General features: G+C 40.0%; 13 protein-coding genes, 1 long non-coding RNA gene and 1 other non-coding gene across 24 annotated transcripts; 7 read left to right on the top strand and 8 right to left on the bottom strand.

The window, feature by feature from the left end:
- The first annotated feature begins 3200 nt into the window (after positions 1–3200).
- LOC134879740 (uncharacterized) lies at positions 3201–7159 on the top strand. Of its 2 annotated transcripts, XM_063906228.1 has the most exons (3): positions 3201–3235; positions 4869–6573; positions 6835–7159. In XM_063906228.1, the coding sequence occupies exons 2-3, from the start codon at positions 4890–4892 to the stop codon at positions 7104–7106; spliced, it is 1956 nt and encodes a 651-aa protein (XP_063762298.1). In that variant the 5' UTR covers positions 3201–3235; positions 4869–4889; the 3' UTR covers positions 7107–7159. The 2 variants fall into 2 exon arrangements, with proteins under 2 accessions (XP_063762298.1, XP_063762297.1); XM_063906227.1 differs by lacking the exon at positions 3201–3235 and having other exon boundaries at positions 4715–6573.
- A 10644-nt stretch (positions 7160–17803) lies between these two features.
- tyr (tyrosinase) lies at positions 17804–22256 on the top strand. The gene is given in 7 exon segments (XM_063907201.1): positions 17804–17899; positions 18006–18962; positions 19455–19671; positions 20193–20340; positions 20923–21032; positions 21035–21103; positions 21199–22256. Coding segments are annotated over 6 exon segments (1620 nt in total). The 5' UTR covers positions 17804–17899; positions 18006–18134; the 3' UTR covers positions 21447–22256.
- A 334-nt stretch (positions 22257–22590) lies between these two features.
- LOC134879745 (NADPH oxidase 4) lies at positions 22591–47358 on the bottom strand. The gene is made up of 18 exons (XM_063906236.1): positions 47206–47358; positions 46689–46784; positions 43538–43648; positions 43066–43150; positions 41300–41397; positions 41038–41065; positions 40670–40742; positions 34705–34785; positions 33910–34069; positions 32444–32608; positions 32152–32214; positions 31194–31254; positions 30282–30363; positions 28463–28582; positions 28233–28341; positions 27915–27983; positions 25029–25129; positions 22591–24177 (listed from the first exon to the last, which is right to left on the bottom strand). The coding sequence occupies exons 1-18, from the start codon at positions 47260–47262 to the stop codon at positions 24057–24059; spliced, it is 1680 nt and encodes a 559-aa protein (XP_063762306.1). The 5' UTR covers positions 47263–47358; the 3' UTR covers positions 22591–24056.
- trnad-guc (transfer RNA aspartic acid (anticodon GUC)) lies at positions 24538–24609 on the bottom strand. Its single transcript has one exon. It is a non-coding gene; the product is annotated as a tRNA-Asp (tRNA).
- Positions 47359–49569: 2211 nt separating the features above from the next.
- On the top strand, positions 49570–61259 carry naalad2 (N-acetylated alpha-linked acidic dipeptidase 2). Of its 2 annotated transcripts, XM_063907179.1 has the most exons (20): positions 49570–49735; positions 50749–50860; positions 51495–51681; positions 52726–52827; positions 52983–53108; positions 53345–53425; positions 53769–53874; positions 53954–54047; positions 54572–54667; positions 55274–55359; positions 55637–55756; positions 55846–55928; positions 56014–56077; positions 56157–56224; positions 56322–56413; positions 56531–56621; positions 57335–57599; positions 57717–57798; positions 57967–58059; positions 60277–61259. In XM_063907179.1, the coding sequence occupies exons 1-20, from the start codon at positions 49654–49656 to the stop codon at positions 60464–60466; spliced, it is 2220 nt and encodes a 739-aa protein (XP_063763249.1). In that variant the 5' UTR covers positions 49570–49653; the 3' UTR covers positions 60467–61259. The 2 variants fall into 2 exon arrangements, with proteins under 2 accessions (XP_063763249.1, XP_063763250.1); XM_063907180.1 differs by lacking the exons at positions 56322–56413; positions 56531–56621.
- Positions 61260–62704: 1445 nt separating this feature from the next.
- Positions 62705–70998, bottom strand: nlrc3l (NLR family, CARD domain containing 3-like). 2 transcript variants are annotated; one of them, XM_063907176.1, is made up of 12 exons: positions 70686–70998; positions 69813–70007; positions 68965–69057; positions 68387–68555; positions 67705–67849; positions 67329–67421; positions 66533–66885; positions 66246–66455; positions 65823–65998; positions 65332–65605; positions 64732–64947; positions 62705–64208 (listed from the first exon to the last, which is right to left on the bottom strand). In XM_063907176.1, exons 1-12 carry the CDS (start codon positions 70721–70723, stop codon positions 63813–63815), a joined length of 2358 nt encoding a protein of 785 aa, XP_063763246.1. In that variant the 5' UTR covers positions 70724–70998; the 3' UTR covers positions 62705–63812. The 2 variants fall into 2 exon arrangements, with proteins under 2 accessions (XP_063763246.1, XP_063763247.1); XM_063907177.1 differs by having other exon boundaries at positions 69813–69998.
- A 1684-nt stretch (positions 70999–72682) lies between these two features.
- On the bottom strand, positions 72683–87085 carry numa1 (nuclear mitotic apparatus protein 1). 3 transcript variants are annotated; one of them, XM_063907629.1, is made up of 25 exons: positions 86955–87085; positions 86598–86670; positions 86404–86489; positions 86143–86216; positions 85691–85779; positions 85540–85614; positions 85310–85403; positions 84988–85147; positions 84401–84540; positions 84092–84203; positions 83591–83708; positions 82894–83034; positions 82623–82736; positions 78354–82493; positions 77998–78207; positions 77723–77910; positions 77130–77267; positions 76726–76831; positions 76115–76313; positions 75674–75810; positions 74757–75047; positions 74276–74377; positions 73854–74156; positions 73132–73178; positions 72806–72888 (listed from the first exon to the last, which is right to left on the bottom strand). In XM_063907629.1, the coding sequence occupies exons 2-24, from the start codon at positions 86634–86636 to the stop codon at positions 73143–73145; spliced, it is 7092 nt and encodes a 2363-aa protein (XP_063763699.1). In that variant the 5' UTR covers positions 86637–86670; positions 86955–87085; the 3' UTR covers positions 72806–72888; positions 73132–73142. The 3 variants fall into 3 exon arrangements, with proteins under 3 accessions (XP_063763700.1, XP_063763699.1, XP_063763701.1); XM_063907631.1 differs by having other exon boundaries at positions 76750–76831; XM_063907630.1 differs by lacking the exon at positions 73132–73178 and having other exon boundaries at positions 72683–72888.
- A 789-nt stretch (positions 87086–87874) lies between these two features.
- Positions 87875–90683, top strand: lrrc51 (leucine rich repeat containing 51). The gene is made up of 5 exons (XM_063906957.1): positions 87875–87939; positions 88203–88283; positions 88894–89099; positions 89190–89338; positions 90045–90683. The coding sequence occupies exons 2-5, from the start codon at positions 88232–88234 to the stop codon at positions 90169–90171; spliced, it is 534 nt and encodes a 177-aa protein (XP_063763027.1). The 5' UTR covers positions 87875–87939; positions 88203–88231; the 3' UTR covers positions 90172–90683.
- Positions 90370–95324, bottom strand: lamtor1 (late endosomal/lysosomal adaptor, MAPK and MTOR activator 1). The gene is made up of 5 exons (XM_063906958.1): positions 95064–95324; positions 93584–93726; positions 93421–93498; positions 92568–92691; positions 90370–92228 (listed from the first exon to the last, which is right to left on the bottom strand). The coding sequence occupies exons 1-5, from the start codon at positions 95103–95105 to the stop codon at positions 92136–92138; spliced, it is 480 nt and encodes a 159-aa protein (XP_063763028.1). The 5' UTR covers positions 95106–95324; the 3' UTR covers positions 90370–92135.
- Positions 95325–96445: 1121 nt separating this feature from the next.
- LOC134880196 (uncharacterized) lies at positions 96446–99490 on the bottom strand. Its single transcript, XR_010167916.1, has 3 exons — positions 98894–99490; positions 98566–98789; positions 96446–98399 (listed from the first exon to the last, which is right to left on the bottom strand). It is a non-coding gene; the product is annotated as an uncharacterized LOC134880196 (long non-coding RNA).
- Positions 97081–99935, top strand: LOC134880191 (secreted frizzled-related protein 2-like). The gene is given in 4 exon segments (XM_063906955.1): positions 97081–97165; positions 97168–97704; positions 98332–98412; positions 98601–99935. Coding segments are annotated over 4 exon segments (1101 nt in total). The 5' UTR covers positions 97081–97101; the 3' UTR covers positions 99020–99935.
- Positions 99936–101551: 1616 nt separating this feature from the next.
- On the top strand, positions 101552–103164 carry tomt (transmembrane O-methyltransferase). Its single transcript, XM_063906956.1, has 4 exons — positions 101552–101814; positions 101891–102087; positions 102562–102684; positions 102884–103164. Exons 1-4 carry the CDS (start codon positions 101553–101555, stop codon positions 103079–103081), a joined length of 780 nt encoding a protein of 259 aa, XP_063763026.1. The 5' UTR covers position 101552; the 3' UTR covers positions 103082–103164.
- A 604-nt stretch (positions 103165–103768) lies between these two features.
- On the bottom strand, positions 103769–107177 carry anapc15 (anaphase promoting complex subunit 15). Of its 4 annotated transcripts, XM_063906306.1 has the most exons (6): positions 107160–107177; positions 106975–107068; positions 106466–106587; positions 106311–106370; positions 106039–106179; positions 103769–104690 (listed from the first exon to the last, which is right to left on the bottom strand). In XM_063906306.1, exons 3-6 carry the CDS (start codon positions 106583–106585, stop codon positions 104643–104645), a joined length of 369 nt encoding a protein of 122 aa, XP_063762376.1. In that variant the 5' UTR covers positions 106586–106587; positions 106975–107068; positions 107160–107177; the 3' UTR covers positions 103769–104642. The 4 variants fall into 4 exon arrangements, with proteins under 4 accessions (XP_063762376.1, XP_063762377.1, XP_063762374.1 ...); XM_063906307.1 differs by lacking the exon at positions 107160–107177 and having other exon boundaries at positions 106975–107111; XM_063906304.1 differs by lacking the exon at positions 107160–107177 and having other exon boundaries at positions 106906–107046.
- A 1593-nt stretch (positions 107178–108770) lies between these two features.
- On the top strand, positions 108771–122145 carry folr (folate receptor). Of its 2 annotated transcripts, XM_063907919.1 has the most exons (5): positions 108771–109010; positions 120215–120350; positions 120970–121158; positions 121550–121685; positions 121817–122145. In XM_063907919.1, the coding sequence occupies exons 2-5, from the start codon at positions 120219–120221 to the stop codon at positions 122089–122091; spliced, it is 732 nt and encodes a 243-aa protein (XP_063763989.1). In that variant the 5' UTR covers positions 108771–109010; positions 120215–120218; the 3' UTR covers positions 122092–122145. The 2 variants fall into 2 exon arrangements, with proteins under 2 accessions (XP_063763989.1, XP_063763987.1); XM_063907917.1 differs by lacking the exon at positions 108771–109010 and having other exon boundaries at positions 120183–120350.
- On the bottom strand, positions 116671–119199 carry LOC134880454 (uncharacterized). Its single transcript, XM_063907396.1, has 5 exons — positions 118792–119199; positions 117802–117986; positions 117632–117711; positions 117497–117551; positions 116671–117348 (listed from the first exon to the last, which is right to left on the bottom strand). The coding sequence occupies exons 3-5, from the start codon at positions 117682–117684 to the stop codon at positions 116671–116673; spliced, it is 786 nt and encodes a 261-aa protein (XP_063763466.1). The 5' UTR covers positions 117685–117711; positions 117802–117986; positions 118792–119199.
- Positions 122146–132434: the final 10289 nt, after the last annotated feature.

The raw sequence follows: 132434 nt of genomic DNA, 5'->3' as shown, positions 1-132434 counted from the left end.
GCACAGCGTCCGGGCAAGCTGCCTCTCTGCAAGGAGAAATTAAATCCGGAGACAACAACAATGACTGGCGCAGCGCTGCATCCGTCAACCGCAGAAGGAGATCAGAGTCCATCATTTGCACCGAATCAAACACTCATGCTATTATTTATTTTTTACAAGCGAATGGTGCAAAACATGACAGAGACACCGTCTGAAATTAACCTTGATACAGCATGCGCAGATGAAAGCCGGGTTTCTGATCCCTCTCCGTCCTATTGGGATGCATCTCTGTGCACCCTTCATGAATACTGCAAGAACACCAATATCAAAGTGCGACTCTGAGCAGAATATTGAGTAGGGCAGACGGGATAAGCTCGTGAAGAATCACGGTGGTCTTTACAGTAAGGATACATTTCTGCAAAATCGTAACCTTACCTCATATGAATATATGTCTCGCTGGCGTTCCCGACACGGTTTGGCAATTAGGTTGCAAGTTACAGCACGCAGAGAGAAGACACTGCCGATAACGTGTATTCCAATGTCAAACACACCGGAGCTGTCTCTTATTGCTGTGCAGAGCTCCCTCCGTTTTCCAGTCACGCACACCTGAGCGTGTCTCCAAACACCTCGCTCCCCTCGCTCCTCCTCTCGTGCCTAAGCCCCTCTCCACACACCCCCAACCAATCCCACCGATCTGCGAGGTTTATTTCCCCTCTCATCCACTCTTTTCCAGCTCTCCATCTTCATAACCTCCAGCCCATCTCCATTTAATCCCCCCGCACCCCCACACCTTTAGTCTAATCTCACCAGAGGTGTACTCAGATCTTTTAGTAAAAGTAGAAGTACAGGAAAAGAATAGCATTGGCATCCCAATATACTCAAAAGTACTTATTATGCAGAACGACCCGTTTCATTGTATCATGTTTTGAATCATTATTGATGCATTATAGTCTTATCAAAGCTGGTAAAGGTTTAGCTCATTTTAATTACTTTGTACGCTGCGGGGTAGCTTGTAGGTTTGTCTTTCACATCCTGAATCTCAATCTGAAAGTACAAAAACGTATTCCAGTGGGGTAAAAGTCAAGGCAGCAAGAAATATAATTCGACTCTACTGAATTTCACTCAAACACTAACCTTTATTTGGCCTACTCTGCTCTTATCTTGTGTGTCCCTTGGGTCTTTCAGTTTGTTTTTGAACATTTTTTTCACCTCATCTATCTTGCTTATCCTCCTGTCCTTCATATTGTCTTCCTACCTGATGAGGCGAGGAGTGAGGACAAACTAGAAAAACTGTGGTTATAAAATTGGACAAGCTAGCAGCTAGTTCGCACTGACTACTAATTGCTAACAATAACAGTTTTATTGTGACTGTTTTGCTTGCTAGGCTACTTGCTTTCGGAGCGTATCCAGATTCCAATTTTCCGCGCACTCCAGTTTTATACCACCTACACACCAACAAGTAGTCGTGTGTGATGCATAAACTCAACCCACATTACCACAAACTAACATTTACAAGCCACCGAAAGGAGCTAAATAATTGTATAGATATTTCACCTGTGACCTGCGCAATTCAGCCAATCAGAGCTGACTTCCGGTTCCTTGTAACTTTCTCTCCTGTTCCAAAAGTATCCCCACGTTTAAATGTGACTAATTGGCATGAACACAGCCCATAAATTGTTGCAAAGCATGTTGAAGCAGATTTACATTGCAGGTACGGTAAGTATATTAAGGCGAGTCAGCAGAGGCAACAACAGACTAGATCATCATCGGTGTGTGGTCAAAGGAAGCGATTATTTGGGATGATACAATTAAACAACAATAATAAGAATAGGCCTTGATTGCATAAAACTAATTTGCTGTTCAGAGGGAAAAAGTAGAATGTCCAAATAAAGATTTGTATTTTGTTTTAAAGTTGCCATCCACCATTCACTCACACTCAACATTTGAAAACTAATTTGGAAAAAAAAATGAAGGCAAAAGCTCTCAAAGCTAAATTGATTGTGGCTTTCAGTATCTCTCTAGATATGTGTTTTTGTATTTCCTTTGTGTGCACCCATCTGAGTCAATGGTCCTTGACTTGTACTTTAAAGCCTGCATTCACACACGCCTTTAATTAAAATGTACTGATCAAAGAAATTGACGCAGTGCCTTGTAGGCGATCAGTGGTTATTCTAATAGACTCTGTGTAGAATGAAGGTGTACTATCTGCCCTCGGATCACACAGACATCAGAGATGACGCTGTAAACTGGGATAACGACGCAGTGGAGGAGATCGATAACATTTGAAGTTTCATGGTGGTCACAGAAAAGCCATTAACCTATACAGCTTCGACTGGCGCCAACTTTAAGAGAGATCCAATCATTAAAAATAAAAAAAATCATTAGAAATGTAATCGAAATGTCCTGCCGTCCTGCATAACACTGCCCTCTCCAGCCATATAACACTGCAAGCAAAGACGGTCTCAGGTTTTGTACAGAAATAAACTTGTTTGTGTAGCCTATTTTAAAGGGCATGGCAACTTTTCCTTTAAAACGCACTTAATTTATGTTTTATTATCTTTTCTTTTTTGACTGGAAGCAATATTTAAACATGCTTGTAGGGGGCGTAAACTATATTTTAAACCTATAACTACATAACACGTAAATGGGAGTTATCTGAGCAAGTATCTGACTCGATTCCCAAACATGAACTAGTGTGTTTTAGGAGAAATAAATATGTAGCCTACTCGATCGTGCCATTATAGAAAGTCCCATCCACGAGTGCAAAACAAGAGAAGTTACATACCTTTGCACGGACAGGTGAATGCTCCTAGAGAAACAAAGCATCCCCTCACGCGTGCATCAGCGCATCATGCTGGCTGTGGTTAATCTACTTTTTCACTATGGCCAGAGCTGGGCAGTATTTTAACTACATGTATTTGAAATACGTATTTAAAATACTTTTCAGTATTTTGCATTTTGTATTTTTACAAGATTGGAAAAAATGAAATGTAGTTTGTATTTAAATACTTTGAGGTGCTGTATTTGGGTATTTTAAATACAAAAATACTTTGCAAAAAACCTTTTTTTTAAATCAGTAAAACTAAGCGAATCACCAGAGATCTTTGGGTCAAGACGTAAATCACGTGACACGCCCAATCGAGACTTGAATGCGACCATTTTTTCTCCGCGACGTCAGCAGTCATCACTACTACAGCAGTGAAGAGGACCTGCACGGCTCTGTTGCTGGCTTTTCGAGGCATGAAACAACACTAAGGTGAAATGTTTTGTATAAAAAAAATGCTACAGTCTTCCCACACACATTGTCAACAGAATTACACCATAAGCACTAGACTATTTTCGAGTGTTAGCTTTCTCTTGAATGATGAGTGTTTGATAGGCAGGGGTTGATAAATGACGGTCAGTCAAATTGCTTAGGTCAGCGAAATTGAGCAAGTTTCTTAGAGTGTAGCCTAGGTAGCTTATCAAATATAGACCAGAGAGGTCAAACATGAATGCTTGACTCGCAAAAGGTAAACTAGTACTAAACGTAAGATATGGTGATTAAATTAGTCACTCTCACTGAGGACAGTTAGGAGATCCAATTTTAAATTGGATGAAACGGTAGAGGAACACGGCCATATTATTTGATGTTAAACGAGAAAGGACCCGTTTCTATGACCCCCAATAAAACAAATAACGCCAGTTTTGTGTTTAAACCCGTAATAGCCCCTGTATCGGCCTAGTGATGTTGTAGGAGCCCTCGCAGGCATGTTCCCTCCCACGGCAAGACCTCAAGCTGGCGAATTCCTTTTCCACTCGGTACCAAATTCTATTACCAAACGAAAGAATGAGATAGGCTAAACTGGGCTCATAACAATGTTTTGAGCCCAGAACGATCCATAACTATAACCTGTCAATAAAGTACTTATTTATTTATTGTGAAAAAACGTGAGAAAATTGTGTTGTTTAGGGGCTTGGGCCACTTGACAAATGTCCATCATAGAGCAGTAGGCTAGGTCTAAGCATTTCTGAATAATATTAAGTCTTCTATGTTGATTCATACTAACTAATTATATGGAGATTCAGTTCCTGTTAGAGCTCCAACCAAAGCTAGGGAGGATCCTTGAAAACCCACTTTTATATAATCTTAAACTACACATTTAGCTTCTAAAATCATATTCACACTTGGCTTTTTTTTTTTTTAATAGTCCATTAGAGACCAATACAGTAGGCTGTATTAAGCATTTCTAGGGCATATTATTTATTTTATATTTGTATTTATTGAAAACTAATTCAGTATCTGTAGATCACTAGATTTGGAGTCACTGCCTGTTATGGCGCATAGTAGTTAGTTTTGTGCATGGAGCTTAGCTCAGCTGTTAGCAGAGATGTCAAAAGTAAAAGTAAAAAAAAAAAGAAAGAAAAGAAACACAGTTTCCTTCCAACACAGGTAACTTATCTGAGTAACCAGTAGACCTGTGTACTTGTCTTACGATCAGCTGACTACACTGGTTGGATCAAGTTTGTGGTGGGTCCTTGTTAGATTGTTAGAAGTGTTTTTCAGTAACAACGCAGTCTATCTATCCCATTAGGTACAATGGAGTAAATGGTCTAACAGCTATGTAATAGGCTACCACGTGCTAGTGTTGTACTTACACCAGAAAATGTACTTTTACTTTTACTTTTGACACCTCTGGCTTTTAGTTTTTCCACTTCCAAACGATTTATCATTAGTATCCTAGGTAATATTTCACTTGGCAGGTTAGAAGAGCCCTTTCATGCAAGTGCATATAGTAGTCAGTTTCGGATTTAATTGTTTTTCCTTTTTTTATGATGTGATTTAAGTGTGTGTCTGTTGAAGAGTAACTGACTAACAACTTTTTTTTTGACAATTTCGTTTGAAATAGAGGATGTCCCACTGAACTGAGATGAGTGACAATCATGATGATGAAGAGGCGTCAGGTGAGCCTCAAGCCACCACATCTTCAGAAGGTACCACTGGGCCTAGGTGTGCCATATTGGATGGGAAATTCTTCAAAGTAGTATCTCAAAATCCAAGTGGAAAGATAGAAGCTGAGTGTCAGCTGTGCACAACCAAGAAAGCCATTATTTGTGGCTCTTATCAAGCAACAACAAATTTCAAGACACATTTGAAAAGAAAACACCCAGAGAATCTACAGGAATTTGAAAATTACAAAAAGGAAAGTGCAAGTGGCCAGCAGAAGAAAGCCAAAACATCATTAAGGCAGACTCGTTTGTTTGACCATGCTAGCCCAACAATATCACAAAGTAAAGTCGACTCCCTTGTGAAATCCTTTGTTGTCAAAGGAATGCACTCATTAGCCACCGTTGAACAAACAGAATTCATCGAGCTTGTGCAGGGACTTCACCCAGGTGCCAATGTAATGTCCAGACGGACACTCGGACGACGGATTGATGAAGAATTTGCAACAAAAAAAGCATTCCTAAAAGAGACGCTTAAAAATGTTCGCCGTGTTTGTACAACAGTGGATATTTGGTCAACAAAGAAAACCAGTTATTTGGGAGCAACAGTACATTGGATCAATGGAGACACGCTGGAAAGGCAGTCAGCCGCTCTTGCCGTTAGGCATTTTCCCAGCCCCCATACTTATAACCGAATAGCAGAACTGTTGGATGAGATTCACACAGAATATGGGCTGTCTTCAGACACCATTGTGTCTACAGTTACTGATAATGCATCCAACTTTGCAAAGGCCTTTAAAGAGTTCAGTGTCACTGGAAAAACAAATGACCCAGATGAAGTTGAAGAGCTGGACGATGAGCTGTCCTTCCTGGTCATAGATCCTGAGAGAGAAGAAGCATCTGAGTGTTCCATCATTTTACCACCACACCTCCGGTGTGCGACACATACTCTGAGTTTAATCTCAACTACTGATGTCAAGAAATCGATCACTAGCAATGCAACTCTCAGCAGGCTGAATCATGCAACGATGGCGAAGTGCTCAGCATTATGGACAGCATCTGGCAGACCAAAGAGTGCTGAAACGCTAGGCAAAGTAATCGAGCAGCAACTCAAGACACCCTGCATTACAAGGTGGAATTCTCTGCATGACTCCTTGAGTCAGTTGTCATTCTTGCGTGACAAGCTCCCTGATGCCATGACTGCCCTGCAACTTCCACCATTCAGGGAAGTCGAACTGGACTACATTGAGGAATTTTGCAGAGTGTTACGACCGATTGCCATCTCAATAGATCGGCTTCAAGGGCAATCTGCATGCTATTATGGTGAGCTGTTGCCAACACTTTTCACCATTCAAGCCAAGCTGGAGGATCTGCAAGCATCAAACTTGAGGTACTGCTCACACGTTCTTCAAGCAACCATAGCAGGGTTCAAAAAACGCTTCCACAATTTTCTGATGCTGGAGCATGACGTGAATGAGGCCATCCTGGCAACCACAACACACCCATACTTTAAGATGAGGTGGTTACCCCAGAGGTTGGCTTCTGAGAAGAGGCGAATACAGCAACTGATGCTGCACTCAGCAGACGAACTCGGACTTCTCTCAGAGAGTGACGGGACCACACCGAGCACAGAGGAGAATGACGAATTCTTTGTGTTCACTGATCAAGGTGAGAAGAATTTCTTTACACTTTAAAATACTTAATTATGTAATTTACAATAGCATGTTTTACCTTTTGGTGACAATTTCAGTATTTATACTTTGAAGAATGCATTATTTGGTCCTCGGGGGGGAGTTTGTGCTAGGTATTGCTATGACCCTGTCTGATTGTTGTCTATCTGTCTGTTTGTCCATGCATAGTGTCTGGCAGAGGCCAGCTTGCCATCTCTGATTGCTCTTGTTTTTTTTCTGTTGTCTTCAATCTCTACAGGAACAGTCAACCAGCTGGAGGCCGAGGCCTTGCCCAGCCACAGCAAGGCGGAACTGGAGACCCTTCATTTTTTGGAGGATCCCAGAAAAGACCTGGCTTCACTAAATGCATACCCTTTGATGAAACAGCTTTTTGTGAGATTTAACACAACCCTACCATCCTCAGCCCCGGTTGAGCGCCTGTTTTCTTTTGCTGGCTTAGTGAACCGGCCTCACAGAAGGTCATTAACACCAGATATGCTGGAGAAGTTGGTTGTCCTGAAGAACAACTGATCTGTTTTTCTGTTTAATATGGATAAAATAAAATGGATTTGAATGTAGCGTTAGCTGTCTCCTTTTTTATTTATTGTACATTCCTCAGTTTACAGACAGTATTCAATACAGGCATTATCTCGCGTGTATTTTTGTATTTTCAAAATACAAAATACTTGTATTGTATTTAAATACATTTTCCAGACCAGTATTTTTGTATTTTATTTTGATACATTTTTTGATCAAGTATTTGTATTTTGTATCAAAATACTTTATGATGTATTTGTGCCCAGCTCTGACTATGGCAACAAATGAACCCCCCTCTCTCTCTTTCTCTCTCTTTCTCTCTTCTCGGCTCCAATGAGGAGGCTCCATTCGCGTCACAGGTCATCCTCTCCCTCTCCCTATCTCTTTATCGCTCTCTCTCTCTTTATCTCTCTCTCTCTCTCTCTCTCTCTCTCTCTCTCTCTCTCTGTCTCTGTTTATCTATCTCTCTCTGTCTATCTCTCTCTCTCTGTCTGTCTGCAGCTCTCTCTCTCTCTCTCTCTCTCTCTCTCTCTCTCTCTCTCTCTCGCTCTCTCTCTCTGTATCACACCTACCTCCAAGATACCATCTGGAGATGGAAACTGATAGAGAGTAGCCGGGAGGGAGAAAGATCGAGAGAGAGAGACAGGGTTGGGATAGAAAAGGGTTTTTAAGCTTGGCTATGACAAGGCTTGGATTAATTCACCAGCCAAATGCATTTAGGATTAGCAGACCATTAAAAGAGCATTGACATAGGCCTACACACACACACACACACACACACACACACACACACACACACACACACACACACACACACACACACACACACACACACACACACACACACACACACACACACACACACACAAATACATGCATGCTGGGCTTTAGCTGATGCAGTGATAGCCTTACTAACCCTGACCTTTATCTCTCTCACTCTCTCTCTATCCCTGAGCTAACTGGCCAATGCACTGGTGTGTGTTCTTATAGACGACATAAAAAGCTTTCCGCCTCTATCTCATTTTCCCTCTTAAGTGTTTAGCTATTAATACTGTGTGTCGACATGGTAGTCCTTATCCTTTAAGTTGTCAAGAACCATTACAAAACTAGTAAAATACCCAAGGCTCAATTACCAGCTAGTGTATATGCAAAGTTTGCAGCTGCCACAGGATACGGACACTTAGAAGCCCCAAAGACCCCTTGTCTTTGTTGTATTTCTTGTAATTCAATTAGGGCAGTAAGACAACTATAGCATTCAACATTTTTACCTTTTTAAAATTCTTAAGGTCTGTTTAAAGGCTGCAAACCTATTCAAAACTATATTGGACTAACAGTTCAAGCCTGAGGTTTTAGTTTCCCACATCATTTTAAACTGGCAATGTACAAGCTTTGGACAGTGTTGAATGTAGCTCTTTAAATACAGAATGTAAATATATTCATAGCTTCCATTTATATATCCATATAGCTTACACTTGTCTATAATTGCTTCTCATTCATTTCACAATCAGGCAGCGAACAAGAACACTCAATTGATTTATGTGATGTACTTACCATCGAACACATGAACAAAATATGATGCACACAACACGGTCTGCAATCAATCTGAAAAATCTGCAGGTTTTTTGGATGGGATATCTTTGTTGTTGCAATGTGAGACATTTAGAGGTCAAATGCAGACGTTGGAGGATAATCCTAAATCTGAAATGAGCGCTTATAATCTTAGAGGTCAGATCAGACTTTTTGGATTCTATCAGAGAAATAGATGGTTGTTGGGTAAGTTGTCTGTTAGGGTATCTGCCTCAAATGGGTTACATTACATTACATTGCCATGGAAATGTGATGGATCCGTGCACACACAGGATTGATTGGATCACTCGCACAGAAATCAACAATGCTTAGAGACTCCAACACACAGGACATTTCTTTCAGCTGTCACATCGAGTCCTTGTTTTTTTAAAACCGAGCTGTGGAGTACAGATGAAATGCCAACCCTTCACTGCTGTAATAAAAGGAAATCAGAAACCAGTGGATCAGCTCGATTTGACTCAACAATTCCAGTCTCCACACTCAACTTGCAATGAACGACACTCAAAAAGTGATTGATACAGATTTGGATCAATAAGCAAATCCATATTGAAACATGTTACAGAGTAGACGTTGCATCCCAGAGATTGAATTGGAAAGTGTGAGAGATGAAAATGATCCATTTACCTCACTGCATGTGCGTAATATGACACTGACACTGTTAAGCCAAATATGTGGGCTACAGTGGAGTGCATAATAACGACAGGTCCCCTGGTTAGAAGGAAATAAGATTACAGGACACCCTATGCTTTTATGAATGACTGTACTGTAATTGTGTGAGTGTGCAGCACAGGCCTCTAAACATCTATAGGGGTAAAACTCTCTTTTTAACACACTCCTCCACAAATCACAAGCACAACAGAGTCAGTGTCACAGTCGGCAAATTAATTATTCAATGGCATTTCAAAATAACAGTGGTTTCCTATGGTTGCCATAGACACACAACTGATTTACAGGGTTGTCACTCGTCTGGGATATTCAAAAAACTGCAACTACATAATGCTAACGGAGAAATAAGAGCATCAGTTATGAAACCTTCAATCTCATGTAATGGGATTCCTGCTTCATTGAAGAAGTGAATATTGGGGTCTCTATCTAACTTAAGGATGTATCACACCTTCCAATGTCACTCTTTTGTGTGTGTGTGTGTGTGTGTGTGTGTGTGTGTGTGTGTGTGTGTGTGTGTGTGTGTGTGTGTGTGTGTGTGTGTGTGTGTGTGTGTGTGTGTGTGTGTGTGTGTGTGTGTGTGTGTGTGTGTTAATTTTACCTTAACAGCATAGTTACACCTAATCATAAACCAAGCCTTAAAAATGACACACATTTCTTTTAGACAATACGCCTAATGGTACGTTTTTGCATTTAGAAGGATTTATGGTAACATTACACTGTTTTGGTTGTTATTTATCACATTTATAGGATATCATAGTATCAATCACAAAAGAAGGTTATGTCCCCGGATGTTCTGGTAGTCTTTTCCGGAGTCTGGGTGCATACAAACTAGAGGAAGCCTCAATGTCGGTGTAAACTTCCAGCACAGGATGACAAGCTGTCACAGTGTCTCAGACAACCAGGATAACCTGGAAACAGGGACAGCACACAAACATTGGGTGCTGCAGCACCAGAATATTCAAAAAGGAACATCTCAAAATATCTAGGAAAGACTTATAAACCAAAAGATATTCAGTTAACTGTCACCCAGAAAAGTCTGACTTGAGAAGCTGAAAAAAGGGAAATAATTATTGTTGAATATAGATTTTCTGTTGATCAATTCATATCATCTGTGGATCTATATGTCTCACTCTGTCAAGATGCAGATGAGGAGCATAGGGTCATAGTTCAGCGATAAAACACACACACACACACACACACACACACACACACACACACACACACACACACACACACACACACACACACACACATACTTTGGGTATCTCCTCTGTTGCACCATGGGAAGGATCTCCAAGTCTATCCTTGGTTACCTGTGAAACTGTGTAAGGCAAACACCATTTGGGTGGGCTACAGTTCCACCTGTTTTAATAAATTTGACTGAAAGCAACGTCTTAATTTTCTGCTAAAGACACAATTTATCTCCTCGGGGAACAAGGTGCAAATTAAGTTTCTTCCTTTTAGTAGAAATCAGGAACACTTGTCTCACATGTGTGCATGTTGGTGACGTGGATTTTGAATAAATAAGCTTTTTGAACTGAAAGAATTTCACATAACCATTAGACATACTGTCTCATTACGAAGAATAATCAATCACAATGCTGTGACAGGTAAGCGCCCTGTGGGTTTCCTCTGTTTCAGGCAATAAACCAATAAATGGGTCATGCTGCCCTCTTGTGTCTAGATGGGATAAAATATAAAGATATTTATCAGAAATGTTGATGTCACATGGTTGTGGAAACATGCAGGAGTTACTTGAGTGAGTAAACTGCTGTTACTGGAGAGCTTGAAAGAAATTGGAATTCTCAGTAAGTTCACAGAAACAACTCTCTCTCTCTCTCTCTCTCGCTCTCTCTAACACACGCGCGCGCGCGCACACACACACACACACACACACACACACACACACACACACACACACACACACACACACACACACACTGTCTGCCTCTCAGGCCTGCGGTCAGGTTTATCCTGTGATGGTCATCCGTGTGCGCTCCGCTGCGTTCCTGCAGCGGGATAAGCTGCACCCCGTGCCTGGCTACGGCAGCATGTGACCGGCTTGTGATCCACAGGATTGCGCAGATGACTTTATGACTGTATTAGTCTGCGGAATAAGAATTTGAGAGAAATCATATGTTGGAGAAAAATCACTCTCCCTGCTTGTTTTCTTTCCACATACAGTATTCTACATTCTTGTATCGTGCGGATGACAGTCACACTGTACCATCATGAGGACATTACGAGTAGCCAACATTATTGATGTATTGTATTGTAGGCTACAATGTTTTTTTAAGCACCTGGAACTTTGTGTAATGCTACATTTGCTACATGTTTATGGAATCTATTATCATGCATCTTTCCTTATCATATTGATTACCTATGCCACCATGATCAAACATTTTCTTCCAGCACAATTTAGCCTTATCTACTTCCAGAAAACTAATGGGAGATGTATAAACGCTGTGTATTATATCAACACAAGGACAGAATATTCTGCTGCAGTTTTAATATATATAGTTCAAGTACACCCAAAAATTTGTTTTACATTTTGGAATTAATAGGTGACTTTATAATAGTAAAAAATACATTGTTTATCACCATGATATTTAAGCATAATGCAATTAAGTGATACAAATGTTGACAGCAGGGGCGTAGCCAGGACATTATTTCTGGGGGGGCCAGCTCTGGCCAGTCTTTTATTTGGGGTGGCACTTGATTGTCAAAAACTACTATTTTAAAACTCACGCACTGCATCACTCAGAGCAGCAGTTTTTCTAACAGCTCATCTAGCCATAAACAATGGATTGAACCTTCTTATGGACACTAATGATGTCTTACTGTTACTGATAATCCCATGTTATTGGAATGGGTGCTTAGATAATGTGCGAGTGCGATGTGTCATGATTATGTGAGGGGGTTCAGGACTTTAACATGAGAAGGGGAAGCTTTTAGTGCAAATGACAGAAAGACACGATATGAATTGTCATTTTAGGCGATCATTTATTAAAGTAAACTGTAGCCTTTTAAGTGCAATATTCATTTTATTTGCGATAATAAACATATGTATATATAAAGAGTAAAAAATAAACGTCACACACACACATGTCCCATAAAACATAAAGAAAAACAAATATCAACAATGTGTAAAATGTACATTGAATTGTGTGTGTGTGTGTGTGTGTGTGTGTGTGTGTGTGTGTGTGTGTGTGTGTGTGTGTGTGTGTGTGTGTGTGTGTGTGTGTGTGTGTGTGTGTGTGTGAGAACATGTACATTGAACTGTTTCACTACAAACAGTGTGTGTGTGTGTGTGTGTGTGTGTGTGTGTGTGTGTGTGTGTGTGTGTGTGTGTGTGTGTGTGTGTGTGTGTGTGTGTGTGTGTGTGTGTGTGTGTGTGTGAGTGAGTGAGTGAGTGAGTGAGTGAGTGACAATTGTCTTTTTTGTAATTCTTGAGAACATATCTGAGAGTGTCTGTCTGGGAAGCTGACCAGATAAGTCTAAATAGAACAGACATGTACTAACATTGCAATACCCATGTCACATAATACACTTTAGGAAAAACAAAAGAATGTTGGGGCTGTTAATGATGCAGAATTGGCAGGTAAAACAGACAGATGCTGGTTACTTAGCTGTTAGTTTACAGCAGCTGTATTCTTCGGTTGTGATGATTTCTAGCAAATCGATCAACAAACTCATCTAAATTTAAAGACGCTGCCCTCCTGTGTTCTATGCTCAACACCCCTAGATCACTCAGCCTATCCTCTCCCATTGTAGTTCTCAGGTGTGTTTTGACAAGCTTCAAGCAGGAAAAACTGCGTTCACAAGCAGCTGTGCTGACAGGTATTGCCAATGCAATTTTACAAAGCCTGGAGAAAACATCAAAGACATCCTGGTATGGTTCAATAAAAGCTGCCAGCTCTACAATTGTAGGTGGTCTCTGCATCCCTTGCTTTATCTTACGATCTAAAACTCTTTTAATTTGGTAGAGCTCATGCTCAAGGTCCACAAGGTCACACCCATACAATTTGGCAAATGCAAAAAGGCTATCTTTGTCACAGAAGCTTCTGCTACTTGGATTTAAAGCTTGTATTCCACGCATTATGTCACAATTCTGATTGGAGAATCTGTTCCTGAGCTCAATGAGCATCCGGTCCAATACCAGATTAAAGATTCCTGTCCTGTAATAATCTTTGCCATCGCCTGTTTCTTGTCTGCCCACAGTAGACAGAACATGGTATCCCTGTAGCTTTGAACTTAGTGTTCTCTTACGTTTTGGAGCAGTGTCTACAGAGACATCACATTGCTTTGCAAGCTCCAAAACAGTGTCCCACAAATCACCAAACACCTGCTGCTCACTCCTGTAAGATTCAAAAGTACTAATAAGTGCCTCCACAAGATCCACTGCTTTGGCCAAATCAAGAGAGGAAGACTGGAGCATGTCTGACAGTAATTTTGCATCTCCCAGAAGTTTCTTAAATATGGCAAGAAACACAATGAACTGGAAATCAATCTGAGGCAAAAGGCCTCTGGCACCTACTGACCTCTCGCCACTGTTCTCATCACCCAGTTCCTCAAGAACTTTCACAACTGCTGGCAACCTATCCCACAAATTACGGCAAGCATAATATCTGGAGGCCCACCGTGTGTCACTCAACATTTGCAACTCTCTGGGTGCACCTGCATACATCTCCTGATGCACCTGTAACCATTTGGGATGCACTGCCGATCCAGACATGTAGACGTACAGCTGTTTTAATAAGGAAAAGAAGCAATCAGCCTCTGGGATCCCTCTCACAGTGTCCACCAGCACCAGATTAAGGCAATGCGCATTACAGTGAACGTAGAAAGCCAGCTTCGCTACTTCCTTAATTCGGGCCTGCACACCACTGTGCTTGCCACTCATGACTGCAGCCCCGTCATAAGACTGCCCAACAAGGTTAGTCTTATATTCTAGACCATATTTGGACAAGAGGTGAATTATTTTTATTGTCAAGCTCTCCGCATCTAGCTTCTCTGCTACCTCGAATTCCAGAAAACTTTCAAGGATTTCACCATTGTAATAGTATCTCAAAACAAAAGACATTTGTTCCATTTTTTTTTTGTCTTTAGTCTCATCCACAAGTATGCTAAAAGCACCACTTTCCTTGACTTCTTTGATTATTGATGTGCGCACCATCTCTGCTAAGCATGACAAAATCTCATTTTGTATGTCAGGACTTGTATATTTAGCATTCCTGGGACCATCCATCTTTTTCAAAATCTTGTCGTCATGGTTTGCTATGATATTCAACATACCCAAAAAGTTCCCTTTCCTGCTTGAGGCCTCAGATTCACGATGCCCTCGCAGAGCAATGTTCTCGGTTGCACAATGAAGAACCACTTCAGCAAGAGTTTTGATGTACCCCCTGTTCTCTTCAACAGTTTTGTTGTACTCTTTATTTAATTGCCCCATTAGAGATCCCTGATTTTTTTCTGCAATTTGGTATTCTTTCCATGCTAGCATGGCATTCTTGTGATGCTCAGATCTACTATGTGCAGCATACCCTCCGTCTGTATAGGTAGCTTTCTTCCAGTTTTTGAAACCGGAACCTGAATTAAACGTAGACTCATGGCCAGGTAAGCTGAAATGCCTGCAGGCAAAGCAAAAGGTGGAGTCTTCACATATTGAGTACTCCAACCAGGGGTGAACTTCATACCACTCACCCTTGAAGCTCCTGCTTCTGTCTCCCTGGAGTGTCTTGGGGAAATTAACTTTAGGTTGAGCTGGAGCTTCACCCCTGGACTTGGAAATGTCTGTAAAACACCAAAGAATCCCATTAATATCAGCTTTTAACATAAATGCTATCCACTTCCAATTACATGTTGTTCTTTAGTTGTTTTTTAAGACTAAACATGCAATCATTAACATTTTACAGATTTAATAAATACATGTTTATTATATGGCCAGCCTTTAAATTATTGTTGTTTGCCATAACCCGACCGAACATGTCCCATTATTCAGCTACTGATAACCACTCACCTGGAGGGCAGACTTTGTAATTAAATTCTCTTCTCCTAGTATCAGTCTCCTCCTCCTGCTCTGTCTCTGTCAACTTGTCTGCTGAATATTCACTGCCACTTGCTTCCCTTTCTGTACTTGTCATGCTTTCGCAACTAGCTCCTTCTGTTTCCCTTTCTCTGTCTGCAACATTCTCTGTCGTGCTAGCTTGCTGGTCTCTGGTGCTGGCAAAAAAAGCGCTGATTTTTCTGTCTCCCCCTGAGGCACTTATCCTTTTCATTGTGTCCTTTTTAAAGAAAAGTTTTACACAACATTAACTTTAGATTGCTTTTATTCCATTTCAAGTGTAAACTAGCGACAGTGCGTTATCTATGACTTAGTGACACCTGGGAATGGACTTAAGCTAACTAGCTAGCGATAGCTCGCTAGCCATAGATCATTTTACAAGTTTGCAAAAATAACAACAGCAGCCTTACTCAACTCACTCTGCCACAAATCCTTAATGTCGAGACATCATTACACATTTAATTGAGTGTGAAGATAACTAAATGATCTTATCATTTCAATGATCCTTTCAAGTATCACCAACTTACTCACCTGTTAGTTACAGTGGTATATCCAGCGCGTTCGTCTCCAGTGCTAGTCTCTCCACTGAAGCGCTGTCAGAATGCAGGCACGTTGGAGGGGGCGTGGCCCAACATGTTGCGAATATGGGGCTTGTAGCAGAAGTGACGAATGACAATATAAAACGACTTGATAAAAAAAAAATACTAATGCATTTATTTCAGCTTTATACCATTTCTGTTCATGAGGGTTTGTTGTATTTTTTTTTTTTTTTCGTGCCGTGAGGTTGGGGGGGCCGGCAGGGTGGCCATACTCTGACCAATGGTGGCCGTGGCCCCCCCTGGCCACCACGTGGCCACGCCCCTGGTTGACAGTTTGCATTATACCTTGGCATCCTTCAACCTAAGCTCTGTTATCATCTTTGTGTGTGTGTGCGTGTGTGTGTGTGTGTGTGTGTGTGTGTGTGTGTGTGTGTGTGTGTGTGTGTGTGTGTGTGTGTGTGTGTGTGTGTGTGTGTGTGTGTGTGTGTGTGTGTGTGTGTGTGTGTGTGTGTGTGTGTGTGTTTGTTTACTAAAGAACAAAGAAAAGAGTGTACTGCGAACAAAGGAAATGCACCTTGAAAAGGCAGAACAACGGTTGTAATTGGAAAAACCCTTCTCACTTTCTCACACATTAATGGAAATTAAAAAGATAACAGCAACAACTTTCATCATCATAGGAAAAATACCACAGGACAGAACATTTAAACATTGCATTTTTAGCTTATCACATTTATGGTTTCATGTGGCATGAAATGAGTTTGAAACTTACTTTGCTTTTTACATAAATCAATTATGTGAACTTAAGCTTACAAACAAGCTGCAACTATTTATTGAAGTATTGAATATAAAATGAAGTTCATTTAAAGTGTTGCATATGTTGTCAATTTTCTGTTTGTTGGACGGCTGTTAGATTATATTCCCCTATACTCTCTAAACCTCTCATAAGGTTTTTTTTCTCACCAAAGCTGCAAAAAATAGTTTAAAGTTTAGAGCAACAAGTCTTTTCAGTGCATCATTTGTAATAATATTACAGAAACGGGCACTTTGCCTGTGATTGAAAGTTTTGAGCTCATCATGTGACAGTTTGCTAAACATTTAGGTTGCACATGACCTCACAAGGGTACATCTCAATGGATATGTTGTTTCATTATTTTGCAATAATTAAAGTGAATAATTGGCCTAAAATAAGTAGCCTGGTTTATGTCTTTAGATAGCAGGCGGTCATTTTATATTTTTAACTTAAAATAATCTTAACTTTCTAACTTTAACTAGCACAGAATAATATTTACCAAATGGGGCAGAACCCACAAGTACACCAATCAGCATCACTTCACCCTGAGAAGAAACTAACCTAAAGTCTGGCCATACTGAAAACGTGCAGAGCTTTAGGTCACTGTGGCACGAGACCTAATTCTCATTAATATTCTGTGCAATATCAAATTTGTATTCTTATATTCTATTTCGCTTTCATCCCTGGCTTTCTTCCGTTTGTAATGTAAAGTGGATCAGGATAAATTCCAGGCCAGGCTTTGCTTAGGGTAGGGGGTGGTGCACACACACACACACAGACACACACACACACACACACACACACACACACACACACACACACACACACACACACACTTTGCCTGAGGTATAGTAAGGCATAGGTCAGCTGGTCTCAAGATAAAATGTAGGATTCAGGAATATTATCCTGAGCATGTGATGGTGTGTGAGGGCTTGTGCCTTTCTGAGTGCGTGAGATCACAATGTGATCACACACTTGTCAGAGGACAGCCCCTAAAACGGCTCAATGATTAGGGAGAGAACAGGAGACTGCCGACTGGGTGTTACAGAGGGAGAGGTGGAAGGAGGTTTGTTGGAGGGTTGGATGGTGGCATAGAGGGGAAGCAAGCTTCAGAAATCTCCAAGCTCCTACCTTTGAGGAAGTAAGTAATAATTAGTGCTTGTTTAAATACAGGTAACAGCCATCTCTGTGAGCAATCCAGTATTTCTGTACTTGTAGCCTACTAATTAGATGTAACTTTCTGGCAGGAAATCTACCCCTCTGTGCTACTTTTGAGCCTTTTTCAGCTACAGTCTGGGAAGGTATCAGGCTTTGTTGTGAACATCTTCTTAGCAGTACTTTGAATTCCCACTGTAGCTAAGACTGGAGCTTTCATCATGAGGAACTTGTACATATCTGTAGTTCTGCTGCAGCTCATCGGGACTTGTTTATGCCAATACCCTCGCCCTTGCGCCAACTCAGAGGGACTACGGACCAAAGAGTGTTGTCCGGTGTGGGATGGTGATGGCTCAGCTTGTGGTGCCATGTCAGGCCGTGGTTTCTGCACAGAGGTGGAGGTCTCCGAAGAGCCTCATGGGCCCCAGTACCCACACAGTGGGATTGACGACAGAGAGCGTTGGCCTTTAGCTTTCTTTAACCGGACTTGTCATTGTGCTGGAAACTATGGAGGTTATAATTGCGGCGAATGCAGGTTTGGTTACTGGGGTTCAAACTGTGCTGAGTACAGGGAGTCTGTGCGCAGGAACATCCTGACCATGTCACCGGCTGAGCAACAGAAGTTCATCTCTTATCTGAACCTGGCAAAGAATACCATCAACCGTGACTATGTGATCTCAACGGCAACAAGAGCAGAGATGGGTGAAAACGGTGAGAACCCCATGTTCTCTGACATCAACTCCTATGATCTGTTTGTGTGGATGCACTACTACGTGTCCCGGGATGCCTTCTTGGGAGGGCCAGGGAACGTGTGGAGAGACATTGACTTTGCCCATGAATCTGCTGCATTTCTACCCTGGCACCGAGTCTACCTGCTCCACTGGGAGAATGAGATAAGAAAGCTGACTGGAGATTTTAACTTCACCATTCCATACTGGGACTGGAGGGATGCCCAGACCTGTGAGGTATGCACCGACGCTCTGATGGGCGGCCGCAGCCCCCTCAATCCCAACCTCATCAGCCCTGCTTCAGTCTTCTCCTCATGGAAGGTGAGAAAATTGTTTTTATTTTCTCTGAATCTGAGTGAGAGTGTAAGTGAAAACTGCATGTTTCACTATGTGTGTAGAGCAATGAGGAAATCCTTCTTATCCATTACTAGGAGACTTAGAAATTCCATTCCCCAGGAAACAAACAAAGGCTTGTTTTTCCCTATTGCACTTTGCAGGTTTGTTTCTAAATTTGGTTTAGCCTCTTAATCCAAACAAATGAGCAATTTGATTTGAAACATGCCATTTTATTTTACAGAATTCACCCTCAAGGGATTCATTCAACATAAAATCTTACTTCAGATGCTGTAGATCACAGAAAACATCAAAGATACTGTATTTTAGACAGTTTTAGACAAACTTTGCATTAGCTTATATGTTGCACTTAATTTTGATCTTTGGGGTAGAGCATCAGGAAGGTCTATGACCCTTAAACCTTAGTAACTCAAACATTGTGTGTGTTTTTTTTGTGTGTGTGTGTGTGTGTGTTTCTAGGTGATCTGCACCGATCCCGAAGAGTACAACAGTAGAGAGGCCTTGTGTAACGCCACAGGAGAGGGTCCATTGCTGCGCAACCCAGGCAACCATGACCGCAACCGTGTGCCGAGACTCCCCACAACAGCTGATGTGGATTTCACTGTGGGCCTCTCTGAGTACGAGTCGGGATCCATGGACAGATTCGCCAATAGGAGCTTCAGAAACGTCGTAGAGGGTAGGGGTGTTAAACACACAAACACACACACACATACACACATACATTAATATTACTATAATTATTTACCATTGAAGCTGAAACCAATCCTTTGTCTAACCTGTCCAATGAAGTGGAAGAATGTTTGCTACATGTCTGTCTGCATGAAAGAATAGCAAGAACAAATTGTGATGTGGAAAACTTCAGGTCAAACTTCCCTTGGATGAAAACCGATTGCCTCCATGATGATCCATGAAGATCCTCATTTCATATGAATCCCAAAAAACCAAGGAGTCTGAGGGCATTTAAAATAGGCCATAACAATCAACAAATGATTAATTTGTTCTTGTCCACAAATAGATGTCACTGTTAAAACATCATATATAACTTTAAGTGACTTTTGATATTCCTGAAAGAAAGTTCTTTAGTGGAAATGTGGGGATTGTCTACACTGATGATCACTCTACTCATCTCCCTAACGTATGCCTCTCTTTGACTCTCTTCTCCCATGTACATGTTTTGACTTATCTTTCCTCCCGCAGGCTTTGCCAGTCCGACGTCAGGTATGGCAGTGCCAGGCCAGAGCACCATGCACAACGCCTTGCATGTCTTCATGAACGGCTCCATGTCCTCAGTGCAGGGTTCAGCCAACGACCCCATATTCCTGCTGCACCATGCTTTTATTGACAGGTACAATGAGGTCTATTATTACACACAGGAAAAGAGAGAATCCATTATGGTTACAGCATCACTTAGTGCAGCATATAGCCACATGGGTTTGTAAAGATGAACAAAGAGAGAATATGTTAAGAGGCAAAAAAGAGTAAGAAATATGAAAGTAAATTGTGGCTTGAGGGAAAGAGTATTTACATATAATGGAAATAATTACCAGTGATGGGGTCTTGCACATATCTCGGTAAGTTTAGACCTTCATTTTAGACATTTTGTATGTCTAAAATGTATTCTTCTTATTTAATTGTAATGGTTTTAACAGAAAGATAAATACAAGCCCCCCTTATCTATAATACAACTATAACACTTTTGAAAACTATGAAACATAAACATAATTCATTCACATTTTGTACAGCTTTTAAACATATATGTATGAAATTCTCTTGATGGAGGATATTTAGACATTTCCACCTTTATTATTATTCCCTATATTTTGTTTCCTATCTCCTTGATACAATTATGATTCCATCCATTCCTTTCTATTTATTGTAATATCCTTGACTCCTATTTATCTCTCTGTTCTTTGCCTCTCTTCTCCAGCATCTTTGAGCGCTGGCTCAGAACCCACCAGCCTCTCCGCACCCACTACCCACGTTCCAATGCCCCCATCGGCCACAATGATGGTTACTACATGGTGCCCTTCATGCCTCTGTTAGAAACGGAGACTACTTCCTGTCCAATAAGGCTCTAGGATTTGAGTATGCCTACCTGTTGGACCCTGGTGAGTACAGAACAACAAAACAAGTCCAGTAAAAAATTGTTTCTACAACATTTCCTAAACGTCAAACTGTTTTATCCTGTGTATCTCTTCTACAGGCCAGAGGTTTGTTCAGGAGTATCTGACGCCATACCTCGAGCAGGCCCAGCAAATCTGGCAGTGGCTGCTGGGAGCTGGGATCCTCGGGGCATTGATCGCTGCAATACTTGCTGCAGTGCTTATTGTTGCGAGAAGGAAGTGGAAGCGTAACCAGAGGAGGAAGAGGGTGCCGAGCTTTGGAGAGAGACAGCCATTACTGCAGAGCAGCTCAGAGGAAGGCTCATCTTCATATCAGACTACTCTCTAACTCGCACTGATACTGTAAACACACACACACACACACACACACACACACACACACATACAACATGAACTATTAGGGACCGTATTTTTTTATGAAGCAAGTAAACCCAGGTGCAAGGTAGAATGTGTTATTGAGCTCGAGTGGAATATTTTAAAACAGTATCTAGCAGATCATTTTTCTGTGTCCTTGAATTTGAGATAATTACTGCCAAAACGATGGCATCCCGATACAGTGCAGTTAATTTAATTATGGTAAAAGAATGGATAAATGTCGGCAACATGTCTTAGAAGAAACAAGAGTGAGGTTTAAAAAGTTTACCAAAAATAGCATTTTCATATATATATATTTTGGTATTACGGTGAACAAAACCTTTGAAGAGAGGGACCAAATCAAATTGAGATTGTGGACAAGAAACAGGTACCCAACATCTGGGAAATACTCCAATAGTTCATACTTCCACCAGATATTTAAAAAAATATTTTGACCTCAAACCTATCAATTGTTGTTCGATTGTTCAATTATAAAATCAATCTTTTGTCAGCGTTAAAATGAACATGGAAGTATTTTCTACAGTTCACCACAGTGTTTTCTTATATTTGTACATTGACTTGTGTCAGCTTTCCTTTGAGTACATTTACTGAAATGATTTCTCTCAATGAAAGTCTCCCACATGCTCTCTTGTGTGATACCGATGGTGCTAAAGGACCACAGCAGTGTGCTTTGAGAAGAGACTGTGATCAGAGGAGTATGAGGCATCGTGATTACAAATCATGAGTTGTGTACTGTATGCTGCATTAAAATCTAACAATAAGATCCACTTTTCTTTGGTATTTTTCTGTCATATATTGGTTTTGCAGGGATCAAAACTAATAATACTTGTTTGTTGTCAGTTTGTATATTAACTAGCAATTGTTAAATGAATGGCTCCTTTCAAGTTCATATTGGACGGCTATTTGGAAAATTAACCAACAAAGTGAATTCATTAATCTAATGAATGCCAGTAAACAGTTGATGCTTTTTCACAAAATAAAATATTTAAAAAACTCATTATGACTTCAAATAATATTTATGTGATAATAACATAAAATGTTGCCAGAAATGAGTAAATGTTTCCCTACTTATTATTTGCAAGCAATAAAAGATATAATAAATAGAACATCTCTTTATTTCAAGCTTTGCATTGTTCTTAACTATAGAAACAATCCTAAAAACAGACAAACAATTCAACATTCAAATATTTAAATATGAAATGCTAAATAAATGGTAGTTTATCACAATTTCAGTGATTATGTTTCAGTCACATCAGAAATATCAAGAGGTTGATTCTTTGCAGAAACCACCACTCTCCTCATTTCTTTGTATGAGTAACTTGACTTTCTGGAGATATGTATAAAAGATAATAATAATAATGACATACACTTTGCCAAAACCCTGCAGAAGTTTTTCTCATAACATTAGAAAATAACTTTATACAATATAAATAATTACAAAAACAACTAAGAATACTGGCTTGAGGTGTAGTTTAGGTTTGCTTTGTATAAAGACAGATTTTGATACACATATGAACAGCAAACAACTAAAGTAAAAGCAAAGGCCCAATATCAATCGTGCCGCTACACCCTCTCCTTACTTCCACTCCTTTTAGCGTGTACATGGAAGTCACATTATATAAAGTGCCATCCCAAACATATCAGAGGTGAGTGGAAAGGAGTTAATCACAGACAGTGGGTTCATTTCGTTGTAGCTGTCAGACAAGCAGCCTTTAAACTTGCTTACATTAAAAAAGGAATGCCACCAAAAGCTTGGAAGTCGTATTCTTCTCGATGTTGCCTCTTTTATACCAAAACAATTTTACAAAACTTAATAGTTCCTGTTTCTGTTGTAGAGATGGAAGTTTATATGAAGGTTGCTGCTGTGTTTATATCTTACGCCTTAAAGAAGGGTGCTTCGTTGAGCTGTCAGTGCAAATACAACACCAACACAAAGCGGGAGGGTGTACATTAGATTATAAACTGGCCAAAGACTGAATCAGGTGTCCATCATGTCCACTCCTTCTCTCTCTTGAAAGCAAATCCCAGCAGATTCTGATGATGATAAGCAACATTTCCCAGAAGGCCGTCCACAAATCCTGCTTCCGTGAGTGGGACACACTGATACTTTTTGGTTGGTAGCGCCTGGTCGGTACCGGTTCTTTGTTGTGACACTTAATTTGTTCTTAATTTCACAATTGATTTTCCGACATGGTTCCACCTTTGTGTTCATTTTAATTAACTGTTTTTTAAAGGATACATTTTTTTAAAATAGCTGATCCCTGCATGATGTTTCTGCCTGGTGCACTGAAAGATGAATTCCCTCGTCTTAATAATTATGTTGTTGTGTTTGTGGAATTTCAGCCTGGTCTCCTCTGTTTTTCTTGTTTCTTGAATCTTTTAACTGTCAGTCGTGGATAGGGCTGTTTGTTAAGATTTTTTTTTTTTATGGGGTCTTTTGTGACCTTAGGGGGGTGCATATGAAAAACAATATAGTCTGTGAATGTTCAAGTTCTTTTGTCCACTTTCATATGTCAATTGGCAAAGTTTTTCAGTGAAACATAAAACCAGCTTGGACGTTCGATCAGCTAAAGGACTCCTTGTTGAATTCAAAGGTTGTTCCAGAGGATCGGGATGAGTTACACAGTCTGTGGAGAGTCCTGGAGATGCCCTTTGGTCCGCAACAGAAAACCCCAACCCGCTTACTGAAACCACAGATAGAGGGAGATAGAGAGAGAGGGAGAGAGAGAGAGAGAGACAGGTTTAACAACCTCCTTATAACTTGTGAGTGTAAAGGTTACTGCCTTTCTGACTTCCTGCCTTTACCAAAGCCTTTCTTACAAAGTAAGATCAATAAAGCTGTGTGTCTGTACAGAGTAAGAGCTCAAACCTTTCCAAATCAGGTGCAAGAATTATACACCGATACAAAAACATTGCATGAAGTGTTTCTCATAGTTCACCAACAGTTTCCTGCTACCTCTGACAGGCTCTGATTCACCACAGACAGGTGTTACGGCTTTCTGTTGATGCAGTCAGGGTGTAGCATTCTTTAAAAAAGTGTAACTCTCCCCGTCGGGGAATTGAACCCCGGTCTCCCGCGTGACAGGCGGGGATACTGACCACTATACTAACGAGGAGTTCTGATAATGTGTCACATCAATTAAAGGCCCAAAACTGTCACTCAGAACTAGCATTTCTATTTGGCCAATATATATGTCTTACATTTTAAATTAATCTTGGTATTTTGTCATTTATTCTGGGGGAAATATAAGCTTTTTTTTACAGTACGATCAAAAATATGCTAGACAATTTGGATGAAATCAATGATATTATTATTACAGACATAGTTCTTTTTGTCTCTGTGGCCTTGTTTTGTGTTTTAACACAAATCAAATCTGTTAAGATAAGGTCACCAAGAGCTGTTTGCCACTATAGAAGTGCTTGTGCTGAATCAATATGACACAATTAATACTGTGTAATCCAGGCAGAGACGAAGAGTTTAGATGTAATAATCCTGGAGAGTAACTTCACCCCTGGACATTCAGAATCTACTCACTGCTTGTTGGTTTTCCCGATCTCATCAAACAGTAACTTCCACCTGGGCCGACCAACCAGCAGCCTCGAGGTGAGTGGACGGTACTTCTCCTCCGACATGCTCTGGAAAATAAATAATCAGTTATAACATCTACGTTTTTTCCAATCCTGCAACAACTCATTGGTTTTGGCCATTTTGTAGTAACTGATACCACACTTAGATATTATCGCTTTTTAAATTAAGATTTTAAGCAATCCTTCGTGTTATTCTTCATATTTCCTTTACTAGACACATCTGACCAACTCAGTAGTAAATGAATGATACTTTTTATAAGAAAATCCCTTTTGACATTTATAGGTTAAAAGATCCCAATCAGGACAATGGGTACTCCATGTTCCTCGGGCCCGCTGTTCCTCCACTCCACTCATGCTTTCTCCTGTTATGCTGTAAACTGCAGCAACCTTTTTGCTCCAGTTGAAGAGCCAGTAAATGCTATCTGTAGTGCAAACAGCTGTGGGCAGTTATCAACAAAGCCGAGCCAAATTCAGATGCTGGCAAGGTGGGATTAAATGGAAATGAGCTGCATGGGTTGTTTCTGCATCTACCAAGAAAGTTAATATACTGAACCTTGTCACAGTTTATTATTGAGCTGATGCAGATTAAAATAATGGCCTTAAATCCACCAGGTAAATGTGATTTATCTGAGTTCCTGTATGTTGCACTGTAGTGCTTATGTGCTGTGTGTTTATGTATGTCTGAGACAGTGTTGACAGTGCTGTTTTAATCTGCAATCATAGATAACTTTGAACCCACTTTTTAGACTGCTGGATCTGTCTGGGGTCAGAGACTGACAAACATATCGTATATCTCTGGCCATTTCCACAGTGCATGGGTGTGTGTCAAGGGTTGGGCAGAGCAACATGTCACTGCCTGTTTGTGGTGAGCCGTTTACGCTGATACAGATAAGGATCTTCTAAGGCAGCACACAGAAGTGTTACCGGATTTCCTGCCTTTACCGAAGCTTGTCTCACAAACTAAGAACAAAACTGGATATCTGTGCAGAGTGAGATCATTCGTTCATGCATATTTTGTGCATGGACAAAAACACTACATTGAGTGTTTGTCATAGTTCACGGACAGTGCCTCTGCTACCGCTGACGCCTCTGATTCATCACAGACAAGAGTTACGACTTCCTGTTAACTTGGTCGGGGTGCAATGTGGTTTTAAAAAAGTGTAACTCTCCCCGTCGGGTAATTGAACCCCGGTCTCCCGTGCCGCCCCCCGTGGATTCTTTAGCTAAAAGTCCCTAAACCGTTTCCCATTCATTCTCCATGGTAGTGCTAAACCACTACGGATGTAATATATGTTTGGCCGCGAGTGACGCTGTGGCGGACTTTTGCCAGTAAGCGCTGTTTGCTCTCTCGGCCCTCCCTCTCCCTCAGTCAGCGACAGACAGGACGGACTGCACACTCTACTTTATGTCTGGACCGAGGCCCGGCCCTGACCAATGTGCCGCCCTAGGCAAGATTTTAGCTTGCGCCCCAATCATGGTCAGTCAATATTTACCTGGCTGCCATATCTCACTACAGGATGTGTATTTTGTAAATTGTGTGTTTTTCTTTATCTTCATATTTCTTAAATGCATATTGTCTTTTGTAAAGCTGTCTTTGGCTCTGTTGATGCTGTACCACATTTAAATTTACCCTCTGTGGGACCAATAAAGGGATTCTGATTGTGTACTATATTTTTTATAACATAATCTGTTTTGAATATTTACTGTTTCTGTTGTTTTTAATAAAGATTTTCTTGATTTAGTATCGACAAGACTCAAAAGTGAATGATTCATACTGCATGGTCCATAAGTTAAATGTTAATAATACTTTCTGTTTAAGGTATTAAATAAATACTAACACAATAACAGTCACTATAACACATTGGGGTTCACAATTCTTGATTCATCTTGATTCTTGATTCATTATCTTTCACAAACTTTGCCCCAACCCGGGAGTCGTGTCTGCTTCCATGTAATGCTGCATTTTCATTGGCTGTCACTGAGTTCCACCTATACACGACTTGCCGTCTCCTGACAGGCAGGGATACTGACCACTATACTAACGAGGAGTTTTTGTCTTCATGTCACATGACCAGTAAATAGGAAGTCATCAATTAAAGGCAGTAACAGAACATTAAACATATCCTGGGTTGGTTTTTCTATTTGATACATACATATCTGATATGTTTGTTGTATTATCAATAGTTTGGCTTGATTTCAAAAACATAAACCATTTCTTTCGGGAACAATAGAGTCCTATCTTATCTTAACACTAGAGGAAATATTAGCAGCTATTTACAGTATGATCAAAAATATGCCCAAACAATTGATGAATACAATAATATTGATTTTGTAGGTATATTTTGTGGCCTTGTTTCATCTTTTAACAGAAACTGAAGCGAGTCAACATTTCTGTAAACATGATGTCCCGAATAAATATTGTCTTTAAGCTGTGAGAAAAGCCGAAGAGAATGTGAATCTGAAAAAAGCATTTGAAGTGCTCACCCTGATTAAATCTGACACAATAAATATTCAGAGAGAGAACAGTCAAAACACACAGTCCTAAACCTACATACAGGATTTGAATTCCTTGTAGCTTCTCTCTCTGTCACATACCGCCCTCTAGTGGTTTAGCTTTGACTGGCATATAATATATCGATGAAAATATCAATGAGTGAAAAGTCAATGCAATGATAAAATAAACATAAAACTATAGTGTGTGTGTGTGTGTGTGTGTGTGTGTGTGTGTGTGTGTGTGTGTGTGTGTGTGTGTGTGTGTGTGTGTGTGTGTGTGTGTGTGTGTGTGTGTGTGTGTGTGTGTGTGTGTGTGTGTGTGTGTGTTTGTCACACCAACCTGAAGGTTGTCTGTCTGACTGACATACAGTTTCAGATTGAAGTAGTCCGGTCGGTTTTCCTGCCAAAGCTAAATGACAAACAGAGACATAGCATCTATTTTAGAAGTCCTGCATTTCATTTTCATTTGTGTTTCTTTGTATGTACTTTGATTTGACTGCACCATTTTCTACATACTGGCTTTTTTTTACGGTTAAATCAGGGGCATGCACAGATATTTAAGGGGAAGTGACTCGGGTCAAAAAAGAGACTCTTGTGACCTAGGGCTGTCATTTAAAGACTCCAAAATAATCCTTTAGCATGCTGACTTTGTCCCTACCTTGTGATGAAGGGCACACAGCAGCTCAGCAAACCAGTAGAAGGACTGGAGCTCCCTGCAGACCCACACAAAGTACAACCTCTGCAACCTGAAACCTGTCCATCCATCACTAAAGAAAGAAGACAGGAAGAAAGAAAGAAAGAAAGAAAGAAAGAAAGAAAGAAAGATATGAATAATTCCCTAAATTGTTTCTCATTTGTCAGTGTATAATATAACTTTTCATAACTCACAGGAGAGCATGCAGCACGCAGGCAAATGGCGTGACTCCTATTCCGCCCGCGACACAAACACTGACGTCGTAGTTAAACACTTCCTCTGATGGACTTCCAAAGGGACCGTCCACGAAGAGCCTGAACATACAGTGTAGAAAACACAGGAAACAGTTAAAACAAGCAACTGGACAAACATACATACATAAATATATACTTTTCCCTCAGGATCAAACACACATAAACAGACAAACATCCTGCATTGGAAATCCCACACACACATACAAAAACAAACACACACACACACACACACACACACACACACACACACACACACACACACACACACACACACACACACACACACACACACACACACACACACACACACACACACACACACACACACACACACACACACACACACACACACACACTGTTTGAGTTACTGAGGTTTAAGGGTCATCACCCCAAAAAACAGCTGCTCAAATACTACTACTACTATATCAAAAGCATACACACGCAAACTGACATCTTTCTCACACACATTACAAACACATAGATACTGTATAAACGCACCAAGAAAAGTCAAACCAGAATATTTCTTTGCTTTAAAAAAAGTAGCTTCAGATATAGTCAGACACAAAACTCAAAACTGAGCCAAATAAAAAAAGCTTGGTAATGTTAGAGCAGCCTTTACCCACCCCAACACTCACCACTGCGCCAAGTGAGGCTTGGCTCAGTGTTACTGTCACATAATCACAAGTACTGTGGTCAGAAACTCTTCAGAGAATTACCAAAAACCAAGGGGCCAGGAAGTGCAGCTTACATTGCAGCAATTGTTTGAAGTGGCCAAGCAGTGGTACTACAATTTCCGTGTCAGTCCGTGACGTCATTGGGCCAATAAAAACGTTTTCCCATTGACTTACGTTGGGAAAGACACGTCTGTAAATCAGCAGATCATAAAAAAAAATCAAATCAAATCAAATCAATAAAAACATTTGCCCTCAAGACTCGAGACATTTTGGCTTCTTGCGCCACTGAGCAATTTTCTTAGGAAAGAATGGGGTCCCTTCTCCAACGCAATAGCCAGTTCTCTTTATACATCCATGACTTAACATGGTGTAGCAAATTCAAATGTTAGTTAGTCAGCGTTGCAGTTATAGGACAGCCAAATGTTTAGCTTGGTTGTAGCTGGGCTAAAAGTTTCCACCATTTACCCAGCCTTTATGTTAAACTAAACATGTTTGAACATTAACAGAAATAAAACTTGTATCAATATTGGAGGAATTGTATATTTCCCAATATGTCTGACTTTTCTTTTTGCTTGAAAATAATATAGAAATGTTTTGAGGCAGTTCAGTGTGATATAACCTGTATTAATTTTACCAAATACTCTATTTGTGATACTTAAATAAATCATCATGACGTCTTAAATAGTCAGAATTGCTTTTATTGTATTTATCCTGATCAAAATGGAAATAAGTGTTTAAGTCTTAGTGGCCGTAGAATGTTAACAAAATATGCAATTCAATTATTTAAACTAAACCAATAAATGGAAATTAACCCTACCTTCTCTAACCATTAATTGGCATTGCTGTACACCTCGCCCGACTTTATGCAGTGAGGTGGTTTCGATGGTTTATTTAAATCTGGTTTACTGTCACAAAACAAACTAATCTCCCTCTCCATCTCTCAAACACAGAGCAGGAAGAGCAGGGGGGTCAGAGGTCAGGAGGTCAAAACCTCTGACCCCTCTATGATTCTGTGCCTTCATGAGAAATCATGTCAATCACACACACACACACACACACACACACACACACACACACATACATACTTTGGGTATCTCCTCTGTTGCACCATGGGAAGGATCTCCAAGTCTATCCTTGGTTCAGGAAGTAACAGCTGTGTGAACCGCTCTGAGGAGAGGAGAGTTTTTAAGTTTCCTGTTATTTCATCCACTGATCTACCTCTCTAAGAATGGACGGTGACATCAAGATCATCATGCAAACATTACTGTACAGTTATTGCCATATTTAGAGGTGTCTATACATTCCCACTGTAAGCTTTCCATTGTTTCTTACAACATGTGGTCACAGCAGATTAAGGGGCCAACACAAACAGACCCGCTTCCCTTTCTCTGCTCTGGAAGCATGTGTGTGTGGATCTGTACAGTAGCAAGAGAGAGAGAAAAAAGTGTATGTGTTCTCGAGTATGTCACAGGCCCCCAAAGGCTTCTTCTAGAAGTTAATGCCATTTAAGTCTGCTGTATACCAATGGGGCTAATGCATAAGAAAAAAGGAAGGATAGGATAGGGATTTTTATCACTGGCACTAATTTATCACTATTCCCTTTTCTCTGACAAACTTTACACGTTTGTGAAGTGCTTGTGCCTCATAAAGATCTACAGATTTGCAGCCCTTTAGATGAAAACCACGTAGCTCTTAAGTTATTAATAACTCTTATTTGTGTGTCCATGCATAGTGAGAAAGAGACACAGAGGCAAAGTCACACACGTAAAATGTAGGTTTTTGGAATGCTTCCCCAGAGAGAAGGGACAAAACAAAGAGACTTCCATCCTCTCGACTCTGATAGGCAACAACATTTTTTTGCGTGTGTCTATTTGTCGGTCCTTTTATCTGTGCGTTTTTGCACATGTAAGCACTAGTGTGTGTGTGTGTGTGTGTGTGTGTGTGTGTGTGTGTGTGTGTGTGTGTGTGTGTGTGTGTGTGTGTGTGTGTCTACCCACCAGTCCAGTCTCCCACGACTCGGAGATGAATGCCAAAAGTGTCCTTGTTCTCTGTGGGAACCTGCAAGGAGTTAAGAGAGAGAGCAGACAGTGAGTCACAACAGAATACACACACACAGAGACACACACACTCCTGGTTGTTGGAAGGCAGTAGAGGACTCATACATGTGCAACTAACACATAGACAGACATGCACACACACAACCACGCTACATAGCGAGAACTCTTTTCATTACATTTTACAATGTGCGCACACACACACACACACACACACACACACACACACACACAGCCACACACACACTTCCTGTTGGCAGGCCGCATTACTAGCCTCAGGGGTCTGTCTGCTCTCTGTCAGTGTGATTCGCTTCCCTGCTCCTCAGAGCTCCATAACACACCAGGCATAGGCATGCACACACTGGTGAATGTGTATGTATGTGTGTGTGTGTGTGTGTGTGTGTGTGTGTGTGTGTGTGTGTGTGTGTGTGTGTGTGTGTGTGTGTGTGTGTGTGTGTGTGTGTGTGTGTCTCTTTGTGAGTTGGAGTCAATTCCTGAATGCTGACTAAACAGCAAGAAGTTTGTTTGTCTTCCGCTTTTGCCTCATACAATCTGGACTTAATCTGAAATCATTTACAAACAATCTGAAACTGAATATATATCTGGACGACCCAGCTGTCATTCAAGTGTCAGCCAGCAGCAGAGGAGGGCGGGATGTGTAGATAGACAAAGAACTGCATGTTCTTTGCCAGGGGGAAGAAAGTTTTAGAAACTGTAAAAACAAGTGTGTGTGTGTGTGTGTGTGTGTGTGTGTGTGTGTGTGTGTGTGTGTGTGTGTGTGTGTGTGTGTGTGTGTGTGTGTGTGTGTGTGTGTGTGTGTGTGTGTGTGTGTGTGTGTGTGTGTGTGTGTGTGTGTGTGTGTGTGCATTGTGTCATGAGTGAGGAATGCAAAAAGTCTTACCGTTGTGAGTGTGAAGGGATGGTTCTCAAATGAAGAGACACCTGGACAGTTAAGAACAATATACTGAGAAAGAGACGGAGGAGAAGGAGAGACAGCAGGACAACAGAGACAGAGAGGATTAGAGAGGGGGCATGTGAAGAGCAATCAAAGGGTTGAAATGCAGGAGAAAAAGTCAGATGAAACTTTAATTTAGGAAACACACAGCAGAGGAATTCTTCAAAAAGCATCATATGACAAAATCGATAGCAAAGTAGTGAAAAATTGAGGAGATAATGCTGTAGTGTCTTCTCACCTGTCCGGGTCGAGCTTTAAAGTGTTTCTTCAGCATGCGCAACTCAATGACATCACAGGGGTGCCTGATGACTGTCACTATGGTAACAGGGTCGCTGCTCCGGATGTAGCGGTAGAAACGCTCGGCACAGTACAGACAGAGAGGACCGGACACCCAAAGCCATGTCTAAAAACACACAAAGAAAAAAACGGACTTTTCTAGATCATTTTATGAACATTTATTCATCGAACACACTAAAGGAAGCAGTTCAAAAGAAGAGAGATGGCCATCAATACAAAAACAAACTGTTGATTTCATTTAATGCTGAAGGGTGCTTAATTCATACAGTTATTTCGGGTTTCACATTGACGTTACATTGGGAAATGTGGTTTTACAGGCATGGCTCCACAAAATGAGAATTGAAATGAGAATTGGTTACCTAAAAAGCTTTTCTCTGCATAGCCCTGCAGAGAGGTTTGCATTGATAGGTGTACATTTTCATTCACAGCCTTCATGTCATATCATACCCTCTGAAGTAAAGATGAACTCTTGCTCTTCTAATAAATCAGGAGTGGAAAAAATATAACAATTTTGTTACATTTTGTAAAGCATATCATAGATTTTATGACAATTTGTGATTTTTAAGAAGGTTAAACTTCTAACGATCATCACAGCATTCAAGCATCCAAGATGGTTTTCCCTGTTGCTTGCCCTATTGTCACACCAGCTATATCAAAATGATGGACGAACTAGCTAGGTTTATTGTGTTACATTTTTTAAAACAGATGCAAATAGACAATGTATGATTAGTCTGTTTACATTAGTTAGGTCAGTAGCATCTGTGTTCATCTTGCATTTGAAAAAGATGTCACTTTCTACAGCTGTTTGGCCACAGATCTGTTGTTCCTTTTGCCAATTGATCAAAGTTGTCTGAAATTCCTACTAAAAATTACAACAGGAAGTAAACTGTTATGATGTTTTCCCCCTCAAGGCTGCTCATAATTTCGATCTGTGTGGTATAAAAAGACTGCAGCGTTAGCTCTGACACAGGAAACTCTGGGAATCCTATGTTGTATTAGTTGCCTTTAATCAAGGCTAATTCTCCTAACACAACAAAGCTCTGAATCAGACTCAAGAGAGTTTATTTGTGAGAACACATTTGAAATCTCTCCATCTTTCTACCTGTGTTTCTGCTTATTTTTGTTTGCAGTTACCGTCAGCAGACTAATTGCTCACAACTCCAGTAAAAACCTGCAAAGCATAATGGGTTTTAAGGGGGATTCTGTGGAACTAGCTCGCTGCTTAACGACCATGTGCAAACACGTAATCACACACGCAGGAAGAAACGCGCACAAACACAGGCCTTGATGTCGGAGGAGGATGCTTGCCCCTCCCTTACAGCACTGCACCTCTAATAAAGTGCCTCCTACACCTCCCAAATACTCAACACATGTGTACAACACACCCACACAAACACACACACACACCTGAGGGTAGTGCGGCTGGAAGTGAGCCTCCTCTCCGCATCTTCTCTCTTCGTCCTCACCCGCCTCCAGCTCCTCACGCTGCTGCTCCGTGCTGCTCTGATTGGTTCCGAGGCAGCCAGGAGGGTGGGCCTCTAAGTTGGTCTGATACTTCAGAGCGCCTCTGATGGAAAAGACAAGAATGGAGATGTTAGATGGGGATTTTAGTAAAAAGGGTTGCCTGTACATTAGGTGTGATTGTGTTTGTATGTTTTTGTGTGTCCAGCGTAGGACCACAAATGTGAAGTGAGAGGAAAAATAAGTATCAAACATTAAAAACAGATACTGCTATTTGACATTACACTGGTTAGAAGGTATATCAATACGCTGTTATTTATTAAATCTCAATCACACCACATATAACACAACAAATGTACAAGCACATACAAGATACACGATTTTCCATTAAAAATGCTCAGAAAATGGATTAAAAATAAAAAAAGGTCTTGAGTAAGTGACATTATATTAGCCTGATAAATAAGTCTATAACAAGACTTTTTATTTAATGAGTGATTCAGTAAACACTGCATGATTTATTTTAGTAGAGAGTCAAAAGTAGCTTGAGCTAATAGAGATGTCTCCAGCTGCCAGTGGGCGTCACCAATATTTGCTGACACATTTGAAGCTAACTCTTATCTTGTTTTCTGGAAGAAGTGGTTGGGAGAGACACAAATTGTGCAGAAAAAACATGCCGACTCATTCAGACAGAGAAACCCACACAAGCAAACACACACACGTAGATTTAATGCTTAGACCTACCCGACCATGTGCACCATGAGGATGATGTAGAACACAATGAAGAGGTTGTGTGTGTACCAGAAGATCTCATAGTTGGACAACCTGAAAAAGAAGCAACATATAGGATTTAAGGAACTCTTCTTACACTAAGGATGTTCAAAAGAGCTATAATGATGAAAAGTAGATTTAAATGAGGAATTATAACATTGTAATATGATACAAGGAAACCAGAGAACAAAAAGAGCCAAGACAACAAAAGAAGAAAGCGAGGTCAGAGTTTGTTCAGGAGCAGACGCACAGACTCGCAGCACAGAGCCTGAGTAAGCAGGACATCAGAGGTCAATATTAAAGGGGTCATTACACACAACGACCCCCCCATAAATACTGCAAACAATGAGCATCAAACCCTGTACTCATCCTCTGTTACTGGAACTTCTTTCATGTTTGTTTTCTTATAGTATACCCTGTTTCTGTAAAAAGGACATCACACAGCTGGGCAGCCTAGTTCAATATAAAACTAAATGAAAGTGTTGGGTGATCATTGCTTCATAATCCAGTGGTTTTCTTTTTTTTTAACAACTTTATTTTCCAGTTTTTCAACACATTATTTCGAACATTGATGCCAGACAGTTGTAGACCCCCCCCCAAACGACACTGGCAAAAATATTAGCTAGTCGGTCGTTGGATTAGTGTAGTCGGTGTACTACCTTAAATTGTATTAATCCATGTCTAATACACAGAGGTGTGTATACATGAAATAATGTTTTCCCAGGCTTCCTCTGAAATACAATCTCCAATATCCCCTTCCCATGCTTCTTTAGTTTTATCCCATGTGGGAGGGCAGTTATTCAGAATAAATGTATATATTTTGTACACAGCCCCTTTATTAACAAATGCCATGTCCAAACGGGATGGTGTAAAAGGGTGATTAGACATTATTGGTGAAAAACGGTATGCCTTTCAGATTCATGTTTTCTAAATTGACCCCAGATCTTAATTGAGGTTTGGACGACTACGTTTGAGTTAAAACAATAGTTTGAGAAAAATCTGAATCATTTCAAACAAAGATCTGGGCAATATTGTCATTTTAACAGCATTTATCCGCCCTGCTAGTGTGACAGGTAGCTTTGACCACCTATCTCGATCTTTCTTGGTATGTTCCAAGATAGATTTGTAATTGCACTTAAAAATTGTCTTAACTTAGCCTGCTATCTCAATACCTAAGTAAGTACATTTTTCATTTTCAATCCTAAAGGGCAGATGACCATAATTCTCCTGCCTTGCCAAGTCATTGAGAGGAAACAGCAGAGATTTTGACAAATTAATTTTGTACCCTGAAATGCTCCCAAATCTCTGCAGTAAGGAGAGAAGATATGGCATGCTTTCTATTGGGTCTGATATTTGTAAAAGCAGGTCATCTGCATATAGAGATGTTTTATGTACTATGTTGCTTCTGGAAACGATCTTAATCCTATTGGCCGATCTGATAGCAATCACTAAAGGCTCAATTGCAATGTCAAATAAATAGGGTGACAGACAGCATCCCTGCCTTGTTCCTATAAAGCTTAAAATAATAAGAAATAAGACTGTTCGTTTTAACAGCGGCTGTAGCTGCTGAATATATTGTCTTAATCCATTTACAGAAAACAGGTCCCAGTCCAAATTTTTCCAAGGCTAGATAGTTCCACTCAATCCTATCAAACGCCTTTTCAGCATCAAGGCTAACGATAATTTCAGGCTGCACTGTGGATTTAGGGGACAATAACTAATTAAACAAACGCTGTACATTAAAAAACGACTGTTGCCCAGGAATGAAACCTGTTTGGTTTTCAGCCTTCTTGTATAGTTGCAACAAAGAAGGCTGATTGGCCTATAGGAACTACACTTTAAGGGATCCTTGCCTTTTTTCAATATCACTGAAATTGTCGCTTGAGAGAGTGTTGGTGGCAATTTGCCATTAGCCAGAAATTCGTCATATAACGATTTCAAAACAGGCACAATTTTCGAGGAGTATTCCTTATAAAACTCGATGGGAAACCAATCCCGGCCTGGTGCCTTCGCTGTACGAGACAGTCTTATTGCGTTTTCTGTTTCTCCAACCGTTAATGGCTTTTCTAAGGAGTACTGAGAGTCTGGTGAAAGTCTTGGGACATGTAAGGAATCGAGAAATGACTGAATTTCAGACAAATTAATGTCTACCTCTGATTGATATGATAATACAGTAGTACTGCTTAAACTGGTCATTAATTATTTGAGAATCGTGGAATCATCTGTGCAGCCAGCTGCTGCTTGAGCTGAAGTGCAAGGAGTCTCCCTGCCCTGTCCCCATGTTCATAGTAAACCTGTTTAGTTTTGAAAATATTTGTTTCATCTCTCCATGTCAAAAGTGTATTAAATTCAGATTGAAGCAGTACTTTTTCTTTAAAGAGATCTCCCGTGGGCAAGAGAGCATACCGTCTATCAGCATCTGCAATGTTGTGTGTCAATTCCTTAAGTCGCTTAGATCGCTCATTGTTTTTGTATGCAGTGTATGAAATAGCTTGTCCCCTGATGTATGCTTTTAGGGATTCCCATAGAATACTCCTCGAAATATTGTTGGTGAAAGTCAATCTGGTCACTGAGGTAAGTTTCAAAGTGTTCATATGAAAGCAAATGGGGTCTAGACGCCAGGTGCGCTGGGGTGCTATATTACCAGGAAACATCATATCCATTTGTACTGGACCATGGTCTGATAACACAATGCTGTGGTACTGGCTCCTGGGGATTAAAGGAAGTAATTGGTCATCTACAATGAAATAATCAATCCTGGAATAGCTATGGTGGACAGGGGAGAAAAATGAAAATGGTTTAGTATTAAGATGTTTTGCCCGCCACGGATCTGATAGGCCACAGGAGCGCAGGAAGAAATGTATGGCTATCGCAGATGCTGACAGGGTACTATTAGGTCTAGGCTTGGATCTGTCGAGCTGAAAAGAAGTTTATGAAAAACTGTGAGTCATCCCAATTCGGTCCATAGTTATTAGCCAATATTAAAGGAGTATTAACAGCCTGCCAACTGCAGCAATATATCTACCGTTGGGATCAGATATTATTTCAGAGAGTTCAAAAGGTATCCCCTTTCTAATTATAAGTGCTGTGCCCCTGGCTTTGTAATCAAAACACGAATGATACACTTGCCCAATACAACTGCATCTCAGCCTCTTTTGGGAGTTAATATTCAGATGTGTTTCCTGCAGAAACATCACATCAGGCTTCAAAGATTTTAAATGGGCAAATATTTTACTCCGTTTCACCATTTTATTTAGGCCTTTGACATTCCAGCTGATGAAAGAAATTGCACCTTGTTGTTTATCTACAGCATCAAGAGCCATAACTCTGCCATTGAATATATGGTCTGGACATGAAAGCTGGCAAATTCTGAACACATATGTGCATGCTTGGGTTAAGACATGAACGAAAAGGAAAACAAACAAAAAAAGTATCTGAAAACAGACAACAACTAAAAAAGTAACAAAAGATAAACTCTTATCCTGGATCCCTGGGCTGGTCTTCTTAAGATCTGAGACTGCCCTACAAACAGTCATCCTACTCCTAGGCATATAACACGTCAAGACTAACCTAAACTCTCAACTGAACTGTGCAAGGGCAGAACAAGATGAAATTTAATTAAACAGGACCCTTCTCCAAGCACCGTCATTGCTGCACTTATTTGGTCAAAGGCTAAAACAGCCTTAAAGTTAAACACTTACAGTTGGGAAACACAAACAGCTATAACTTAAGAAAATCTGCATTTGTTGTAATTTCCCTGTCCCAAAATAGTTGCAATCGAGACTCATCATTGTCCATAGTCTACATATAAAACGCAACCAACTGTAGTGTAATTAACAGTCAAACATTATTCAGACCGGCTGCGACATTATCATGCAACTCCGTCCGTACCTGTTATGGCCCTAATGTTGGTTATCACTCTCCCTCAGTGCCCCGCGGGTGCAAATCCGTCTCAATGTAGTGCTTTGCCCTGATTGGGTCTTCAAATGACTTTTGCTCACCAGCTGAGGTTGTGATTTTAAGTGTGGCTGGATACACGATACCATACTTCACACCAGGGCATCTGCGCATCAGCCCCCGGACCTCAGTTAAGGCTGCCCTCCTTTTCCTCACCGAGAGCGTGTAGTCCGGGTAGATGTGAAAATGCTTGCCGTTGTGGAAGATGGGCCCAGCTCCCATGGCTTTTCAAAGAACATCTGCCTTTTCCTGAAAGTAGTGGAATGTAATGATGATCGGCCTCGGGGCGTCCCCATCAGCTGGTTTCGGCTGTAAGCTCCTATGTGCACGGTCAAACGTCGGTGTGTAGCCCAGGCTCAGGGCATCCTGCAGCAGTAGAGCTATGGCTTTCTCCGGTTGAATATTCCCAACCACACCGACTAGCCTGCCGTTATCCCTGCGTTATCGGGACTTTAAATCTTTGTCCACCAACATGTTTACTTGTGAGGACAGCTTAGTACCTTTAGCCTCGAGTTCCACCACCCGGGTTGCATAGCAATTAGCCCCATTAGCGTTCTCCTTCCTGACATCTTCAATAACCTTAGTAAACTCTGTGCATACATTGAAGATTTCTGATCTTAAGTCCCTCGACAAGTTGTCTATTTTTGTGTGCAATTCACCTGCAGCCGCCGTCACAGTTGAGTCGATCTTAGTTAGCACACACTGCTCAGTCCGTTTTAAGGCGGCCATGATTGTCTGTGCATCCACCGGCCATGACCTCCTCAGGCGAGTCCGCGGCGTCCTGGCCTGGCTTCAGTGTTTGGCCCTTCGGCATTTTTAGAAGTTTTTATGCACAACCAAATCAAAACACGGTCAATTTTAGATAACTTAACATTTTAGAGACACATTTGCCCCACGGCACCGAGAAAAGAGGCGAAAATAACTTTCAAGATGCCCTTTCCAAGCAGAGCTCACAAACTGCATCCTCACTGCATTAAAGCTGAACAAACACGATTTAAAGTGTTTCTCTTGTGTCCAGCGTTCACACAATGACAACAAATGTAATGGCTGGCTCATATTTAAATACTTTTAATATTATCATCCATCCGAATTAAAGCCACATTGTTTGCTTTTTTTTTTTTAACAGTTTTCAGTGTTTTTGACAGCCACGAATAACAATAATGTTCAGGTTATCTTGATCAAATAAGGTTATTAGTTAGTCATATTTAGTATAGGGCATTAATGCCTGGTAGTGGATCATTGTGAGTCATTATGCAGGTATTCCTTCCCTACCTTTATTCAAGCACTCCAGTCACTTCCCCAAGCTCTTATCTTAAGCTTTAAGTGGTCTGGAAAAGCCTCTTATCCTCTGTTCAATTACTGAAGAAAGTAAGGACAGCCTACACACACACACACACACACACACACACACACACACACACACACACACACACACACACACACACACACACACACACACACACACACACACACACACACACACACACACACACACACACACACACACACACACACACACACACACACACACACACACACACACACACACACACACACACACACACATGCACACGTGCAGAATGGGTGACCCACTATGACCCGAGTAATGACAGAGCCATGAGTGGAACACTTAGTGAGGATTTCATCTGTAACAGAGGTCTGTTAGCATGTCTCCTTATGGTTTCCATCTTGCATTTCTCTATGACCTGACACGCAAGATGAACTCAGGCAGAAACAAAAAGGAAACAGAAACCACACAAAGAGATACATAGCCACAGAGATACATAATTACAAACACAAAATAACTGTACTAAGACTAAGAACTAGATACCAGGCTTCCATTCATTTCAATGAAAAACACAGCAAACCAGTCAAAAAAGGGTTTCTCTCACACATGCAAAGCTCACAGACATTGATACATTAAAACCAATATTCTAGGTTTCTGAAACCTTTCATATTTATGGGGGTCTGGCTGACCTACCGTACGCAGTAGGAAGATGAAGTAAACATCAGGAAGAGGATGAGAACCAACAGGAGGCCCGTGACTCCTGGGACTGAAGAAAATTAGCCAATTAAAATAGGACACAGTAACGTGATACGCATTTAATAGCAGGCAAGCAATCTTGTTCTTCATATGGAATCATTTTACCCAATGAAACAGCAAAAATACAGAGACTGAATGCAGCATGATTTCCTTATTTCTTCCTGAAATAAAAGCCACTCTAATCTGCAACATGTTTACACCCTTATATTGTTTTTAGTTTGACTTTTACCAGCATAAACATCAGACACACACACACACCTCTGGTCAGAATGAAACACTGTAAAATAAAGAGCAGTTTTTCTTACTTGTGGTCATAATGATCAGCTTGGGGTCCTGGGAAGGATACATAAAAAACTGATGAGGTGTGCAGAGGTGGGGTAAAGGAATAGTACTTCCCCCTTTTTTAATCCTTCAAACAACTACTTTCGTCACTCTTGGTGTGTGCAACTTAGTGAAACACTATAAATGCCTTTAAGGAGATTTTCCAGAGTTCTGGACAAGGAATGCATCAAATCAATAAGGGGCATTAGAAGTAAAAAGGACAATGTGTGTGTGTTTGTGTCTCACCTCTCCTCTGTAGCGAGCCAAGTTGAGAGCAGGGAAATCCTCTGAGTAGCTCACACTGAAGTTGACAATGTTCGCCAGATGGGCAGACACATGTACAACTACAGGAGAAGAGAAAGAGATACACAGTACTGATTTGAAACAATTTTGGGGCACAGATAACAGCACAAATATGAGACAGCTTCTCTGCTTTAAACACTCACACCCACACCAAAGTAACACACACACACACACATGCACAGAGTCTTAATTATAAAGGTCAAAATGATCTGCAAGCGGAGACACTCGTACAAACATCTCTTTGTATATTCAGCAGAAAGTCAGCAAAATATCCCTGACTCACTGAAACACACCAGACACACACACACACACACACACACACACACACACACACACACACACACACACACACACACACACACACACACACACACACACACACACACACACACACACACACACACACACACACACACACACACTCTCTCTCTCACACACACACACACACACACACACACACACACACACACACACACACACACACACACACACACACACACACACACACAAACACACACACACACACACACCTCCCTGACATCATAGGCTAAACATGCAGCCATTCGACAGCTGATGGAATTAGAGGGCGTAATCATGAGACACAAGGGTCCTTTTTTTTCTCACTCACATCCTCTCTCACCCACACCCCCCCTCTCTTTCTTCTCTCTATGTGTGTTTCTCTCCCATCCCTGCTGTCTCTCTGTCTTCATTGTCATTTGCTGTCTCAACACTTTGGAACTCAGCTATTAGAACATGAGAGCTTTGCCTGAAGGGAAGCATGTGCGTGCGTGCGTGCGTGCGTGCGTGCGTGCGTGCGTGCGTGCGTGCGTGCGTGCGTGCGTGCGTGCGTGTTTCTGTCTCTGGGTGTGTTCAAGTTGAGTTGGTGAGTTGAGGAGTATAAGAGGAAATGAGACTTACTGATGATACCAAAGTGAAGAACATTTCTATGGATCTGCTTTATGTCAGTAAACATGAAGGCAGAATAATTCTCTGAACACGGCAGCTCATGCAGCCTCGAAAGTTGTTTGAAAAAAAGTGAGTTTCTCTTAATGTGTACAGTCACTTGCTCTCTGGGACTGAGAGTGTTCCTTGATAAAGTTATTAAGGAATGGGACAAGATGGGTCAACCCCTAACCTTACATGTTCACTAGTTTGGACCTTCTGACAGGATTACCTGCAGAGAAAGTGAGTGGTGATGATTACCACTCAGCCTTCAGAAACAATTCTATTATCTGATGTGGCTCTGGAGCTGCATTTTGAGATGTGTGGATCTTGTATATGACCCCAAGTAGGGAGTTAGGAAATCCTGGCATGTGCTGCTTTAATTTTGACCATGTTTTCTTAATCGGTCTCTATGACTTTATGGAAGTAAATACAAAACCATTATAAAAAGTCAAATTTAAATCAATAAGTCAAGACATCTTCAGAGCAGAAAAGTTGCACACTGTGAGGACAGGATCACTAAAAGAAAAAGCACACAGTCTATTGTTCTATGTAGATGGCTTGTGCTGACTGAGCTTTATCGTGAGAAAGAGTCATGTGTTTCCATACAGATACGAAGCCTCTCAGGAAAAAAAAAAAATGGATAAAAGGAAGAAGCCTGTGAAGCCGAGACCCAGTGGACACACAGCTGCTGGAAGCTCTCATGATGTCATGAGGGGACGGGAAACTCACAGGAACAAGCTGTGGTGATAAGTGACAGTTTTTACCGGAGAAGATGCAGATGGCAACTCCACATGCCACATGAAAGGTCTTGCTCTTGTCCAGCAGTCTGCGAGTTTCCCTGCTCGATACCTGCATGAGTGTGTGTAGTCAACCAGATAGGAAGTGTGTGTTAATTGAAACAAGGGAAACATAACACATATACTTAACTCTCAATATATCCTCTTCCTTCCCTATATTTATGTTGTATCTTTACCAATAACTCACCAATAAAATAATGTTTTCTTGCAGTTTAACAAAAAAATCTTGCAGATATACCTCATAGGAAACACCGCATTTGCAAATGAGAAGTAATTTAAAAACACTCACGGGAACACCAAAACAGATTTTAAACACATAAATCCTGCACACTTTCAAATTGACAATTGGCTAAAATCAGGTGTCTCTTCCAACTCAAAAAAACATTTAATCCCATTCCCCTTTTTTTTTTACAGCCATTCAACTCAGTCTTTTCCTTACCGCGTGTGTTCCTCGGACAAAGGTGAGCAGGGAGCGACACATGGGCAGCAGCACCAAGCTGCAGTTCAGGTTCAGCACCGACGCTGACGCCCTGCTGATGCACAGCCCTAGCTGGAAAACACAGACACATTCTAAGGTTGCTGAAAAGGGGCCTGAGGCAGCAGATGTAAAGCGATAAGGGCCTGGCGGATTAAGATAAACACTTTTGAGCAGTTCCCATTCAGATTTGGTCTATTCAATGTTCGCATTGAGGGGTTGAGGCATGACTTCCCGCCACACAGGGTTTTTCAAAACCATCTTCGTCCTTCTCAGTGTGGAGAGCTAATAATCGTTCTCCTTAAGCCGTCTCTTTGCTGAGGCTTTGACTTCAAATAGACAAGTATTTAGTTTTGTTAGAAAGATCAGTTTAGCTGCATGTGTAAACAGTAAAACCTCTGCAGAATTCCTTCTTCCTGTCTTTCTGTCTTCACAACTTCTTCCGACAGTACTTACTCACCTAATATGCTCTTTCTCACACTCTCAAACCTTTTCTAGCTACAGCTCAATAATCAAAGCAGTTTTCATGCGGAAACACTGGATGTTCTTTGGCGTCTACAAAACTCAGCACATTTGAACACTTTCTTGGCATCCTCTTTGAGCACTGTTGGTGCCGTCTCTTCAGATTATCCATAATAAACTCAAAAAAGCAGTGTAAGAGATGAGGTGTGTTAGTCTTTAGATCTGACAGAAAGAGATAAAGAGGTGTGTGGGAAACTGTATTCCAACATTTTAGAAGATTTATTAATGTGTTGTTTCAAGGTCCCTCTTAGAAGAACAGAAGAGAGATGCCCGATCAAAAAAATATCAAATAAAGTGAGGAACAACAATTTGTTGAACTGCGGACTGAAGCATAAACTTTGGAAGTGAACTGCATACCACAGAGATCCTGAAATGTAAGAATGAAGCACACAAACAGGCCAAAGTCAGGATCTGCATTTAGCACGGCAAGGTTAACACTAGCGGACTCAAAAGTCTGAAACCTTTACCCTTTCAAACTATCCCACGCACACTCACTCAACACAGTTTCCCATAGACAAGCAGCTGAAGGCAAAACCACAAGCAAGGAGATCTGATATCCTGCTGTCTGTAAATCCCCAACACCAAGAACAACACACACACACACACACACACACAAGTCAAAGAGATAAGATGCCTTTTAAGTTAAATCTAAATTACTTGCAGCAGCATTAAAGCTTTGAAAAACGTCATCTTTCAAGTGAGTGCATTGACGCACACGCAGATACACCAGCACACACACACACACACACACACACACACACACACACACACACACACACACACACACACGTATAAACTCAAGCCCTCTGGCAAGGCATTCATTCAAAGCCAGTGGCGTGCCCGCACTTGCCCTGTGCCTCCCACTGTACAGGCAGTGCATGAATAGCTCACACATGCTGCTCGCTGCCATATCCTATTTAAACCCTAAATTCTAACAAATCAGACACCTTTCTTTCAACCCATTTTAATATTGACACTGACATAAACTAACACCAATTCTAATTGGTGAAGGGCTTAGGAAGTGTAAGGTGATTGGACAGTAACGACAGTGGGTTTTGTGTGATTTTCTCCAAAGAAAAGGAACATTTACTGGCGCAAACATGCATATAACAGACAAAACACACACACATGCATTCACACACACACACACACACACACACACACACACACACACACACACACACACACACACTCCAACCTGAACTTGTGACAACAATTACACCAGTGCTCACGAATTAATAGGCATCAAAATGTAATTCCTGATTCTATGTGAGTGTGTGCGAGACTATGCCCAGGCTCGTGTCACAATTGGATAAGTGCTATAGCCAGCAGAGACACACACAGGCTCACACACACAAACACACACACACACACACACACACACACACACAAGGCTTATTGCCGTCACAGAGTTTTAGAGTCACAACTCAGGCTCATTAGACCTGCATGTGACAGTTAACCAACCATCACAAAACTTGCTGCTGTGATATAAATAGAAGCCAGGGGCAGCAAGTTTATTCAGAAACAGAGATTTAGTCCTTGTACTGATGGAAATTGTAATGTCTGATTGTTGTCATCTGGGAAGTTACTAAGAAGGGTAGCATGACCCATTTTGGGGCCTTTTTCACAGCAGCCATTATGACATGTCGTTTCAGGGTAAATATTAATAACATTAATGATGGCCCTGCAGGTGGGCTAGGGCCCTGCAGGTGGAATAGGCCCTGCTGGCTCACTGGAATGACTGTGACAAAGTTAATAACACATCATTTGTAGAAATCTAATCCAGCATTAGTGAAAACACCTGTGTAGGTGGAACACAGGTGTTTAGTGGCTTTAAGAAGTCCCCCCAAAAAAAGGAAAGCCAACGTACAATAGAGATGTGTCCAAAATCACTCACTCACTACTGCATGTATATATGATTGATATATTCAATAGTTTGTTCTATGTTTGACAGCAAATAGAGATTAACCTATTTATTTTTATACAGCAAACATTTACATTTCTCACTAAGGAAAGTACAGGTTTTAGAGATAAGGTTACTGATGTCACAACGTTTGCCATAAAAACAACATCATTGAACTAGTACATAAGGGTCTGTATGTTGTTGCAGGTATAACCACTTACAGATGAGATGTGTGGGATTGCAAGTGACAATATGAAGATGTGAACACAGTGGTGGCAGATCGATAAAATCTGATTTTAAAAAAAATGTAAAGCTTGCCAGGCCAGCAAGTGACTTTTGGTATTAAGGTAATAAAATAACACAATAGACTACATCCAACCTAATATTCTCATTGCAAACTTTTGTACATTTTGCAATTTAACAGTCCAAGAAGTATTGTTTGAGGCAATTCACATACAAACAGTTAAGGAAGAGTTAAACATATAGATAGAACATTTTTTCTTTATAGATAGAACATCTTTTCTTTATAGACAGAACATCTTTCTTCACAGGTTGGTATCAAAAGAATACTTGTTTTAGTTAGTTCATTAATAATAAAAACTTTGAGGGCATTATAGAAAACTGTTCGGACACAGCAGGAAAATGATAAATGGAGAAGGTTATGAAGAATGTAAATGTCTAAGTTCTTACCCCGAGCATCTTGTAGAGGTAGTGATACTGCTGTCCAGTGGAGTACAGCAGAAAGGTCTTTAGGAAGAGCCAGGTATTTGCTCCCAGCCACAGCATCTACACACACAGCACAGGAAGTACAGTTTAATGTAGCTACAGCATCATTATCATGATGACATTGTCAACACAGTAATCAAGCACAATGTTTTCTACTGGGATGTCCCTAAACAAGCATTTAAGCAAAATAACATAACAGGATGCTACAAACAATACATCCTTTGCATATAAAAGTATGAGGAGGCTGTATTGATACAGCATATTGGCTGACAATAAACTCACTTTACGGCATTGACAAAATGACAGTCAATTCATGCCTCCTCGGGGGGAAAGTTGGTACGGAACTTCGTGTAAACATATTGCAAGTTGTCTTGAGATAAGATAAAAGGTGTTGCAAGGGCTCTTGAGCAGCTACAAAAAAACGTATCACGACACAAGTGGAGCCAACCAAATGTAAAACATCTGACAAAGGTTTCCCCACCAGGACCAAGTGTTTTCCTCCCTCGTTGGCGACCCAGCTCCGCATCGACACAACCATGATGCCTTCACGGGCTCAGCAGCTGCCGAAACTTTTCCACCAAAGCCTCGGTGTGGCTGCGAGGTAGTGACTCGTCCAACCTGTAGCTCTGTCTCTATGTGCCTGTCTGTCTGTGTGTGCGTGGTGTGCAGCTTCCACAGACCGGCCGGTGTCTGCTCCGTCCCCCCTCACTCCTCCTCCGTCGCCACTGACTGCTCTGAGCTCAGTTTGACTTTTCATCCCCCGAGAACAAGTCCCAAAGACATGACTCAATCTTAAAGTTTCTCCTCACTTCAGCCCAGTTGGCTTTACCACAGGCCGGGACTTAAACTGAGCAGTGTCGTTAACACATTTTGAAAAAAAACCTTTAAGATAATAAAGTAACCAACACAGACCGGAGAACAATAAGCAATGCTCTACACTGAAACTTCTCTGACAATAGAGGGCGCCACAGTCTAACAACGAAGTGACCGTGTGTTCGACAGACATTCATTTTGGTTTTCTTCAGTGGTGTAGTTTAATGAAGTACATCAATCAAGTACTATACCTAGGTGCGATTTTGGGGTACCTGGGGTAGTAGTTACTTTACAGATTCAGATGAATACAAATGATAAATAAACTAGTACAATACAATTATATACCTAATCCAGTTGTAGTACATAAAGTACTTAGATTAGCTTCACCTTTACCTGTAGTGATGAACACATTAATGCATATTCTATATATTTATAACACATTTCTTATACAAGGCGCTGCTTTTTGAACGATGATTTCAGTGTTTTTCTGTACACGGATGTCAACAAATTGGACACTGTTTTCATTGGATTCGAGTTCATCTTGTATTTTTACATTTTTATTTTAAAAAATGTTACAGTATTTTTAATGCAAGGCTGCATTGATTTGAATTCAGTGGGTCACATAACATGAAAGCTATTGAAAAAAAATAACACTTTTGAATAAAGAAACACATGATATTGAAGCTATTGAAAAATGTCAACAGTCCTTAATTAATTTATTTTAATTATTTTAATTATATTCAAACATTATAGAAATAAATACAAAGCGTATCGTTTTTGTCCTGTGTAGTTATAATACCTGGTATGGTTTGGAGTTTAATCATTAACCCAAGTCATGGTCCATTGATTGTGTAAAAGTAATACAATATAGCAATTTTTTTTTTTAAAGATACAGTGTTTTGAGAACAAGGCAGAGCTGCAGTCTCTTTCCTCCCCAAATTCCTGAGGGCAGAGAGCCTCCTCCACACTTCACGCTCCAGCCCACCGCATAAAAGAGCTGCACTTCAGCCCTTACAGCTGTTCACAGGACCAGGAGGGGTCAAGCACGACCAGGCCCCGTGGGTCTTATAGTGTAACAAAATATACAAGACTATTTATAGCAATACAAGTGTAACTTGAGTTTCATCCTCAACTGAATCTGAATTGGAAAACTTTAATAAACTCGCTCATTATTTACTAACACACCTTCTGCTAAAGGATTCATAACTTTAACGTTGTTTATTTTCTGTTTTGTTGGGTGATAAGAAGTTATGGTGAATTATCTACTTTATATGTCAACTTTATGTCAACTGTAGATGCATTAAAGCAGCCGAGAAGAATAAGGAAGCAAGAAACCCAGTTCTGAAAGGTAAATAAAAATAGCGAAAGCTTATGCATAATATAAAAATGAAATATAGCTATTCCATCATCAAGTCTAAATTTGAACTCAGCTATATTCTAATGCCAGGTTTACAAGTTTACTTTAATAGACTGTTTAGGAAAATGTCAATATATACAGATGGATATATTTTTCAGAATAGCAGTGTACACAGCTCTCAATCTTATATAATGTCTTAAATGCCTCTCAAAGTCCAAATTTCCAAAATGTATTTTATGTTCAGCTGAGTGTGAAAGTCATATCCAACAATACATACATTTTCATCCATGTATAAAGCCATTCAGTGAGGTTTTTACTTTATACTGTCTTTTAATATGATTTTATCACCATAGATTATTTTTTTAGTCAATGCATGCATTTGAACTCTAGAGGAATCTGTGCATTCAGTGTTACTCATGGAGACTTTTGACAACTTTCTGATTTAATTGTTACTTTAACAGCTTATTCTTGGCTGGACTCTGGATTCCTAGCAATATTAAGTAGCACTGAGTCGCACATGAATGGCCAAGGAGCACAAGGCTGTCATCAGCCTACTGGCCAATCATATCACTCATGATTAGCTGCCACTTTGTAGTCCTCTGCAACTTGCCAGACAGAGAAAGTCTCCTCCCTCTATTCCTGTCCCACTCTATCTCACTTTCCCTCTGTGCACTACTTAAACAAATTACTCCCTATATCTGTGAGCGTGCTCTGCAGTTGTGACGGTCTGTGGAAGCCTGTGGGACGAGCTGCTTTAAAATGAGAAAGGAGGGCAGGTTAACTCGGTGGATCGGATGGACTGTGGTGGTGGCAGCTGTGTTGTTGCTGGGTTTCATCACAGGTAAGACATGATAACACAACACAAACTTACACTATACTGGACTGTTACTCATGAGTGATATCTACCATGCTATCTATGTTTGTTGTGAACAGAAAGAATTATGACTATGGAACTAATGGGATAGGTGACCATAGCAAGTTTGTAAATGGATGTGAAGGCAGAAGCCAAAATAACATGAATAGATAATCAACATCTGAGGTGAAAGAAGTACTCAAATCTTGTGTAAAAGTGGAAATACCAGTGTAAGAATACTCTGTTCCAAGTAAAAGTCCTGCATTCAAAATGTTACTCAAGTAACACTACAAAAAAAGTACTCCTTATGCAGATTGGGCTGTTCCAGAATCATATGTATTATATGTTTGAAATGTAAGTATTGATACATTCATGTGTTTATCAGACTGGTACAGGTGCAGCTAGTTTTAATTACTTGATTTATTGCCGGTCGTTCGTGAATTTAGTCTAGATCTAACTAGAGTCTTATTTAAGTGTTGATCATATTATTTATCATGAATCATAACCTGCAAAGTAATCAAAGGTAATAAATGTAGTGGAGTAAAGGTGCAATATTTACCTCTGAATTGTAGTAGAGTAGATGTACAAATTGCATTAAATGGATATATTCAAGTAAAGTCCAGTAAAGTAAAGTCACAGTCCTTGAGTAAATGTACTTAGTTACTTAACACCACTGCACGACATAAGGACATACACTCTTTAATTCATTTGGAAAAACTATCAAATGTAATCATTGCTGTTAAACTAAGGTGTGTTGTCATGTGTGTGCGTTTTAGTTTGTCACTGCTTTGAAACATTTCACGTGTGCTTGTTCACAGCAGGTAACACCTGCTGTCCATAACCACGACTCCATTTGAAATATATTATCTATGGTCATGAAAAGAGTTACAAATAGATATTCTGTTTATGTTTATCCCTTAAGTCATAAGGTGGTTTCATTTTTAAAAGAAGAGACACTGTTGTTATGCTGTATGGATCATGTATGTCTGTGTGTTTTGTAGGCTGGTGTGCAAAGCCCACACATCCAAACACTCCAGACGATACTGCATCCGGCAAGTATCTACGGGAGTTTCTGGATGAAATGCGGCCCGAACAGATCAGAGAGCATCTCAGGTAAGAAGCGCTACCTACACACTACACCTGTCTATCCATCAGAACAAAACATCCAAACAACTGTAAACAAACACTCTTCAACCCTCTTTGAAAGAAAAGGTTTCAGCAGGGAGGAGCCTTTGAATTTCGTGTGTGTTGTTGAATGAGGTCACAGAGGTAGGTTGATGATGATTTTGTCAGTGATAAGATATTAAATCAATCTGGTATTTGATCGGAAGCCAGTGGGGGTGACATCTATCTGAATGTGCTGCACCAATTTTGCTATATCTTTTTCCATTTAACAACTACACAAGCAAGCCAAACATTTCACTGTCACAAAAAGGCATCCTTCAGTGTACTATACACATCATATAGCTTTAGAAAATGCTGTCCAATAATCTGAAAAAAACCATAACATTAAAGCCTTAGACTTCATGGTGTGTTCAATTGCAGTCTCTGAACAAGAACAGCTTTCCATGCATGTTTGCTTCTATTTTTTCTAACTTCACAAAATACTAAATCCTTAAAAAAACAAAACGTACTCTCTTTCCCTAGCTATTCTGCACATTCAAATGTATTGCTTTATGGCCAAAATACATTTTGTTCTGTAAGCAGCTTCTAGCCTCTGGACTCACTGTTGATATTCTCTCCACAGGAAATTTACACGACTCCCGCACCTCGCCGGTACAGAGCAGAATCTGAATTATGCAGAGCAGATCATGAAAGAGTGGAAGGAGTTCGGACTGGACTCAGTGGAGATGGTTCCCTATGACGTTTTGCTATCCTATCCCAACAAATCACAGCCGAATTACATCTCTATAGTTGATCAGCTTGGCAGTGAGGTACGATATGAAACATCCAGTCAAATGCACTCATACTGAAAAAGTGAATTTTACGCAAAAGTGAAACATGTTGCATATCTTGCTAAAACCTCTTCTCGTGCATTCTTGTTATTGTTGTTTTCTTCCATTATCTATAGCAGTAGCATAGTAAGAGGCACTTTATTACAGAGCCACCACTAAAACTATTTTAATGACCATTTGCATGCATTGTGTCCACTGTAATAACACACATGAACAAAAACACTACTTTAGGCCAAACCCAATTACTACTGCTGTGTCTGTTTGGGCAGATAACATAAGTTGCAGCATCCACATGGTGAATATTCAGATAAATTAAGGACACAAGACAGCTCATAAAAGTCCAAGGTCCTTTTATAGCTTGTGGCGAGATAAACCTCCTAACCTCTCTTTGTAGAGATAATGATACACCACCGTGGCAAGCAAGAGCAAACTGACCAGGGTTTACTGCATGGCCAATTTCAGCTGATACCCTGAGCAGCACATAGATACCAAGGTGATTGTCACACTACTGGCATTTTATTTTACAGTTTAACAGGGAAAACTGGTATCTGCATTTACATGAGTATTATAAGTGAAGTCATACATATGCTACTTTATTGTAATTAAGTTTAGTATTAGGACAATCAAATACAAGTATTTTCACTATGGTGTAATCTGCTGATTATGTACTTGTATTATTGATGTATTGTTTGGTTTGTTAAACCTACATAAATTAAGAAATGCACATCAAAATTACGCTTGAACTATTATAACATTAAAAATGACTTAGCCAATGGTATTGATCATTCCTCATTGAGGTAATTGATTAATAAACTAAAAGTTAAATAGAGGGACATAGCTTTAATTAAATCTGGGTTTAACTGATTGCAAAAAAATACTATACTATAAAATACTTTTTCTCCTATAAAATGTAGAAGTACAGAAGAAAATCTGATATTTAAATAAAGCGTTTACAACAGCAGATAAAAGGTGATCTCATCAGTATTTCGTCTAATTCAGTCTGTGCTCATCTTTCTATCACAGGTTTTTAACACTTCCTTGGCTGAGCCTGTTCCTGAGGGCTATGAAGATGTGTCTAACATCGTGCCACCATACAGCGCCTTCTCTCCCAAAGGACAACCTGAGGTACACAACAACAACAACCATACTGACAAGCAGACAGTGATGTTTGAATATGTTTTCACTGCAAGTAAAGTCAACATGGAATTGAAACATTACAAATCCTCATCGTCACCGATCTGATAACCTGAGTTGTCTCCTTTGACTGTCTCTTTCTGTAGGGGGATTTGGTCTATGTGAACTATGGTCGAACAGAAGACTTCTTCCAGTTAGAGAGAGACATGGGGGTCAATGCTACTGGGAAGATTGTCATCGTCAGATATGGGAAAATATTCAGAGGCAATAAGGTAGGAAAAAGTCTTGGTCATCACTCCACATAAACCCCGCAGTTAAAGGATTTACTGTATGTAAAGTGATCTTGCAATTAAATGACTAGACTTGTGGCCAGGTCTACTGTTAGAATATTTATATTATATTTTCAAATAATTCCACACTATTTTGTGATCCACATTGGAAAAAAAGGACCGCAATAAATAACATTTTGTTTACTTTTAACTCAACTCTGTCTGTCTTGCTCCTCCAGGTGAAAAATGCCATGTTAGCCGGAGCTAAGGGGATCATTATGTTCTCAGACCCAGCAGATTACTGGGCTGCTGGAGTCAAGGTACAGTATTTTGCATAATACTTTTGTTAATTTGTTAATTATGAAACTGGGCATTTGTGGACAGCCATTGTACTATCATTGGTGTAATAGTTTGAACATGTTTTTTAGACCACACTGATATAATTATAAGCCTTAAAATACATTTTAAACGAGTCTGCAAACAACAACTTCAAATTCATGATCTTCATTGGTAGAAGTAGCAGATGTCAGACATAGCCTTCAAGAATGGACACTTTTTTATAGTTATTATCTCTAAACAAATAAATATTGTAATCAAGGATACTAATGCAATCCGTGGATTCAAATCAAGTTTTTCAATGTGTTTGTTTGTGTTTGTGTGCAGCCATACCCTGCTGGTTGGAACTTACCCGGTGGAGGAGCTCAGAGAGGGAATGTTCTCAACCTGAATGGAGCAGGAGACCCACTCACACCAGGGTACCCCGCTAAAGGTGTGTAAAAGTGTGTATAAGTGTGAGAGCCTGAATAAGTGTAATGAGTTTAACTAGTCTTATGTCTGCTCTCTTACAGAATATACCTACAGGTTAGGTCTTGAGGATGGAGTAGGTCTTCCCAAGATTCCTGTGCATCCCATTGGCTTCCATGATGCAATCAACCTGCTGAAGTAAACACATATTTCAGTCTCCTTTTCTTTCCGTACTTTTCCATAATCTAACCTGCAATCATTCAAATCAGTCCTATTTGAAAAATGTCTAAAGCCATGCTAACAGCTAATGCTAAAATGCACACATGATAACAGTAAGTGGTACCCTTGATAAACATGTAAGCATGCTACATGTTGTAATTGGCACAAAGAAAGATGAGAATATCACATGTTTTGATAATAGTTTATCATAAAGCAAATTATTAGACATACATTTCAAAAATAAAACTGATCTCATGGTGGCGTTGGATGAAAAGTCAACATGTGTGTGGCAGGAATGTATTTTATATGTACATTTCATAGAAATCTATACAAGTTGTTGAGAAATATTAGCTTGAACCAAACTGGTGGATCAAATTACAAAAATGAGTAGCATGGCTGAAGCCTACTTCTTTCAGATATTGAATTTAGGGAAATTACATTTGTTTTCTTAATGTACAAGATAATTGCCTTGGTGTATGATATATTTGATTTTTGTTCAACAGGAACATGGGAGGACAGATTCCACCCAACAACTGGAAAGGAGCTCTCAATATCTCCTACAGGATCGGTCCAGGATTTACGGACGACTTCAAGAGCCAGTAAGTGCTTACATTAAGCCTTTATATGTACCGTCAAAATGACCGCTTGTGTCCACCTCACCCTGTAATAACGTGATATTCCCTTCCTCTTTTTAGCTACCACATCTCCTCTCTATCTGTAGTGGTTAAAGTGTTTGAATTGTCTCTCGCCTTTTGTTGCTCTTTTCTCCTCTTGCTCAGCCTTAATGACCCAGTGGCAAGTAGCCAAATGTTGTACAATGGAGGCCTTTGTACCCCCGGTGTGTGAAAAATATACACACAAAACAAGTTGCTTGAATTCAGAATGAACAACAGAAACTGGGACTATTTGTGCCTAATTATTCTTCAATAGAAGGGAATTTGGAGGTGCAAAACACTTCTTAAAGGACTTCAATGCTGCCATTAAGAGGGTTAAATCTCTATCGACAACCTTTTCTTTTTCTATCTGCCTCTGCTTTGATTGAGCTTAGCACAATAAACATGGTAATATGGCTGCCATGCAGTACTGAATTCTCAAACTCTGTTAGTAATTTCCTCCAAGAATTAACCATTTGTATTCCTTTTTCCCTTTCTATTTGTTTGCCACTCTATCTTTCTCTCCCCTGTGTGTGTGTGTGTCTGTCTCAGGAAGGTGCGTATGAACATCCAAAGTAACAACCAGATAACCAGAATCTACAACGTCATTGGCAGGATTAGAGGAGCTCTGGAGCCAGGTGCAGTACCACAACCCACTAATCCTTCATTTTAGCTTACAGCAACACAATGCTATCTGGACACTAACACTCATAGGATATTTATAATGCATTCTGGACAGGAAATGTTGCTACATTCAGTGTCAAATACAGTGCCTCAGCCTTTTAAGGAAGAGCCTGTTTTTTGTTGTTCTGTCATAGGATGAACCATTTGGTAGACATTGAATAATAGAAAAAACTGTATGTCTATTTTCTTTTAATTATTCCATCGATGTGTGCTCTGGGTTTGTGTGTGTAGACAGGTATGTAATTCTGGGAGGACACCGGGATGCCTGGGTGTTTGGAGGAATTGACCCCATGTCCGGTGCTGCAGTAGTTCACGAGACCGTCAGGAGCGCCGGCAGGCTGATCAGTAAAGGTATGTCTCTGTCAGTGTGTGAGTAAAAACAATGTGTAATCTGCCAGTACTCAGTGTGTATTTGTGTGTGTGTGTGTTTGTGTGTGCAGGATGGAGGCCTAGGAGGACTTTAATATTTGCAAGCTGGGATGCAGAGGAGTTTGGATTGCAGGGATCTACAGAGTGGGCAGAGGTACTCATACAAACACCTTCACACACTTGCACTTGTACACACTCAAACCCACACACACTTGACCACATTTAACCCTTCTCAACAGGATAACGCCAAGCTGCTGCAAGAGAGAGCAGTGGCATACATTAATGCCGACTCTGCCATTGAGGGTGAGCGTGTGCTCAGTTAGTAGTAAATTAGTTTTGATGTGTCTAGTGTGTCTTTCAAACGTTTCAATTTGATTTCCAGGAATGTACACACTGAGGGTTGACTGCACGCCGTCTCTACACACGCTGGTGTATGACCTCACCAAGCAGGTAAGCAGAAACAAAAGGAAGGGTTCATAACAAACTGATTTGAGTACATTCATTTTGTCTTCATGCTCACTTTTATACTTTATGTGTTTGCATGTAGTTAGACAGTCCAGAGGAAGGAGAGGAGGGAGTTTCTTTGTACGACAGTTGGCATAAGAGGGACAACTGGACGGATAACCGTGACGCACCCAGGTACAAAGTAGCTTGCTCTGGTCAGAGTCAGGCTGTACACAAACCAACATATTTTGAAAGTAACAAGTAAAGAAACAAATCACTAAACAGTCTGTCCCTTACTGTGCTGCACTGTAGGATCAGTAAACTAGGGTCAGGCAGTGATTTTGAGGCCTATTTTATCCGCCTGGGAATTGCTGCAGGCAGAGCGAGATACACCAAGAACAAGGTGAGACACGCTGGCTGATTTATCCAAACACTATCATTGTTGTGAGTGTGGTGGAAACTTCTGAAGCAATGGAAACGAAACTCAGGAACTTGATGGCAAAACACTCTTGGGTTTATTCGGAGTTACAGCCAGAGAATTGACAAGACATTTACTGTAGACACGAGTTGCCACAGCGGCTGCCAAACGAATTCTGAAGATCTAGACAATAGGAAGAGGTTTTAACTAGTTCCAAATGGATAATCAACATTCTTCAAACGCCAGACTGTGTCCAGATAAACTGGAGCTAGCTGTCCCTAAACAATAAAGCCAATCTTAAGTCAGCGTGAGCTTGTACCCACTATGGGAACAACAAGGCTTCGGAAGCCCAGGCTTCCCCTCCTTAATGAAGATAACAGCACCTGCAAGGCCATAGAGCCAGGTCAGAGGAGGACCGAAAGAAGAGATGCAAATGAGCTAAAGATTTACAAGCTTACACAAAATATTCCCTAACAATTATGTTAAGATATCTTACTGTAAGTGCTTAATCATATCTTTATTTGACTGTATTGTAGGTGCACAAAACATGTTTTCATACTAAGAACTATGCGTTCAAAGAGAATATGTTAGTTAATTTGCATACTTTTTTTAATCTTCGGAGTCAAAAAAGGAAAGCATCTTCATGGTAGGGTTAATGGCGTCAATGTATCACACTGTGATGTCTTCTGTGCTTTCAGAAAACAGAGCGCTACAGCAGCTATCCGGTCTATCACAGTGTTTATGAAACCTTCGAGATAGTGGAGAAGTTTTACGACCCCTCCTTTAAGAGGCTTCGGGCGGTGGCCCAGGTGAGAGCGGGGCTCATCTTCCAATTGGCCGATTCCCAGCTCCTCCCTCTCGATGTTAACCAGTATGCAGTCGCACTCGAGAAGTACGCGCAGAGCATCTCACAGCTGGCACACAGGCACCCAGAGGACATGAACATGTACAAGGTGTCATTTGGTGAGTTAACTTCAGTATATCAAGTTTAAATATCCTTGAAATGAGGAGGCCAAATTGAAAACTTTTCCCAAAATGTTGCTGCTTTTATGTTGTTATCCCTCTTCGTTCAATTTTCAGACTCCTTGTTTTCTGCTGTGGAGAACTTTACTGTGGCAGCGAGGGACTTCCATGAGCGTCTGCTGGCTCTCAACAAAGCAGAGTGAGAATATGTTTAACATTTTAGATGTCAAATCCTGGAATATGTTTGTTGTTTTCATATCGAGAGATGTTTCTTATTTTCTGTTATTCCTATCTATATATAACAGGGGTCAGCATATAAAAAAAACCCAAATATAACGAGAATAATACTGTTTTTCATGTGCATCAGTCCTCTGCAGTTACGTGCCGTGAATGATCAGCTCATGTACCTGGAGAGAGCCTTCATAGACCCGCTAGGCTTACCTGGCAGACCCTTTTACAGGTTAGTCTCTCTCTCTGTCACACACACACACACACACACACACACACACACACACACACACACACACACATACACATACACATACACATACACACACACACACACACACACACACACACACACACACACACACACACACACACACACACACACACACACACACACACACACACACACACACACACACACACACAGCATACTGAATTTGATGGATGCAAACCAAAAGTAAGGCTATTCACACACACCAGTATTCTTCAGAAAAACATTGTGGTGTTGTGTACCTCAGAGGGAAGAGCTTTAACTTTAAAACTGCAACCTGCTGTAAACATGGCTTCAAAGTGAAATATGTGAGGTGTACTCATTACGCTTTCTAGGTTTACATTTTCTCCTACATTAAAGCCAAGTGTACATCACATCTTCATCTGACACATTTTAAGCTGCCTTTTAAAACTGTTTTCATTTAGTTTAGAACCATGTGTTTGCCTTATATCAAACTGTCCATTTAAATACAGTTAGGTCCATAAATATTTGGACAGAGACAACATATTTCTAATTTTGGTTCTGTACATTACCACAATGCATTTTAAATAAAACAATTCAGATGCAGTTGAAGTGCAGACTTTCAGCTTTAATTCAGTGGGTTGAACAAAAAGATTGCATCAAAATGTGAGAAACTAAAGCATTTTAAAACACAATCCCTTCATTTCAGGGGCTCAAAAGTAATTGGACAAATGAAATAACTGAAAATAAAATGTTCATTTCTAATATTTGGTTGAACACCCTTTGCTGGCAATGACTGCCTGAAGACTTGAACTCATGGACATCACCACTGGGTTTCCTCCTTTTTAATGCTCTGCCAGGCCTTTACTGCAGCGGTCTTCAGTTGCTGTTTATTTGTGGGCCTTTCTGTCTGAAGTTCAGTCTTTAAGTGAAATGCATGCTCAATTGGGTTGAGATCAGGTGACTGACTTGGCCTTCAAGAATATTCCACTTCTTTGCTTTAATAAACTCCTGGGTTGCTTTGGCTGTATGTGCTGGGTCATTGTCCATCTGTATTATGAAACAACGGCCAAACAATTTGGCTGCATTTGGCTGGATTCGAGCAGACATTATGTCTCTGAACACCTCAGAATTCATCCGGCTGAGTCACATCCTCAATGAACACTAGTGAGCCAGTGCCACTGGCAGCCATGCATGCCCAAGCCATCACACTGCCTCCACCGTGTTTTACAGATGATGTGGTATGCTTTGGATCATGAGCTGTACCACGCATTCACCATACTTTTCTCTTGCGATCATTCTGGTAGAAGTTGATCTTGGTTTCATCTGTCCAAAGAATGTTCTTCCAGAACTGTGCTGGCTTTTTGAGGTGTTTTTTAGCTAAGTCCAATCCACCCTTTCTATTCTTGAGGCTTATGAGTGGCTTGCACCGTGCAGTACCCTCTGTATTTACTTTCATGCAGTCCTGTCTTTATGGGAGACTTGGACATTGATACGCCTACCTCCTGGAGAATGTTTTTCACTTGGTTGGCTGTTGTGAAGGGGTTTCTCTTCACCATGGAAATTATTCTGCAATCCTCCCCCACTGTTGTCTTCCGTGGATGTCCAGGTTTTTTTGAGTTGCTCAGTTCACCAGTGCTTCTTTCTTTCTTTCTCAGGATGTACCAAACTGTAGATTTTGCCACTCCTAATATTGTAGCAATTTCTCGGATGGGTTTTTTCTGTTTTCGCAGCTTAAGGATGGCTTGTTTCACCTGCATGGAGAGCTCCTTTGACTGCATGTTGTCTTCACAGCAAAATCTTCCAAATGCAAGCACCACACCTCAAATCACTCCACGCCATTTATCTGCTTAATTGATAATGATATAACGAAGGAATCGCCCACACCTGCCCATGAAATAGCCTTTGAGTCAATTGTCCAATTACTTTTGGTCCCTTTTAAAAGAGGGTGGCACATGTTAAGGAGCTGAAACTCCTAAACCTTTCATTCAATTTGAATGTGGATACCCTCAAATGTAAGCTGAGAATCTGCACTTTATGTCCATTATATAACTATAATTGGAATATGTTTCAGTAAACAGGTAAAAAAACAAAACTTGTGTCAGTGTCCAAATATATATGGACCTGACTGTATGTGCATTAAGACTGATGAATGTTGCAGCTTTTAATAGACTAGAACCCCCCTGCACAACTGACATTCCCTCCTCTCTGTTTCAGGCATGTGATTTTTGCTCCCAGCAGCCACAATAAATATGCAGGGGAGTCTTTCCCTGGAATTTACGATGCATTGTTTGACATCGAGCACTCAGCTGATAAACAGAAGTCCTGGGAAGAAGTCAAGCGTCAAATCAGCATCGCAGCATTCACCGTTCACGCTGCTGCCATGACCCTAACTCCACCTGCATGAAGCAGGCACAGACAATCTGAAGCCATGTGATGATTTTGCTTATTATTGATATTGATTTTATAATAACAGACTCCGAAGAGAGGAGATACACTCCCTGAAACACCGAGATGGACAATCCCTGTTTTTTGAACCTGTCATGTTCTAGGAATGTCTGTGCAGCCATACAGTGAATCTCTGAGTGCCATTTTCAGAGTACACATTTCTGATGTGTTTTATACTGTTTGATGTTTTGTTAATGGGGAGCATGAAAAAATAAATCCATCATTTGCATGGGGGCATGAAAAAAACCTATTTCCTGTCATTGTTAGTCTGAGAAAGAATAGTATTATATGAAATTATGGCATGTTTATATTTTTTACATCCATGCATAAGCACAACAAATGAAGTACCAGTAAACCTTTATACCTTTAAATTGTAGAAGGCAGGATACATAAGGAATGTCATCATGAGGCAGTGATTATTTCTGAGCTGATTTGCTAGTACACACCTTTACTTTAAAAAAACATTTAAAGTGGTTTCTTTAAGAAAGAAAAATACATATTGTCTTCTCAACATGTAACATTTATAAACATTTATCAACATTTACCATAATCGCAATGCAGTTAAATAAGTTGTTTGAGAAATGAAGGTCTTTATTTCAGATTTCTTCAACTTAATACATTAACATTATTAAGGGGAAATGATTTTATCCAAATATGATGTGCATTTCAGGCTTTGTGTTTTTATATGTTTTATACAGGAAGCTGATTTATTTGAGAACTTGCTATTAATATAAAGCAAAATGTTCACACAACCCCTCGATTGATTTCCTATATTCCAAGTATAGATCTTACTCAAAGACACCACTGGGAACCTGGCAACAATCAGAGTTATGCAGAATTATATGGACTTATGATGTAGTTTATGTCAGAAGTGGTGAGTGAATGAATGTGACGAGTGTGAGCAGGCTGTCATGTCTGCATGCTTTTGTGTGTTTTTACCTTGGAGCTGATAGTCTCCACGTAGCTAAACCAGGTAATGAGTTGAGGTGTAATGGAGCTAATAATTGGACTCTCGCCCCCTAGGACAAAGATAGATTGACATTTGACAATTGTTGACTTAAAGATGAAAATTCTGATGAAAAATCTCGTCAAGGCAATTAATAGTGATGTGTGGTAAAACAGCACCATTTCCTTATCTAATTAAAATCATTCCTTAAGTAAAGTTTGAGCAGGAAACCACCAACTTTACATGAATATGAGTGTACAGCACACTGGAAGTGAGTTGGAGCAAACTTCTCTGGCTGGATTCAAAGTGTGTTGAACAGAACATAAAATATCTGCCGTACATTTGTTTGAACTTTGATGTAATGCGGACTGTTTCTCGTCTGACCTGGGCATGTTTCCTCGAGAGGCGACGTTCTGTAGTCCTGCTGGGACAGTTTCTTTTTGCAGCAGCTCCAGTAATTTGTGCTGCAGAAAAACACACACTGACACGTTTTTGGAAGTTGTACAACAAGTACTGAAAGCTAAGAGCAACTAAATGCTAAAAACTGTGCTACAACTAATAAGACTGTGTGGTGTGTGTGTGTGTGTGTGTGTGTGTGTGTGTGTGTGTGTGTGTGTGTGTGTGTGTGTGTGTACTCACTCATGGAAAACCAGAACTCCCGCATAGTGTTTACAGACTTCCTCCTGTCTTTCTGGAACAGAGTTATACTGAAAGTCCAAACTGGCAGACAGATGATGACATTTGACTCTGCCTGTCACTAAAACAGTTTACTACATTACAGCATCCTCCCTGTAGTAGAAATCCATGCGTGTACTCGTGTTGTCAGCATGATTACTGCCAATCGGGTCGAGTGATGACAAGAAATGTTGCTCTTTACTACTGCTGGTCTCTAAAAGTTACCACATTTTATTTCGTTGTATGCCTACATTGACCAAAGTGTCTTATGCCTTATAATCTAATGCAGCTGATGCTCTCCTCTGGCTATGACCGGTACTGCAGCTGTTGTGGGTTATAACCTTTTAATATAAGTGAGGCGTCTTAATTCTCATTAAAGTATCCGAGTTATACACCGACGCTCAATGCCATGATTTTTTGATTGTCTTTATAGCAAAACAATACCCACCCCCCAATAGAATCCGTTGTGGAGTAAAACACAAAAGGTGACAAATGACTGAAACCTAAATACAAACACTGTTGGTTGAAGGATCTCAGGACTACAATGTCAAATTAGCACAAATCATGGTAAGCAAATTAATAACCAAGGCCATTAGGAGAGGATTTATTTCTGACAATATGTCATCCATTTTCACCTTATCAATGGTCGGCATTTACCTTATTTATCATATTTCTTAAGGGAAGACAGCCACAAACACAGCCCCACACACACACATACACACACACACACACACACACACACACACACACACACACACACACACACACACACACACACACACACACACACACACTTTTGCATGAAAAAAAATCATTGCATTTAGTGGGTCTTTAAATGTGTGTAGTAGTAGTAACGTACAAAAACAATAAATAAACAAACAATAAACAAATGAACAGAAAAGCTAATGTAGCTAGTCTATTAAAAAAAACAATTTTCTGTTGATTAATTGTAGTAAAATGTAAACGGAAAAATCAACCTATAATTCAGCAAGTACAAAAGTACCAAGAATCAATTCAAATAAACAGACAAATATGCATATACACTACGATAAAAATCAAGACTAATTTAAGAAAACGTCATTCACATATAGCATTCCCTTTCACCCATATTGCATTTTGAATTTACCCACACCTTCACTCAAAATAACTTAAGATTACATAAAATGAAACAATTGTGAGCTCTCCTCTTTGGCTTGCTAGTTGTTTTTCTTCAACAATCTACAGCAGAGCCGTTTGTTGAAACGAAAGATGGTTTCACCTGGATCTGGTGGATCCACACATCTGACTCAAGTCTCATGACATCTTCTGATTAATCCGGCTTCAAAAGATACTTTCTTTGTCCCTCCAATGCATACGGTTTAAAAGGAAATCACATATAAATTAAACATGATTGATTGAAAGTATCTCAATGCTCATTGTAAGACATGACAAACATAATGTAGTATATCTAAAACCCCAATGTAATGGAAAGCATAGGACAACATTTTCATTTGTCTGTTGAATCAGGGACACTGCTGACAGACTGTTTTTATATCCTCATCAACTTCCATTGTATGACATTATCAAAACTTAAATGACACCAACTTGAAAATAACCGAGGAGGCTTTACTTTTGTCCATCATTTCCAAATAGTACACTTCCATTCCTAGTGACACTGATTTCCACGATGCAATTTAACCCTGACTCACTCAACTCGCTGCGTCATTTCTCTAAGGCACTCCTTTAAGTTCTCCACCCTGTCTGGATGCTTTACTTCAGCAGTCTTTAATGCCTGCTGCAGCAGCCGCCGCGTCTCGTCCAGACCCCCTACCTTCGGCATGTGGTAGGTGAAGAGAAAACCGGCCAGCTGACTGTCGTGGCAGTCCGGGGCAAGCAAGCCGCACAGAAAGCGCAGGAACATTTCGTAGTGGCCCAACTCGGACGCGAGGGTCCGCGATACGGCGCTCTGGATGACGCCTGCCACTGATATGCTCTGATCCTTGGATGCGAAGAGCTTCGGCTTTTGTAACATCGTGTTTTCCAGAACATTCTTGGACTCTTCCCGAAACATCGTGAAGACGTACACCGCAGCCATGAACTCCTGGAGGGAAGAAGACGTTGTCTCGATTAAGTTCTAATCATGGGTTTCTTTGTTTATTGTTCTGTCCTTTGGTATGGTATTTTAAAATACTCCTCTTTTCTTTTCTTTTTTAAAGGTTGAAATATTTATTTCATTTGATCTAATCTGATTTGGGGCAACTAGCTAAACCCGTGCATTTATTAAAACCTGTTTATGTCATCATGTTGGTTAAAGAAGCCCTATTGAGCGTCTGTGGGTTTTCCTTTTCCTCTAGTGTTTTATAGGAATTGTGCATGTAAATGGTCTTCAAAGGCTAAAATCCCAAAGTTCTTTCCAAAAGGAGTTTCTCTCCAACACACTCCCCACATTAAAGCAGTTAAACATGTCACAGTCGAGGCACAAAATACAAATATGAACCTGAAAATGAGAATGATAGGCCCCCTTTAATTCAATTGTGAATGTTTGTTTTCATGTTTTATAATACCAGTACAGAATTCTAAATAGGTTTTATGACACTAAGTCACTGTATGGTGGCGAGTTTTACCTGCAGGCTGAAGTGTATGAAGCAGAACGTCCTCTTCCCATCGGAGGCAGCGCCGGGGATCTCAGTGCACAGACCGCACAACACCGTCACTTCAGTGAAACTCACACCGTACTCCTTCACGTCCTCTTCACAGAACACACTGATGTTCTTCTCCAGCATCTTGAAGGCCATCTTCCCAATCTTAGTCACCAGGCTCTTGTCTTCATTGGACCATTTCTGAGTGGAAAGGAGACATTGAAATGAAAAATGCTGATTTTGTGGTTAAGCTATTAGCTGCTTCGCAAATGTCTCTTTTGTTTGATTAAACTCAGTAAGTCAGTCAAGCTACATTGTTTGTTTTGTAAAAACTCTGTCAGACAGATTAGTATAACAAAATGTTGAAATGGCACAAGTGAGCATGATATTGTATCCCCCAATTTAAAATGTAAACTGTGGATAACTAAATATCTGTTTGTAAAAAAACGTCAAAAGTATTAAAATGTTGTTTCAGGAAAAGTGTGACCACTTAGCAATTTGGTGTTTTGTATTCACCAACAAAGGGGTTACGTGAATTAGGTCATCTAAGTTAGTCAATAAAAGACACAGACAAATGCGCGTTACATGTTCATTTTCCGCCTTTCCGTAGTAGAACTCCAGCCTGCGATTCATCTGGACAACCAAAATATTGACGTAGAACGGCGTCAGTCTTGGGGGGTGCTCCCCGTAGTCCGGATATTTGAAGTTGCGCTTGAACACTATGGCCACCATCCAGCATATGAAGGGTTGTCGGGCGAGAATAACGAGTGACGGGAGGCGCTTATAATGTGCCACGATCTTTGCTGCCAGCTCTGCGTTGTCAAAGCGCTTGGTCAGGTATTCATCTTTCATCTCATCACTGGAGAAAAAAGAGGGGGAAAAAATGTAAAATTGGACGAAAACAAAACAATTTGAACTAATACAACTACAAAAACCAGATAACTGCACAATCAGACCGACTAACTGGATGAGCTAAATAAGTTGACACAGGATACTTAAAATATCTGCAAATATAATTTTAAAAAATGATTAGCGACTGCACGTAACACAAACACACAGTCCATCTTCACACACACCTAAAGCCCTGGATTTCTGTGACACGATCAATGAACTGAGATGGTATTTGGGAGACAGCAGCCCGTCTCCCCAGGATCCAAACGCGAGCACCACGGAGCACCGTGCCTCGGATGATATTTACAACCAGGACGCTGGGATGTGCTTTGGTGTAATTGTCATTTATTACTGGAGCATTCTGTAAAGAAGAAATGGGGAAAAAAGGAAAATATATACGAGTTTCTCATCGTCATTCATAGGATAAGGAAAGCAGCAAGCAGCCCATTGCTTACGATACAAACTGCTTTGCTTGTTAACTAACTATTGGCTCACATTCAAGAACTTGAAAGTTATATAAAGATTTCAACTTGATGGTTGTTGGTTTTTAATGCACATTTTTTTTACAGTTGTGAATGGGTTTTAGAGGTTGTGTGCCGATAGCATACCTGCCAGTCCAGATGCTCTTGGTAACAATCAAATGAGTCCATTACGATGAGGAATTTACAGTCCTTGTCCTCCAGGTATTTCATGTCTTTGCACTCAGGATAATAATATTCTAACACATCCATGATGGACATCGTCTTTGCGATATGATTTTCATTATTTCGCAGGGTCCAGAAATTCCGGAAAGAAAGCTTGAAAACGAACTGCATATCCTGAGCAAACATGGACAAGAAAATGTTGTCAGACACAACAAATAATTCAGAAAACTCAATTGTTCTCGTTGATTCACCTTGTTTGCACGCATTTCTGCCCAATCCAGGCAGAATTTGGCCACAGACACAGACATGCCCATGCCTGCAAACCCAGTGGTGACAACGGTCCTCACTGGTTGGCCATCATCCCTTTGTAGTTGGAACAGATCGTTCACCCCCACCAAGGTGTCAGGACTGGGGACCCTGAGAAGTGTTGGTGGATGGTATCGGAATTCATGGGAGGGGTCAACTCCTCCAAAACCACAGTTGGAAATCTGGGGCTCTACGTAGATGGAATTGAAGTCATTCTGCTTTCCGGCTTGAACAACCCCCTCGTGGATAAATTTGTGTTTTCTGTGCAATTCCTGCTGCAGTTGGAAACGGACTAGTGCTGTCGGTGCAGAAAGACAAAGTGGAAAGTAAGAAAACGACATTTGGTTTGGAATGTGAGAGTGGGGATAACACATATCACACATATCATATATCACAGACATATTCAGCATTGTGTATTACAGTCAAAATCCTGTAGTCTTCAGAGGGTGGAAATTAAATGATAAACTAGCCGGTTGTTCTATTTAAATGTTAGATTTTCAAAAAGCTGCAAAACGTTTTAAACAGAGACTCTAACTGTTGTGGTTACACATTTTAGATTCAGCCCGTTACCATGTAGCCAGCACATTAATTTTGTGGAACAACATAAAAGATAAAATGTTGTTTCTGATTGGCTGCACACGCTGCCGCCAATCACAAATTATTCAAATGATTGACGTTTTTACTGTTCTCTTGAAACTGGTATCCAGGAGCCTTTAATACTTCATCAAAAGTCAAACTTGCCTCTTTTACACAGACTATGTAGTTGGTCTGCCTCTGCTGCCTTGCTGATACTGGTGAGGGTATGCATTGTTTGTGCCAGGGCACGATCCTGTCCTGCAAAACAGAATGTAATAAAAAAGAAAGTAGTAAGCAATCACTGACAGTATATAAGACCCTGTCCTCTCCAAAAGGCTCATCAAGTATTTCCAAACAATAATTTGACTGTAAATGAAACAATAACTATTCCAGTCTTAAAGCTTAATTCTACTTTTCCCCAATGATAAAGTTCACAAAGTGTTAAATCTAAAGCGGCCATCCCAACAGTCAAAATGTGTTCCTTTCCATTTTAAGCTCCATTACCGTTCACAATCCATGTTCAATAGATGAGTTTAAATACCGAGTATCTCCAGAATCTTGTCCACAAAATCAAGAAGGTCTCCCTCCATCGCTTGTTGTCGGGTCATGTCTCGTTCCCACTGGTAAAACGTCCTAAATTGGAGAAGCTCTTCAAAGGTGAGGCCTGTCAAAACACTCTGGATACTCTGCAGACAGAAAAAACACAAGTAACCATTTTGTCTCGCAGACATTATGTGGGCATCTCATGGCGAGATGCAACTATTACATTTTTATTTTATAATGAACTAAACCTGAATAGAAAAAGTTATTTTGACTAATACTGTAGAAAAGCCCTCCCATATTACAGTATCCACGATGAGCGATATACAGCCGCGGGAAAATCAAGAGACCACTTCAGCACCATCAGTTTCTCTTGTTTTATTATTTATAGGTATGTCTTTGAGTTAAATGATTTTTTATTATTGTATTCTATAAACTACTGACAACATGTATATTCTATATACTGTAAATGCAAATTTCCCTGTTTTACTTAATCCTATTGTTGTTATATTTATTTATACTGTCATTTAAATGTTTTACTCTTATTATACTTGAGAAACTATCTTATCCTGTGTTCCACTCTAATTCTAGTTGCTGCAGTGACACCTGAATTTCCTCATGTGCATTAATAAATGTTTATCTTATCTTATCCTAGTTTAAAAAGATGATGCACTATGACTAACCTTGAAAATATGGGCCAGCTCCTGCTCTGGGTGTAGTCTGCCTGGCTGGCTGTTCTCAACAGTTGTCTGTTCTGGTTCAAATGGCATAGGTGGTTCTGGGGAATCAACAAACAAAGGTTCATCTTCATCCTCCGTCGTATCTTCTGGAAAATCCCCCAGGTCAGAAGACCTGATAGACAACGGTAAGGAAAGTAAGAAGGTAAGAAAGAGCAAATATTTGTACATGAATCATCATGATGTGTACTTGGCATTTTGGCTCATGTAGAAAAATAAACGCTCATTTTGAACAAACAATGTTTGGATAGAGATTTTTCAAATATATTCAAGACTTATGTTGACAACTAATTTAAATGTGTTCACATATAAACTAACTACAAACATCTGAAAAAAAGAAGCAACGTTGCGAGCAAGGAATCGATTTCCAATGATAACAGCTAATAAATATAATTTTTAAATGTATCTGCATCAAAAAGGTGTGTGTGTGTGTGTGTGTGTGTGTGTGTGTGTGTGTGTGTGTGTGTGTGTGTGTGTGTGTGTGTGTGTGTGTGTGTGTGTGTGTGTGTGTGTGTGTCATTCACCTTGTGTCAATGACAAGACCTCCTGCTGGTTTGGTCTGCTGCGTGGTCATGGTGTAGAAGGTCTCTGGAGAGTCTGGGCGAATCATTTCCATCCTGGACAAAAAATGTGGAATATCCATCTGGTTAACCTGGGACTAGTATTTACTAAGTCACTGAAAGTAATAGCTCCCTTCAATATTTACCAGTGGACTCAGGCTTTTGGAGCATTAGAGAGCCAAATCTCTGCTTTTACAAAAAAATAAACATTGTACACATTTGGCATTCAAAAGTACATCCTTGCCTTAATATGTTGGTTCCATAAACATAAGCACTGAAATCTGCTGCTCATGACCTCTGATGTGACACTGTATTCCCCAGCAGGGAATCTTGATGAACGCTGATTATGAACATACTTATTAACAGACATTCTTCATGGGGAAGTGTGCGTAGTTATATATACTGAGTATAATGTATGCTGAGGGTTAACATTTCCCTGTTTAATAAAAGTAGCAGATAATCATGTACAGAAACTTCCAGTATGATATTTCAGCTGTTCAGAAAGACTGATAAAAAAAAAAGCACCTACTTAAACCCAAACCTTAGTCTCTGGATACTGACTTGCATATTATACTGCAATTTATACCAAGGGGTATAAAGTAGGAAAAGAGGCTTATGCATAGACATTTTTCGAAAACGTTGCAACTGCCACCTAGAGCTCAGAAATGAGTAAAATACATTCATATGACTCCTAGAAAGCTTTTTGCAAACTTTGGCCTGCTACAGGGAAGTCATGTGAAGCCTTTTCCCATCTGTGGTTAAATGTCCTAAACCTTGATATAATGCTTGAATTATATATAAAGACACAGTACCCTGTCCCATCATTAGTAGACGCTACAGGTTGCACCACAGGTAAAGGAGGGTGGAAGGTAACAGCAACCCCTTCTTCATTTTCCTCCTCTTCGTCCTCCTTCATGTCATCACTGTCACTCTTCATTGAACCATAGCTGGAGGGTGGCCTCGTCCACTTCTTTTTCTCCTCTTCCCCATGATCATGCCTGAAAATGCTAAAGGGTTAGAAAATATTGTGTAAGCATACCACTGGCTGGGACATTGTGTGAGTTTAAATTATTCCAACAAGTAATCATGGAACACATTTACCATAGTAGGTGTCAAAGACTGACCGAGTAATCTAACATGTGAAACAAGGGTGGAACCCCATTTCAGTCAGTAAAACCAAAGAAATTGTGACAATTAAGCCTTGTGTTTATTCTACCCCTTATTCGGACAAACTGTTTGAAAATAAAGAAAGTATCCCGCTAAAGATGCTATCTCTAAATAACAGGAGCTTTAGATTGAGTCTCAAAAATGACGACGTTTTTATTAGTCATTATTTAGAGACGGTTATTATAACGAATTTGTCCAGATAAAATCACTAAACCTCTTTGAAGCTCTTTGTATGATATTTCGAATTATTGTTCTTTAATTGCTGACATTAGCTTACAGAATGCTTTTTCATGACAGTAGATATAACTCGTGCGTTGGTGTAGTAAAGCTGTATTAAAGCTAATGTATACCATCTTATAATGTAATACAGTTGTACAGGTATAGTAAAACAACTCAAAAGGCGGATCATTTAGCATTTCACTAAGAACATAAGAGTGTGAAATGCCATGAAGTGACAAGAGGATTAAAGATGGCAGGGGAAGTCATCTTCATGTCAAAAAGTGTAAAACAACACCCACCTTTCAACTTCAGTGTCCGGGTCCATGTCCCTGTTCATAGTAGATTCATACACTGCAGTTGTGGATTGAATTTATATAAACTAAACTGTCCTTTTCGCAACAAATTCACCTGGAAATGAGTTTCCCATGGCAAGATGAAGGGTCTCCCCCGTTCCTATTTAATCACAATAATACATAACGTGACGGTTTTATGAGCCAATAATCAATGTAAACCATAATAAACTATAGAGTCTAAAATAATCCGGCCGTTTGTTTTAATTTATTTCTTCTTCGTTTTGTCAGTTATAACTTTCGGTTTTGAGTTCCGCCATTAAAGAACATGACAACTTCCGACGCACTTCATAATAAAAGCTTGATATCGACAAAAACGCTCATTCAAACTCATCATATTTACTTAAATATCATCTCATTTCTAGTTATGCAACAATACCACTACTGGTAGAAGCCACTATTTGGTAGGATGGTAAAATGGTAACACCGGTAGTGAAATAACAGAAAAACAAAAATATTTCAATTTTATTCTGATGGGGTTTGAGATTCATACCGGATGTGTAAGAGTTTCGCAATAGTCTAAACTTTAGACTATTGCGAAACTCTTTACTTTAGACTCTAAAGTAATGTTTTCAATGTCTATGAAAACAGGATTAAGAGGACTGGACTGTAACACTATACATTATGGATTAATTTAATGGACAGGTTCTTGGAGACCTCATCTTTATAAATAATAACGTGTAATAATCAGCTCGATGGTGTATTTTAGTGTACCAAAACATATCTGGGTTACAATATTAAAAAAATCACATTTCTTTTCTAAATGTCGACTTTTAAAAATGTCCGGTTATTTTTTCTTAATTACATTTTCTTTTAAAACTGCATTTTTTGTTCTAAATTTCGACTTTTAAAATTGTCCCAATATTTTTCTCATTATTCTTACTCCTTCATGTGGCCCTGATCAGATTCTCTCTTTTTTTTAAATCCTACTTTTTAAAAATATTTTATATATGTTTTAAGTATGTTTAAGGTATATTTGTTATTGACAAGTGAGAGTAAGCACTTTTATTCTGAAGGCAGTTTTTACAGGCCTCTACCGCAATAGGATATACGCGCACCGCGGTACTACGTGGCTTGATCATGTTCTCGGAAGTGCAGGCTGTCTTGACCGTAGTGCATTTTCCCAGTTGTCGTGAATTTCTGCAGTATGGCAGGGCGCATTATCCCGCTGAAAGAGGCCACTGCCATTAGGGAATACTTTCTCCCTGAAGGGGTTCGCATGAGCATTCTGACCGGTCTGAGGATACACAGCCCAATACGCAACCAACTGCGATGCACTACTGTGTGTTCGGAACCCTTTCTAGCAGAACCAGCATTAACTGTTTCAGCAATTTGAGCAGCAGTAGCTGTTCTTCTGGACAGGACCACACGGGACAGCCTTCGCACCAATGAGCCTTGGCCGGCAGACGCCCATGACTCAGCCTGCAGTTTGATAGAGATGCGCTGACTCAGTTCTATAGCCATCATAATTTGGCCTTTGTCAAATTCCCTCATATCCTTACACATGCCATTTTTCTTGCTTCCAACACATCAACTTTTAGGACAATATGTTCACTTGCTGCCTAACATATCACACCCACTGAGAGGTCATAATCAATGTTCTTCACTTCACCTGGTCATAATGTTATGGCTGATCGGTGTATATGCCTAAATGAAGGAAGCTCATTTTTAACAAATGGACAATATGATGAAAAACAAACTGATGATCTGAGAGGATGATCCACCTTACTTAAAATACTATTGGAGCAAATTGTACATTTTCACTCTACTATTTATTTACAGAGCTAGTTTTGGGATAGTGCCTCGAAATAAAGATCAGAGAAACTGCTGTCAAAATACATCTATGTTACAGCAATTCCAATGTCTGCAAGTTTGTCCGAAGATTATACTAGACCAAGCTGCACCAGACGTGACTGAGGTAAGCGGCTCAAATAGCAGGCTATGCATAGTGTGTCATTTTTAACTTTTATTGACAAACATTTAAATATAATACAGATTAAATGAAAGTAGTTTAAAAGAATATGAAAACAAATTGATGTAGAACATTATAAAACCGATTGCAGGGGGGGGGGGGGGGGGGAAGTATGATCAAGAAGAACCGTAAACGATCACCACTGGGAACCAGTCCTCACACCTTCATCCTGTTCATCATCTGTGGGAGCAAAAACATGTGATTAAATGAGAGATCACAGAGAAACATGTTTTAATACAATAGGTTCATTTAGTGAAAGCTAAAGTCAAGTGTTGTTAGTGTTTTGTGATAGATGCATGTGAAAACCCATAAAGTTTATATCTGAAATGAACACACCGTGCACTATTATGGCAAAAGTAAAAACCAACCAGCCAGTGTAAGTCAGCAAACCCCCATCCCACAAAAGAAAAATGACTTGATGACCTTTTAAGACTTCAACGAAGGTTGTCATCATTAACAGACCCACGCTTCTGAAAACGGTTACTGAAATGTTAATAATAATGCATCACAAAGTTTTGCTTCATTATCAGATCAATCAGATCCCTGATTAGAGATTTCATACACAACTCATCCCTAGTAGTTTGTATATTTATGTAAATGCAGATTTGCCGGTTTATTAGGGCATAAGTGTGGTAACAGTACACAAAATTCAGTTTGGTATGTAGCTCCCCAAGATTCTGATTAGTTTAAAGAAATGCAAATAAGCCAGAGCTTTTTTGTGAAGCAGAATGATTATATTTGGAGCCAGACCTGCACAGCGATAGGTCTGGTTATGCGAGACTACTCGAAACAATTTAGACTATGCAAGACTTACCACTTACCAAATACTGCCATTTTGTCAATAAGGAAAAATGAATAAAATGAAACTAGGGACAGAAATCAAATCCAAGGTTTACGTCAGCATCTCCACTACGTCCTGCTGTTTGATTATGATGATTCTTTGTCATGCTCGCAGCCTCATATGCAACCTGCACTCAATTAAAGCAGATTTCTCAGCCATTTACACTATACAAGCTACTACAAGAGGACTGCTGGCACAGGGAAATAAAGTGCAGGCAGAGAAAAACTCCACAGGATACTTTAAAAATGAACTTTTAATAGTGCCCTTCAAAACCCTGAATGGATTTTTCTGTTTGAGCATTTACCTTGCGAGCACTAGAAATTCCAGGAGACTTTGTAGACCTGCTGGTGGTTTTCTGTCCTTTAGTTGCCACCTGGGGGGATTTAGAGCCGCTAATTCTTCCTGTTCGTACCACTCCAGCACGGGAATTAGCCGTAAGGATGTTTTCCTTGCATTTACGCGCAGATGTCTGAGCAGGCGAATTCTTTGAGGTTTTTCCTGGGGATTTCCGAGTGGAGATGCGTAGTTTGTTCAGCCCTTTCTTCAGGGAGTAGCTGTTTTTAGGGGTGTTTTCAATACTGAACATCATTGACTGCCTCCGATCAACCTAAGTGAATAAATCAGGGGCTAACAGTTAGAAAAACATGATAAACATTATATGTACCATTTTGTTCCATAAGATTACTGTCACATTTTCTGTGTGTTTGCATATTATTTTACACTCACTGGATTGAGGGCAGTGCAATTCTGAGAGTTGAAAGTCTCACTGATCACGTTCTTGGCTTTGGGAGTGAGTGGTCTTGGGAAACAGCTGGCCTTCACTTTTTTCTGTCCGAGGGAGAAGGAGAAAGACAAGTTGGGAAAAGACAAAGAGGATTTCATAAAGTTACATTTCATGGTCATTTAATGTTACGAGTAAGCTTTCAGATAACCAATGAAATACGTAAGCAAACAACACAAAAGCCTGACCAATATTCTTTGAGAATAACGCTCAAAATACTGTTGATATGTCAACCAGTGGTCAAAGATAGCAAAACTAATTACATTATAAATAACCTTTTAATGTAAGGAAAGCTCAGCGAAAACATTAAAGTTGGTAAAAAAAAAAGAGTTAAATTGTAGCCTATGAAACATTCATCATTTGCATCAGTTAGGGTCTTACATTAAGCAACACATAATGTAACAAATTATGAAAATGCAAACCAACCTCAGGCAAAGTTTGGTGTACGGACAACGTAGATGAGGACCGCTTGGTGCCTTTCGGGCTTCTAAGCTGAGAAGTGCTGACGGTTTTTGATGGCAGCTGGCCGGGCATATAAGACAGACGATGAGAACGAGTACTGGCAGCGGCAGTAGAGTGTCCCATGAGGGAGTGACGATGGGAGTCGAGAGAATCTTGCAGCTGGCCAGGCATGGTGGATGCCCGGCGGATGGTGTCAGACGGGTCGCCCGTACGGAGCTCTTCGTCTGTGAAAAGGAATGCCGCGCCACGGCATGGCTAAGAGAACAGAAAGAGAAGGATTTTATCAAACTGATGGAAAAGATTAAGGGAATAAAATAACCAAAAACGTAACACTCTAGAATCTATATTGAAAGCTGTTTGGTACCATTTCTGAGTGAAGGGAAGTTAAGGAAAACCTGAGTTCCTTTTCTGTGTATTTCATTTAAAATGAAAATGATAAAAACATATATTTTATTATTCTTATTTGTGGAGAATCGTTTTATCTTGTTGATTTAGTTTGTTACTATTTCTGAAAGCCAACTGTGTATCTTTCACATTTATTAACCTTGCCTATTTTCGAACTCACATTAATGTGGTTTTGTGGTTCATTCACGTAAATGGTAATGAGCATTGACAGAACCACATGCTAAACGTATCGTCATTTTCTCAAACTTGTTTCTTCAAAAACAACCACTGGTCAACCTAAATAAATATTTCTTGGTCTGGACAGCAGTACACGACCATACCTGTATAATATGGTTTTAAGACAAAGTTATCATAATATTAGCTTGTATTGCTCATTTGCAGCCACAATAATTCCCTGTGCATAATATCTCAATATTTTCCCCCGGCAACTGTATGTCTATGGTGTTCAGTTAATTGAGAGCACCCCCTCTACTAACGTCAGACTCCACAGGGTAGCTGCTCTTCAGATGAGGAAGGACGGCCTTGTTCCTGGCCTGGAGCTCGGCAATCCTCATCCAGTCATCAGGTCCAGCGTCAGGCTCGTTCTCTGCCCCCGCACAGAATGTACTAGCAGCTGAGGGAACAGACATATTTTTTCTTCTTTACAGTCACCATAAAAAACAAGATAAACACAATATTGGATAGTGTTACCTTGCACCCTAAGACAATGGGATTACAACTTTGTACTGTTTTTGATATTTTACGATTAGAAGACAATCTATTATTTGGCAAAATAGTTGGCAGGATAATCTCAACAGTTTTTTACGGGACAATTTTTTCTACCGGCAGTTTTCCCAGCAATGCATTTACCAGATGGACTTGTTTCTTAATTTCTCCTTAAATACAACCTCTTGTGAGTTAGCCAGGTGTCAACTCACGCTGAGAGTGCATTGTGCTCCGCCTGTAGCCTGGGAGACCGATGAGCTGGTCGCTGGCAGTGCCGGTCATCCTGGCAGGTGTGTCGAACAGCTCCATAGATACGGGGCGTGCAGTGTGGGCACTGGAGAGGTTTGGATGAGAGCGAGACGAAGCCAGACTGTAGAAAGTGTCATCGTGTTCACCGCCGCCAGGGGTTTTCTACAGGTTTAGGAATGGGGAATTTCAAGAGGACAAGTTAGAAGATTGGGGTTCATCCATTTGAGTGCAATTTTAGACTGCTGTTTTTTTACACAGACAGCAGTGCTCCAAACAACCTGAAGAGCCAACAGTGTTCTTTAGTTGCAAATTGTTATATTATGATGGTCAAAACAAGCACAGTCATGCTGGAAATATATGATATAATGATAGTATTATCGAACCACGTGAGTGAAAGAACCAGCTAAACCTTAAAAAGTTAAATGAATACATTTTTTCAATAGATGAGGAAAAGTGATAGAGAAGCCATTGTGCTTGTATAACTGTAAAGGAATTATATAAAAGTAGTTTACTCAGATTGTGCGTGATTGTCAACATGCAAAACATGCAATGAGTGCAAGTGAGTTTCCTCCACCTTGGTCAGGGTGATGTTAATAACCTGTGTGGTCCTGCGTCTCTTGACAGAGGAAGTTGGATTTTTCCGTGTTGAATCCAGCTCGTGTGTGTGCTCCGCATTGGTCCTACGCGAAACAGAAAACAAGAATCTTATGTAGTTAGAGCAGTGATATTGGTTTCACTTTAATCAGAAAAGTATGTATATAGGGAAGGGAAACTTAATCATTTGGAGAAAAAAAATCTAAAAACTTACTGGAATAAAAAGGTTCAACATCTACATTTACTACATACTGAAAGAAACATTTAGTAGAACTATAAAAACACACACACCACTTTCATTCACTGATTGAAAATATAAATGCATCCTAAAAAAAAGGTGGCTGTTCTCTGAAATACCATAGTTGTCTAAACTGTGTGAAGTACCTGTTGATCTGTCTGCTGTTTATCGGTGTAAAGTACAGGGTTTCCAGGGACTCCGCCTGTAGACCTCTGCGTTTGGCTGCCAAGCGCTCTGAACTGCGAACAAGGGGTGTGCTCGATTCATCAGGAGCTGAAAGTTTCCTGCAAAGGTAAAAACAAGAATATTGTGAGAGAGTAAAATACAAATAAACTCCCACAAAGCCATTAATATTAGATTTCCTTTTTTTTTTTACTCAAGACTTATATCTTCTTAGTTTGAATCAGACACGTCATTATGATAATGGGAACTCCTCGATTGGGTGAACAATGTCAACTTTATATATTGTATATATAACAGGGGAAAAGCAGGAGTGGGTTGGCAATATTGATTATCTTAATTTAATGTATTACATAAACATTTTAATTGTACATTTTATTTCATCTGACCAACTTTACAATTTTCTTTTTTTTACGGCTGACATAGCCAAATATGACCAAACTAATGAGATATTTCTGGACTTAATATACAATGTCTTTTTTATCTTTAATTGATTTTGCACATGTTGTGATAGCAGAAGCCCAGAAAGATTTCATACTAGGTATCTGAAGTGTTTTACCTTGTGGTGTTTAGAGAGTCTTCCAGGGAGCTCTGGTCCAGGATGTCAGAGCTCATGGCTTTCTTCACTTTCGCTTTAGTGTGAACACTTGAGTGTGCATTGGGAACCTCCATGTAAAGGGACATCCGAGAACTTCCTTCATTACCATATGTGTTCTGTGCACGCAGGTTACGGTCAGCAATGGCCAGCTAAAGGTAAGAACACAGCGATGAAGGTCAGCGGCACATTTCTTTTTTAGACAGTGGACCATTCTCCCAATGAGTCAAAATACCAACCTGTGCCTCTAAACTGGCCACCCTGTTCAAAAGTGCATTCTCGTTGGTTTGGGCCTTATCCAAATCTAGTTGAAGCAGCTTCTTTTCCATGGTAGTTGTTTTTATTTCATGCTCTTTCACCTCCAAGGAATTTTTGAGTTCAGACACCTTTTCTTGGCTTTCCTGGAGAAGCTGTTTCTTGCCGATGTAGTAACTCATGGCCTTCTCCATCTGTGGCATTGTGATGATAAAACAAATGTTAGCATGAATCACTTAGCCCAAAAAACTCATCCGACACCAAACAGAAACTAATTTTGCATATTCAACTGTAGTTTAATTTTAATCGATAATATGGTCTCTTTTTTTTTTACACCAACCTGTGTTTTGTAGTGATCTGCCGCCTCAGATTTAGCCAACAGTTGTTCTTGCAGGTCTTTCTTTAGCGTTTGGATTTCCTCCGCTTCTTCTTTCTCTTTCAAGAGTATCTCTTTTTCATTTTTCAATATCTCCATCTCATGTTGTAGCAAAGATTCCAGTTTATGCGAGGCCTTGTTCTCTCTCTCCATGGCCTGTTGGGCTTGAGCGAGTCTCTCTTTCTCAAACACCACAGCTTCGTGTTGTTTCTTCAGATCTTTCTGATTGTTTTCAATCTGCAGTACCCTGGCCATGAGTACTTCTTTTTCCTGAAGCAGAGCCTCCTTTTCTCTTAAAGTGGCGATTTCTACAGCTTGCTTCTCTTTGTATTGGTCCAGCTCTGCATTTACTGATGCAAGCTGCTGCTGGAGGAGCCCCACCTGCTCAGAAGACTCCCGCTGAGTTTCAAGTAACATCTGCTCTTTAGCCAGAAGACTCTGAGAAGTGGTTTCCAGTTTCTCTTTCAGAACCTGTATCTCATGTTGAAGAGCATCTTTCTGGTTGGAGCACTCCTCGTTTACCTCGGCCAGTAATTTTTCTTGAGCTTCAGCTTCCTCTTTTGCTTTTTGAATCAAATTAGATTGGGCAGTGACCTCCTCTCTGAGAGTGTTCAGGTTTTGGTCTTTGTCAGTCACGAGTTGATTGAATGTAGACAACTCTGTCTGGAGGATCTGAAGCTTCTGTTCAGCTTTGAGGAGATGGCTCTCTTTCTCATTTTGAGATTCCTTTAACTTTTGAATTTCATCTTCACGTGAAGAAATCTGTTCTTGTAGAATTTCCACTTGTTTGACTTTCTCCTGTAGACTTTGGAGAGCCTCCCTCTGTTGAATGTGTTCTTGCTCTTTTTGAGCCAACATATCTTCCTTTGATTGCAAATCTTCCTCAACTTTCCTCAGTGAGGAGCCAAGAGTCTCAACTTGCATTTTTAGGATTGTGATCTCTTGATGTAGCAAATGAGACTGCTCTGAGCCGTCGGTCTTTAGCAGTATCATCTGTTCTTCTTTAGCTTGGATGTATTCTTTCATCTTCCTCACCTCTTCCTCAGAAGCCGATAGTTGCTGCTGCAGGAACTCCTTCTGATCAGCACTCTCCTGCTCCTGTTTGGTTAGCATGACTAGCTGATTCTGAACCTTCTCTTCAGCTTGTGTGAGAGAGTCGCCCATATTAGTAAGTTGTGTTTTAAAATCTTTGATCTCCTGCTGTAGCATGTCCGACTGTATGGAGCCCTCCTTTTCCTGTGTGACCAGCTGTTCCTCTTTGGCAATGATCTGATCCTTAAGCCCTTGTAGCTCCTCTTCAGAGGTCGTCTTCATTTTTTTAATGTTATCTCTCTCCTGAGAAATCTCAATTTCCTTCTGAGTCAGCAGGTTTTCTTTAGCCTGAACCTGCTCTACTGTAGTCCTAAGGGATTCATTCAAACTTTGGACTTGGTCCCTAAGTGTTTGGATCTCGCCCTGCAGCACTTCTGACTCCTTGCCGTTTTCAACCTTTAACAGGTCTACCTGGCTTTCCTTAATTTGAATCTGCTCTCTCAGGCGATTAACCTCCTCCTCAAGAACTGCACTGTTCTTTCCAAGTGCTTCTATCTGCAATGTGCTTTGCTTCTTCTGCTCGGCCAACAAATCATCTTTGGATACAGCCTGGTCCTTGGCGTTCTCAAGAGAAGTGCTCATAGTATTTATTTGTTTGTTTAGACTTTCAATTTCTTGCTGTAGCAATTGAGATTGTTTAGATGTCTCTGTATTAAGAAGAATGAATTGCTCCTCTTTAGCATGAATCTCTGCATTTAGCCTCTTTACCTCATCTTGAGATGCCACCATTTGCACCAGGAGTGCCTCCATATTCTGAGTGTTCTTCAGTTGCTGTTCAGCAAACAGATTTTCCTTGGACTGCAAACTTTCCTCTGCCATCTTCAGTGAGGAACCAAGACTCTCAACTTGTTCCTTTAGATCTTGGATTTCTTGATGTCGCAAGTCAGTTTGCTCCAAGTTATCAGTCTTAAGCTGTATCACCTGTTCCTCTTTAGCTTGGATCTCCTCTTTCATTTTCCTCACCTCTTCCTCAGAAGCTGATAATTGCTGCTGCAGGAGTTCCTTCTGATCAGCGCTGTCCTGCTCCTGCTTGGTGATCATGATTAGCTGAGTCTGAACCTTCTCCTGAGCTTTTGTAAGAGAGTCACCCATATCAGCGAGTTGGTTTTTGAGACATTCAATCTCCTGCTGTAGCATGTCCAACTGAATGGAGTCCTCTTGCTTTAGCTTGACCATATGTTCCTCTTTAGCCTCAATCTGCTCCTTAAGACCTTGTATCTCCTTTTCAGAAGTTGCCATCTTGTTTTGAAATGTATCGTTTTCCTGAGAAATCTCCATTTCCTTCTGAGTGAGAAGATTTTCTTTAGCCTGAACCTGCTCTAGTGTAGACTTTAGGGATTCGTTCAAACTTTGGACTTGGTCTTTAAGAGTTTGGATTTCGTTCTGCAGCACTTCTGACTCCTTACAGTTCTCAACCTTTAACAGTTCCAAATTGCTTTCTTTAGTTTTTGTCTCCTCTCTCAGCCCATTTACCTCCTCCTCGAGAACTGCTCTTTGCTTCTTAAGCTCCTCAATCTGCAAAGTGCTCTGTTGCTCCTGTTTGGCGATGACATCTTCTTTAACTTGAGACTGGTCCTTGGCGATATCCAGAGAATTGCTCAAGGTATTTATTCGTTTAGTCAGACTTTCAATCTCTTGCTGTAGTAGTTGAGATTGTGTGGAGGTCTCGTTATTTAGCTGAATGAATTGCTCCTCCTTAGAATGAATCTCTGCATTTAGAGTCTTAATCTGATCTTGAGATGCTACCAACTGTGCCTGGAGTGCCTCCATATCCTGAGTGCTCTGTAATTGCTGATTGGCAAAGAGCTTTTCCTTGGACTGCAAACTCCCTTCAGCATCCGTCAGGGAGGAACAAAGACTTTCAATCTGCGTCTTTAAAGTTAAGATCTCTTGATGTAGTAACTCTGACTGCTCAGAACTTTGATTTTTCAATATGTTCATTTGTTCCTCTTTAGTTTCGATCTCCTCCTTCATGCTCTTTACCTTCTCTTCAGAAGCAGAGAGTTGGTGCAGCAGGACCTCTGTCTGATGAGCACTTTGCTGCTCCTGCTTTGTAAGCATAACCTTCTGAGCCTGGACTTGTTCCTCAGTCATTCTGAGAGAGTCCTTGAGACTTTCGATGTGGCCTTTCATACTTGTGATTTCTTGCTCCAACGATTCAGCCTGTTGTGAGTTTTCATTCTTAAGAGTAACAAGCTGCTCATTTTTGACCAGTATCTCTTTGTTTAACATTTCTACCTCTTCTTCACAGGTTTGAAGCTGTTGTTCAAGTATCTCCTTTTGTTGTACATTCGCATGTTGGGTTTTAGCCAGTAGCTCCAGCTTAAGTTGAATTTCCTTCTCAGCCTGTTTTAGAGATGAACTAAGGTCTTCCACTTGGATGTTAAGGGCCTGGATTTGTTTTTGAAAAAGGTCTTGCTCATTAGACTTCTCCAGAAGTAATTTGGCAAGCGTTTCCTCCTTGGCTTGTATTTCATTTTTGTTGTTTTTGGTTTCATCTGTAAGAACGTCAACTTCTTCTCTGAGAGTGTTAAGTTGTTGGTCTTTATCAGCCAAAAGGGAACTGGCAGCGGATAACTTTGTCTCAAGATCTTTTACATTTTCTTCAGTCTGGTGGAGAAGGCCTTCCATCTCTTTCTTAATTTCCTTTAGTTTTTCAATTTCTTGTTCACAAGCAGTAATATGCTGTTGTAGTTTGGTCATCTGCTCGGTTTTCTGCTGTTCAACTTGCTCCAGTTGAATCTTGAGATCTTGGATCTCATGCTGCAGGACTGCTCTCTGCTCAATGATTTCCTTTCGCAATTTGTCTATAATCTCATCCTTTGCTTGAATCATTTCTTTAGTTCTGGATTCCTGTTGCCTCAGTAGATCTTTCTGTTGATTAATTTCTTGTTGATACTCTTCCAGCTGCTGTGTTTTGGCTTGAATTTCTATCTCAGCTTTTTTTAGGAAGCCAACTGTGCTCTCCAGCTCACTCTTCAAACCAATGATTTCATTGTCCAACATTTCCCTCTGAAAATGTAAGAAAAGTAGAACATTCATGACCATCTGATTCAAACAATTAAAAAGAAATATTGAGAAAAAAGCTGACTTTATTTTGATAAACTCAATTCAGCTTTAACATAAAATCATGGACCTCACCTCCATTATAGGTCCCATATTCTCTCCTACTTCTTCCTTAGTGGCCTTGTTTATGTCGTCCTCCAAACAGGAAATTTTTCCCTGCAGAATCTGAATTTGTTCAGTCAGAAGCTCCTGGGAAACCAAACCAGGTACAGTACATTAAACCTTTTGAATAGTAATCATTCACAAATGTCATAGCATTGCTTTTTAGGTTACAAAAAAGTGGAGTTCTTATGGTAACAACCTGAATCATTTAAACATGTTCCAACACAAATTTTATTGAGTGTACCTTTTGAGCGGTAGCTTGGTTAAGTTCAGACTGTAGTTGGCCTGTTTTACTTCTCCACTCCTCCTGAGAAGATGCTTGGGTTTCTGTCAGCCTGCCAACTTCTGCCTCAAAGATGGCAAGCTGTGAACACACGGTTCTCACCTGCAAAAATATTAAAAACAACAATTCAGAATCTGCATTCGAGATTTAAGCAAAAGAAAGCATTCCGATTGATTTTTTGGAAGTAATATCTGCATATTGTTACACAGAAACTCCCAACATAAACCCTCAACACCAGTTAAAACAAATAGCAGAACGTGTCAACTGTATGGGATTTTAGCACTATCCCACGCATAACCGCTGCTGCTGATCGCCTATGTAGCCATCAAGTCGTAAGAGGCTTAATTAAATAGAGGCTCATATTTTATTTAAATAATCAACAACAAAAGTCTTATAGGGGATTTTGCACAACTATTTATTTTTTTGGCCATTTCAGTGTTTACAACTTATGGTAACTTTTTTTATTTTTAAATGCTTAAAATGTCATTATCATGTAAAAGAGCTGCTATTAGCGAAGCCCCGACTCAGATTTGCATATTCACAAAACTGAGTTTCAAGAAAAGTTTTATTGCATCTTTCCAAGACGTACAGTACAAATTGCAAATGAATGCTATTAGAGAGCTTAATTTCACAGAAAAGGTTCCAGTCGTGTTTTTACCTGTGATGACAGTACACCATTTTCATCCGCCAGTTCATCAACTTTGCGCTCCATAAGCGAGGTGTTACCCTTGAGATCTTTATTTTCCTTTAACATCTCATTAAGACGCATTTGTAACCTAAGACAGAATAAAGGAAAACAATTTATCAGATCCATTTCAATACAATAGTTTCATGTATTGGTTTTTTTACGTTAAGATATAAAACAAGCATTTCTTGTGCAAAATGTCTGACTGGTTACACATTATCATATTGCAAAGTTGAAGATTAATGAGATATGTTATACAACAACACAGAGCAGCATTCAATCTCTAACTCAACGTTATACCTTGCTGTAACGTGAACCTAATATAATTTGTAATCAAAAAGCTACTGGCTGAGTCACTTTCAATATTATTCCCAAACCTTAAGATAAAAACGTATCTTGGATTCAGAGTGTATGTATAAATAGCAATGACACCAACATTAATTATCTCAAAATGTGTTCATCCTGGGTACTTACGTGTTGTTCTTGGTCTGAAGCTCATTGATTTGTTCCCCGATAACATTCTCCTCATCACTTTTTTCTTCTTTTAGCTTGTCCAGGCGGTACTGCAACTGGTTGATATGGGACTCTAAAAACAAACAAGTAAAAAATAGTTTCATTTCGATAGAAAATTATAAAAAGACTGACATTATTATTCAAGCTTTCAGTGGCACTTTCACTCAAAAGTTTTTAAACATTTCTGGTAAAGAGACAAAGAAAACACAAACAGTTTCTGTTGTCAAACTAACTAACAATATTATTTATCCAAACACTTAAATGGGGTACCTCTTTGTGCAATGAGTGCAATTTTGCTGGCCAGCTCCCGCTCCAACCCATCTCTATAGTCTCTCTCCTTGATCATCTGTCGTTGCACCTTTCTCAGCTGAAATTTAGGTGTGTTCATGATATCCTGCAGAGGAGACTTGCTGTGGGAACCAAAGAAGAAGAGGCAAGCGAAACAATTGTAATCAAATCATGATAGCTTCTCATGGATTTACGTACACAAAATGATATATACAACTATCAGATAACATGTATATGAGACTGCTACATGTTAATGTTTCAGTAATATACAACCATTCAGTGTCAGTCATATTCTAACGCAAGTTTAGCAAGGTATAGCAGACAAAACTCCTTTCATGTTCATCTTAAATTGCCAAAGCTTTTATTACAAAAAATACAAACACATCTGCCAGGGGCTGACAGCCTTTCAATGGAGATAACAACTATCTAAATTGAATATCTTCAGGAAAAAGGGTTTGACTAAGTACCCAAATTAAAGGTTTGGATTAGCATTGCCATTAAAGTTAATTATTAAGATTTAATGGACATGATAAGTACTGTGTCAAATCGATTCAAATTCACACTGGTACCTGACTGAGGAAGAAGCCACAGTTTGCATGTCCATAAATGAGATTTTCTGAGTGCGGTGGAAGACAGGGGACTCGTCATCAGACAACGAGGACATAGTCGACACATTGGAAGTAGAGATGGTTGCTGATCGCTCGAATATTTCACGGGCAACATGCATATCTGAAATTCATGGAGAAATACATTTTTACTAATTTTACAGCTTGCATTTTGAATACAGTCTAGAACAATTGTGTTATACAGCAGAACTGCATATGAGACACTAATGTCTGTCAGTATGGCATACTATAAAGAAATGGAGGATTGAACAAATGGGTGACTTACATCTTTTCGCTAAATAGGCATCCAGTCCTTTGTTAAGATAAACGCAGCCGTCACTCTCCATTACATAGGAACCAGTTAGGTTTGCTATCTCTCGCTACAGATAAGAGAATATATATCCTTTTAAATAGGCACATATGAGATAGCAGCACAACACATGATAAATGAAATGTGATGCATCTAAGTGGTGAACGCATGCACTAAGCAAATCAGAAAAACAGCTTTCTGCTTACCTCCGCATCGCATTCCATCATTTTCAGAGTGCAGCGGTCATTCATTATATCGTGGTACACAAGCAACAAAAGCACCTGGTGGCATCACAAAGAATAAGTGAGAATATGGTCCTCTGTTTATCTTTGTCTTTGTATTGTGTTTGTTTCATACCTTTGCAATTTCTACTGTGAGATGGATGCCGTCTTTTATGTTGTCCCAAGATAATGAAGTGCCTTTGGCTGCATTAAATCGGCAATCTCCTAATAAACAAAATAGATAGAAAAGATAGATGGAAGAACAAACAGTAATATGCCACATACGTCTGGCATGTTTGAAGGTGCCAAAGTGCACACCTCAGACCACACCCAACAATGACATGGGGTGTGGTCTGGAGCAACACATTTGAAATGTTCAACCAGAAGACGTTAGAATAATCAATGCCTTGTCAAATGTTTAATGCTTTTTGCTGTTTCAAGCACTGTCAGAAAACAATCCAACAGTCTTGCATGCAGTCAGTACAGTGACAGGTCTAGAAGATGGTACACCTTCTTAGCACAAAACCGGAAGCAGCCTATTAAAGCAATATCTGAAGATATGTATATTTAAAAGGTATAGAAACTCACTTTCCACAAAGTCTGCAATGAGCTTGAATCGATCTTCCATAGTATTACTGACACTGGAGTTGGGTTCCTTTTTCCTGAGAGGACAGAAGGAAATAGGATGGTTGGAGGTGGAGGTTTAGAGAAAATTATCATCTCTATACTTTCAAAAGAACCCACTTACAGAAAAAGCATTTTGAAAATGTAGTTCAACAGTCATTAGTCATCACTTATTTACACAGAACAAACATATCATCACATGATCCTCCGACTGCTACTACTTACAGCAAATACACAATTTTCAGTAAGACTGTCCCATCTTGTAAATCCTCGATAGTCATTTCTCGCTCGGACAGTTTTATGTTGTTGACCTGCAAACAAATGACGTTAGTGTGACAAATTGGGTAAACAAACTATTTAATAATGGTAGCTGCAGTCAACCTATTGGCACTATATGACAAACTTTACTTTCTACTTACCCAGCTCAGAAGAGCCTTTACACCCAAATTAATCGTCATTTTGGCTGACCCTTTATCCCAAAGGGATTTCAACCTGAAAACGTGGAAACAAACAAGCCCCATTAGCTAACGAATTAGCAAATACAAACGTTAGCTTTGATTATTGACGTTAAAATGTGTTCATACAAATCAATGTGAGCTAACGTTCAGTAGCTAAAGTTAACGATACACTTTGCTAAACTTCTGGTTTGCAAGTTAGCAAAGTTTTTGCAACTGCTAATCTATATTCGTTACTGTAACGCTAACTGTACCCTATCGAGTGAGTTAATATTTAGAGATTAACGATGATAAAGATGTGGCTTACAAGCAGTGACTCACCTTGAAAGACGTTGTCCTTTTTACTGTATCGTATTTATTCTTTCTTTGAAAATGGACGCAGCCGCTCGACTACATGAAGCTACTGTCTACAAATAAACAGTCCCCTGCAAAAAACAGACAAAATTCAAAAAGGGTCGCTGAAGATCGAATCAGCCAATCAGGTTTCATATATTGACGCGTCTGAAGATACGCGAATCTGATTGGTTCAAATGTCTTACGTCTTTAATGTTGCGCTTGTTTTTGACGCCAGGGCGTTTCTCGTTCGACAGTAGGCGGGGACGACTGACGTTTAAAAACCAAATGCACTGAGTATTACATGGGTATTATTCACAGCGGACATCAAAACAAAATGTTGTTTTATTCATTGTTTTTAAGTGTCAAAATCATCACGGTAGAAGCGGGCCAAACCCATAGTTACACTGTTTTAAAATGAGTGCGGCTGTATGTCGATTTCGCTAATCTGGATGGATGTCGGTGTACGCTATGGATTCATTAACAGAACGGTGTACGCCGAAACAATTAAACGGTGTTTCTAGAGAAGTAGCCTACACCCTTTAGTGTTTTTCCAAATGTTTAATTTTTCTATATAATATTAATGATAATAATATTTATTTTATTGTTTTATGTTTCCATTTATGTTCATTTAGTTGAATTGTAGTTTTTAAATTATTGTGTTAATATTAATGATGATCCGACCCCGGATAAATGGTTGACGATGGATGGATATCATAATATTGGTTAATGTTTATTCTTAAAAAATGTATTGTAAGGTGTTTCTAGCAGGCGAGTAACTGTTTGTGTACATTCAATTATTAATAGCAAGTTAAAGGTAATCTTGATCTATGACAAATAAACCCTAACTACAAATCCCATGTACCTGTTGGTTTCCTTGGAAACGCCTTTGTTGTATCTTCCACAGACAGGTGAAGTGGAAACACGGTTTGCTCATAACCCTCAGTTAAAAAGGAGTTGTCTGAGTTTGTCGGTAAGTATATATTTTTTGAGATAGGCCAACATTTAATCCGAATAGGTTCATAACGTGGATGGAAAGGTCTGCAGGCTGTGTTTCTAAAGAAATATTAGAAATGTAACGTTATGGTTTATTGCCGCTTCGTAAATTACTTGGGTATGACAGCAAAGCTATATCATGTGTTTGAATATTCGTGATATACGATGAAGCTTCTTTTTTTTTTTTAATGAATTGCGTTTGATGTTCTTGTTGACCGTGACGTCACTGTCCTTCAACAGTGGACTGCATATACAGTAGAGGTGTGATAATGTATGGAGCTCCAGTGGATTTATCTTTCAAAAACATCTGCAGTTTGGAAGGTATACATTTATACACACAGGTTTAATATTGTACTGTAGCCAATACTATTGTGTGATTCCCGTACTATACACTATAACATTATAACCTCTGCTCTGGCTAATTGACTAACTTATATCAGGATAACAAAATCAGCATATATTGTCCAATGCACTTTGCTAGCATAAATTGAAAGAAGACTAGTAAGATAGGTTCTTCAAAATGAAATCAGTTATACATAAAAAGGCATGTAAATGTTATATTAAGCGTTGTTAACAACCCACACCTAAAGAAACAACATCTATGTAAATAGTTTCTATATTCATGTTTAACATATTTATATATTTATTTATATGTGTATAGTTTATGATAAAACCTTATGTAAAAGCTGTGTTATTCTTCTCTGAATTTATATTGAAGAGATAATCGGAGGATGAAGCCCATTGGTCACACACATGCACACAGCTGAGCACACACAGTGAAATTTGTCCTCTGCATTTAACCCATAGTACTTGATCCACAATAGAACCAAAAGTTAAGTTCATTAGACTTAATACACTGATCAATATATTAAGATGCCTTTGAAAAAATGTGCACCATAAATAAAATGTAACACTTTGTCTTTGGTGTCAGATGCATGGACCGAAGAACCCAGCAGGGGTCTGCGGCCTTTAAAGAGAAATTCAGAGAGGAAATTCCCAAGCCGCTCTCTACGTCTCAATAATAACGACATCCTGGACCTTCATGACCTCCAGAAGACTGTTAGCTACTTCCTGGCTGAGCCTTCACAGCTTGCCTGGCTTGACCTCTCCTTCAACAGCATCTCACACATAGATAAAGTAATATTCCTCTTTCTTTGTATTAGCGTGTCTTCTTTCTCCAATAGTACACCTTCAATATGCGTGTTCATGTGAGTGCTTGTGTTCCAGGTTTTGTGTGAGCTGCGTGAGCTGCGTGTGTTGTATCTTCACGGCAACAGCATTTTTATTCTCTCAGAGGTGGACCGGCTGGGAGCACTGCCACATCTACACACCATCACTCTGCATGGAAATGTCATAGAAACCAACAAGGCTTACAGGTGGAGAGTTTCTTTTAAATGTACCCCAAACACATTCTGCTTAGCTGTACGATGATCGGATGTGAGATACTTTTAATTATAAGTCATTGCTGTGTGGTTCTTAATTTTTAAAAATTGGGTGAATGCCAATCTATTTTTTGTTATCTTGCACTAAACGTTCATACTGGATATATATATATATATATATATATATATATATATATATATATATATATATATATATATATATATATATATATATATATATATGTTCTTGATTATGTGGTACTTGTGTGTCATTTTATTTTATTTGTATATATTTAGATTTTTTTGGGATGCACCAAAACACCAAGGCAAATTCCTTGTAAGTGAAAACCAACCTGGCAATAAACCCAATTCTGATTGATTTAGCAATCCACAACTACTGGTGGTTTGCTGAGTGAGACACCAATGCTTGACAAGCCTTTAGTTGCTTAACATGGTAACAGGTGCTTAAATGCTGATCAAACTCATATTGCAGTATATATGCACAGTTCCACGCTGCTGGTCAAAGGTCTATTCAAATGAACTTGTTTCACATGAATCCTGCAATTTTTTTAATCATTTCTATTTAAATGTGTAACACCAGGAAAGTGTAGATAAGGTCTTTCATCATTCAATTGTCGCAAACAAAATGTATTAAAACGATTTAGTACGTGTGCATTAATATTTTTCTGTGTCCCTTTAGGAATCGTGTGATTTCTGCTCTGCCTCAGTTAAAGACGATGGACTTCGGTGCTGTGACGCGACAGGAGCGAGTCATGGCAAAGATTTGGCATCAGAGCAACAGTCGCATCAGAGCAACAGGTTATTGAAATCATAGTTTCACCCAAATGTCCTGTGCCCCAAATCCACGTCTTAAGTCAATTCTATAATATTGTTTGTTTGTTTCTTTGAATATTTGGTTAAATCAGCACTATTTCCAATGTTTTTGTCTGGTTTTTGGATGGAATGAATAGTTTGGACGTTAACATACTGAAGATATGTAGCCATTTCAATAAGACAAAGAGTGCTTATGTTGAAAATCTTTAATGAGATAATTAAACCAAAAAACAAACAAAAACAACCAAATTCTTAAAACTTTTTGGTACTAGCCTAAGATATATCAAACATATTTCAGGTAGTCGAACACATTTGAGTAACAAACAAACCAGAAGCAAATGCCAAGAACCCATTGCAAAAAGCTCAAATCAATTGCGTGGTTGAAGAAATCACAGCCTTGCAGATCATCCCTTTAGAGACTGCTCCCTGCACACGCTTACAGTCATGTGCTCTCCTCCAAAGAGCAAATAAGCATTTAAAAACACAAATAAATAATCACAAAAGGTCTCGGATCATTTTATCTGTTGTGGAACATATGCTGTTAGCACTCCCCCACACTGCTACAATGGTTAGTTTTTGATTAATGTGGACAACTCAATCATATCATAGTCTGCAGTGTCAAGCTCTGTTTAAAAGCTATCAATTGCAGGCCTTAAAAGGGTTCTTCTGTTTCATAAAAACATGTGTTATCACTACACAATCTTAGCCAATCCTGACCAATGAACTCTTTACAAAAAGAGGAACTCCATACAACTCAGCATGTTTTTATAATCAATCAGAAAATTCTGTACAAAGGCGGCATGAATGCATGATTAATGTCCCTGCACCCTCCACCTGCCCGCCCTCTCATCTCTGTATGCGTCGGCTGCTATTAAATATGTGTAGTTCTGGGATTTGATTTAAGGAGTGTGCCAGATCAATTTACTCAGTGCTATTATAAAAGCAGAGGACACATTACGGTCTGTAAACTCAAAACCAGTGACATTAGGCCCACCCAGCATCCCCGCGCTAATGTTTGCATCCTCACCCTCCAGAGTACACCAACCATAAACAGGTCAATTTAGCCTCAAATGGGATAACAAATTAAACAATGGACAACAAATAACCAACTATTTACTGGTTAAGTTTGGGTGGTAGGAAGATGATCGGTGAAGTGTGACACCAGATAACTGGGATGTTTGATGCACATATTTCTCCAGCACACATCAGGACTGTAGTCGTAAACCTTCTAAATTATAGTGACATCTTTCAGACATATTTTAATTTATCTGACTCTGAATGTTTTCCCAACAGACAACAGAGCTAAAGACATATTTAGTGCTAACTTTATGGCTAAAATACCATGCCATTGTACTTGCACCTACGGTACATTGATGATTTTAATTCTTCCATGACACAGAGATGTCTAATTTCTCCATGTTCCAGTGGAGATCGTATACACACCAATAGCTGATGCATTGTGCCAGAAATCTTTCAACTCTATCCCTGGTGAATACAGTGTACATCATTCCATTCCTTAATAACAGTCTGCTTGCCTGAGTGTACAGGCTGAGGGAACTAACTAAATTAATCCGGGAAAAAATGAGGGGGATCAACAAGTAGGATAAATGATGATTTTCCAGCTGGTTCTGACTGAGTCTGTGATCCACGCATTTCGAACAGAGGAGTTATTGTTGTAAATAATAGAGCACACCCCAAAGGATCTTCTATGGTAGACCTTTTTCCCTTGCCCATGCTGATTTGTCACTGACCCATAATTAAGTACACTAAAAGACGGCCATAGGGTGCAATCCTACATCGTCTCAGTCTAACTCTGTCTTTATAGCAGTTAGAGGCATAGCTAAGAAGCATAAAGGACTGAGACGCTTTAATAAAGGGTGGGCTGGAGGGTGTTGATGCAGAAGTGACATAAAGACAGCGGGATGGGAGAAACAGTATGCAGGCCATGGTGGCAGAATCAGGGAATGGCAAACTGGACCACCAGTTCTTCTTTAGCATCCACTTTGATTTGTGAAATTGCACTGTAAGCGTAAGCTGCTATCTTGGATATCTGCAAAGAAAAAGAGAGACAGAGTTAATTTCGAGTTTTGAAAAAAATACTATTCACAGTTCCAATGAGTAAAAAAACATGTGTATGAACAACAGAATGTCTTGGACACAAACAGTTACAACAGAAAAGTGTTAGATAACCTTAAAAGCTATTTTCAGCCGCACACAAGTCCCACCCCCGCACACTTAAATACTTAACAGCTACATATTGCATACCAAATGTCCCTCTGATGTTAAATCTAGCCAACAAGGAAGCACACGGTAAGAGGCAATGTGGACAATAGAGAGACATGCCAAAATATCAGGCCAACATTTCTCCTGTGTGCTAGTGTTTGATTACCTGCTGAACATCTGAGTATGGTACCAGGTCACTCGCAAGCACTTGGTGGGGCTGGCTGGTGAGGGAGGGGAGAGCGAGTGCTTTCCTCTGGGGCAGACTGTTACTCAACACAGCCAGCTTAGTACTGAAACAAAACAAAAGCTGACATTATACAAGCTGCAGGAAAGAGATTAGGTTAAAACACAGTTTGTCACCTTGAATCTTAAAACGGATTGTTGTGTCCTGAGAATCTGCAGTTTAATCTGCACCTGTACTTTAGACTAAACACAGCTGCTGTGTTTGGAGCAATTCTAGCCACTAGATGTCATTGTATCTAAGGTTTAAGATAAATTCTGAGGGCATATGCCTATGCTGTTTCATTGGGTTTAAAAAAAAACAACACAATTTCATTCTCAAGTCCTTGGGTGGTGATGGAATTTTAAAACATTGTTTTCAGTTTAATTCTCATCCTCTTCCTCTAAGACAACACAAATCATTACAAGTCTTTGGATATACAGCTGGCTCACGTCTCAGTAGTTTTCAAGTCTGATCTCTCTTTCCCATTAGATATACATTTGTGAGATCTAGTATAACCAGAAAACACAACCCAGTAATTCTCTATACAGTCTACAGGATGTACACTACAAGGTAGGCAAAAAATCTTACAAACTAAGAAGGTTATCAATAAATGGCTAAAATATCAAAGCCTAAGCTGCCTACGGGTACGATTCTTCAAGAACTTCCCCTCTTTCTTTGCTTTCTTGTCTTCTGCAATTTACTCCACAGTTGGACGGCTGATCACGCCATATACGGAAAGCAAAACTGAAAACTGCAGAAGAATACAAAGAATACAGCCTAATACTCAGACACATACCTGTATTGTCGAGCTTTGTCCATGTATTCATGCTGCTCCATCATGACAGAGTCAGCTGCTGAGACATCAATGATGTTCCTGACAGAGAGGAAAAAATGGCGGTTTCATTAAAGAGTGTATGAATAACTGCTTTATTATTAGGAAACAAGAAGGACTGTCTTACTGTGCCGTCTTGGTGAGGATGGATGTAAGTAGGGCCTGTTCATCTGTCTTCGCCGAGGGGACACTGGTAGTGATCCAGTCTGTCCCATTTGGCGGTTTACTGACAGGGTCCGGGTGGGGGATCAGCGGCTTACGTTCATTACGCTAAAAAGGAGGATCAGAAAAAGAATAAGTTAAAAAGCTTATAGCTCATTTCACTTTAATTAACTTTGTTACAGTTGTATAGCAATTCAATTTTACAGGGATAAGTGCCACAGAACATTCATTAGCTTACTTTTGTTTTGTGCAGCATGACATTTAACATGATAATTGACTGATAAGTGATAAAAGAGGACCACTTACAACCCATTACAAATGTTTCCCTCATTACATACCTAATAATTAAAGATGACTGTTGATGTAACAATTAGATGTGGTGTCAAAGGCTTGATTTATCAACAACACTAGCAATGCTTTTGTCAACAACATGGCACTTATGGTAAAAAGGCATTACATTAAGGAACGCTTGAGAAAGATGTAGGCCCTTTGTACATAGCATATTGAGAACCCTTTCACTATTAGCTTTAGGCTATACACAATATTCATACACAGATTGTTATAGATGGGTTTTAACCACAATATATGGGTTTAAATGTGTGTTGTCGTATTCCCGAATTAACCAATTTGACAAAAACGTTTCTTTATTTTTTGTCGTTCCCCTTTTTACATACCTATTCCTCTAAATTCACATGTGCTATCTTTAATTTCAGCAACCTCCAAATACAGTAGTGAAGCAAATTATTTCTTTCTTGTATATTTTCTGTACATTAAACAACGTAGACAAACTTTGTAAATCACAACAGTTGTTCTATTTTAATACCAATACAGTAATTAAGATAAAATGAATAACTGCATACGATGGGAGATACTCTGCATGAAAGCAGAAGGGACTAGTTTCCGTAAACTAAAAATAGCTAGGGTCGTATGACACAAATCACATCAAGTACATGGTATCCAGAACATAAACCATTAATGGTAACAGTGGTGAGCAATTAGAAACATTTCCACCAGCTGGTAATTCGGGTGTTAACAGATTGCTTTTTAAAAAATCATCATTTCAGGAAGTAACACTGATTTAACTAGCTAATCCATAATGTCCTGATAATAGTTAAATTAACAGTTAATAGGTGGCTATATGTCTGCTTTTGTTATATGTTTGCATTCAGATCTGTCCATTATCTTTTAATCTATGATCGTTTCTCATCTATGTGACAACTTCACAGCCTGCGTCAGGCCTTTCCCGAAGGCTTTAACTAGCATGCTAAAGGTATCATATCACTATAACTATTAAATAAATGACCAGTAGATAACATTGTCACGCATTACTCCAATGTATTTCACAGAAGAATCAGACTCGATACAAACAAGAATATCACATACGTTGTTTCTTTCAACGATACAACATTTATCGGGACAATTGTAGCCGGCTAGCAGCTAACTACCTGCTCTTGGGTCTCGTTCTCGCTGCTGTAACAGCACCCCATGTCAGCGTCCGAGGGGCTACAATACACAAGCCCGGCTTCTCCGTCAGAAACGAGCCGTGTTTATCTTCTCCAACAAACATAAAACGTTTCTCCTGCGTAGTTTTACTTTAGCTTCATGTGAAGGTATGAAGCTACTGTCAACAGCAGCTCCTCAGAAGAGGTATCACATGACAGCAGCTCTGGTGCAACAACACAACGACCACTTCCGGTAGAAGTGAAGCAGCTGAGGCCTCCGTCACGTGATGGGGGATTTTTCTTTCAAACGGTGAGTTATGTTAAAACAAACCAAATGTGAGGAGCAGTAGGAAAAACATATACAAAACAACGTTTTTAAAACCATCAAATCTTACATTTAATAATATTTTAAAGTCCCATATTGCATGTCAGGGGTTTTGGTCATTAGAAATAGAAGCCCTTTAAATGCAGAGTTGTAGTTTGCTACTGAACTCTATAAAAATTGCAGTCTATGGTACTATTACCACACTACAACAAACCAAAGGCTACAGTTATATATTTTCATTCTATGATACTCCAAACATTTTCTTTACAACATTCAATTAATAGCTTTTAATACTTAGCATGTTCTGATTATTAAAACTAAATACATTACTGTACATTGCATTAAGCTGACACTTTTATCCAAAGCGACTTACAAATACATACTCACAAATACAAATATACAAATATACACATTTAAGATAATGTTTTATAAAAGATTAAGCTTACCTGCAGTACAAAGAAAAACAATTGAATCTTTACCAGCTTAAACATTAAGTGAGAAAAATGAATACATCTGCTGTGTAGTTTATATTCATGCTAATACAAAAATATATTATTTCATTATACAGTATTAAATTACATTACAATGTGATTTGGCGGATGCTTATATCCAAAGGAACTTATAATAAATTGTAAATTATAGAAGTACTGGTTGACCTCTGTGCATGTAATGACTGCCATGTGTAATCTGCTGTGCATGCAGGTCACGCATTGTTTTTGATGCATTAACCTGCAAAATATGTTTTTATATTGCTCATCTTTTTGCTATTTAACCTCCATAATTAAACAACCATTATTATGATCTTAAAATGACTCTTCAAAGTTGCCAGCTTCAGTTGTACGCTTTGATTTACAGTACTAATGCAATGCCCTGTGGGTGAGTGAAGCGCCAACCACACTTTATTTAGGTGTTCTATTGTGTAGCTATAATAGAGGGTAACATTTCGTTAATTAAAACACATTACAAATATGTAACTAAGTGTGAGCTGTCTGTACTACTTCTACTACTACCAAGACTTCTACTATACTACTACTAAATAGAATCAAATAGAGAGCAGCAGAACAAGGGAGCAGGACGAGGCATGTTGGTGCCCTGTGTCTCCCTGGAAAAAGATGAAAGGGTCTCTCCTACCCTCTGGCTGAGTATGATGACAGGTAACCACACATAGTTCTTTTCACACTACATTTCATTTCCACTAACCGATTTTACAATACTGACAGTAATGTTTTTCAAAGCTTATCACACACCAAAACAGCTTTCTATGTGTTTCCTAAAAAGGCTATTAGTAATAAAAGTCTCTGTATTAATCCTTTAAAAAAAATACGCTAGATTTCTCTGGTTCAAAATCGCACTGTTCAGTTTGACGTGTAACCCTTATCTAAACAGTATTTCAATTTAATGTCCTCAATTTTTACAAACAAGATGAAAAGCGATTATGCGATTTAAAATAAGAAGTCATGACATGTAAAAATGAGTTTTCAAAAACGTTTATTTTAAAGTGCCGGACGATGATAACTGTATAGGCTACTCTAACCCGTCAATGTAGCCTATTTATGTTCATAATATGCATGCCAAACTAAAGAAACAATCAGTTTGCAGCCTGAAACTATTAAATGTTGAGACAGGCAACAGTCTGATGGGGTGGGATGATAACTGGGAGGCGCCTGCCCTTTCATTAACCCCCCATTTCCTCCACACCTCTTTGTTTACACCTACATGCCGGTCAAGTCCAGACAGAAGAGCAGCAACTCTACAGAGTGCACTCGGTTCTCTGGTGAAACTAAACAACAATGTTAGTTTCTGTGCTCTGCTTTATTCTGCTGTTTGGAGGAGTCACCCATGCCTCTGACACCGCGGCTCCTGCCCAACTCGGGCCGCCGTCACTGGGATTCAGTTCCTCGGTCCGCTCGGTGTGTAAACCCATCCCGAGCACCCTGTCGCTGTGCCACGGGATCGGCTACAGGCAAATGCGGATCCCCAACTTGCTCGGCCATGACACCCTGAGGGAGGCCCAGCAGCAGTCGGCAGCCTGGCTGCCCCTCATCTCCAAGCTGTGCCACCGGGACTCCAAGAAGTTCCTATGCTCGCTGTTTGCTCCGGTGTGCCTGCCGGAGCTCAGCGGGCCAGTCAGCCCCTGCAGGAGCCTGTGCGAGGCCGTGCGGGACGGCTGCGTGCCCGTGATGAGTGCCTTCGGGTTCCCGTGGCCGGAGATGTTTAACTGCACCCGGTTTCCGCGCGGGACCGAGCTGTGTATACCGGCATCCGGAGAGCACGAGGGACGGACGGCGGAGGAGGTCAGGCACGAGGAGGCGCTGAAAGGTCAGTGCACGATTTGTAGACCTAACCTTTAAAAAACTGGTGATGTTTCAGACGTAATGTAAGCTTATTTTACTACGAGTGACGTGTAACCCACAGTTAAGCAGGGTCAATTTAGTAGGTGATGTAGGTAAAACTAAATTATATTACTGTCAAAATATTTATAGGCTATAGTATTTTTAAGTACCAACAGTAAAGGTATCCTAATTATTTTGTGAGTGCCACACTTCAGAATAAACTATACCCCATTATATTATTGTATTCATTAATGTGTTCATTCTTTTTTTGTTGCAGAAATTGTAGGTTCCTAGGCAAAACATTTTTTTTACCTAGGATATGTGTTTATATGTCATGTGTTTCTTTTAAGAGACACATATCTGGCTAATCAGCATTTATTTAATACTTTAACCTCATAAAACAGTTAATCTGTTTGCTTACTTTGTTGACTGTTTGATTCTTTGAGTGCTGAAACAACTGAAATATCTCTTTCGGAGATCAATGAGGTCTTATTTTATCCAATCTTATCTCTTAAGTTGTATTGCACGCCTTGATCCTGGAGTTTCTGCTCTTTTAACATCCCCACCACAGACGCTCACAGTCATTTAAAACTCTCTCTTTCCCACCCCCCAGGGAGTGTTATCTGTGATGCCTGCAGTCTGGCTGCTGAAGGGGAATCTGACATCCAAGAAAACTTCTGCCTAAGTCCATATGGTGAGAAAAAACATTTTTAGAACATAGCATAACATTCTGCATTATTACTTTGATTAAAAAGCTAATTAAACTAGACGTACATCACAAAGCAGGCCACATAACATCTAATCATTGAGATAGAGAGATTGTTTTACAATGTGTCTGAAATGGCACCTGTTGAATAGCATTGTCTTGGTCTCTTGTTTCAGCTTTTAAGATGCGTCTGGGCAGTGTGTCGATGGTAGGAGGAGACCGTCAGCTGGTGCCTACGGCCCGCAGCCGCATCCTGAGGTGGGCAGGGGGAGGTGCAGAGAGGGCAGAAGGGATAGGAGGCGCGATGGCCCACAGTGCTTTGTGGCTGCAAGAAGGAGGCACCTGTACTTGTCCTGGTTTAGACTCTGTAGTGACAAATGAAGACGGAGGGTTAGAGGAGGGACAGATGGATAAAACAAAAGCAAAAGAAGGAGAAAAGGAGGTGAAAGGGGCCAAGAGTGGATGGTACCTGGCTCTGGCTCAGGCTGAAGAGGGAAGACTAGTGCTGACTCGACTGGTGAGGTGGACCAGAGGGGACAAAGAACTGAAGAAGTTCATCAGAGCGATGCTCAAACAGTCCTGTACAGTGATGTAGACAGTGTTTCAACCATTGCAGTCCTTCTTTTGAACATAGCTTTGTGTGTTACTGTGTGCTATTAAGTGCAACATTTTAATATAATGAACAACTGAGAAATAGTTAACGCATAACACTGAATAAATCATTTGTGTTCAGATCGTTAGATGTAACTAACCAATTAGTTAGTAGTTAATCTGCCTGCTAGTCTCTTTCTTGATGAATTGTTCCTGATTCACTGAAGAAGGTGCTAAATCCCACACACTCGATAACAATTGATTCTGCATTCATAAGATTATTGTTATTACTTTACTGCTCAAGTGAAATAGAGTATTGTTTGACTGGTAATAAACAGACAAGCAAGAGTTTATTTTTTACAGTGAAAGATTATAGAGCTAGTTTTAATCTTTTTTGTAGTGACCTTATTTTTATGGAAATATTAAGCACAAAGCGATGGTTTGGCAATGTTGCAAAAGTTACTTCTGCCAAAAAGTGCCACGGTTGACATAAAAATTGGGCAATATTGTGTTCTTTTTTGTATTTTGTGTATATTTGTATATATAGGAGAGACAAAGTATTACCCTTTAATCAAGGTCAAAGGGTTTGGTAATGATTGCAGGGGCTTAGGCTGATCTCATCGCATATTTTCTTTTGATACTTATTAAGGGTGGAGCAGTGTAATTGTTGTAATTCCTGTAATGACAACAATGTTTTCTTGTGCTACCTATAACAACGTTGTTACTAGACACATTAATTATACACCACACAAATAATAGGCATGCAAGTTTTAGTTTGCTCGTGTTTTTATCTTTTTCTTTCACAGAAGCCAGGGAGTGAAATCACATGTTAGGAAGCTTTAATCTCCAGGGACATAAAAAAAGAAGCACTGAGAAAAATAAAGGAAATGGGTTGTGAACAATAAATCATGTAGATCTTTTCCCGTCTCTATTTTTGCATTTATTTTTTCCTGATCTGGAAATATCAATGATAATGTAGGTGTCAACAAATATTTTCTGGTATAAAACTCAACTAACATTTCTTTGTTTTACTTTTTGGTATATTTATGTTCTGCTACCTTTTTATCACTCAGTGAAGAAAGAAACTCGATTCCACACAGTCCCACACCTGTTGCTGTTTACTTGGTATATCGAGTGTCTCACCTTTTCTCTATGTCTCACCGTCTCTGCTCCTATCTAAAGTGTTGCCCATTTTCCAAATATCTGGACAAGATGCTGGCTGTTTGTCTGAACAAAAATGACAAAAACGGTTGTTTACCAGCTACAGGGTCAATAATGTCCCTGTCAAAAGTCTATTAATTGGAAATAATTACAGGATATGTAGTGTCATACACGTGACACATGAATTATTTACCCCCCCAGGTCTCTTACCTTCCCTAACACACACACACACACACACACACACACACACACACACACACACACACACACACACACACACACACAAGCCATTCCGTCTTTAGTCGCTGAAGCCAGCGGCTAAACCACTTTCATCTTTATCATCTGCACTGTTACTCGGCTGAAGGCACATTTCTCAGAAAATAGGTGAGTTTTTCTTCTTTTTTTTCATGAGAAGTGAGACAATATTTGGATTTAAATACTTGTTACAGAGTCTGTTCCATGTGGTGCAGAAAGCCTGCGGAGTCTACGATTACCTGCAGTAGTAGAAACATCAAGAGAGGAACAGATTTGAACCAAATGTGGTTATCTATTTGAAATGTTGTCACTTAACAAAAACACTTAATTCCTTTAATTCACAAATGAGTTATTTTCAGTGTGTTAATGGTCTTATAATAGCCATTTTCCATATTCTCACGTGTACCTTAGTAGGATTTTCCCTTTTTTCTTCACATTGACGAGATTTGTTTGTTATTTACTGTATGTAAGGTAAATAATTGTTCGATTATTTAACACATGGGAGATTACGGAATAACAAGTTTAGCTGCAGTCTTGATATTACAGAAAGTAGTCATTACATATTTATGAAGATCTGCATGCAGAAATAAGCAGCGTTCCTCCATAGATGTTGATAACCTCTGTAATGATGTTAAACTGAGATGCAAATGACCTCACTGACGCTTAACTACAGATGGTTTTTCAAACCTTCAATGAAGACTTTTAACTACCTGTTTGTGTCTCAGATCAGGATTTATTGGCTGAGACAATCATGCAGCAGTAATGGGAGGTTATAACATTCTTTTGCCAAAAAATTCTGATGATGAATACAAAGGCTCCTACCCCACTTGACTATTAATATTAGAGGGGGCGAAATGGCAATGTGATAATAATCATAATTGTTGTATATATACTCAAAAAGGAGGTGATTTGTTAATCTATAAAGCAGTTGTTTTGTCCGTTTTGCCATATTTTTCTCACAGCAGAGGCAGGGCAGTATAATTAGATTTGTCCAGTAAAACCAAGAACCATAGTATATTTTCATATGATAAGTTGAAATAAACAACAACGTTCGACCTCATTTTTGGATCACAACTGAGTGTCTGAGAATTTACCTATGTGTTTTTCTTTATACAACTAGGATGGTGTCCCCTGCTATTGCGCTGGCCTTCATTCCCCTCCTGCTGACAGTGATCATCAGGTGCCGCTTCTACTTTGTGCTGTTCTATCGAGCAGTCATGGTCAGAATCTGGAGGGACTGTGTTACCGGCCTGAGTCGAGAGGAGCGTGCCTACCAGTATGTTCTCACTCACGCCACTCCCGGAGACCCCGACAGCATCCTGGAAGCCTTCGATGTCTGGTGCAGCAAGGTGGAGTTCATCAGCAACATTGGGCCTAAAAAGGGTAAGGAGATAGTTCACATTAAACAACAATTTATCTGTACGCAAGCATGATTTTAAATTAAATGTCTGGTGTGTAGGGAAGGTCCTAGACAGGATGCTGATGGAGCAGAGCCCTCTGACAGTGCTGGAGCTGGGCTCCCACTGCGGGTACAGCACAGTGCGCATCGCCCGCTCTCTGCCCTTGGGTGCCAGGCTCTACAGCGTCGAGATGGACCAGAGAAATGCTGCTATCGCTGAGAAAATCATCCGCCTGGCAGGGTTTGACGATGACACGGTGAGAGAGCAGAAAAATGTAAACCCTCCATGGCCATAGGAATGTTCATTGTCTTCTTCTCTACTTTATTATATATAAATAAGCAGTATTTTATTCCACAGTAGTGTTTCATTTCACATTCTGTTTTATCTCATTCTATTTTACATAGTTTACATATATCGGTCATTTTTTGAAACACTGCCCTTTTTATTTTGTTATTTCTTTTGTCTTAAGTATATTCTATGTTGCACTGTTGGCTTAGCCTGGGACTCCAGATTTGACCTTTACACTGTAGCTAATGTGCATATGACAATACATCCTTTGACTCCTGGATCTTTGAACCGTCTGCCTTTTAATGAAAGACTTAAATTACCTGACCACAGGCCTTCCCTATTTTTTGTGTCAACTAAAATGTAGAACATTTTTATTTTCATGTTTTAAATATTGTTTTTACTGTATGATACCTTTGAGTCATTCATGCTGTATGTTCTCCAGGTGGAGCTCATTGTGAATCCATCTGATGAGGTGATCCCTCGGCTGCGGTCTGAGTATGGTTTGGAAAGGCTGGATTTTGTCTTCATGGACCACTGGAAGAAATGTTACCTCCCTGACCTGCAGGTGACTAGAGCAAATAATTAGGACATTTATATATGAGTTATAAAGCTGAATGTTTACTTACAATTGAAAGCTACTTAAATAGTTTGTAGTAGCTGCAATCCTTCCCATTGTTGCCTGGCCTTGATTACACGATTGTACCTCTGTGTGTGTGTGTGTGTGTGTGTGTGTGTGTGTGTGTGTGTGTGTGTGTGTGTTACAGATGCTGGAGGGCTCTGGTCTGCTGGGAAAAGGGTCTATGATCGTGGCAGACAACGTGCTGTTCCCCGGGGCTCCAAAGTTCCTCAGATACATTCGCAAGAGCGGCCTGTATGAGTGGAAAGTCCACCGGGCCACACTAGAGTACAGCAAAGGCATCAGGGATGGGATGGCTGAGCTGGTGTACCAGGGGATCAAGTAGATCATGCAGACTGGGACATCACACACTATTTGTCAGATATACATTTTTAGCAGAAAGGGCTGACATAATTGTAAAAACAATTCTTGCAGTAAATTTTGATGAGAAAACAATTTTCTTTTTCCCGTAAAGAGTTAAATTCACCCTTTATTGTAGCACGCCAGTATCTTATATTTTAGGGTTGTATTATATCTATTATTTTCAATATACAATACTGACAGCAATCCCTCCTGTGTAAAAATGCAAATGATCATGTAACAATTTTGTAACCCCATTGCAAAACTTGTATTTAAACAGAACAGTAATTAAAGGCATTATACCTGCTGAGGATCTTTGTCTCAAAATATTTAGTTAACATATATCTTATTTTCAAGCACATTCATTCCATGTGCCATTTATACCCAACGACATGTCACTTTTGGTGAGTTTCTAATTCATATCCTTAATATTCAAGATTTATTTCTGAAAATAATGTTGGCCTTCAATTGGGTTCCTTAACCATGATATGACATAAAGAATAACCACTTTTTGAATCAGGTAAAGGGAATTGTGGGTATCAGCACCACCCATATTAACCTGCGCCGTTATCAGTACTAGACTAAATTTCCTCCACATTCCTAAAGAGACAGGTTAAATGTTTTGTGTTTAAACAAAAAAGGAAATGTAAATGTAGACCACAGAAAAACATGGTTTCATCAAAATGAGTTCATTTAATACAAAATATTAAGGCTTCTGTTATTTTCAAAACAAATCAAAAGTCTTAGTAAGCCGCCAGTGAACATAAACATGAGAGTAATTGAATGGATACTTAATACAACTGACATTCTTCAGAAGTAATGCCAGCCCTTACCCTTGACGTGTTAACAAATATGTAAAAAAATAAAATGAATTGCAAACAGAAATTCTGCATGGTATGAGCATAATCATACTTAACAAGACTTTAGTAAGATTCCAATCAGAATACGATATCAGAAACAAAAAAACATTAGCAGCATACTCAATGCTATAAAACAGCATCATATAATATGGTGGTAAAGTATCTGTGAGTTCATAGGTAAACAATTATGTAGCTGACTAAACTGCTGATTGTGCTAAGTCAGCTGTTTGAAGAGGTGGCACATGACTGAAGATACCACAAGGTCAAAGTTTTAATGAGAGATCAGTTGGCTACACTGCTGCCATAGCATGGGTGTGTGTCCGACTGGTCACAAAACAGCAAGACATTGTGTGTGAGTGTGTGTGTGTGTGTGTGTGTGTGTGTGTGTGTGTGTGTGTGTGTGTGTGTGTGTGTGTGTGTGTGTGTGTGTGTGTGTGTGTGCGAGCACAGGGTAGCAACACTCGCATCTAGTTCAAGGACGCTCAGAGCCTTCAAAGGCAGGTGGCAGCTTCGAAAGCATTTTTTGCTTGATCCACCCAACCTCCCTTGACTCAAGCATATTATTTTCCTGTTTGCACAAATAAAAATAAAAATCTGTGTCACTGAAGGGTCAGCGGTCATGTCTTCGGGTGGGGAGTAAAAATCCAGTGCCAGACATCTTGACGGAGACTAAAATTGTCCGTTGTCTTAAATCATCCATTGTCCTTGATCTTGATCTGGTCCTTCCATGTCCACCTGATTGAAATATAATTGTCAGATTTCAGACAAGTATTATTTTAGATAAGTATCAGAGAGGGATAAAAGAAACAAAATGTATTCCAATTGCTCAACAAAAGCCTTGTTTGTGCATTCAGTTATTAAAGCGTCGTATAATGGATTTTACAGAAAACCCTGTTTTTAAAGGGCTTTATAAATAAATAAATAAAGTATATATATATGTATATATACACACATATATATATATATATATATATATATATATGTGTATATATTTATATATACATATATATATAAATATATACACACATATATATATATATATATATATATATATATATATAAAAATGACAAATGTTATTTCTGACATTGAGATTGTCACATTATGTAGGGGGTGCCGTATCCAACCATTAACATAAACAAATGACAGATTTACACAAATATCTGATCGTCTGTCAAGATCTCACAATTTCAATTGGAAAAATTAAGGTCAATAATATCACCCTGCAAGGTTTAATTAACACCAAACAATCTTGTGTCTAAGGTTAAGTGTGTTATTTTGACAATATTAATCATACTGATTACTGAAAAACAGACATTTAGTTCTTTATAGTTACTGCTTATCTGCAATATCATTGTTTCTTTATAAATTCCTCCCCTACACTATAACCACATGATAACAGATACCTCACAAAAACTCACGTACACATTTAACACACACACACTTACCCTTAATACCTCAATTCAAATGCTGTTGTAAAGCCCTCAGGCAATGCCAGGGGCCAAGCTATAATGTGTTTGTGTGTATTGCTCTGTATTACACTTTCAGGTTACACACACACACACACACACACACACACACACACACACACACACACACACACACACACACACACACACACACACACTTTTAAAACAAGTGTCTATGTCTATTACACAGATCTCCATGTGTTTCTATACAGCCATTTATACATTTTAACAAGATACTTCCTAATTTGAGGTCAAAAGCATCCCCTTTTTATATACAGTATATATATATATATATATATATATATATATATATATATATGCTAATTTACAGATCTTTCTTTTCCAATCCAAGTCAATGTGAAAAAGCCTTTATTGGCCATATGGTATCATGTGACGGACAGTTATAATCCCATAACCCTAACGCAAACTAAGAACATGCTATTTCTTTTTTCATTTTTTCTTTAACCAGAAAAATAAAAAGGGGTTGTAAGAGACATTCAGAAGAATGATCCTTCCTGAGAGACATTTTTACATTCTAGGCATCCTCAGCCATTTACTGCACCGCTGTGTTGACAAAGAAGGGACAAGACTTTCTGAAAATCATAAATGAAAGCACCTCATTGATCTCGCCGTCATCCGGTGACTCATTGTAGTCATTCATCTCATCCATGTCCTGCATGTCCTCTTCATCTTCAGAGTCCTCCTCGCTGTCCTCTTCATCCTCGTCATCCTCTTCTTCTTCGTCTTCATATCCTGCCTGCATCACAGTAAAGCAAGAAGATCATCTTACCACTGGTTTCATACTGTGGCTTGGGGAAAGTCCAGAGCAGCATTTTCATTTGAAATGCCTATGCTGATAATATGTTAAAGGCAACACCAATACATCACCTCAAAAATAGGTTTCCCAATGGGCATGAGGTTGTTGTCTTTCTCAGCAATGCTCTGCAGCTGAGAAACAAAAAGCACAATATAATATTACAGCTCAGGTCACTTTTATTACAGTTTTTTCAAAAACAACCCTGCCCTGGAGCCAAGGTGTTTACCCAGGTTTGGTGCTGCTGCTCCTGCTGGTGCAGCTCGGTCTCGTCCACACAAGGTCGGTCGAGGTTGAACCAAAGGGACTCGGTTATCCGGGGGAAGAGAGAGGGGAACAGCGTGGACATGTCTGTCACACAGGGACAACAATACACACTATGTCATTAAGCAAGCAACAGCACAGGTTTGGGTATAATATTTGGCGAATTTACACAAAAACAAGGGACAAATCCCGTTTTGTAACAGAACTGAGTCATTAAGTATACATAGGATGTGGAGGGACAAGTAACGTTAACCTAACAAACACCTAACGTACGTACTTTATGTCTTTATGTTTCGTGACGTACAAAAGAAAACATGTCCTCGCTAATATTCTAGGTAAAAAAGAACACGGTCTTATGAGTTTTCTACCCGTAATTCATAGCGAAATGATAGTTAGTGTAAGTACCTGCCAATCCGTCGCCCAAGGTTTCAAAAATTTCAAAAACAAATGTAACCGGAAACCCTTGGTGCTCACCTCTCAATGTTTCCGATGTTCTCTAGTCCAATGTCCATGTGCAATGGTTCCGCCTTGTTGTCGGTTGCGATGGCAGCTACATCTAACCCTAACACTACAGAGGTGAAGCAAAAACATAGATTTACTATTGTTATTGTGTTAATAGGAGTGTATGTGATCAGCTTATATACTAAGACATTTTTTACCTGATGTAATTTGCGTAAAACCCTATTGATAATGAGGTATATCTTGTAGCGATGTTTGTGAAGATGATGAAGAAGTCCCGGAGACACCAGCTTGTATATACTAAGGTTTATTACAACAGCATAGTATCAGACACCAACACGGGCGATGCGGGGTTCCCAGAGCCAATTGTGGAAGTCCCCCGAACAGTCTTTGTGCATACACTTTATAGGAGAAATGTGTGTGTGTGTGTGTGTGTGTGTGTGTGTGTGTGTGTGTGTGTGTGTGTGTGTGTGTGTGTGTGTGTGTGTGTGTGTGTGTGTGTGTGTGTGTGTGTGTGTCAAAATGCGATGTTCTATGAGGATGTGGACCCAAATAAGGTGAGATATACGTTAGTCTTTGTCTTACTCATCCCTGGAGGTCTTCTGACGTAGTCCAGAGGTTTGTTCTACAACCTCCTGTCGTACCACATCACTCTCTGCACTCTCTATGACCTCAGGGAGTAAACAACTGCATATGACTGATTTGCTATACCACCTAGGCCATAACTTTGTATGCCCCACTCGGTGACCTAGGGCATCTTTAACGTATTTCAGATGTTTTTCACTCTTCTTCCACCCAACCTTCCTCTGACCTCAGGGAGTATCTGCCCTGATATATCTCCAGATTTAATACACCACAATAAATATTAACATTTTATGTCATTCGTTGACTCAATTAATTGCATTTGGAATAAATATGAAAAAAAAACGAGGAAATCCAATCGATGTCTACAAAAATGTTAGGGAATGTAAGAATTTAAGTGTTTAAATTATTATTTTCTTGTATTTGTTCAGTCAGAGTTGGATAGTAACTACATTTACTTTCGTACTTTCCACACAATTTCTTGGTACTGTCTTTGAGTATTTCCATTTCCAGCTACTTTTTATTTTACTCTTCTTTTAATTTGTTACCTTAATTAGCCTAAATTTGGTAGTAAAAAATACTTTTGCATTTTATTTAAGTAAAGTATTGACTGAAGAACTTTTTTTTTGTTCAACACTGTGGTATTACTACTTTTTCTTTTAAATGATAATATCCAAGTTCTTACAAAAAGGCAAACCAAAAAGGACTCATTTTGGCTTTTTTTATTTTATATTTAGATCTACTGTCGTGATCATTTTTGCACAGTTGCAAGTGCCTCAGAGAGACTGCCATCTCTTTAAAAGCGTCATCTGAGGGCGTCCCCCTTGAACTTTCGCTACTGTATGTGCTGACACACACACACACACACACACACACACACACACACACACACACACACACACACACACACACACATTTATACCTGTAAAATTAACCATCCACTTTAACATACTTCTACTGTAAATGTTGAATGTTTAGCCAAGTCACAAGATCACCAACACAGATGCAGCAGAAACTTATCTTAACTGCCTTCTTTTTTACTTTTATTATTGCTTTCCTAGGTCACACTACACATGTCAACCGTGTGTGTGTGTGTGTGTGTGTGTGTGTGTGTGTGTGTGTGTGTGTGTGTGTGTGTAAAAGAGCAGGGAGGACCTTGAGATAAGCAAAACCTTCCTCACAGTAAAGTGAGATAAAGTTCCTAATGTCACATCATTCTCATTCCGTCTCTCTATCTTGAACACCTACACACACCACGCACACGCACGCACACACACACACACACACACACACACACACACACACACACACACACACACACACGGTTGACATTTGTGAGGTCTTGCTGCAGACTTTGGACTTTTTTAACTCTTGTTCGGTCTTGAGAAGTGTGTAAGTGGTGTCGACGCGACACACACTGATTTTGAGGATCATCCCTTCAGGAAGGAATCATTACAAAATCTGACAAGGTAAAATACATTTATTCACGTTTGATTGTAGAATTCTTCTTACAGTAAAATGGTTACAAAAAAAATGCATTGGTTATTTGGCACAATTCAATAAGGTTTTTTTCTACAATTTCTGTTACATTCACAAGTCTTGTTTTCCATTGTGTTTTTAGGTTAAATTCAGCTATATTTTATTTTTGACTGCATGTGTCTTTGCAATGGTCGTCACATTTTTCAATATTTATTCATTTTTCACCCACAAATGAAAAATTACGAAACACAACATTCTGCTAAAGCGGGGAAAGTGATTCAAATGTATTCAAATGAAATTATTAAGTTTTAAGTTACATATACATTACTGATTAATGCATCAGTGTGTATAATGTCAGAATATTAATAGGTTTTAGTGGGCTCAATGAGTTGATCAAATATTGGATTTAAGCCAATTTTGCTGACTAATACATTTTTTCTTGAGCGGTGATAAATGCAAAAAGATTGATTGAATAAATATTGCAAATAACCCAATTTGTAGTCTTTGAACCTGAAAGGGAGAAGGCATTATATGTGTTACTCTACGCACATGTCTTTAGCTTAATGTAGCTTAACTTCCTGTTTGAATTAGACATGCATTTATTTTTGATGGCCACTTTCGAAACTAGACGAAATATTGGTACAGAGATGAACTGAATAATGGAAATAAAGTACGGAAATTAACGGAGATATCAACATTTAAATACGGCAATATCAAAACGTAAAGTTAAACCCAGTGGCTGCTGGTGGAGTTTTCTCCAGGGGGGGCTATAACTCCACAATGTATATATTTAAAAAAAAGCATGCATACATGTACTAAGGTATCAAACGAGTGTATTTACATAAATGAAAACAACAAAAACAACATTATAGATAGATAAATAGAAGTGCAAAGAGAAACAAGTGCAATATATAGAGTATGTACAGTATATGCAGTTAAGAGTGATTATGTAAAGATAAGGGCAGTATAAAGAGGTGGGAATAATTGGCATAGTATAAACAGATGTAGTATGAACAAATATACAGATGTGCTATATTACTATACAGATGGCCAATATACATATATAATAAATATCTATCTATCTATCTCTACATCTATCTCTAGATATATCTCTATATCTATATATTTAAATAATATATATCATATATAACATGGACAATACACATACTTTATGACAGAAGGCTGTGACGTCAGCCCCGCCGCCAAATCCAGCTGCATTCAGCTCGGGGCGCAGGAGAGGTGCGCCCCAACATCGTCCTATCTCTTGTATTGAAGAGGAGCTACTGCGCATGTACAACTTTTAACGAGAGTCTATGGGCAAAGATTCCTGCGCCCCAGGGCGGAAATACGTCACCAATCAGAATGTCAACGAACAAAACAACTTTACTCATCATTAACTATGAAATATTTATCTTGCACATCTAAAAAAATATATACATATATTTCGAAATATTTTTATTTTATTATTTCATTTTTATTTCATTTTTTTTATGTCTTATTCAAGGAAATGTGGTGAGAGGTGAGTGGTGGGGCGGCGCCCTAGCGCCCTCTATTGGCCAGCCGCCACTGGTTAAACCTTTAAGTATTAGCTACTGTTAGAAATAATCAATATATTGAAACGGAACATTAAAAGATAATTCACTGTTTCTGGACGGAGCAGAAACAGCTGGCAGCAGCTGGGCGACATTGGCGTGAGTGTGGGCTTCGGCTTAGCGTTTGCCTAAAGTTTGCAGTGTTTGGTTATTTTGTTTTATTTTTTTCTCAAGTAACAAAACACCTGGGGATTGTTGGATTTGGAATTGTTAGTGGAGGAGAATATTTTGCGGGAGTATCGGCCGACGGCCTGTAAGGTCCGGTATATGATACTACGCAAAAGTTCTCTGCCATGGCAGAACAGGGGGATAGTTGTAGTAGTATGGAGGATTTGGCACAGGGTTGAGGGGACTGGGAGTTAAAAAGGAAACATAAAGCAAAGCGAGTTAAGGTAGTGAAAGAAAGTGAGGAGAAATTGAAGGTCATTGTGAGGTTTGAAGAGCCAGGAGTTAAGAATTTGGAACCATTAAAACTGACAAAAGTAATTAAGAATCAGGTTAGTGAGGTCAAGTATGCGAGAATTCTTAATGATGGAAATCTACTAATTGGATGTAACTCTGAAGAGCATTAAAGATGCAACATGTTGGGAAAATAGTGGTGAAAGTGGGAGAGCAAGGAAGTAAAGGAGTGATATATGGGATTCCTATGGGAATTGATATGAAGGAGCTGGTTAAAAATGTAAAAATCAAGTGTGATGCTGTACAGAGTGCAACGCGGTTAACGAAGGGGTTTGATAAGATAGAAACTGAGTCGGTTTTGGTTCATTTTAGTTCAAAACAGTTGCCTGCAGAGCTTTACTTTGGCTTTATGAGATACAGAGTAAGAGAGTTCATCTATAAACCGGTAAGATGCTATAAGTGCCAGAAATTTGGTCATATAGCTAAGCTATGTAAAGGTACTAAAAGGCGTGCTAAATGTGGTGGGGAGCATGACTATGGGGAGTGTGATGAGGTAAGACCTAAATGTTGTAATTGTGGAGGGGGACACAGTGCAGCCTACTGGGGGTGTGAAGTGATGAGAAGGGAGACAGAAATTCAAAGTGTGAAAAGAAAGGATAAAATTCCTTATCCAGAAGCAGTTAAAAGAGTTGAGGAAGTAAAGAGGGGTAATGAAGGAAAAGGTAGAGGGGAGTTAGCAACAGGGAATGTGTGGGTACAGAGAAAAGAACAGTTCAGAGAGCGGGAGGAAAGGGAGTTGGAAGAAAAGAGAAATTTGGTTATTTTCATTGCATGGGGTAATTAATGCTACAGCAGAGGTGAAATCTAAAACGGAAAGGATTCAAATTATTACAAAGGCAGCCGTTCAACACTTGGGCATGGTGGATTTAAAGTGGGAAGAAATATGGGATTGTCTTGCTATACATGCAAGCCAGGAAGTTGGTAAAGGATGATCTTAATAATCATGATCATTTTGCAATGGAACGCAAGGAGTCTGTTGGCAAATGGTCAAGATTTTAAACAGTTTGTGGATAGTAGAAGTATGAAACCAGATATAGTATGTATACAAGAAACATGGTTAAGGCCTAGATTTGATTTTGTTTTATCTGACTATATGGTTGTCAGACGAGATCGAGAGGAAGGAAGTGGTGGGGGTTGTGCTACTTTTGTAAAGAAGGGTGTACCTTATAGGGTGTTGGGTTTAGGGAAAGTACAAGAATATGTAGTGGTGGAAATATGGGCAGGTAATAAGAAAATAGCAGTGATCAATTATTATAATCATTGTAAGCAGTTAGAGTTAAATAGATTAGAGGAAATAGAAGGTCTGGATGGTGATAATGTTGTATGGTGTGGGGACTTTAATGCTCATAATACTTTGTGGGGTGGAGAAAAGACAGACAATAATGGTCAGATAATAGAGGAGGTGCTGAATGATAAGAATTTAGTATGTCTGAATGATGGTAGAAGGACAAGGATAGACATCAGAACTGGTAAAGAGTCAGTGTTAGATCTTACATTTATGTCAAGTAGATTAGCCCCAAAGTGTGAGTGGGAAGTATATGGAGGTAGCACTATTGGAAGTGATCATTATCCAGTTATGAGTAGTTTAGATATTGGAATGACACTGCAATCAGAGAATAGCAATGGAAGGTGGATCTTCAGAAAAGCAAATTGGGAAAGGTTTGTGGAAACAAGTGATGCCTATCTAAGATTGGTGCAGGAAACTAATGATGTTGAGAGTATGAATCAGATGTGCGACATAGTATATACATAGCTGCAATAAACTCCATTCCAAAAAGCACAGGAAAACTTGGAAGGAAGGTAGTGCCATGGTGGAATGATAAGTGTGAAAAGGCAGTAACAAACAGAAATAGAGCATTCAGAATACTTAAAAATACTCATAATTTTCAACACTTGATTGAATATAAACAATCACAGGCAGTAGTGAGGAGAACTATAAGCCAAACTAAAAGGGAATCCTGGAGGGAGTATTGTAGCTCAATTGGAAGTACGACTACTATAGATGAGGTGTGGAGAATGATTAAGAATATGGAGGGAAATAGAAGAGAATGGAATTATCCAATTTTGTCTGATGGGGAGCAGGTGGCTATTACCAACTCAGAAAAGGCAGAAATTATGGTGAATTCAATGAGTAGGGTACATAGTTCTGATAATCTGTCAGAGGAAGGGGAAATGGGGAGAGCTGAAACGAAAAGGTTATTTGGAGATATTCGAAGGAAAATAAGATCAGAGAGTAAGTATGGTGTCCCATTTACGATAAGGGAATCAAAAAATGCACTGGTTAAATGTAAAAAGTCAGCTCCTGGGAAGGATGGCATTTGCTATAATATGTTAAATCATTTAGGCCTAAGTGATGAGGGATTACAGAGGGTGTTGGGGCTATATAATAAAGTGTGGGAAGAGGGGAAGATTCCATCAGGGTGGAAGGAGGCAATGATAGTTCCTATCACCAGGGAAAGATACAAGCAAGCCAACAAGTTATAGACCAATAGCATTAACATCCAATGTAGGTAAGCTAATGGAAAGGTTGGTCAATGGGAGGTTAATGCACTTTATGGAAGAAAAGGGATTGATGACCAGTTGTCAGAATGGTTTTAGGAAAGGGAGAAGCACTACAGATTCAATAATATGTTTAGAAGATGAGATAAGGAAGGCTCAGGTTAACAAAGAGACTGTGGTGGCAATATTTTTGGATGTTGAGAAGGCGTATGATATGTTATGGGTTGAGGGTCTTTTAATCAAGATGCACACATTAGGGATTGAAGGAAATATGTTTAATTGGGTTCTGGATTTTTTAAACAATAGGAGTATTCAGGTTAAAATGGGCCCAGAAATTTCTAAAAGGATTGTTGTAGAAAATGGTACCCCTCAAGGCAGTGTGGTAAGCCCATTGATTTTTAATATCATGATCAACGATATTTTTTCAAATGTACAGCCTGGAATTGGTAGATCTTTATTTGCAGATGATAGCAGTTTATGGAAAAGAGGGAAGAATGTTAAGCATATTGTGAAGAAACTGCAGGAATCAATAACACAAGTGGAGGTGTGGGGGGAAAAGTGGGGATTTAGGTTCTCTATGGAGAAGTCTAAAACTATGTTCTTTACGAGAAAGAAAATAGACGAAGAGATAAAGGTGAGGCTCTATGATAAGAATGTGGAGAGGGTTAAGAGTTTAACATTTCTGGGGGTGTTTTTTGATGAAAGAATGATTTGGAGGGTCCAGGTAACAAAAGTTTTAGACAAGTGCAAAAAAGTTCTGAATATTATGAGATGCCTATCTGGAATGGAATGGGGGGCAAATGCTGCTTCATTAAAGCAAATATATGTATATTTGATAAGATCTAGGATGGAGTATGGAGGTGTTGTATATGGGTCTGCGTCTAAGTCAGTTTTGTCTGAGTTGGATGTAATTCAAACAAAAGCACTTAGGATATGTTTCGGAGCTGTGAGAACATCCCCAGTATGCGCATTGCAAGTTGAAGCAGGAGAGATGCCACTTTGGTTAAGGAGAAAGCAGTTACTGGCTAATTACTGGGTTAATTTGATGGGCCAGATCATCCAATTAGAGTGGCGATTCAAGCAAGCTGGGAGAGGTGGGTAGCAAAGCTGTCAAGCTTTGGATGGACAGGGGAGGTAGTGGCACAGGAGCTGTTAATAAAAAATCAAACCAAACTGACATGGGACAAGGGGCGGTAACCCTCGAACCTCGTGGTGGACACCGGTGGTTAGGGAAGCCGTCCGACTGAAGAAGGAGGCCTTCCGGGATATGTTATCCCTGGGTACTCCTGACGCAGTTGCAAGGTATCGACAGGCCCGAAGGGCAGCAGCCTCAGCCGTGGCCGACGCAAAGCAGCGGGTGTGGGAGAAGTTCGGAGAAGCCATGGAGAAGGACTTTCGGTCGGCACCAAAGTTGTTCTGGAAAACCGTCCGACACCTCAGGAGGGGGAAGCAGGGTACCATCCAAGCTGTGTACAGTAAGGATGGGGCGTTGTTGACCTCAACTGATAGTGTGTTAGGGCGGTGGAAGGAACACTTTGAGGAACTCCTGAATCCGACAACTCCGCACTCTATGTTAGAGGCAGAGCTGGAGTATGAAGGGGGATCAATTCCAATCTCACGGGGGGAAGTCACTGAGGTAGTTAAACAGCTCCACAGTGGCAAAGCCCCGGGGGTGGATGAGATCCGCCCAGAAATGCTGAAGGCTCTGGGTGTTGAGGGACTCTCATGGTTGACACGTCTCGTCAACATTGCGTGGAAGTCGGAAACAGTACCGAAGGAGTGGCAGACCGGGGTGGTGGTTCCTCTCTTTAAAAAGGGGGATCAGAGGGTGTGTGCCAATTACAGAGGCATCACATTACTCAGCCTCCCCGGGAAAGTTTACTCTAAGGTGCTGGAAAGGAGGGTCCGGCCGATTGTCGAACCTCAGATTGAAGAGGAACAATGCGGTTTTCGTCCTGGTCGTGGAACGACGGACCAGCTTTTCACTCTCGCAAGGATCCTGGAGGGGGCCTGGGAGTACGCTCATCCGGTCTACATGTGCTTTGTGGATTTGGAGAAGGCGTATGACCGGGTTCCCAGGGAGATACTGTGGGAGGTGCTGCGGGAGTATGGGGTGAGGGGGTCTTTGCTCAGGGCCATCCAATCTCTGTACTCCCAAAGCGAGAGCTGTGTCCGGGTCCTCGGCAGCACGTCGGACCGTTTTCCGGTGAGGGTTGGCCTCCGCCAGGGCTGCGCTTTGTCACCAATCCTGTTTGTGATATTCATGGACAGGATTTCGAGGCGTAGTCGTGGGGGAGGGGGTTTGCAGTTCGGTGGGCTAAGGATTGCACCACTGCTTTTTGCAGATGATGTGGTCCTAATGGCTTCATCGGTCTGTGACCTTCAGCACTCGCTGGATCGGTTCGCGGCCGAGTGTGAAGCGGCTGGGATGAGGATCAGCACCTCCAAATCTGAGGCCATGGTTCTCAGCAGGAAACCGATGGATTGTCCACTCCAGGTAGGGAATGAAGCCTTACCCCAAGTGAAGGAGTTCAAGTATCTCGGGGTCTTGTTCTCGAGTGAGGGAACAATGGAGCGTGAGATGGGCCGGAGAATCGGAGCAGCGGGAGCGGTACTGCAGTCGCTTTGCCGCACCGTTGTGACGAAAAGAGAGCTGAGCCAGAAGGCAAAGCTCTCTGTCTACCGGGCCATCTTCGTTCCTACCCTCACCTATGGTCATGAAGGATGGGTCATGACCGAAAGAACGAGATCGCGGATACAAGCGGCCGAAATGGGATTTCTCCGCAGGGTGGCTGGCATCTCCCTTAGGGATAAGGTGAGAAGTTCAGTCATCCGGGAGGGACTCGGAGTAGAACCGCTGCTCCTTCGCGTTGAAAGGAGCCAGTTGAGGTGGTTCGGGCACCTAGTGAGGATGCCACCTGGGCGCCTCCCTAGGGAGGTGTTCCAGGCACGTCCAGCTGGGAAGAGACCGAGGGGTAGACCTAGGACCAGGTGGAGGGATTATATCTCTTCACTGGCCTGGGAGCGCCTTGGAATCCCCCAGTCAGAGCTGGTTGATGTGGCCAGGGAAAGGAAAGTTTGGGGCTCTCTGCTGGAGCTGTTACCTCCGCGACCCTGACGGAAAAGCGGGAGAAGATGGATGGATGGATGGACCAAACTGACATGGCTCAGAATTGTCAAAAATTAACCCATCTGGAGATGCCCCCATCCAAGGGGCGTCAGGGTGGATTACAAATCCACAGGGGTAGTGGTTGACCCTCTTCATCTGACAGTACTCCCAGATGGCATCTGCCTCCATTTCAAGCCCCCTCTTCATTGCTGAAGTCTGGCGGGTGCCCTGCAGTATCCAGTCAGCCAGACTCTCTTCAGCGCCTTCTCTGACCTGACAGATCTCCCTGAACCGTGAGGCAGTAAGTCTAGGCCTCCTTAACTGATGCCATTCACCACATGAACTTTGTGCTCTGGTAGCACACTCAAATGTGTGTGCCATGTCCCAAGTGACTTCCAGACTTTTGAGGTGTAGCTGTTGTGAGTCTCTACAGACGAACATGCAACTGGATGGCTGCAGGCGGTAATCTTCAAGAGGCAGAGATGGAGGTGGTGGAGCAGCATGGAAGGACAGGTCTCTCTTGGCTGTTGGTGGTTGCTGATAGGACAATGCACTTCCAGCCTGAACCTGGCCACGGTCAGAGTCAGCCAGAGGAATTTCACAGCTGATGCCCATGCTGCAGATCATCGGAGCCTCAGCTGCGGAGAAGTCCTTAAACACCTCTGACACCTAGAAATGTAACCAATTATGATTATCATACCATGAACATTCCCAGTTTCTTCAATGAGGAAAATGCCCCAACTTTGAAACACTGTTGTAGGTGTAAGAAATTTGGTTGACATCATAATGTCCTGTGAATTGTTATATCCCTACTCACCTGAAGGACGGAGAGATCAGGTAAATCCCCACTGAGGGCTTTGTAGAGTGTGCTTCTAGATGGAGCAGAAAATGTACACAAGTGTCATACAATTTTTTTACAAACAGTAATAAATCTACCATATTCAGCTTTTACCTTACACCCTCTGTTGTTGCTCCACACTTTGGCTTCGCAGATAGCACTGCCATCTTATCCACAGGGCCTGGCTTTACACCCTGTCAAGTTACATAGGATATAGTTTAGGAATCACCAACATGTGTATAATGAATGCGCAATAGGTAAATATGGCTTTTTTCTTCACTTACCAAAGTTCTGGGCTTGTGCCATTGCTGCTCTCCCTCCGTACAGCTTAGCACACTGGCAACTTGAGCTGAGAATAGTGGGCTGATTGAAACAGCAAAGCCACACAGTGGTTACATAAAGCTGCTCCAGCCACACATGTGCAGCTGTGATGCATCAGCTCCACAGGACTGGAATCTTTCAGTACCACCTGCATAAGTAAAATGTCAAAGTTACTACTTGTTAATAATGGCTTGTTTCATTTTTTTCAATCATTCTTTTAGGACGCAACCTGTTTTTTTTCATCATTTCTACCTGTAATAGCCACTGAATGTGCAAATATCACATGTTAGATTTTATATTGATATTTTCTTTAATATGCCAACTGCACTAGAACAATTTTGCTGATTCATTGCATTTGATTTGTGGTGGACTGATTTAATTTGATTCATGATAACCTAATACTGTACATACAACACCAGCTTGCACCTTAAATGAATGACTGAGTTTAAGCAGAACACAGCTAATGGCAGTGAAGGCACAAGAGCATGCAAAAAGAACTAGAATCATATTAATCAGAACACAGTAACCCAGCGGGGAGCAGTTAAGTTAACTTACCTGCCTCTCTAGTCATTGTTTATATTCTACTAAGAGTTACATTAAATTTGAATTACCTTAGCTGAATCCCCAGGAACAGGGAACACTGGGTTATCAAAGCAAGAGCTGTTTTCTTATCGATCCTAGCTTTACCGTACACTCAAACTGTGAGGCTTATCAACTTTCTTCATGGATCTGTAACACAGTGCCCTGACCACAACTTCACCGGTGCCCTGATCTATTCATGACACTGAGAGAGACATACAGTTAATACATCTGAAAACATCTGTCTGCAAGGCTAAATATCTTTACAGGTCAGTAAGGAATATATGATTAATACGAAAGTACGAAACAAACGCAAAGCTTAAAAGTAGCACTGTGGTAAGGTTAGCTGGCAAGTTAACGTTGCCACAACTTACCCTCGTACTGGTGTAGGTAACTTGAGATATAGAGGCGAAACCCCTTTTCCCTCTTGTTCTTGGGAGCAGGGGAGTGGGCGTCCACGATACGGTGAACATCATCTATTGATATCCTTGGCAGATTCTGTAGACATCTAGTAAAGTTCATGGTGCTGCGGATGAAGCCGGAAGTTAACCGGAAACTGACTTGCCGATCACTGGCCGGATCGGAAGTACGTCACGGGGCTGGTGCACAGAGCCTATTCCGGTAGTATTACCTGATGTTGTTTTTAGCCTCAGTTAGCATAGCTAATAGCTGATGCTGCAATGATACTATTGCGTGTTTAATAACCGGATAAACTTCAGAAGGATTGCATAATAGAATATCGTAGCTGAGAGCTTCAGGACATCACTAACTAGATGGCCACGTTGTCGTCATAAGAGGACCCGCCCCCGACGACGTCAGCCTATAAAACAATCCGGAGAACCCCATGTGTCAAGCGGCCAACAGGATCCAGCCCCCGCTACCAACCAATGAGAGCACGAGACTGGAGCACGTCTTATTTCGAAATAGTTTATTGTATGGCCGGAAAGGGGTGGTTGTATAAAACATGTTTGTATTGTGAAATCGAGCTCTCTATTGTTCCGGACCGCCAGACAGTACCTAATGATGAGCTCCATTCAGTCAGCGGCCTGTGGACGCGTGTACCGGGCTATTGAGCCACAGCTGTGACACTTTTGTAAAACCTACTGCTGCATCCATTTATTAAATACTCCTTTTAAAACGTATAACTTATGCTATCTGAGGCTAAAAACAACATCTGGTAATACTACCGGAATTGGACAAATATCCGTCCAGAAACAGTGAATTATCTTTTAATGTTCCGTTTCAATATATAGATTATTTCTATTCTAACAGTGTTAAATGTAAAACAAAAATGCGGTTTTATTAATTAATTTATGTTGAAGTTCATGTGTTCAATGGTATGCTATAGTAATGCTAATATGGATGTAGCTTATATGTTTTTGTTGTTTTGTGTTTTTGTATAGCTCTTACGTTGTTTTTTTGGAGTTTACAATAAATTAGAAATCAACAGTCAAGTGTACAACCATCTTTCGGAGGGTAATGCTAAATATAGCAAAATAATTATACTGATATTCTCTGTAAATGAATCATCTACTCTGATGACAATGTGTTCATGTTTTCAAATGTTACTTATAAGCAAACAATCCAAACATCTGAACATGTGTTTATGCTGCACTATTTTTTTAATGCTCTTAATGCCTTTCATGTTTGTAAAGCACTTTGAATTGTGTTGAAAGGTGCTATATAAATAAACTTGTCTTGCCTTGCAGGTTAGAAAATCCTATTGATATGGATTTAAACATTTTAGTGGTACCGTTATTACCTATATATCGATTGATGTATGCCTTCCTGCTACAGAGCCATGTGGGTTATCTTGGCCTTGCTGCTAGCCATCTCCAGTGGCGTCATGTCGCAGCAGGACAAACTCAACATGTGTATGAGTGCCACTCACCACAAAGAAAAACCTGGCCCTGAAGGAGACCTTTACTATCAGGTGATAAACAAACACTTCCCTAGCAGTGGTAGAAAGTACATTTTTAGGTACTTTACTTGAGTTTTTCCATTTTATGCTTCTCTATACTTCCATTCCACTACATTTTGGCTGCAAATATTGCACTTTTTACTTACAACATTTATTTGACATCAGTAATTACTAGTTATTTTTAAAGGTTGATATTATTAATACAAAAATTAAATCAGCTAATAAATGATGATGTGCTATTAAAGATGGATAGTTTAAAAGTTATTAACATTATCTCGTCATTTACCAGCTGTAACATACAAAATCATAGACACATTAATGCATAACTAACTATAAACAAGTGATTAAATGTATATTAGAATAAAACAGGCCACTTTGGATGAGAACTTTTTGATTTGGCACTTATATTTTGCTGCTAACACCTTATTGCTCAAGTATAATTTTGAATGTAGGACTCACGTGTAAAATAGTATTTCTACACTGCATTAGTATTAATTGTGCTTAGGCTATGTGTGAGACCTGAGTACTTCTCCCACTACTGTTCCCCAGACACTATGTTTTACTCTCATCAAAACAAGGTTTTTGGTTCAACAGCATAAAATGACCCCTCCTTTCCTCTCCCTCTTTCCAGTGTGCCCCCTGGCGTGAGAATGCATGTTGTACTGCCAACACCAGCACAGCAGCCCATAATGATAGCTCCTACCTGTACAACTTCAACTGGAATCACTGTGGTGTCATGAGCGAAAAGTGCAAGAAACACTTCATCCAGGACACCTGTTTCTATGAGTGCTCACCACACCTGGGACCCTGGGTACAGAAGGTGAGTATTTTTCTGATATTCTCTTTTGTATGTGTGTACTTGCAACACTAGGTGGCAGCATAAGAAGAAGAAAGGACTGCATGGGCTTCTCAGGACAGTTAATCCATAATCAGTAGGGTGCCATTATAGTAATAAAGAGATAACCAGCTAACGTGTGGAAACCTTTGGTTACTCTCCTGGCACATCAGAGTATTGAAACTTTGAAAGCATTAGGTTCAATTCTACAAACATATCGCTTGTGTTGTGCTATATTTGTACCGTATACTTTTGTAAAACTGTTGGTGTTATCTTTGTATATGTATACTCTTGTAAAAGAGAGTTTTAATCTCACTGAGGCTTTTCCTGGTTCAATATATCAAATGTAATAAATAAATAAATACAATTTGTGTAGGTGGATCAGAGCTGGCGTAGGGAGCGTATTTTGGATGTGCCTCTCTGTAAGGAGGACTGCCACACATGGTTTGAAGACTGCAAGGATGATTTCACCTGTAAGACTGACTGGCACAAGGGATGGGACTGGACCTCAGGTAAGCACACACACACACACACACACACACACACACACACACACACACCCGGTTCTTATTTTTTTTCTTCTAATTTCTTCAATTTTTCTTTCCACTGTATCTGCCTTTTGTTGTCTCATTTGCCCCTATAGGTGTAAACAAATGCCCTGCTGACAGCAAGTGCAGAAAGTGGACGGAAGTTTACCCAACAGCCAAGTCCATGTGTGAACAAATCTGGTCCAAATCCTACCTTTATACAACCCACTCCAAGACCTCTGGCCGCTGCATGCAGCTCTGGTTCACAGGGGAAAACCCAAACAAGAAGGTGGCTGAGTACTACCTTAACAATGCACAGCAGCATCAGAGCTTTGCCTTGACAACTCTTCTTCTCATGGCTTGTGCATTTCTCTCTGTAATGGTGTATTAAAATGATGTACCCTATATCGCCTTGGAGGGATCAATAAAACTGATTTCAAATGCCTTCCTGTTGATTTCTTTATGTCAATGAGACTTCTTTTTAACAATATTTTTTTTATTCAAGAAAGGTAGTACAATACAGGATGTATTTAAATACTATGTCTTGAATTGTTTTTTACATTATTTGTCAAACAAATCCCGCCCACCCACAATACCCACATACTGCCGTAAAAAGAATTAAAAAAAATAAATAAAAAATACATACTCATAATGAACATAAATCAGCATAATAACATAATAGAAAAATAAATAATAATTAAAAAATATATAAATTGAAAAATAATAATAATAATAATAAATAAATAAATACAAACAATGGAGAGGAGGAGGGGGGGCATTCCGCACTTTATTACATGCCTTTAGTTATGTTTGGTCAAAACAAAACACATCAGGGCCCAACTGTCCTACGGGAGGGTGTTGAGCCTGTCAAAATACAAAATCAATGGGTCCCATATTTTGTGAAATTTTCGTATTGATCCTCTGGTGAAGTACTTAATTTTCTCTAATTTCAGGAAAAACATTAGGTCGCTGAGCCAGACAGACACTATAGGAGGATCAGGAGATTTCCACTGTAAGACTATTCTTCTACGGGCTAGCAAGGAGGCAAAGCATTCTTCTTATCAGTGGTCAGCAAGCTCTCATCAATAAATACTCCAAAGATGGCCATTTCTGCAGAGGGTTTCACTTTGGTATTAAATGCATGGTTCAAAGTTTTGCAAATAGATGACCAAAAGTCTCTTAATTTAGGACAAGTCCAAAACATGTGAGCCATATTTGTTGGTGCTGATCAGCGCTCACAGCTATCTTGGATGTCAGGATACATTTTGGATAGTTTGGACTTGGTGTAATATTCTGTGAAAAACCTTGAACTGTATCAGGCTGAGACGGGCACAGGATGATGTTCCATTAACTCTAGCCTGAGCGCAGTCCCAGACTGCTTCAGATATGTCCATCCCAAGTTCTTCAGCCCATTTAGTTCTAAGCCAGTCTAGTGACGTTTCTTGAAGGGAAGTAATTATATTTGAGATGTTTGAGATCTGTCTCTTGTGCTGAATGGGGGCCCGCAAAATAATCTCAAGTCCTGAATCCGTTGGTAAAGCAGGAAATGTTGCACTCTGGCTTTGAATAAAGTGACGGACCTGAAAGTATCTAAATAAGCTTGACTGCTGTAAGTGAAATTTTTCAGAAAGATCAGTAAAAGTGCCAAAAAGACCATCTATGTAAAAGTTGTAGCATATAGCCAGACCATTTCTATGCCACAATGTGAAGGTGTTGTCGATTCTGGCTGCAGGGAAGAGGTGGTTGTCGCAAATTGGGCTATACACAGAGAAATCTTTAAGCTTGAATTTTTGTCTGAATTGTGCCCATATTTTAAGAGTGGAAGTTACCACTGGGCTTGATGAGAACCTGGATGGTGAGAATGGTAATTTCAGAGCCGAAACCAAATCTCTCCAAGACAGTAAATAAATAACACCCCTCAACTCTATCAAATGCTTTTTCAGCATCCAGGGAGACAACAACTACGGGTATCTCCCTGGACTCTGGAGAATGTATAACATTTAGGAGTTTGCGTATATTTGTGAAGGAGTGACGGCCTCTCATGAATCCAGTTTGTTCTATTGAGATGATTTGGGATATTACATTATCTAATCTTGAGGCAAGAAGTTTAGCTAAAATCTTGACATCCAAGTTTAGCAAGGATATAGGTCGGTAGGACCCACAATCAAGTGGGTCCTTGCCTGGCTTTAAAATAAGTGAAATGGATGCCTCAGTCAGAGTCTGTGGTAAATGATTCTGATTAAAAGAATGATTAAACATTTCAAGTAGGATGGGAGCAAGTTGAGAAGAGAATTTTTTGAAAAATTCCACAGGATAGCCGTCAGGCCCTGGTGATTTGCCACTTTGCATTTTCTGAATGGAATCAACAATCTCCTGCAGATACAGTGGGGCAAAAAAGTATTTAGTCAGCCACCAATTGTGCAAGTTCTCCCATTTAAAAAGATGAGAGAGGCCTGTAATTTTTATCATAGGTATACCTCAACTATGAGAGACAGAATGAGAAAAAAAAAATCCAGGAAATCACATTGTAGGATTTTTAAAGAATTTATTTTCAAATTATTGTGGAAAATAAGTATTTGGTCAATAACAAAAGTTCATCTCAATACTTTGTTATATACCCTTTGTTGGCAATGACAGAGGTCAAACGTTTTCTGTAAGTCTTCACCAGGTTTTCACACACTGTTGCTGGTATTTTGGCCCATTCCTCCATGCAGATCTCCTCTAAAGCAGTGATGTTATGGGGCTGTCGCTGGGCAACACGGACTTTCAACTCCCTCCAAAGATTTTCTATGGGGTTGAGATCTGGAGACTGGCTAGGCCACTCCAGGACCTTGAAATGCTTCTTACGAAGCCACTCCTTCGTTGCCCTGGCGGTGTGTTTGGGATCATGGTCATGCTGAAAGACCCAGCCACGCTTCATCTTCAGTGCCCTTGCTGATGGAAGGAGGTTTTCACTCAAAATCTCACGATACATGGCCCCATTCATTCTTTCCTTTACACGGATCAGTCGTCCTGGTCCCTTTGCAGAAAAACAGCCCCAAACCATGATGTTTCCACCCCCATGCTTCACAGTAGGTATGGGGTTCTTTGGATGCAACTCTGCATTCTTTCTCTTCCAAACACGATGAGTTGAGTTTTTACCAAAAAGTTCTATTTTGGTTTCATCTGACCATATGACATTCTCCCAATCCTCTCCTGGATCATCCAAATGCCCTCTAGCAAACTTCAGACGGGCCTGGACATGTACTGGCTTAAGCAGGGGGACACGTGTGGAACTGCAGGATTTAAGTCTGGCGGCGTAGTGTGTTACCGATGGTAGCCTCTGTTACTTTGGTCCCAGCTCTCTGCAGGTCATTCACTAGGTCCCCCCGTGTGGTTCTGGGATTTTTGCTCACCGTTCTTGTGATCATTTTGACCCCACGGGGTGAGATCTTTTGTGGAGCCCCAGATTGAGGGAGATTAGCAGTGGTCTTGTATGTCTTCCATTTTCTAATAATTGCTCCCACAGTTGATTTCTTCACACCAAGCTGCTTACCTATTGCAGATTTAGTTTTCCCAGCCTGGTGCAGGTCTACAATTTTGTCTCTGGTCTCCTTTGACAGCTCTTTGGTCTTGGCCATAGTGGAGTTTGGAGTATGACTGTTTGAGGTTGTGGACAGGTGTCTTTTATACTGATAACGAGTTCAAAAAGGTGCCATTAATACAGGTAACGGGTGGAGGACAGAGGAGCCTCTTAAAGAAGAAGTTACAGGTCTGTGAGAGCCAGAAATCTTGCTTGTTTGTAGGTGACCAAATACTTATTTTACAGAGGAATTTACCAATTAATTCATTAAAAATCCTACAATGTGATTTCCTGGATTTTTTTTTCTCATTCTGTCTCTCATAGTTGAAGTGTACCTATGATAAAAATGACAGGCCTCTCTCATCTTTTTAAATGGGAGAACTTTCACAATTGGTGGCTGACTAAATACTTTTTTGCCCCACTGTATATGGGTTTATCAAGATTATCTTTACCAGCCGCATCTGTATTTGGTATATCTATACTAGCCAAGAAAGTTGTCATGTTTGAGTTATCTTGTGGGGACGTAGATGTATATAGTTCCGAGTAAAATTCTTTAAAAGTATTATTAATTTCAACTGGGTCTATGGTCAATGACTGTGGAGTATTGCGAATCTGTGGGATTAAACGAGATGCGGCTCTACATTTCAGCTGATAGGCCAAGAGACGGCCTGCTTTCTCCCCATGCTCGTAATAATGACCTTTTGACCACAGGTAATGTTTCTCAGTTCTTTCTGTTGACAATAAATCATATTGAGATTTCAGTGCAACTCTCTTTTTCTCTCAGGTTGTAACCTTAACCACAAAGCATAAGTAATCAAATAACCAAAACATCCATCAGTCACGTAGACATAAAAAGAGAAAGAAACGGCTCGGCTAGATTAGCATTAGCTCAAGGTAAAGGGTTGACCCAGTCTAATATCCAACAGGTGGCAGTCGGTGGCCAATATCGCTTGAAACAATAATACGAATGACACTTACCAGAAAGAAAACGGTTCAATAATCGGACTATATAGTTCCCATAACCCAGCAGGTTAGGCAAAATAAAAGATTACCTCAAAGGGCAAGTTCCCATTTTCTACATAGAAAAGTTATTCAGACGCGTTAGCAGTAAGCTAGCTTCCAGCGAAGGTGCCTGACTCCACAGGCTATCAGTCCAAAGTCCGGTTAGTTTCACGCGTTACCTCTTGGTCATAGAAAGCCTTTGCTTCCCCCGGTGTGTTGAATCTGAAGGCCGTCCCGTATAGTGTGACTCGCAGGATGGCAGGATAAAGTAGCTGGAATGTTATCCCCTTTGTGTAAAAGGCTTGTTTGATGTCGTTGAATCCTGCACGTCTCCTAGAAAAACTGACGCTGAAGTCTGGGTATATTCTCAGGGTAGCATTTCGGTATGTAGTTGTGTGCTGTCTAGCCCATTGCAGCAATCGTTCCTTTTCTTGGAATCGGTGTAAACATACCACAAACGGACGCGGGGGTAGACCAGCTTTTTCAGGCTTTTGCCGACTCTGTGCGCTCTCTCCAGAGCAGGGGTAGATTCAAACAGCACATTGCCCGTAATCTCCATCAACATGTTCGACATGAATTTAACAGTGTCCTCATCCCCCTCACTGCCTTCTGGAATATTTACAATCCTCAAATTGGCTCTGCGTGATCGATTTTCTAAGTCGTCAACACGATCCAAGAGTGTAGCATTCTGGGTGCGCAGAGTTTTGATAGCGGCTTCGGCTTCAAATATCTTGTCAAAGTTATCACCTGCTAGGGATTCCGTTGTAGTCAGGCGTTGTTGAAAGCTGTCCACGGTCTCTTTAGGGCATTCACCGAAGTGTGCAACGGTCCAAGAGATGCCTGAATGAGTGTAGAAATGTCTTCTTTTAAACTAGCGCGTTGTTTAGACAGTTCTTCCACCGGTTGAGTCATGGTTATACCAAAGCCCGTCTACGGAAAGCCCCTTCACTCTCTATTCACCCCCATTGTACCGAATTTGGCTGCAGTTCACCTAGGGGGCGATCGCGGGCGAGTGCAGAATACATGGACCCCTATGGAGCTAGGCGGCTAGCTACATCATTCTCCTAGCATATCGTCTACAAAATCCAAAATACTACTGTGGTTTCCGAGAGGTCGACAGGGATTTTTCGTCAAAAGTGGAATAATCTGGGGGTCATAGCCTTTTGTTTTCTTACAGGTTGGGCAGTTGCGACCCAGGTTCTGCTAGCATCTGGCTAATGAAAGCCGATTGGTCAATGAAGAACTCACGACTGGTTACGACCGAAGAATAGATAGAGCCGAGTTCAAATCAGTCCCACGGAGCCAAATCAGCTGCGATCGTATGCAGCTGTTGCTGCGAGGTAAAGGAAAGGGAAGGAGAGACACAAGGTGCCGTAAAGCAATTTATCACGCATGACGTCATCCGATTTACAAAAACCTAATTTTAGTCAAAATCAAGTGAATATAAAATACTAGCTATGTGTCGTTTGTGAGGATTATCCATTCCATGTTTAAAAAACTATAGCAGTGATTTAAAAAAAAATTATATCCAAAGAAATGTAGGAATCTATGGGTGGGGCCCACCAGCGCCCCCCAGGTGCAGTACCATACCGGAACGGTTTTGAGAGTGAACGTTCTCGTCAATATTAAAAGTTCTCTGGTTATACCCTCGTCTTTGGAAGAGCGGTCGCTAGCAGGAGAAGCCATGGCTGCTAGCTTGTTAGCAATGGTGTTTCGTGTGGTCAAACCAGCCTGTTTTTGTCTGGAAGTAGGCATTAGTTGCGTGTGGCAATAAAACGCAACCAAATACTTATATAACTTCAGTCCTGAGATCCTGATATTAAATTTGATAAAGTAACATCGAAGTTAGGTCAGAGCTCCTCACACATGCTGCCTACTCCAACATGGTCGAAACCGAAACTCTCAATGAGACTTCTTAAAGGTGCACCTGATATCCATTTTGCATGTATAGCCTATGCCTGATTTCTGTGTTTTGTATTTCCAAGTGCTATTCCACATTTCCTTATTAGTTTATTCTTTATTCTTTACTTTGCTACATGGCCATTGGAAAATGTCCTTAAAGTTAGAATAAACGCTTACAATTCAACCTGAACATCCATAACAATGATCGATTGAGGTAACATTTTGTGTACTGATTGAATTCTCTATCAGAATTAAAGAGCAAAATATGAACAAAAATGCAGTATATAACCACAAAAAAACAAGACTTTTGATTTGAAAAAGTAGCGAAAAATGAAGGAACCTTACTTCTGTCTTGTAAGTATATAATATATTTAAAAAACAAAAGATGTAACATTAAGTATTACTGCACTGCCATAGGATGATATATATGTAAGCGCAAACTATGGATCAATTTATTAACCCATTCACATCCTCAAACTCTAGTACAGTAAATGTAAACATGAGCCAGGATCTGCATGGAAGGAAAATGTTTCTCCACACTGGTCCACAGTGATCACACCACCACTCTGAACCAGCCAGTGGTTAGTGGGCTCCACTGCTTGGTAATTATGTTCCAGTTCTTTGAGTGTGTATGTTTTTGTGTGTGTTTGTGTCTATTCCTTCCTCTATGTTTAAGAGTGTTTTGATGTCTCTGTGCGTGTGAGTGGCATGAGATGTGAGTCAGTGCCACGTCTGAATTGGGAATAAGTCTCAGATATATTTGGAAAATTCGCTTTGGGTAAAAGCGTCTAACAAGTGACATGTAATGTAATGTAAATATTGAACATCTTTTAAACATTATTGTTAAAAGTCACTTTTAAGTCCGGCAATGCACTAGTGTCAGCTTTTCTAAATGAAAATGTAAATCTGCATCCCCTACCAATACACACTTTAACATTTTCAAACTGATTGATATATTATTGGTTTTATATGGTTTTACTTCAAAGGTTTGCAGTTAAAATGTCCTGCTGCTTTTTCTTGTTCTTATACACATTCAAGTCCCCACTATTCCTAAACCCCCGGTGCAACTATGATGCTGTTTTAGTGCATTGAATAGAAGGTTGCTCGTTCAATTCCAGCTCATGCTGTCAATTAAGCTCGTAATTATTGCAGGATAACACGTACTAACTGGATATTTATCAGCTATACTTATTTAAAGTCTTGCACATCTTTTAAACATTATTGTTAAAAGTCACTTTTAAATCCAGAAATGCACTACAGTGTCAGTTTGTCTGTTTTCGTGATCTTCATATTTAGTTGAAATTTTAAAATGAACCGAATCTGTATTCACTGATGTATTGACACGTTAAATCTTTGACATTTTTCATATCTTGGGACTTTCATGAAACCTTTTAACATAAAGTGTTTGACTCAACTTTTTCTATGACGTTCATTCGAATGGAACACATTCCCTGTTATCCAAATAATCCTGCTTCTTCACTTTCTTCTTACACATCAAAGCCACATTTATTGCAGTTCAGTGTCAGCTTTTCAGCTTTTACTGCAATTTCTTCAGGAATTGCATTGTTTAGTTAGTAACTATTATGCACTCTGTACTTTTATATTCAAGGTCTGATATAATTCATCTATTAATCTATCATTTTTACAGGTCAGAAACTGGGAAAATAAACATTACTTTTCATATGACTTCAGGACCATTATTCATCCATCCAACATACTTGGTTTGAGGGTTTATAATATGCACCCGCTACGCACTTAGCATGGCTAGACTTAAACTGGTGTTTCAGATTTACCAGACCATTATGGTAAAACACAAAAACAAAAAATGTGCAAAAAAGTTTATATTTAAGATGAATTGCTGACAAAGTAGTTTTATTACGATGTGACATCTCGCGACACGTTTTTACGATCCCTGAATGCAGACATTTTGTTAAGCCACATATTTTTACAGTCTTTTAGAGTCAACTCACACATATAAACACACATACACACACAGGCGTCTGCACAGTGTGATGCCATAGTCAAAAATAGGATTGGGATGGCTGCTGTCCCTGTGGCTATTAATACTCAGCTTTTCTGAGGTCATTGACACGCACACGCACATGCACGCACACACACACACACACACACACACACACACACACACACACACACACACACACAAAAAGCTTGCGTTTGAGTAAAAGTGAGAAGAGAGGGTAGGCATAAGAGTTGGGCAAAGTGGTGTGTGTGTGTGCGTGTGCGTGTGTGTGTGCATGTGTGTGTGTGTCCATACCATGGTTTAGCAGTCAGACTTTTTGTGGGCAACTGGAGAGAAAAAAATATAAAGCAAGCTGCTTCCTGTGTTTTTCCAGTCTGGCCTGTAGGTGGACAATTGCACCTTGTAGGACCGTGTGGTCTAAGCAAGTGAAAATACTGCTCATTATATAAATGGATTTGAGTTTGAGAAATTACAGCAGCTTTGGCCTCCTCAGTTGCTACAGGTCACACTGATATTTTCTTTGAGGAAAGCCCTTTGGCTTTATTTTGGTTTTATTTCCATACATATTTTTAAATTTACTTCAAAGAGAAGGTTATAAGTAGGGCGGTGGTGGCGAAGTCCATAGGGGCTTGGCCTGGGAACTGGAAGGTCACCAGTTCAAGTCCCCGAAAGACCAAGTGCCACCGTGGTGTCCCTGAGCAAGACACTGGTTACCTACACTGCTCCCCGGGCGCCGTACATAATGGCAGCCCACTGCTCCTAACACTAGGATGGGTCAAATGCAGAGACCGCATTTTGTTGTCCTAGTACTTTTCTCTGTGCAATGACAATAAAGTTGAATCTTTCTTTCATAAGTAAACAAAATAGCTTTTTGAGCATTTTACACACATGGGTTGAAGAACGATTTGATTTCCTAGTCAATCTTTGGTTTATTCTAAACAATGTAAGTCTACTTAAAGCTACTGTATACAATTACAGAAACTTGAGCAAATGTCAAAAAGGACAGTAAAGGATTGGGTAGCACTGAACCCTATTTCCCCTCTCCTCCCCAGGAAGAAGTACTCACATCCTTTTACTTTAAACTAATACCAATTTGTACACAGCATCTTGTAAAAGTCCTGATTTTAAAATGTTACCAACTTAAACTTGTTATTTAAGAAGAATGTTTTTAAAAGTTTTAGTACAAATAATATCCTATTTCAAAGTGTGATAATATTATATATACTATTCTTAGATTATTATTATGAATTCATTTATGAGTGAAAATGTTGATGTAGTGGGTAGTCAAGGTGTCACTATTTTTGAGAAACATAAAATGAACACTTTAACATTATAAAGTGCATTTAACACATAAATAGGTTTGAGTTACAATTAAATTCACCTATATATGTTTCGTTCTGCCCTGTCTCTACCCGACACAGAATGGACGATTGAAGCATATTCCAGTTTGCTTACACTGTTTATTTCAATCCATCACTGGCTCACAACATAGTATTTGCAACTCTGAACATCTACCGTTCCTAGGTGTCACACTCTAACCCGTCCGTGTTGCAACAAACACTACATAACAATACTATTGTTACATCCTTTTTCTTTTCCTTTTGAAGTGTGATATATTATTCAACAGTCTTACTTCAATAACACCACCTAACTGTAAACCTAAACCCTGTCACTTTATTTGTATCTTCTGAAAACAATAAACACATTACCAAATAAAAGTTTGTCCCTTATCAATGTTGAAAATAAATCTTCTCCCTGTGACATCTCAAAACAATATTGTACAAATAACATTTAACAATGCCTTCCAAAATTTTCTCCTTTTTTTTTTTCCCCCTTTTATTATTTTCAGTGTCCTTATACCACAGTTCAGCCTGCATAGTCCTTCAGGTACCCTGGCCGAACAACTGCTCGACCAGATTTGGTAGTTACAGTCTGTTGTGTGTCACCCACGACTCGGTCCGGGGTTGCAACAGTCTCTGGTGTTGTGTGAGTTTCTTCAGTCACTGTGTGGTTCGCCACTCTGGGTGCTGTGCCCTGGTCCCGTCTTAGGTGACGTCGATTCCTCCGAAGAACACCTCCAGTGTCCAGCTGTACTGCATAGGACCTGTGGTCCACAGGATTCACCACCGTAGCCTTTCTCCAGACTGTGTGGGGATCAAAAGGCTGTATTCTAACACGGTCTCCCCGTTTCAGTGTATCCATGTCCTTGGCTGTCCTGTTGAAGTATTTGGCTTGTCTCCTTTGCCTGTCAATCAGTTCTCGTGTTGTTTGTTTTACCTCTGGCTGC

The sequence above is a fragment of the Eleginops maclovinus genome, chromosome 18 (genome assembly GCF_036324505.1).
Source record: "Eleginops maclovinus isolate JMC-PN-2008 ecotype Puerto Natales chromosome 18, JC_Emac_rtc_rv5, whole genome shotgun sequence".
In the NCBI taxonomy this organism is placed as follows: Eukaryota; Metazoa; Chordata; class Actinopteri; order Perciformes; family Eleginopidae; genus Eleginops; species Eleginops maclovinus.
The sequence above is the reverse complement of the archived record's forward strand: the minus strand, read 5'-3'. Positions and strand labels throughout refer to the sequence as shown.

Bases quoted from the DNA above. Each gene is read 5' to 3' on its own strand.
- LOC134880454 (XM_063907396.1), bottom strand. From the start codon at position 117,684: ATGGCAGTGCTATCTGCGAAGCCAAAGTGTGGAGCAACAACAGAGGGT. The intron at 117,552-117,631 runs GTAAAAGCTGAA...TGCTCCATCTAG, and splicing joins GCAACAACAGAGGGTGTAAG to AAGCACACTCTACAAAGCCC. The intron at 117,349-117,496 runs GTGAGTAGGGAT...TTACATTTCTAG, and splicing joins CTGATCTCTCCGTCCTTCAG to GTGTCAGAGGTGTTTAAGGA.
- nlrc3l (XM_063907176.1), bottom strand. From the start codon at position 70,723: ATGAACAGGGACATGGACCCGGACACTGAAGTTGAAAG. The intron at 70,008-70,685 runs GTGGGTGTTGTT...CTAACCCTTTAG, and splicing joins CCGGACACTGAAGTTGAAAG to CATTTTCAGGCATGATCATG. The intron at 66,456-66,532 runs GTGAATCAACGA...ATGTTTGCTCAG, and splicing joins CAGAAATGCGTGCAAACAAG to GATATGCAGTTCGTTTTCAA.
- numa1 (XM_063907629.1), bottom strand. From the start codon at position 86,636: ATGACGATTAATTTGGGTGTAAAGGCTCTTCTGAGCTGG. The intron at 77,268-77,722 runs GTAAAACACTTC...TTACCTTTGCAG, and splicing joins GACTCTCTAAACACCACAAG to GAAACTTTCAGCTCCTGATG. The intron at 73,179-73,853 runs GTAAATGCTCAA...AACCGTTTTCAG, and splicing joins GAATTTCTAGTGCTCGCAAG to AAGCGTGGGTCTGTTAATGA.
- LOC134879740 (XM_063906228.1), top strand. From the start codon at position 4,890: ATGAGTGACAATCATGATGATGAAGAGGCGTCAGGTGAGCCTCAAGCC. The intron at 6,574-6,834 runs GTGAGAAGAATT...CAATCTCTACAG, and splicing joins CTTTGTGTTCACTGATCAAG to GAACAGTCAACCAGCTGGAG.
- anapc15 (XM_063906306.1), bottom strand. From the start codon at position 106,585: ATGTCCACGCTGTTCCCCTCTCTCTTCCCCCGGATAACCGAGTCCCTT. The intron at 106,371-106,465 runs GTAAACACCTTG...TTTGTTTCTCAG, and splicing joins AGCAGCAGCACCAAACCTGG to CTGCAGAGCATTGCTGAGAA. The intron at 106,180-106,310 runs GTGATGTATTGG...ACTGTGATGCAG, and splicing joins TTGGGAAACCTATTTTTGAG to GCAGGATATGAAGACGAAGA.
- tomt (XM_063906956.1), top strand. From the start codon at position 101,553: ATGGTGTCCCCTGCTATTGCGCTGGCCTTCATTCCCCTCCTGCTGACA. The intron at 101,815-101,890 runs GTAAGGAGATAG...TCTGGTGTGTAG, and splicing joins CAACATTGGGCCTAAAAAGG to GGAAGGTCCTAGACAGGATG. The intron at 102,685-102,883 runs GTGACTAGAGCA...TGTGTGTTACAG, and splicing joins GTTACCTCCCTGACCTGCAG to ATGCTGGAGGGCTCTGGTCT.
- naalad2 (XM_063907179.1), top strand. From the start codon at position 49,654: ATGAGAAAGGAGGGCAGGTTAACTCGGTGGATCGGATGGACTGTGGTG. The intron at 55,757-55,845 runs GTATGTCTCTGT...TTGTGTGTGCAG, and splicing joins CGGCAGGCTGATCAGTAAAG to GATGGAGGCCTAGGAGGACT. The intron at 58,060-60,276 runs GTTAGTCTCTCT...TCTCTGTTTCAG, and splicing joins CCTGGCAGACCCTTTTACAG to GCATGTGATTTTTGCTCCCA.
- LOC134879745 (XM_063906236.1), bottom strand. From the start codon at position 47,262: ATGGTTGTGTCGATGCGGAGCTGGGTCGCCAACGAGGGAGGAAAACAC. The intron at 34,786-40,669 runs GTAGGTCAGCCA...CTTCTTTTTCAG, and splicing joins TCATCTTCCTACTGCGTACG to GTTGTCCAACTATGAGATCT. The intron at 34,070-34,704 runs GTAGGTCTAAGC...CTTTTCCATCAG, and splicing joins CTCATGGTGCACATGGTCGG to AGGCGCTCTGAAGTATCAGA.
- folr (XM_063907917.1), top strand. From the start codon at position 120,198: ATGCCTTCCTGCTACAGAGCCATGTGGGTTATCTTGGCCTTGCTGCTA. The intron at 120,351-120,969 runs GTGATAAACAAA...CCCTCTTTCCAG, and splicing joins AAGGAGACCTTTACTATCAG to TGTGCCCCCTGGCGTGAGAA. The intron at 121,159-121,549 runs GTGAGTATTTTT...CAATTTGTGTAG, and splicing joins TGGGACCCTGGGTACAGAAG to GTGGATCAGAGCTGGCGTAG.
- lamtor1 (XM_063906958.1), bottom strand. From the start codon at position 95,105: ATGGGGTGCTGTTACAGCAGCGAGAACGAGACCCAAGAGCAG. The intron at 93,727-95,063 runs GTAGTTAGCTGC...CCTCCTTTTTAG, and splicing joins AGAACGAGACCCAAGAGCAG to CGTAATGAACGTAAGCCGCT. The intron at 92,692-93,420 runs GTATGTGTCTGA...GTTTTGTTTCAG, and splicing joins GACAAAGCTCGACAATACAG to TACTAAGCTGGCTGTGTTGA.
- lrrc51 (XM_063906957.1), top strand. From the start codon at position 88,232: ATGTATGGAGCTCCAGTGGATTTATCTTTCAAAAACATCTGCAGTTTG. The intron at 88,284-88,893 runs GTATACATTTAT...CTTTGGTGTCAG, and splicing joins AAACATCTGCAGTTTGGAAG to ATGCATGGACCGAAGAACCC. The intron at 89,100-89,189 runs GTAATATTCCTC...CTTGTGTTCCAG, and splicing joins GCATCTCACACATAGATAAA to GTTTTGTGTGAGCTGCGTGA.